The sequence below is a fragment of the Phyllostomus discolor genome, chromosome 2 (genome assembly GCF_004126475.2).
Source record: "Phyllostomus discolor isolate MPI-MPIP mPhyDis1 chromosome 2, mPhyDis1.pri.v3, whole genome shotgun sequence".
NCBI classification, from domain to species: domain Eukaryota; kingdom Metazoa; phylum Chordata; class Mammalia; order Chiroptera; family Phyllostomidae; genus Phyllostomus; species Phyllostomus discolor.
Genome location: NC_040904.2, coordinates 101190931 through 101305401, shown reverse-complemented (window position 1 = coordinate 101305401; position 114471 = coordinate 101190931). Strand labels below are relative to the sequence as shown.

Here is a 114471-nt window from a genome sequence, read left to right as displayed (position 1 = left end):
CATGACTTGGAGTACTTCTTTTCAGCCCCTTTTTGCCTACAAGTTTCCTTTTGAGAAATCAGCTGATAGCTTTATGGGAACTCCTTTGTAGGTAACAGTCTTCTTTTCTTTTGCTGCTTTCTAAGATTCTCCCCTTATTTTTAATCTTGGGTAATGTAATTATTATGTGCCTTGGTGTGTTCCTCCTTGGGTCCAATTTCTTTGGGACTCTCTGAGGTTCCTGGACTTCCTGGAAGTCTATATCCTTTGCCAGATTGGGGAAGTTTTCCTTCATTATGATTTCAAGTAAGTTTTCAATTTCTTGCTCTTCTTCTTCTCCTTCTGGAACTCCTATAATTCAGATGTTGGAATGTTTAAAGTTGTCCCACAGTTTCCTAAACCTCTCCTTATTTTTTTTTTTTTTGAATTCTTGTTTCTTCATTCTGTTCCAGTGGGATGTTTTTCTCTTCCTTTTGTTCCAAATTATTGATTTGAGTCCTGGTTTCCTTCCCTTCACTGTTGGTTCCCTGTGTATTTTGCTTTATTTCATTTTGTGTAGCCTTCATTTCTTCCTTTGTTTTGTAGCCAAGCTCAACAAATTCTCTAAGCATCCTGATTACCAGTATTTTGAACTCTGCATCAGATAGGTTGGCTTAGGTCTTTTTTCTGAGTTTTGATCTATTATTTGGGCCATACTTCTTTGTCCCGGTGCACCTGTTATGTTTTATGGGGGTGGAGCCTTAGGTATTTGCCAGGGCTCTTTGCTACATTGTGGTGCTGTCTGTGGGGGAGGGGCTAGAGAAGGAATCACCCCTTTCATATGCTCTGCTCTAGCCCCACTTTCCCTTACTTCTCAGGGCTTCCCACAAGCAGTTTGTGCCCTTTCAGGTGCTGATTCCCAGGTAGGTGGGCTTGTGGAAACTCTCTTGTGAGACTAGGAGTTTCTCCTGCCTTTGCAACCCCCACAGGATTTTACAGCTAGAGGTTTTGGGTCGTTAGTTTTGGGTCAGCCAGCCTGCCTCCTTGCCAGTTGGGTCCTCTCTGCCCAGCTGCCTGTCCGCACCCCTCCTACCAGTGTGGATGAATGTTTCTTTAATTCCTTGGTTGTTGGAGTTTCATGAAGTTTGATCTTCTGGCAGTTCTGGTTGTTTATTGTTTTCCAATAGGTTGTTATTTTTTTTTTTTTGGTTGTTCAGGAAGCAAAGTATTTCTACCTGTGCCTCCATCTTGGCCAGATCCCACCATATCCTGGATATTCTCTTTAATAAAGTGTCTCTTCATGTCTCCTTGCTCCATCCCTTTAAAAATATTGGGTTACCTCTCTTCCTCTCTATGTGTTTGTTTTTAAAATATATTCTAGTCTTATATTTTAGGTTCTTTGTCAGTTATTGATACTGAAAATAATCTTTTATAATTTTGTGGTTTGGTTTGAATTTTCACTGTCTTAAGAGTGCTTTTTCATGAACAAAAATTCTTATTTTTAATGTAGCTCAATTTATCAATTTTTTTTCATTTATGGTTAGCATGTTGTCGTTATGCTTAAGAAATGTTTGCCTACACAAAGTCATGAATATATTCTCCATTCTTATCTTTTAGAAGCTGTGCTGTTTGCTTTTTATATTAAGATCTACAATCCTCCTGGGTAAACTTTCTTTTTTTCCCAATGAATATTCAACTAACTTGGCAGCATTTATTGAAAACTCAGCCTTTCCCTAGTGTTTGGTGTTTCACTTTTGTCATAATGTAACCACCTAAGTGTGGGTCTGTTTTTGGATTCTATTGTATGTCACTTGTCTGTCATTTCTTTGGCCAAAGTACCACACTGTCTTATTTGTTGTGGCTTCATAGGCCATAAGGTTTGAAAACTGGTACAATGAGTCTCTAAATTGACACAAGAATTTTTAAAGCATACAGTGCCTGACTATTTAGTCTGGGGCACTGACCTCTTCTCCCTTAGATTGTAAAATAAAAAAAATGATAACAACCAACACAACAGTAGCCATCCAGTGTGAAGAATTAAAATTATACCTATTTTTTGTCAGGTCAGAAAAATATATGTATTTTTTGGTGTACTGAAAATTTTTAGTAATTGGTTTGTGTGCCATGAGATAAAAAATGTTGAAAATTGCTGCTCTAGATCAATTTGGGGGAAAATTGGATCCTAATGTATTTAGAATTCCAGTCTATGCCATAAACATGGCATATCCTTCTACTTATTTAAATCATCTTTAATTTTTCTCACTAATAATTTATAGTTATCTGTTTATCAGCCTTTCTCATATTTTACTAGATTTACTTATAGGTTTTTGATGTTTTGTGATGTAATTGTATTTTCATCCTTTTAAATTTTATTCTTTTTAAAAATCATTTTATTTTTCAATTACAGTTGACATACAATATTATATTAGTTTTAGTGTGCATCTCAGTGATTAGACATTAAATCATTTATAAAGTGATCATCCCAATAAATCTCATACCCATCTGACATCAAACATAGTTATTAGAATATTGACTATATTCTCTATGGTGTACTTTACATCCCCACGACTATTCTGTAACAACCAATTTGTACTTCTTAATCCCTTCATCTTTTTCACATATCCTCCCAATTCCCCTCCCATCTGACAATGGTCAAAATGTTCTCTGAATCTATGTGTGTTTCTGTCCAGCTTGTTAGTTTATTTTGTTTTTCAGATTCAGTTGTTGATAGATATGTATGTATTGCCATTTTATTGTTCATGTTTTTATTTCTTCTTCTTCTTCTTCTTCTTCTTCTTCTTCTTCTTCTTCTTCTTCTTCTTCTTCTTCTTCTTCTTCTTCTTCTTCTTCCTTCTCCTCCTCCCCCCTCTTCCTCCCCCTCCTCCTCCCCCTCCTCCTTCTTCTTCTTCCTTCTTCTTCCTTCTCCTCCTCCTCCTCCCCCCTCTTCCTCCTTCTTCACCCTTTAACATTTCACATAATACTGTTTTGGTAGTGATGAACTCCTTTACATTTTTTCTTGTCTGAGAAGCCCTTTATTTGTTTTTCAATTCTAAATGATAGCTTTTCTGGGTAGGATAATCTCAATTGTAGGTCCTTGCTTTTCATCACTTTAAATATTTCTTGCCAATCTTTTCTGGCCTGCAAATTTCTGTTCAGAAATCAGCCAACATTTGGACTTCTAGCCAAGATGGAGGCATAGGTGGGCATACCGTACCTCCATTCACAACCAAGATTGGAACAAAAATTTAGAGGCAGAATAACACCCAGAACTGACAGAAAATTTATCTGAATGGAAGTCAGACAGCCAAGAAGTTGAAATAGACCTGTTCATCCAGACTGGTAGTAGGGGTGGAGACGAGCAGCTGGGCATGGGTTGTGGCATAGAGAACAGGGAGAATTGGGTGCATAAGTCAACAGGGAGTGCATAAGGCATCTGGGGTGTGCAAGATCACAGTGGGTGGACTCTGAGTACGCAAGCAGCAGCTGGCAGACCCAGTGAGGCGGCGATTGTGGAGCAGGTCAGAGCGTGCAACCCAGAGAAGGACCCCAGAGAAGGGACTGAGGTCCCACGGAGAATGGAGCTACTGCCATTGTTCCCTCTTGACCCTGCCCTCACATACAACATCACAATCTAGTGACTGGGGTGTCCAGATCTGGTGAACACCTGAGGCTCTGCACCTCACCATAACAGGAGCAACCAGACCAAAAAAAAAAAAAAGAGAGAGAGAGAGAGAGAGAGAGAGAGAGAGAGAGAGAGAGAGAGAGAGGGCTCAAACAGAAGAACAAATCAGTGCCCCAGAACTCATCCTTTTGAGCAACCAAGAGATAGCTAACCTATCAGATGCAAAGTTCAAAACACTGGTGATCAGGAAGCTCACAGAATTGGTTGATTCTGGTTGCAAATTAGATGAACAAAAGCAGGTTACCATAAAAGAAATGAAGGAAAATGCACAGGGAACCAATAGTGATGGGAAGGAAACTGGGACTCAAAACAATAGAGTGGACCAGAAGGAAGAAAGAAACAACCAAACAGGAAAGAATGGAGAAATAAGAATTCAAAAAAAAATAAGGAGAAGCTTAGGAACCTCCAGGACATCTTTAAACATTCCATCATCCAAATTATAAGGCTACCAGAAGGGGAAGAGGTAGAGCAACAGATTGAAAATGTATTTGAACAAATAATAAAGGATAAATTTCCCATTCTGGCAAAGGAAATAGACTTCCAGGAAGTCCAGGAAGTTCAGAGAGTCCCAAAGAAGTTGGACCCAAGAAGAAACACACCAAGGCACATCATAATTCCATTAGCCAAGGTAAAAAGGAAGGAGAGACTCTTAGAAGCAGCAAGAGATAAGGGGACAGTAATCTACAAAGGAGTTCCCATCAGACTGTCAGCTGATTTCTCAAAAGAGACCTTACAGGCAAGGAAGGGCTGGAAAGAAATATTCCAAGTCATGAAAGGCAAGGAACTATATCTAAGATTACTCTATCCAGCAAAGCTTTCATTTAGAATGGAAGGGCAGATAAAGTGCTTTTCAGATAAGGTCAAGTTAAAGGAGTTCATCATCACCAAGCCCTTATTTTATGAAATGTTAAAGGGACTTATCTAAGAAAAGAAGATTAAAAAACATGGTTAGTGAAAGGACAGCAAACTCCCAATTATTAACAACCACACCTAAAACAAAAACAAAAGAAACTAAGCAAACAACTAGAACAGGAACAGAACCACAGAAATGGAGATCACATGGAGGGTTAGCAACAGGGGAGTGGGAGGAGGAAAGAGGGGGAAAAGGTACAGAGAATAAGTAGCATAGATTGTAGGTAGAAAACAGGCAGGGGGAGGGTAAGAATAGTATGAGAAATGTAGAAGCTAAAGAACTTATAAGTATTACACATGGACATGAACTAAAGGGGGAGAGTGGGTGGGAGAGGGTATACAGGGTGGAGGGGAGTAAAGGGGGGAAATGGGACAACTGTAATAGAATAATCAATAAAATATATTTTTAAAAAGATTACTCAAAACATTAAAAAGAAAGAAATCAGCCAACATTTTTATGCGTGCTCCTTTGTATGGAACTAGCTGCTTTTCTCTTGTTGCTTTTAAGATTCTCTCTTTGTCTTTAACCTTTTGCATTTTAATCATAATGTGTCTTGGTGCAGGCTCCTTTGTGTTTATTTGTTTGGGTCTCTCTGTGCTTCCTGGTCTTGTATGTCTATTTCCTTCACCAAATTAAGGAAGCTTTCTGTCATTTTTTAAAGTAGGTTTTCAATTTCTTGTTCTCTCTCTTCTCTTTTCAGCACCCACACAATATAAATGTTGACATGCTTGAAGTCGTCCCAGAGGCTCCTTACAGTATCCTCAATTTTTATGGATTCTTTTTATTGTTCTGATTGGATGTTTTTTGATTTCTTATATTTCAAATAGTTGATTTGCTCCTTGGTGTCATTTACTGTACTGTTGATTCCTTGTAAATTATCCTTATTTTAGTTAGTGTATCCTTCATTTCTGACTGGTTCTTTTTTTATGGTTTCTATGTCCTGTTTCATGCTGTTGAAGTTCTCATTAAGTTCCTTGAACATCCTTATAACCATTGTTTTAAACCCTGTATCTAGTAGTTTTCTTACCTCCATTTTATTTCATTCTTTTTCTGGAGTTTCTCCTTTTCTTTCATTTGGGAACTGTTTCTGTGTCTCTGCATTTTGGTTGCTTCCATATGTATGTTTCTATGTATTAGGTCAAGCTGCTATATCCCCTAGACCTGGTAGAGTGGCCTTGTGTAATAAGTGTCCTGTAGAGCCCAGTAGAATAGTTTTCCAAATCACTGGAGCTAGGCATCCCAAGTGTGCCCTTGTGTGTGCTGTGTGCACTGTCCTGTTGTAGTTGAGCCTTGATTGCTGTTGGTGGCACTGGGACGGATTGACCCCCATGCCCATTTGGTGCAAGGACTGTCTGCAACTACTGTGGAAGAGCTGTTGTCTGTGCAGGTATAGACTTTATGGAGGAGGACTTGCTTCAGTGGGGCTTTGGTATTCATTGAGTGTTCCCCTTGAGTGTGTCACTCATGGAGGTGGTAGAGGTGTAATCTGGTATGGTCTTAAATTGTCCACTGGGTCCATTGGTTCTGATCCCCCCAGGGGGTGCAAGGTCAGCCACTGCCAGTGCCCTGCTTGGGTCCACCTGGCATAAACTACAGAGCCATCTGCAGATGGCTGCTACTTGTGCTGGGCTTGGAGGTGCTCAGATGAGGCTAAGCTGAGAACCAAGGCTAAGGTGAGGAACAAGGCCAGCTGCCACTAGGGCCACTTAGCAAGAGGCATGGCATAGCGGAGGCCAGATGCTACTTGTTTGAGAGATTTTCAGAAGTCTGAAACATGAGGCAAGAGAGGCCATTTGTAGGGAAAAGCTACTGGAAAGCTTGAGTGGGTCTGCAAGTTGGGTGGGGCTGGGTCTCAGGGAATCACCAGGACAGGGTAAACAGTATAAACCAGGTTGATAAAGACTCAGATATGGCACCTGCCTCTTTGATCTGTGTGTGTGTGTGTGTGTGTGTGTGTGTGTGTATAATAGGGGGTGGGGGAGTATGGTTAGGGTGAGCTGGTCTCAGAAAAGGAACAGTGGTCTCCACTATCACTTTTGTCTGACAAAAAGCTGCCCCCTCAGCTCTCTTCCTGATGCCAGAATTCAGTTCCTCCCCATATGTCCCTGCTTCTTTTTAAGCTCCTGCCCCAGCACTGGAGCTCAGAGGGAGTGAGTCCCAGTAAGTCTATAAGCTGGCCCTTTAAGAGGAACTGCCTAGGAATCTATGGGCACTGTATCTCACTCAGCCACAGTCTCCACTGGTTTTACAGCCAGAAGTTATGGGGACTTTGCTTCCTAGCTCTGGAAGCCTGGGCTGGGAGGCCTGGTGTGGGTGTGGGATGTTTCACTCCTCAGGGGGGACCTACACAGTGGAGATATCCCTCCTGATTTTAAACTACCATGCATGGGTGCAGGACCTGGCCCTTTGTAATCTCCACCCCTCTTACCAGTCTCAACATGGCTTCTTCTTTAAATCCCTAGTTGTAGAACTTCCATTCAGCTGGATTTCAGGTGGTTCTGAATGATGGTTTTTCTGCAGTTTAGTTGTAATTTTGATGTGGTTGTGGGAGGATTCAAGTACTGCATTTACCCATGTTGTCATCTTGACCAAAGTTCTAAAATTTCATTCTTAATAATTTGTTGCTGATAACTTGCTGTAATTTTTTCCTTAGGACAAATCACCTGACATATATATTTATGTAGTATTGTTTACTCTTACAAAATGCAAAATTTGTGAAAATAGAGATTTTGTCATTTTGATTACTGCTTTATCCCTAGAGCCAAAAAACTATTCCTAGCACATAATGGGCACCATATATATATTGCTGAATTTAATTGAGTCAAATATATTGTTTAATATATTGAGCTGAAATCTTGCAACTCATACTTCCTTCCTCTAGGACAATACAAAATAAGTCTCCTTATTCTTTTTCATGATGGCTTTTCAGCTATCCCCCAGCAGCATCCCCTTCCCAAAGCCAAGCATTCAGTTCTTCAGCAGTTCCTCACAGTCAAGTTTTAGAGACTCTCATCAGATTGTCTGCTTCCCTTCACATGTGCTCTGGTTTGCCAGCCTTCTCTTTCATCTGGGCTCCCAGAACTGATTTGACCGATGCATATGATAAATTTAAACTATTACTTGTCTGAGCTGGCTCGTTTTTATTTGCTGTGTCACAATATTGATGCACAGAAAGATTGTTATCAAACAATATCTCTCAGACTGTGTGTACCTCTTGGAAAGCCCCTTTCCATATAACAACTCCAAGGTCTCTATCTTCGTCTGCCCATTTCCCCATTCCCTCCCCGTCCTCTGCAGGATTACTCTTGTGTCCATTTCTCTCTGAGTTTATCTACACTGTACTTGCCTCTTCACTGTTTCCTGGTTTCGACCCTGTCCTTCAGCATCTGCGGCTCTGATCCTCTCTACCCCAGCCACCACCTTTCTTCCTTCATTCCCCAAGGCTTAATGAATACAAGATGGTTGTCTAGACTAGATACTTACTGAAGGGGTAGAAATAAGCAGAGGGGAATTTGAACATAGTACTAAAGAGCGTCAAAATGAATGTACATTACTGTTGCTGAAACAAATTCTCTTCCTCTTGTGGTATTCTGGTGACAACAGTTAAAATAGTAATGTGTTTTCCTCTCCTTCTGAAAAAATAATATGCATCTTGGTGGGGCTGCCAAGAGCTCTGTATGCTGAGGCTGGGCCTAGGCCCAGTGACAAGCAATAGTGCTGCTGTCTGGTGTGGCCGAGGGAAGGCTGCTGGTCAGCCACCTTTGTCAAATGAATGTAATGTTCTGTGATTAAATAGGTTCATATGCTGAGCCCATTTCCACAGACAAGAGAGGAAATTAAATTCTCTAGCCTCAGAACAGAGATAGCTTGTGCTGTTCAGAACCACATTAGACAAAATAAAACAAAATTGTCTTTCTTGCAAATGGTGCTGCTCTCATAATCATGTGCTGGAAGAAAGATGACTGGTGGCTCAGTGCCCTGGTCAGCCATGTCCACAGGCTGTAGCAAGTAGTCAAGGAAGAGCAGGAAATGACCCTGAGATACTCACAGCAGTTACTGCTGAAGAGGAAAGCAGCCAGTGTCTTCAGGATATTTAATGGGGCCTGCAATCTTATTAAGCTCCTGTTAACAAGCGCAGCTTCCTTATTTATTAGGATAATGCAGTCTGGGATTAGACAGAGAGAGAACCTAGTCTCTAGCTTTCAGGAAATAATTTTCTTTTATTTTACCCCACAGCTGTCAACCCAAGAGTAACCATTTTACTGTTGCAGTATTGACCTTAACTGTGATGTACCAAGTTCATATGTGAGTGTTTAATTGTGTCCAAATTGTTGATTTTTTTAAATCGTTGCCAGGTGATTAATAAGAAAACCATAATCACAAACATCAAACATCCTTTCCAAACAGTGGCTCAGTCTCCTTTGAGAAGAAAAATTCTGGCCTTATTTTTCTTTGTGGTAGAGGCATATCTCCTTGAATTTTCAATGTTGAAAATTGATTGGATCCATAAAATTTTTCATCAGAATTCCTAGAATGAACCTTAGCCTATTAGGTAGAGAGATATACAGAATGGCTCTCTTCTTTCCTGAGAATCCCTTCTTATTCAGTGTGATAGGCTGGTTTGGGACACAATGCAGTTCAGAGGGATCCCCCTTTCACCCAGGTGTCAGGCCCCCATGAGCATAGTCCCTGTAGAGCTGAAGCTTCCATTAAACACTTGGGAAGCACCCAGAGGAGGTGGACTTGCAGGCAGGTCTCCACCTCATCCTCTCAGAGTTCACAAATTGGCATGTTGCTCCTGGGGCTGGTGAAGCAGATGACAAAATAGAGAAGATAGTTTCTGCTGCTCCATTGGGAAATTTATAACATGTGAGCTGACTGAAGACCACTAGGGCATGGGACAGAGCTCTGGTCAGGAAAGAGAACTCTGAATTCTGGTGTGGGGCCTGGGGCTGGGTCAGTGGGCTGCTGGGGAAAGCTAATGATATGCAATTTTATGCAATGAGCTGGTGGTTGGCAAAGCCTCTTGGGCCAGCTTGAGCTTTCCTTTTAGCTAAGCTTCACTATGAATGTTAATAAACATTACCCAGTTCTTTTTATATATTTATTTTTTAAAAGAACATTCAAATTGCTCTCTGCTTCTGTGACTGTGTCTGCCTAGGAAAGTGGAAGATAAATAGGTCCAACAAGGTACCTGGACCAGGTAAATGGAGGAAGTTTTTTCCATGCTTGGGGCTTGGCTGGGCTCAGCTGTCTTGGAATGCCTCTGGGTCATTCTTTGCAGACCTGATCACCAGACCTTTGAGCACCTCCATGGGGCTGCAGAGATCACCTACCCATTTATCTCAGACATCCATCCTCTCTATTTGAGAGAGGCCCCAATAATAACAGCACAGCTAATCAAACAATAAAATATTTATTGGGCAGCTAATATGTTCTCAGCACTAAACTGGATGCTGGAAAAATCATATATTATAAAATTATAATGCTTTTCCCATATGCTTTTAAGCATTTAAAAAGCTATGGGAGGCCCATTATTATTACACATTTTACACACGAGGAAACTGAGACAGAGTAAAGTTAAAACAACCTACCTAAGATCATGCGGCTGGTAGAGCAGAGAGGTTTGATCATAAAAACCAGGGCCTGAGCTTGAGGAAGACACTAGGATGTCCTTTCCTGTCATTTTAGGACTTCTATGATCCTGAAGCCACAAGAATATAATGGTTCATTTTCCAGACTATGGTGATAGAGAAAATGTGGATTAATTAGCAGCATATCTGTCTCCTATTTTTGTCACAATCCATATATTTAGGTTTGGTTTTGTGACAAGATTTCTATTACAACTGTGGGGGCCTTTCTCAAGTATAGGAGACATTTCCATGCCACTGTTTCAAACTGTACTCAAAATGTACTTTTATTTACTTCACTCTCTGTTTGTTCATCTAAGCACAGAGTATTTTATCTGGATCAGGTTCATCTGATAACTCCAGAGTGATTTTTCCACCCCTACATGCTCCAAATCCCTTACGTTAGGAGTTTTATTTTTCTGTCACCTGTTTGTTGGCTCATTTTTCTTCAGAACTTTGTTTCTCAGAGCGAGAATGACTCATGCCATGCTAAGTCAGCAGGCCAGGGGAGAGAGAAGTGAAGTCAAACCTGAAGTTTATACCCGTGAGGGTGGTGGTTCAGAGAGAAATGCTGTCAGACAAAAGATGTGTTGGTGGCCACCGAATAAAAACCACAGGGATGGGACAATCAGAACAAGTCATGATGAAAGCTGTCGTGGGGGTTACCAGGCCCTGTGCATCCCCAGCACCCACTCTCTCTCACAACACCTGCTCTTTTTCGTCGCAGTTACTACAATACAGGGTCCAGCACAGATAACACCCCCTTTTTATTACAAAAACTTTTATTACACTAGCATAAGCATGTAATTCTGTAACATTGCAATATCACACGGAAGCACACCATATGACATGTTAGGTGAAGTGTTCAAATTAAAACTATGCATGATTACACCCACCATACTCACTCACCTGCCAACCACACTCACACAGGCATTACTTCTGCCAGACCCTGTATACCACCGAGTTTATAGAACTTTGTTAGAACAACTCCAGGAAATTAATACAGTGAGTAATCTGGCATGTGTCATTTCTATATCCTACAGGAATAAGTATACTTTTCAGATTTAAACAAAGACATTATCCTAACAGGGGCTGATTTGTCTTTTCCCTAAGAGTCCTATAGATTTTTCCTCATATGAATGAAGAAGTGAGTTAAGACTTTTAGGGAGTCCCTCTAAAAGCCAATATTGGGTTTTATTCCTCAGATGTCATATACCCTATCAAAAATTGTCACAGCAACCTTGCTCTTGAGACATAAATAGGGTGATGGATAACAACACATGACTTGTTCAAGTTACTTAAATCTTCATAAAGACAGGTCAAAAATAACACCACCAAATAAGTAGATGAGGATTTTGTTATAACTAATATTTTAATGGCACTTCACAACTTGCAACATTCTAATACATTAATTATTTCACTTGGTGTTCTGCACAAGAAATCTGTAGATTATTAACATTTTTAAAAAGATTTTTAAAATTTATTTTTAGAGAAAGGGAACGGAGAGAGAAAGAGAGAGGGAAACATCAATGTGTGAGAGAAGCGTTGCTTGGTTGTCTCTTGAACATGCCTTGATGAGGAACTGAACCCGCAACCCAGGCAGGTGCCCTGACTGGGAGTCAAACCGACAACCTTTCACTTTGCGGGATAATGCCCAATCAACAGAGTCACACCGGTCATGGCAATTATTAACATTATTTATCCCTCTTTATAGACGAGAAAACTTATCTAAGTTAAACAACCCGCCAAAGTCTCACAGCTAGTAAGTTGTTTAGTTAGGAATCATAAACCATGTGAACTTTTATTTTTTTAAGAAACTTTATTGTGGTTGACTGATACTGTTTTAAAATGTTCTGTTCTATATTTGTATATAAGAAAACACTTCTGGTAATTAAGAAGCTAATGCTATGTGCTTTATTTTGGGGGGAATATGGTGGCCTAGATTATTTGTATCAGTTTTCCCTCTAAAAATTGACTAAAAATAATGGGTAAAAAATAATTTCCAAAAATCAATAAAGAGATAAAAAATAGGAAAGAATTAACAGCTAAAGGGAGAGAGGAAGACATGCAAGATGATTTTGAAGGCACTTCTACTCTGGCAAACTTGAGTCTTGTTTTTGATGGACTCTCAGATCTGCCCTATGAGAGACTGTAATTGGAATTCTTCACAAATTAAGCTAGCTTCTAAAGGGCTATACCTTCAGGGTTATGATGAAGCAGAAATACTTTATCCAAAGTAAATTTGCAGCTTGAATTCATGTCCCTTGGGTCACCTAGGGAACCTCTTGTCATGAACTTGATTTAAACTTTTCTCAGTAAAACTCCTCTTTATAGAAAGGCATTTTCATTTTGGCTATAGTATTTCTATAAATTCAAGGTCAATGAGGAGCACAAAGTCAAAGATAATTGTGCATGAAAGGAAACAACATATATAGAAACAAATACACAAAATTTGGGTATTGGCATTACCTGTCTGTAAAACAAATATACTCACTATGTTTTAAAAAATAAAACACATGCTTTAAAACATCTGCAAAACATAAAATTAAAAATATTTGGAGAGACACAATAGAGCAAATAAAATTAATAATTGAGATTGAAAACTCAGTAAAATGCTAACATCAGATTAAACATAGGTAAAGCTATGTTACTGAATTACAAAAGAAGACAGAAAAAAATTCTAGAGGAAAACAAGCTGAGGAATGCAGATGAAAAATTAAAAGACAAGAAGGATAGCATGGGAATACCTAATCAATTCATTAGAGTTACAGTAGGAGAGGAAAGGAAAATTTGCAGAAACTACATATGAAGAGATAATAGCAAATAATTTACTGCTATTGAAAAAAAATCCATATACCAACTTCAGAAGCTTAACAAAACCCAAGCAACATAAATAAAAAGAAATCTGGAAGTAGATACATTCTAAACTTCATAAAACTTCATAACTCAATAGACAAAAGGAAGATTTTTAAAAAAGCCAGGGTAAAAACTGACCAATTGCATTCAAAGGAGTAACAGCTTGTTGTTTGACTTCTCAACATAGCAAGGAAAGCTGTTGGACAGTGGAATAAAATTTTCAATGCACTGAGAAAGTAATTGTCACCACAGAATTTGTATCTGTCAAAAAAAGGGTAAATAAACCAAAACTAAGGGAATGTTCCAAGAGCAGACTCTCACTAAAAGAAATTCTAGTGCATGTACTTCAGATAGACAGAAAATGATCCTACAGGGAAGGTGTACAATTTAAGAAGACATAAAGAATAGTTAAAGTAGTAAGTATACAGATAAACTGACTATGTCAAAGAATAATGACAACTTTCTTCCCTCCTTTCAAATGGGTGAAGAGGCGAGAAACACCGACACCAATGTGCGAGAGAAGCATAGATTGGTTGCCTCTTGTACACCCCCATCTGGGGACCTGGCCCTCAGCCCAGTCATGTGCCCTGACCAGGAATTGAACCAGCAACCTTTTGGTTTGCCAGCCAGTGCTCAATCCACTGAGCCATACCAACCAGGTTTCTTTGCCCATTTTTTAATTGGATTGTTTTTCTTCCTAGTGTTGAGTCATATGAGTTCTTTATATATTTTGGAGATCAACCCTTGTCCAAGGTATCATTGGCCGATAGGTTTTCCCATAGGGTTGGTTCCCTTTTCATTTGATGTTTTCTTTAGCCACGCAGAAGCTTTTTAATTTGATGTAGTCCCATTTGTTTATTTTTTTCCTTTATCTCCCTTGCCCTAGAGCACAGGTGGCAAATACAAGGCCCAGAGGCCGAATCTGGCCCTTCACCTTGTTTCATCTGGCCTGGTACCTTGTTTCTACCCAGCAACAGCACCAAGCTCTCACTTAACTGTTAAGGGTAGTTACATTTATACAGTCCTAAAATTACATTTGGCCCTTTGAAGTCAACCTAGAGGCTGAAGTGGCCCCTGGTGAAAATTAGTTTGGCACCCCTGCACTAGAGGATATATTGGCAAAAATATTGCTGTGTGGGATATCTGAAATTTTACTGCCTATGTTTTCCTCTAGGACTTTTATGGTTTCATGGCTTACATTTAAGTCTTTTATCCATTTTGAATTTATTCTGGTGTATGGTATAAGTTGGTGGTCTAGTTTCATTTTTTTGCATGTACCATTCCAGTTCTCCCAACATTATTTATTGAAGAAGCTATCTTTACTCCATATTATGCTTTTTCTCCCTTTGTCAAATTTTAATCGACCATAGAGACATGGATTTATTTCTTGGCTCTCTATTCTCTTCCATTGATCTATGTGTCTATTCTTATGCTGGTACCAGACTGTTTTGATTACAGTGGCCTTGTAATATGGTTTGATATCAAGTATGATTCCTCCTACTTTGTTCTTCGTTTTCAAGAAACAAAGCTATCATTTAGAATCCAAGGGCAGATAAAGAGCTTCCCAGACAAGAAAAATCTAAAGGAGTTCATCATTACCAAATCATAATTACATGAAACGTTAAAGGGACTTGTTTAAGAAAAAGGAAAAGATCAAAACTATGAACAATAAAATGGCAAAAATACATATTATCAATAGTTGAATCGACCTAAACAAACAAAAAGAACAGAGACAGAATCATGGATATAGAGATCATCTTGATGGTTGCCAAATGGGAGACGTGTGTCAAAGAATGGGTGAAGAGGTGAGGGGATTAAGAAGTACAAATACGTAACTACAGAATAACCGTGGGGATGTAAAGTGCAGTATAGGAAATGGAGTATATAAAAGAACTTACATACATGACCCATGGACATGAACAATGGTATGGGGATTGCCTGAGGGAATGTGGGGGTGCTGGGTGGAGGGGGTAAGGAGGAAAAATATGAACAACTGTAATAGCATAATCAATAAAATAAAATTAAAGCAATTTTTTCTCTCAGTAATCGATAGAAAACAATACAAAAAATCCAGGATTTAAATGATAACTAACATTGTAACAGATTTAGGATAATGAACATACATAGAACACTATACCCAACAACTATAGAAAGTACTTCCTTTTCAAGAGCATAATGAACACATTAAAAATTTTACCATACACTAAGTCATAAAGAAGTCACTAAATATCCAAAAGCTGGAAATCATGAAGATCATGTTTTCTGCTACAGTGTAATTGAGCTAAAAAAAAAAATGGTTAAAAAAGAAAAAACAAAAACTAGGAAATTTACAATGTTTAGATACTAAGAAGCACATTTATAAATAACTCATGAATCATATGAGAAATCATAATGGGCCTGGCTAGTGTGGCGCAGTGGACTGAGCACCAGCCTGCAAACCAAAGGGTCACCAGTTTGATTCTCAGTCAGGGCACATGCCTAGGTTGCTGTCCAGGTCCCCAGCAGGGGGGTGCTTGAGAGGCAACCACACACTGATGTTTCTCTCCCTCTCTTTCTCCCTCCCTTCTCTTCTCTAAAAATAAATAAATAAAATCTTTTTTTTAAAGAAATCATAATGGAATATAGAAAACAGGATATGAGTAATAATGAAAATGCTGCAGTTAAAGCAGTTTTTAGAGGGAAATTTACTGCCTTAAGTAAGTAGATCAGAGAAGAAAACACCTGAAGATCAATGGATGAATCTTCAATTTCAAAAAGTTAGAAAAACAATAACAAAATAAACTTAAAGAAGGTAGCAGGACAGGAAGAAATATAAGAATAGAAATTAATGAACTAAAAAAAGACATGTAAAAGAGAGGCTCAACAAAGCCAAAAGATAGTTCTTCGAAAGACTAATAAAGCTGAGAAACCTTGGTAAGACTTAGTACCCGCATGAGAAAGATGTGTTGGTAGGGGGCAAGAGAGGGAAAATAAAGGTACAGATAATGAAATGGAGTCATCACTACATATCTTCTACACATTAAAATGATACTAAGAATATTTTATAAGCAACTTTATGTCCATGCATTTGAAAAGTTAGATGAAATGAACAATTTCCTAGAAAAAAAATATAATAACCAAAACTGATTCAAAGAGAAAAAGTAACCTTCTGTAGTAACACACTACTACAGAAATAATATCAGTAGTCAAAATCTCCTTACAAGAAAACCCCAGGTTCAGGTGGCTGTACTAGCTAGATCTATCAAACACTCAATATAGAAATATGTTTCAGTGTGACACAAACTCTCTCAGAAAATTGAAGAAAAGTAGCATTTTCTCAACTTATTATCAGAAGCTAATATATATTTGATACTCAAACTAGACTAGGGCAGTACAAAAAGAAAAACTGCCAGACAATCTCGCTCATGAACATGGATTCAAAAATCTGAAACCAAATATTTAACTAGCCAAATCCAATCACATATAAAAAGGATCAAGGGAAAGTTGCCTTTACTGGAGATATAAAGTTGGAAAGCTTTAGAAATATAATTAATATCATTTACCACATTAATGGAATAACATCAAAAAATATATTATTGTCCCAAAAGATATAGAAGTCATTTGATAATGGTCAATATTAATTTATAATAATAATTAAAATGTCTTAAACTAGGAATAAAAGGAAATGTACTTAATCTGATAATGAATATTTATAAAAACTTACCACAAACATTATTTGTGATGGTTAAACATCAGAAAGAATCTTTTTTGAGATCAGGAATAAACAACAGGAAATATGACTAATCAGTGTCATACTGAAGTCCTAGCAAATACAATAAGGCAAATATAATGGTATAGAAATTGGAAATGAAGAAATAAAGCTATCACTTGTCTCAGATAACATGATTGTGTAGGTATATAGATATAGAAGAATGTATTGATAAGTTAGTAGAATTAACAAGTAAGTTTACGAATTATACTGGGGATAAAATCAAAACACAAAATAAATTATAGTTCTAGATAACAGTAGCAGCTCATTAGACATGAAATTAAACTAAAAATATCACATAAGTGCCCAGGAGTATGTCTATCAAAAGATAAACAGGTGAGCATGGCCACTATGAAGAAAACTTCAGCACTTCATTGTGAGTCATTAAAGAAGACATAAATAATTGGAGAGTCCTCCCATATTTATAGGATGGAGGGCATGATTTTGTGGACATTTTCATTGTTTATGAATTGAATTCATAGATTTAATTTAATAGTAGTTAAAACTCTAAAAATCACCTTGACTGGTGTGGCATAGTTGGTTGGGCATGTCCCACAAATCAAAAGATCATCAGTTCAATTCCCAGTCAGGGCACGTGCCTGGGTTGTGGGCCTCCAACAGGGTGCATATGAGAGGCAACCAATCGATGTTTCTCTCTTATATCTATGTTTCTCTCCCTCTCTCCCTTTTCCCTTTGTAAAAATAACTAAATAAAATTTTTATGTATTTATTTAATTTTACTTTTTAAAATTATTTTATTGTTGTTCATGTACAGTTGTCTGCATTTACACCCTCACCCCCACCACACACACACACCAGCCAAACCCACCTCCCTCCCTTGCTTCCACTCCTGTTGGTTTTGTCCATGTGTCCTTTATAGGAGTTCCTGAAAACCCTTCCACCCTCCCCCTACTATCCCCTCCCACCTCCCCTCAGACATTGAAATTGAATAAAATATTTAAAAAACTCAAAAAATCTATTTGTGAAATTTTATAAGCAAAGAATAATCAAGACACAAAAGTGAGAGAACTTGTTTAATCAGACTTTAAGAGTTCTCAGTAAGTCCCAAACAGGCATTGTAGTACTGGCATAGGGATAGGAAGCAGACAAATGGCAAACCAGAGAGCCTCAAAACAAATCCATGCATCTGTAGACAGGTGACTTATGATAGAGGTAGTATGTTAGAGCAAGGATAGGTATTTTTTTAATGAACAGTGTTGGGAAAATTGGGTATTCACACTAAAAGAAACTATTTGGAACATCTATTACACAGAAAAATTCTAGATAGTACTTAAATGAGAAAGGAAAAAAATATTTTAGAGGAGAATACCTTCATGATTTTGACTGGAGGGACTATAAAAACACTAATCATAAAGGAAAAGATTGATGCTTATTTATGTATTTATTTACTCATTCATTAATCTAATTTTCTTTTTTTCCATCACCATTTATTCCCCCCATACCCTCTTCCACCTCTACCTACCCCTCCCCTTTAATCACCACACTGTTGTCCATGTCCATGAGTTTTTTCTCTTTTTTGCTCAGTGCTTCTACCCCAACCCCTCCCAAGCTCTCCCCAAGCTGTTAGCCTGCTTTCTATCTATGAGTCCGTCTCTATTTTCTTGTCAGTTCAGTATGTTCATTAGATTCCACATATGAGTAAAATGATATGATAATTCTTTTTCTCTGACTGGCTTAGTGTAATGTTCCCCAGGTCCATCCATCTGTTGCAAAAGGTAAGAGTTCCTTCTTGAAGAAACTTCTGTTAATTGGAGGATACAAGAAAAAGAATGAAAAGAGAAGCTACAAAGGAGAGGATATTTGTAACATACACAATTGACTAAAACCCTGTTAGTAATCAGAATACATAAAGAACTCCTATATGTCAAAAAAAGGACAATCCAATTTAAAAGTTGTGAAAAGACTTAATAAGCACTTTATAATACAGGTAATTAGCCAATAAGCCTAAAAAACATGTAATTAGGGAAACGCAAATGAAAAGCACAAATAGAACACCATTAGACATACACCAGAATGACAAAAATTAAAAAGTCTGATAATACCAAAATTTGACAAAGATACAATGCAGTGGAAATTGTCATACATGTTTGTGGGTATTTAATTTGGGACAACCCCTTTGGAAACTAGTTTGACTTTCTCTAATAAAAGAGAAGATAAGTACCTCCCATGACCCTATGTACAAACCCTAGAGTCATCTGTGCACATGTGTACCAGGACATTTGCGTAAGAATGTGTTAAAAAAACAAAATTCAACTGAGTAAATTTGAATGCCTAATTTCCTTTATTAGATAACTTATGAGCTGGGCAGCATCCCATGTAGCAAGTAGAAAGGCACTCCGAGGAATTGAAGAGAATGGATGGTTTTTATAGGGAGACAGGGGGTGGGGCAAAGGAGCTTTTGCAAAACAAAGGAAAGGATTGTTTCAGGCCAGGTCCTCTTTTTTTTTGAGGGGGAAGGGATGGCAGGGGTCTTATGCAAATTATTTTACTAGTGTTAATCAGGAAATTTCAGACTAACTATTAATTTCCCATTTGTAGGAGGGGTTGGATATAGCAATTAGGTCTTGGTTTGCTGTCATGGGGGCAAATGACTCCATTTTGGGCTTGTTATTTCTTTTTTAACAATTTTTCCATTTTGATCAAACTCTCAGCCTGAGAGATGTGACAAAAACTAAGTTATTAGTGCAACTCTCAGCTACCTCTCTCTAGTTCTTGCAGCTTTTGTTGATCATTTGGTGCTATTCCTAGGTCATGGCACCCTGCTGAAGCTTGGAACTCTCACAGGCCATGTCCCCAGGTTCACAACTTTCAAGACTCACTTTCTTTTTCCTCCCAGGTACTCCCATCCTGAGGGGACCATTTGCTTAGTAGTTAGCAGCTGTGAATATGTATTTAAACTTCTCCAGAAGTGTTGAACCAGCCACAGCAAGTAGTATTGGCCACACCAGACATCTCCTTGCTCAGGTAAAAGATAATAGAAGGTTATGCTATCATCAAGAACAACTTTGGCCAGAGAATATAAGAATTTGGGGACTGGGGCAGGAGGTAGCTATTGCTTTAAGAGCAGATTCTGCAATATTTTTAAGAGCTAGGGAGAGGTTCCTTATTCTAGCCTCATTTGCATTTTTTCCTAACCAGGGAAATAGGGACCTGCCAAAGGTCCTTTTTAAATTTAAACCATGAAAGCCTCCTGGTAAGTCCTTCTAACTAAACAATGTAAATTCAGGGAAGTCAACCAATGAGGAATCCCCATTCATTTGTGAAGTTAGGGTAACAGTTATATAATCTAAGAGACATTGGTCTGTGTGCCAACTATTTGGAGGATGATAACCACCAGAACAATAAACCCTACTGGGCACAAATTACTGTATTTTTTGGACTATAAGATGCATTTCCCCCACCCCAAATTTGGGAGGAATGATGGTTGTTAATGCTGCTGTTGAGTTCTGTTTACATTTACATTGGTGAAATGTGTTATTCATGTTATTAAATATTTTACCACATTTTTTGCTTCAAAAATTTTTTTCCTATTTTCCTCCTCTAAAACCTAGGTGAGTCTTATGGTCTGAAAAATAAGGTATTGCATTAAGGTGGTACTGTGAATAGACTCATTATTACATTTGCTCATTAAAGCCAGGGGTCAGCCAGGTTTTTTATGCATATGGGACGAAAGTCTCCTAGCCTGAAACAGGGTCCTTCTTAAATGCCTTATAAAAATGGGTGCTACTGTTGAGAACTCTTAGTGAGTGGGGGCAGTTATGAGCTAGATAATTATATATAGATTGGAATCTTTGATGACAATTTCAGCAAGCTGAAAGGTTACCCTTCTCCCCTTTCCCTCCCATCCCACCAGCCCGCTTAACACTGGTCTGGGAGATGCATGATGGCATTATCTTTCCAGGCTAGTACCGGCATAAAGGAAAGGAAAGGAAAAGAAAGAGAAAGTGTTTCATATATGGTGAAGGGTAAAACTTGATCCTTCGTTTTGGGCAGAAATACTCCACATTGATGTCAGCTACTCCCTTCCCTTATCAATTTGATTTTGAGGTCTCCAGCATCTATAGAAGAACAGAAGTCAGGTAGAGCCAGAGAAGTGTATCCACAGCTCAATGTCTGCTAGTTTTGTATCAGTGTCAGTGGTCAGAAGTATTTGGTAAGATCCCTTCCAATGGGGCTCATGGGCCGTCTTCCTCTGATGATGCTTCCAGATTACCATTACCAGGCTCTAGATTGTAATGAACAGGGTCCTTTAAATTGGGATCTGGAAAGGCTCCTTTAACTTGTTGATGATAGGCTTGAGCATAAGACATGAAAGACTTACAGCAACTGGTCACACTAGCATGGACAACAAGGGATGAGCATAAGGTTGTATCCCATAGTCCTGACTGTTCATTTAATTTACAGACATTGTTTACCCATCTCGCTCTATTTTTGGAGCACACTGTTACCATGTTACAAGAACACCAGGATGACAAAATTCTGGCAATGAGGGGTCATTTTTTGCACATGAACTTTGAACCAGTAGAGTCACATCTCTGGCCATACAGAGATTTGCAAGAGAAGACCGTGGTGTTCAGTTCCCCCCAAACTGGATTGTAGCCTGAATAATATCAAAGGAATGATGTATCCACCTATTGTTAAAATCCTTCTTTCCTTCTGGGTACATAGTTTTAGCATAGGGAAAAAGGTGTAAAAAAAATGCTATCAGGGTCTAAATAGCAGCTTCCAATCTGACCAAATTTCTGATTAAAGGCTATTAAATCCTTTCAAATATCTTGTCAGGTTTTAGCCAGGACAAAGAGTAAATATTTCTGACAGCGCTACACAAGCCTGTTAATTTTTAGTTTCCTCTTGACTGTTTAAGGGAATAATGTAGCTCTTTTCTAGAAGATCTCTCAAGACCCATCAGTTCTGAGAGGGGCTCCCATGGGGCCCTCCTTTAGCACTGGAGAACATGCCTAGGCTGCTGAGGACAAGCTCGTCTCAGCGTCCCAGCTGATTACTATTAAGACATTGATTTCTGGATCCATTAGTTTTGATAATGGATGGGGGTGTGTGTAATGAAGAGGCTTAAGGTGTTGTTTTAGGTAACTTTTGTATCTTCAATTTTTTATTATTAGCTCTTTGCAATAAATCCTTCAATGAAGGTATTTTGGAGTCTTGAAGTCTTTTCTAAGCTTCTGCATACCAATGAAAGTAGGCATCCCATTTCTTTTTGTTCAGCTGGGATCCTTTGTTCTCAAGTATATTTTTTATATGAACAATTTTGTCTAATTGGAACATTCTCTATAATGAGTGTTGTTAATACTTTGTCATTTTGCTAAATATCTGCAGTTTCTGGGGCTACAGTTATTAAACAGGTGTGCCAGAAGATGGTACACTCAAATTTTTGGATATAAAAGATCCCATTTCTCTTAGTCTTCATCTGCACAAAACTAGACAAAAACCTGTGCACCTAAATACATCAGCAGTAAGCACAGATGTTACTGTGTCCTGGCCAAGGAAAGGCCCTGTGTGCACCACCGACAGTTCCCGTGGAACCTTGGACAGGGGAAAGAATTGAACCAGCAAATCCCAGCAGTGGGGCTGTGGGCATGGAGAACTGCAGCTGCCATCACACCAACAGTGCCCAACATGAAATCTGGGAACAGAATCAAGGACCAGAGTTTTCTGTTAGAATGTACTGGAACATGGACCTAACCCACCACCTATGCCGGAACAAAAAAAGGTATACATCACCTGCTAAATACCTGACCACCACATGCCCTGTATCAGAAGCAACAGAAGCACAGCTGCCGGCATCCTGCTGGAAATCGGTGAATCCTCGCTGCCCCTTCCTTTCTCCTTTGAGCTTTCTACAGAATTGGCCCTCCCTGATCAGATACCCAGGACACCTGGAGCAGATCAGCAGGGTGACGCCCTCCCCCAGGGGTCTGCTACACACCTTGAAAGCCCTTCTACCCTTCCCCTTGGGGCTGCCTTCCATTGAGACCCAGCTGCCTGACCACACTGTCCTCATCAAATAAAAGCCCTTAATTGGACTTTCCTGGCTCTGGGTTCTTTCTTAGCCACATCAGCTACCTAATATTTTCCACTATATCGACAATTGCCAAGAGATCTTACTGCATCCTGGGAATTGTGGTCCGGAAGGCTAGGGGCTTGGCTCTGGGGAGAAAGTGGCCCACTAGCTCAAGCTGACCTGCCCTGTAAAGGAAAGCCAATTAGATAAAAGCTTAAATGCAAAGGTAGTGGAGCTCAAAACTGAGAGGAAGTTACAGACATCCCCAGAAATGGTGAGAAAGACAGAACTCAAAAGGGTTTGTGGGTACCACACTTATGCTGGAGGTTTCCATTGATTTCATCACTGCCCCTAAATCTGTTAAAAAGCAAAATTCAAACAAGTACATTTGAAGATTTAACTGGCTTTTTTCAGTGATTCATGAATCAGGCAGCACCCCATTTAGTAACTAGAAGGGGGCTCCTAGGAATTGTACAAAATGAAAGTTTCCTATACAGAAAGAGGGTTGAGCGAGGGAGTTATTTGCAAAACAAAAGAAAGGATTATTTTTGACTAGGTCATCTATTTTGGGGGTTACAGGGAGGAGGATAAGAGAATGGCAGGGGTCTTATTATGCAAATTACCATACTAGTGCTAATCAGGAAATTTTAGATTAACTATTTAAAGTTCACACTTCTGGGAGAGGTTGAATACTGCAATTAAGACTTGGTTTGTACCCTGGCTGGCATAGCTCAGTGGACTGAGCATGGGCTGTAAACCAAAGTGTCACAGGTTCGATTCCCAGTCAGGGTACATGCCTGGGTTGCAGGCCATGACTCCCAGCGACCGCACATTGATGTTTCTCTCTCCATCTCCTTCCCTTCCCTCTCTAAAAATAAATAAATAAAAAATTTTAAAAAAAGACTTGGTTTGCTATCCTCAGGACAAATGACTCCATTTTTATAGCCCCTATTTATTGGCCTAGTATTTCTTTTTAAATAAATGTGAACAACCATATTCTTCAAGACATCCCTAACTTGGAAAAAACTCAACTGCCCATCAAGAATAAGTGGATTCTCAAAATCAAGCTGAGTGACAGAAGCCAGTCATGAAAGTATACATACTGTGTTATTTCATTTATGTAAAATTCTTGAAAATCAATCTATTATCTATAAATTAATCTATAATGACAAAAATCGGATCAGTAGTTGTCTGAGGTCCAAGGATGTAAAGAGGGATGTACTGCAGAGGGCATGAGAAATGTTTTGGGGGTGAAGAAAATGTTCTGAATCTGTAATTTGGATATATAAATACAGGACTGGGGGAAAAGTACATGTATAGTTTTGAGTATGCAAAGCACAGTTTATTTTCACATAAATTATTAATTATTGTATTATTCATTTGTATTACAACTGTAAACCTACTTTTGCCTGCACCTGTATAAATTAAAAACTTGAATGCAAGATCTCAAACTTTTAGGTAGGATAGAAAGTAAACCAAGGCAGGGAGGGAGGAGGAGGGAGATATGTCTCACCCACTAACTCAGCCGTCCTGAGCCTGGTCGGATAATATTGCCAGGTGTTCCAGCATCACAAGAAACACCATGATAGCACAGAAGAAGGGCAGTCCTTGAAGTTCTTGTATGTGCATTCATCCCAAGGTATAGAAGGGGAAGAGGAGGGGGTCCACAGTGCTGAAAAAAATCCATAAAACAGCTAGTTAATTATCTACCTCTCATCACTATCTATTTTATGAGGGGGACCCTAAGGCTTACAGAAACAGCCCATAAATAAATCTGGGTAACTGCCTCAACTTCAATTAATTGCCTCCTGTTGCATATTATTTTATAACAAGATGAACAATTGTGGTCTGGAGCATGATAAGAATTTGGACTAACAGACCCACCACATACACCTATATATGGGCAGTCACATCTTCCCTGCACCCCACCCTGGGGAAAGAGGGCACCACCTTTACCCACCAATCAATATGTAACTCCCTCAGTTCATCCCACCAACTATATAAATTTTTTCAAGATAAAGAACCTGAGGCTTTTTGTCACCCTTGCTTTTTGCCACCAAGCCTATGCCTTTCAATTCCACATCAGCAAGGCCGGTTCTCTTCCATGAGAACACATCACTAACAAACTTTGCTTGCACACTAATAGAGTTGTTGATCTATAATTTTGTACTGTGTCAGCAAGAAGAACTGAATTTTTCCCATATTAAAACCATAAAACTCTGAGAAGAAATCAGAGGTGGTAAACTTCTTGGTGTAGGTCTTGGAAATAATATTTTGGATTTAACACCAAAAGCAAAAGCAATAAAAACAAAAAATAAATAAATAAGTAGGACAACATAAAAAAAAACCTTACAAAGCAAAGGGATGATCAGTAAAATGAAAAGGTAACCTACTGAATGGTAGAAGTTATTTGCAAATCATATATCTGATAAGGTAATAGTGTCCAAAATATATAAAGAACCCATACAACTCAATAGCAAAAAGAAAAAAAACACAAAACAAAAAATCTGATAAAAAATAGGCAGAAGATTTAAATAGATTTTTTCCAAAAAAAAAGACAACCAACAAGTACATAAAAAGACATTCAACATAATTAATCATTAGAGAAATGCAAATTAAAGCCTCACACCAGTTAGCAAGGCTGTTTTCAAAAAGACAAGAAATAACAAGTGTTGGTGAGGATGTGGAGAAAAGGGAATCCTAGTGTACTGTTGATGGAAATGTAATTTGGTGTAGCCACTATGGAAAATGATATGGAGGGTCATCAAAAAATTAAAAATAAAATAAATGAAAAGTATAACTATCATATGACCCAGCAATTCCACTTCTGGGTAACTCACCAAAGAAAACTAAAACACTAATTTGAAAATATACAGGGTCTGGCAGAAGAAAGGCCTGCTTGAGTGTGGTTCGTAGGGTAATAATATGTCTGTAATAACTTATAGTTTAAATTTGAACATGTCACCTAAAATGTCATATGGTGTGCTTGAGTGTGATGTTGTTATGTTATGGAATTGTATGCTTATGATTTTTAGTAAAAGTTTTTGTAATAAAAAAGGGGTGTTCTTTGTGCTGGACCCTGTATTTGGATCCTCATGTTCACTGCAGCATTACTTAAAACAACCAAGATATGGAAACAACTTAAGTGTCCTTCAATGAATCTGTGAATAAAGAAAATGTGATATGTATACAAGGCAATATTATTCAGCCATAAAAAATGAAGTCTTAGAATTTGTGACAACATGAATGGATTTTGAGGGCATGATGCTAAGTGAAATAAGTCAGACAGAGAAAGACAGATACTGCAAGATGCCACTTATATGTAGAATGTAAAACAAACAAACAAACCAAGATCTTAGGAACAGAGAACAGATTGCTGGACACCAGAAGATGGGATGGGGAGAGGCTATTAGGTTTGGGGGAGGCAAATGGGTGAAGGGAGTCAAAAGATATAAATTTCCAGTTTATAAATAGATAAGTCATGGGGATATAATGCACAGCATGGTGACTATAGTCAATAATGCATTGCATATTTGAAAACTGCTAAGAGAGTAGGTGTTCAAAGTTCTTATCATGAAAAAAATCTGTAACTCTGTGTGGTGGTGGGTGTTAAGTAGACTTATTGTTCTGATTATTTTGCAATACAGAAAAATATCAAATCATTGTGTTGTGCATCTGAAACTAATATAATGTTGTATGCCAGTTACACCCTGATAAAATATTTAAAAATTAAAGTGAGGATTCTATAAGTATACACACAACAGCAAAAATCTCCCAGATACTGAGCAAGAGAAATTAGTTGTAAACACAAAAACCACATAGTATAAATGTATTTATATAAAATTCAGAAACTGAGGCAAATAAAACCATATTGTAGAGTACATACATAGTACATAAAACAATAAATCAAATGCAAAAATGCTTATCACAAAGGCAGGATAAAGATTAACCCTGAGATAATGAGAAATGGTGGGTTTGTAACCTGTTTTCATGCATTCTTGATCCCTTTTGATTATATTTATATATATACATAATACTAAACATGAAAATATACATGAATTTAAGTCAAATATGGTCCCCTATGTTTCTTTCTTTTTTTTTTTTTACCTATTTGGTTTAGCAGGACCCTTGATGGTGGCCCATCTCCTTGCCCCTAGGAAGACCATATTCTACCTCTAGAGATCTCTGTAGGTTTGCTGCCCCTCATCCTTCCCTTCCTACTGCTGTTCCAAATTTATTGCCCATACAGTAATTATATGCATTACTTCTGGTGTTTAAGTGCTGCCCCTAGCCTCTGGTTATTCCAGAATCTTGTCATTTCCACTGCTACTGAAAATGCACTTCTGTAAATAGCTTCTTCTACTGTCAGTACTTGCCTACAGAGATAGGGTTTTCCTGGACTTTCAACAATGGATGAGAGTCCCCCTATCAGCAGCATATTTTTTACCATCTTGGCTAATTTAAGTATCTTTCAGATCTTTCTGAGAAACCTAGACAGTGGCAGGTTTTCCAGGTTTATAATGTAGACTCATCCCAGCATTCCAACTTCTCTAAGCCTTTTGAGCATTTCCTCAATTTGCCACAGTTGATCTGCTACCACGACCACCTTTACTGTGGGCCATAGTTTTTTTCCAGTCTTCAAGCACCACCCCAATAAGGTTTTAAAGCTGTCATCCAGGACCCTCATACAGACAGATGTACTAAATTCCTTATTTAGATTTTTTCCCAGCCTCCCTTGCTCCAGCACCTCCAGAAGTCACTTCCAGGCATGCTTTCCCAGTTCCTGCCAGTACATCCTAGACAAGTCCTGCAGTTCTTTTGCTGTATTTTCTCTCTCTTCCTTTAGCAAACCTGGGACTTCCCCAGTCAGGTTTTGCTGAGACTTGATCTTAGCTACACATCTGGTGGCCAGACAGAGGTTGGGGCAGATCCTGAAGAAGGCAAAGCTTGTCTTAAAAACAGAGTTGCCATAGTGGCTGCACCAGTCTGCATCCCCACCAACAGTGTACTAGGGTTCCCTTTTCTCCACATCCCCATTTGATATAGCAACAAGAAAAATAAAATACCTAGGAATAAACCTAACCAAGGAGATAAAAGACCTGTACTCAGAAAATTACACAACACTGAAGAAAGAAATTAAGGAAGACTCAAATAAATGGAAGCATATACCAGGTTCATAGATTGGAAGAATTAACATCATCAAAATATCCATACTACCCAAAGATGTTTATAGATTCAATACAATACCTATTAAAGTACCAATGGCATATTTCACAGATATAGAACAAACACTTCAAAGATGTGTATGGAACCATAAATGACCCTGAATAGCTGCAGTAATGTTGAGAAAGAAGAACAAAGTAGGAGGGTCATAAAACCTGATATCAAACTGTATTACAAGGCCACTGTAATCAAAACAGCTTGGTACTGGTGTAAGAACAGATACATAGATCAATGGAACAGAATAGAGAGCCCAGAAATAAACTCAAGTCTCTATGGTCAATTAATATTTGACAAAGGGGGCATCAGACAGTATGGGATTTCCTCAGAAAACTAAAAATGGATCTGCCTTTTGACCCAGCAATTCCACTGCTGGGATTATACCCTGTTGGGAGCCATCTTGCCTGGTTTTAGGAGCTGTAACCCCACTGACAGGTGAAAAGGCCCCATGGCTAGGGGACCTTGGGACCATAAGCCACAAAGGAGATAAAACTTATCCTCCCTGCAGGGGTGCAGCCTCTGCCCCCTTTAATTCACCCTGCTTGGCCCCTGGAGGATGGCTGGATAGTCAATGATGGGTAAGATTCCTCAAGAAAGGAACAACCTAAGACAGGCAGAGTCACGAAGGGGCCATCAGGGAAGGACTTAGGGGATTGTGGAGAAAGGACAAAAACCCCTCACCCCTCAGCTTTATCATAGCCTGAGTCCTCATTCTATCTGTAAAAAGTCTCCTAATCTCTTGGCTGTCTTGCTTCCCCCCTGCCTGATTCTGGCACAGAGGTGCAGCCCTGTGCCAGAACTGGTGGTTCCCAGCAGGGGATGATCAGGCCTAAGAAAGAATGCATAAAGTCCTGTGAAACCTGCTTTGCTAAGAATGTCCTCATTTTAAATGTTAAGGGGACAAGCACAAAATAAGTTTGTTTCCCAAGGTTTTATAGCTGATTGGTGTCACCCTGTCTACCAGATCCTGACTCAAAAGGACCCCCATGATCCCAGAAATGTTATCTGTAAACCATACCTCCTTTTTTTGATATGCATCCCTATGCAAGCTAAATTCAGTAAAAAACCACTGGGAGAGGGGCTAAATGCCTTTCTTCTCTGAGAGACTGGTCAGCCTTCCTCCCCAAGCAGATCATGTTTTGGTAGAATTATTCTCATCCATGGTGGCCCTGGGGAGCTCTGTGGGTGGAGTCACCACACAATACCCTAAGAACCCTGAAACACCAATCCAAAAGAACCTGTACACCCCAATGTTTATAGCAGCACAATTTACAATAGCCAAGTGCTAGAAGCAACCTAAGTACCCATCAGCAAATGAATGGATCAAAAAACTATGGTACATTTACACAATAAAATACTATGCAGCAGAAAGAAAGAAGAAGCTCCTACCCTTTGCGACAGCATGGATGCAACTGGAGAGCATTATGCTAAGTGAAATAAGCCAGGTGGTAGAGGGTGAATACCATATGATCTCACCTATAAGTGGAACCTAATCAACAAAACAACCAAGCAAGCAAAATATAACATGAGACATTGAAATTAAGAATAATCTGACAGTAACCAGAAGGGAGGTGGAAGGGGATAATGGGGGGAAAGGATGAATGGTTTACAGGAACAACTATAAAAAAACACATGGAAAAAACCAAGGAGGGGGTGGAATCAGGGGAGGGAGAGAGGGATAGCTGGGGTTGGGGGGGAGTGGTGGGGGGGAAAGGCAGACAACTATACTTGAACAACAATGAAAAAAAAAGAAAAAAATCCAAAACACAAAAATGTTTACTTAAATCCTACTGTGTTCTTCCACTGAGCAAAAAACAGTACAATAAAAATTAGTCTGAGGTTTTTAAAGGAATACAAATTCATAAATCATAATAAGCTATTTAACTAGTTAATTTTAAATAAAGGCATAATTTAAGAGTGAAAAAACAGGGTTGACATGTTTAGTGAATAAAAATACAGGATACAGGAAATTGTTACATTAAAAATTATTCATTGTTGATCTGAAATTCAAATTAAGCTGGGCCCTTTGCACTTTATCTGGCAGGCCTATTTGTAAAGCACAGTTTCATTCAACAACTCTTTATAGCCTTTGCACAGCAGAAGGGCTGTACCTTCAACAAGGGAGAGGTGGTCACTTCTGTAGGCCCAGAGAGTTCAGGCAATTCAAAGTTCTCATTAAATCCTCCTCTTCAGCTGTGTCTCCCCTCTGGCTAGAGGAAATGGGTGTCTTTTTAAATGTTGTCAGGGAGATACTCTGACTCTTCTGCTGCTTAAAGTTGATTAACAGAGCTAAGCCTATGATTTTTCTCTCTGCAAAGAATCCATACGAGGATTACCAAGAGTTACTGGATTCCACAGTCCTTCCTTATAGTTCCTATTGCTCCTGTACCTTTCCACTGCCTGAGACAGTGGTTCCTCTATTGTCAAGCACAATGGAATCAACCAAGGGCTTTAAAAACACGTGTAGCCCTGTTGTGCCCTAGCCCCAGCAATTGTCATGTAATTAGTCTTAGGTGTGGTCCGGGTTTAGGAATTTTCAAAAAATTCTAAGTGTGTTTTTCAATTACAGTTTACCTTCAATATTATTTTTAGTAGTTTCACATTTACACCATAGTGTTCAGATAATCATATGCTTTACAAAGTGTTTCCCCGACATTTCCATTACCCACCTGGCACTTTATGAAGTTATAACAATATAATTGACTATATTCCCTATGTTGTACTTAACATCCCCAAGACTATTCTGTAACTATTGATTTGTACTTCTCAATCTCTTCACCTTTTCAGCCAACCCCTCCACCCTTCTCCCCTTTGGCAACCATCAGTATGATTTCTGTGTTGGTTTATTTATTTATACTGTTCTTTGGATTCTACATATAAGTGAAATGATGTGGTATTTATCTTTCTTTGACTTATTTCACTTAGTACAATACCCGCTAGGACATTTTAAAGTTTCCAGGTGACTTTCATTAAGGACATTGTACCACTTAGTGCAGGGGTGTGAAACTCATTTTTACCAGGGGGCCACATCAGCCTCACAGTCGCCTTCAAAGGGCCAAAATAATTTTAGGACTGTAAGTGTAACTACTCCTTAACTGTTTAGGAGTTGGAATTATATTCAGCCATTTGAAAGCAACCAGCTTCACCTGTGAAGCTGATGTGGAACCCAGTGCAAGTGAGTTTGACACCCCTGACTCAGTGCCTCCCCTTGTACCTCTACCCCATTATAGCTGACTACAGGTAAGTCTTAGTAATTCACTTGCACAACATCCAGCCAGTATCCAAACCAAGTCCTCACTGTCACCCAACCGGTAACTACAAAATTTCTACCTACAAAATCTCACCCTTGGTTTTTACTTTCTAGGACTCTTCCTGGTTATCAACTGTCTTGGGCAGGATTCTCTAGATGGCAAGTTGAAGACAGGCAATCTCATCTAAGTGACTTGCTGGGAATGCTCTTAGGAAAAGAGAGCGACACAGTCAGAAACAGGGCAGAAATGAAAACCAGCCAGAATGTGGTTCTAGCTGGAGACTAGCTGGAAACTCGATCCCATGGGGAGTTCTAGAACACAAATTCTATGGCAGAGTTAGCCGTCTGTTGAGGTAAGGGGGGTTGAACTTTTGTGCCCCTACATTAGTTAATAATTGGCTGAGGCCTGTCCCCAGAGCGGATAACAGAAGGCTGGAATGCAGCTTCTTGAGGCAGGAGGGGTAAAATTTGAGGGCTGCCAAGAATCTCAGTAGTAATCAACATAAGTACTATTTCAATACAATATTTTAAATAAGTTAAAATTAGGTTAAAAAGTCATGATAAACAGAATCGAATTTTAAATAAAGATAGAACGAGGGGACAATGTTCCTGTTGGACTAAAGGCAAATCTCAGTAAGAGAGCAGCTGTGGGTTATCAGTCAACATTCGCACATCTGGGGAAGAGGTGCACTGGCCAGGTAAAGGGGGCATGGGGGGGACACCAACAACCACTACACCACCACCTTCCTCCATTCCATGAATTTAAGTTTGGATTGACTCCATTCTCTGAGGATTTGGGGGAGGGAGCAGGAGAGAATAACACTTGGGCCTGTTTAATAGGGTCGAAAATCTCTGGCCATGGTCATAGGTTTAGGGATAAATCTGTGACTTAAATAAGCCCAATTAGCATCCACTTAAGGATATTTGTGCTGGAGCTAACAGAGAAGATGCTCTGGTCAACATAAGTTGGAGCTGCTTGTAGCCATATTTCCCAGCTGCACTGAAGGAATGTGCCTGTGTTAGGAAAAGAGGTCAACATGCAAGAAAAAAAATCTGAGCCAAAAATAAAGCTAGAAAGAGAAAGAGGGTGGCCTGACAATACTGATTATGCATTTGGCCTTAGCTGGGCCAAGGCTTTTCTGTCCTATAATGTATCAATTAGGAATATTTTGTTGTTTAGAACAGAAAGTCTGTCTTAAGGAATAACATCAACTTGAGGAATAAAAAAGGGCTGAGAGAAGGCGAGAGAGAGAGGAACAACGTATTGGCTCACATCACTGAAAAGCCCAGGAGTAGATGTGTTTCGGGGTGACTGGAAGCACCTGCCTGACATCACCACGATTCATCTCTTGGATCTGCTTTCTTAGGACTGGCTCCATCTTTGGGTTAAAGATGAATTAGACAAGAAACTGAGTGACAGATATTCTGGTTTCCTCAAAATCTACTTACTCCTTTTGACAATAGTTCCATGGTTCCTGGATAAAACATTTGAGCCTGGATTCTCTCTTTCTTTCAGATAAAGTATATTGAGTACCACCATTTCTTCCCCACCAGTTCTTTCCTCATGATGATATATACCAGAGTCTCAGTGCAGGATGATTTGGGTTCACATTGCACCATCCTGCACCAATGTAACAAAATACTTGGTCACTGTTCTGCTCCTCTCATAATGTTTTTATCTTCTCTTTATTCTCATGTTATCTTTGGTGTGTTTTCTTTTCGGTTTTCCTTTCTCTCCTTGAAATGAAGTTTTAAACTTCTACAAGATGATGCAGCCATTTTCTTCTTCCCAAGATAATACATGTAAACTGTTTAACATAGTTCCTAGCATGTGGTGTGCTCAGTAAATAATGATAATGATGATGACAGTGATGACAACGATGCAACATCACTCCCTTACATAGGTTTGGGAAGACTTGACAATTGTTTCCAGTGCTTAAAGCCCTGATGCAAGATTTTCTTCATATCTCACCTGTATTTTCTGCTACACATAAACCATTGCCAGTAAGTTCTGTCTATAAGCAATTACTCAGGAGGAATGAAAATTCTTAAAATTTTCATTGATCTGCCATCTTGTTTCTCTAAGTCTTGCTATAGTATTTTTTTCCATCCCAGATTATTTGAACTTGGAGAACATTCACATATGTTAATATGCATGGCTGGCTTAGACACAGAAACATTTATTTTTAACATATTAAAAGTGTTCCTTTTCTTTAAAATTGATCATGAGAGTATCAAACTCTGAGATTCTGAGTTCAATAAATAAATTGAAAACTAGAGAAAAAATTAGTAAATTGGTAAACTGATTTGATTGTTTGGACTTTTTATGTGTGTGTGACATGGACTTGACGTTTTCTGATCAAGTGGACACAACTCAACTGTTCTCACAGAGACCGTGAAGTCTGAAGCCTGAGGGCAAATACGTGACATGTGCAGTTAAAAAGTGGCAAGTGCACTGGTTGAAACAGCATGTGACTAGTTTGTGCTGCCAGTCAGCAAGGCAACCATATCCTGTCATGTTTTAAACTTCACATATATGCCTTGGTTTGCAAATATGCATTTAAGAAAAGTCTCAATTATTTAATAGTCAGTGATCTGGAAGCAAAGAGCTTCGCACTGTGTCTCTGGTCTCTCATATTTGATACTAACCTTTGCTCTAATTCATTCTGGGACTATGATATAGAAAAAGATATTTTCTGGGGTGGGGGAGGCTGGGATGGGAGTAAAAGACAGAAAACTGTACTTGAACAACAATTAAATTTAAAAAAAGGATATTTTCACCTTGGTGACTAAATCAAAGACTGTGATATATAATACTCTTTTTAGTCTGCTAGCTATGCCCGAATAACCTAGCTCTTCCAACACCATATTTTAGGATTTCTTCCCTCTTATTCTGATTGAGTGCAGAGAACTCCTGTGGTCTGTCCCTCCTAAAGTGACTCCCTTAAGTTTCTATTCCCCTGACATTTGGGTCTGCTTCTGTAGTGGAGTATATTTAGCCCTGCCCCTGGTCTGATGAGCCCAGGAACCAGGATCCAGCTGGGAATATAAGTAGGCTTCTCCTAGTTTAGCTTCTTAGCAATGTTATACTTGTGCCAGTTTCCTCATTTTCCTTTCTCTGATTTATGCACCCCTCTCCCCATCAAACCATCTTTTGCATGAATTCTCCTTAAAACAAAGGCCTTTCAAAATCTTGGCTAGGGGCCTCTGGCTCTCTTTTTATCTCAACGGGGCTGCTTAGAATTTCATGTTTTACTTAGTAAGAACAGAGCTCTCTGCTATCTTGACAGAGAAGTAGATATTTTTGAATACATGGAAATAATCTTGACAAAGGGGACATAAAGAAGGTGTTAGAAAGATGGCTTTGGCCCCAGACAGTAAAGATGGGAAAGTCCCATGGGCATAAGGTGATTGCACAAATCATCTTGGTCTCTGGGTTGAAATGCTGGGAGAGAGACTTCTCCAAGGGAGGAGTTGTGGGAGCATTTCTGGCCTTCAGCAGGGTGTGAGGGGACTTCTGTGCTGAGTGGCATGAAAATCCACACTCACCCCTATTATGCCATGATGGCTCCCTTTTCCCATTCTCCCACTGCTAATGTTCCCTCATCACCCCCAGCCTCACTCTACAGCAAGCTTTGCAACTGCATGTTTGCTGGGGTCCCTCTCTTGTCCTCTCCTCTCCTCAGTTGTATAATCTTCAAATCTTCTGAATTGTCCTTGACCTCATAAGGTATGCATGTATTATTAATCCTGTTTATATATAAGGAAACTAAGAATCAGAGAGATTAAGTAATTTGTCTAAAGTCACATGCTAACTATAGCAGTGTCAGGTCTATCAGACCCAAAGTCCATGCTCTTCCTAAATTACACTCTCCTGACACCCACTTCCCAGCTCTTCCAGCCAATGGGAAAAACAGAGGGGCACAGTCAGGTAGAAAGCACCTTGGTCTGAAGGTTGGGAACGTAAGCTCTGGTCATGGCTCTCTGATGTTTGGTGAATTCCTCTCCCCTTTGCTCTTGTTTGTGACATAAAAGGGATGCTTTCTACATTCTTTCCATTTCTAACAGACTGTTAGGACAATTTAGTGACTTTTTATTCTGTACTTTATATATTTAGCAAACCCATGAGTCCACAATTTTAATTTCAGAAACAATGACATACAATCAGATTTTGGGAAGAGCAGCTCCTTTGCCACATGCTATGAGTAGCATTGAGCTGGCACCACTGTCAGGATAGATACTTTTTGAAATAAGCTCATGTATCTTTTAAAAAGGTATTTCATCATAATAAAAACATTTAAAAAGTACTGAGCACTCTAATTTTTATGTTACACCTGTTTATTGAGGTACTTTATTGTTCTTGTGTGTATATGAATGAGGAACAGCATAACTGGTGCCGGGATGAGGAAGGCTAGGGTCTGTCCTCAGTAGGCAGCCTTGACCCAAAACACAGCATCTATGGTTCCCTCGACTCTGTGATTCTGATTTAGACTCCTCAGATTGGGTCCTATGAATACTGAGATATGTTTCCCTTTCCTTTGCCGCTAAAATTTTTATTAATAACTGCAGTCAAAAGTGCAGATTAATGGCAAATAATTTGAGAAGTGGGAAATCTCATGTGAAAGCTACTGATTCTGATCTCTTTTCTGCTTCCTTCATTATCATGCCTTTTGTCCTAATGTTTGTTCACAGGAAAACATTAAGAAATGTATAAGAAACAGACAGAGATAACTGCCTATATGATCAAAATTATTTTGTTACATGCAGGCAAACTTAAAGTGCAGCAAGGTGCATTCAGTTACCATAAATGGACATTTGTATGTTCTATTCTACTTAAATTTTGCCATACTGCCACTTCTGAGTGAGTCTTCACTTTCTGTTTCTCATCTCTCCAGACCCTACTTCCCAATTCTTGTGGTACCCAACCTCCATCAGTCCCCCACAAGGGACAAGGACTGTTTGGTTTCTTTTATTTATTATTTACATTTTTTAAATTTTTTAAAAAATTTTAATTGTTGTTGAAGTACAGTTTTCTGCCTTTTACTCCCATCCCACTCCGCCTATTTGGCTTCTTTTAAGCTCTAAAATTATATGATTTCACAAAATGAGAGGTTTTACTTTAGTTAATAAGTAAGTCTACTAAAACTGAGAGTCAAAAACAGGCATATCTCTACCTTCTGTGTAGATTCATGCATTCTGTTGTAAGCCTGCCTCCTGTTGGCTGGGAAGAGCTGGGCTTGTGCGAAAGCTCTGATATAATGGTTCTGGAGGCTGAGCTGGGTTGGAGGATGATTATTCTGGGTGGCCAGAGGCGGCTATTTAAGAGAGTGAATCTAAGTTGTACTTAGAGTAGAAAACGAATGTTAAAACCTGGAAGGAGGAACTGATTTTCAGGTCTAAGTAGTATAACAAGGACAAGGGACAATTCTGTGGTTGAAAGCCAGGATAGTTGGGAAGAAGTTGGCATGTAGAGCATGAAACTGTGCAGACCAAAGGGTTTAGAACTAGGATTGTGCACAACAGGAGAACACTTGCTTATTTGGTAGCTTGAAGTTCCCCTTGGAAAACCTGGAGCTGCTCTATGAATTGGCCAATGGCCAGAGTCATAGTGCTTGGTGGGGAAGGACAGTGTTGGAACAAGAATGAATCATTGCTGGAAAAGGTGTTCTTAACTCATGAGGATATGGTGTCAATTGTGTGCAGCCTGGATAATAATGAAGGATGTAGAGCCACAGAGATAGTGATATTTGAACTAGGCTTTAATGATGAAAAAGAGCCCAATAAACAAAGGGAGATTGAGAGAATATTCCAGAATAGCAAAAGTGAAGAAAAGATAACATAAGCTATATTTTAAAAATTATTAGTAGCTAAATATTGCAGGATCATGGTTTTCCAATATGAGAAGAGGCAAAAATAAGGTTAGTAAAGAGTTGAGTTAATTTTGAGTCATGTTGTTGCTGATTTTGAATTTTAGGCTGAAGGAAGTCAATGGTAAAGTTCTTGAAAATTTTCAGGAATGGAGTTCCAGGTAAGATGGTAGGTTAAATATACAAATCTAATTCCATTACCTCCTGAAATTCCATTAAAACTAAAGAAAAAAATTAACTTAAATGGAAAAATTTAACAAGTACAGGAATAGGGAAGGAGACAACAATTTGGAATCTGAGTAGTAGATGGATGAGTGGTAGATAACTAGCAAGGCAGGACAGCCAAATCTTATTTGTTAGTTGAGAAACACAAGATACAACCCAATTTATGCTCCATAATTATAAAAAACCTCAGGAACTGGTAGGACTGGTCATCGAGTGAGCATGAAGATTGGGAGAAAAGAAGATTAGGTAAAGGTGGTTTGAGTAGCAGTTAGAGCAGAACTCTCCTTTTTTACTCCACACCCCCGGGCAACTTCCCTCTTCCACCCTGGCAGAAGTCTGGAGTCTTGTTCTCTGGAGAGGGTAAGGAAAAGGTGATTGAATTGAGAGATATTTCACACATTTGAGGATGGAGTTACCATATTGAAAAAACATGGGTTAGGTAAATTTATGGATACTAAGTGAAGACTGCTGAGACTCTACTACTAACACGCATATGAATACACACACACACACACTTATTCTCTACTTGGCTCCCAAAATGCAAGGAAACCAGTCTTCTACTTTCCAAAACAAACAAACAAAAATACTGCAAAACTACCTGTCCAAGAGAAAAGACCTAAAGAGAATTTCCCAACAAAGGTGCCCAGATTCCTCTGCAGTAAAGCTAAAGTTAGTAAACCAGTCCATAGACTCAGACCCTCCAAACACATTTTTAGTTTTTGACTCTTAATCATGACTAGACAATCAAGGATGATCAGGCATCCAAGGAAGCCTCCAACATACATGCTACAGAGCAAAGCAAACACACAGGAAGAAAAAACCTGGAGGATACAGAGACCATATAGGAAAAAATAAAACTTAAGCTACCAATATCTTCAGAGAGTTAAGAGATAATGTTGCAACTATCAGGAACAGACTCCTTGGAGAAAGACACATTCAGAGAACAAAAAAGAGCTCTTGGAAATTAAAATATGAAAGCATAAATTTAAAAATACAATAGAAAGTTTGGGAGATAGAGTTAGGGAAATCTTTAAGAAAGAGAACAAAAGTCAAAGAGATAGAAGAGGACAGAAAGATAAGAAAACAGGAAGATCAGCCTAGGGGATCCAACACTGAAATCCAATATCGCAGAATGACAGGTTAGAGAAATAAAGGGAAAAAATAATCAATGAAATCATTCAAGAAAATTCCCCTAGAGTAAAAGATAAAAATTTCCAGATAGAAAAGGCCATTTTAGTGCTAATCACAGTGGTCAAACAGGCATTTCATTACCAAATTGAAGAACAATAAAGATAGGAAGAAGATCATAAAAGTGTCCATATAAAAAGTCATATGTTCTTAGAAGCATTATTTACAATAGCCAAGTGCTGGAAACAGCCTAAGTACCCATCAGTAGATGAGTGGATCAAAACATTGTAGTACATTTACACAGAAAGGACTATTATGTAGCAGAAAGAAAGAAGGAGCTCCTACCTTTCACAATAGCATGAATAGAACTGGAGAGTATTATATAAATGAAACAATCGAGGTGGTAAAATTCCCAGGCAGTGAAAGACAAATACCATATGATCTCACCTATAAATGGAACCTAATCAACAAAACAAACAAGCCAGCAAAATAGAACCAGAGGCATAGAAACAAGGAACAGACTAACATCAACCAAAGGGGAGGGGAAGGGAGATAAGAGGGGAAAGAAGAGGAAAGGTCAAGAAAATGTATAAATAACACATGGACAACAGGGTGGGGATTGATTGTGGGAGTGGGGGTGGGAAGTCAGGGTAGAGCACTGGGGAAAATTGGGCCAACAACAACAACAACAACAATAATAATAATTAGAAGACAGGACTTCCAGCCAAGATGGAGGCATAGGTAGAAACAATGTGCCTCCTCACACAACCAAAACAAGTACAACAATAAATTTAAAAATAAAAAACAACCAGAAATGACAGAAAATCGAACTGTATGGAGGTCTGACAACCAAGGAGTTAAAGAGGCATTCATCCAGACCGGTAGGAATGGCAGAGATGGGAAGCTGGGTAGAGAGGACTCGTGTCAAGGCAGGGGCTAATGGACTGGGTGATGTGGCAGCTTGCAAACTGGGTTGTCCCATATTTGCGTGAAGATAAACTGAAAGGAACAACTGGGGAGCAAGATAGACCTCCAAACCCAGGGTTCCAGTGTGGGAAAATAAAGCCTCAAAGCCTAGGATTGGAAACACCTGTGGGGGCTGAGGCAGCAGCAGGAGAAACTCCCTGCCTCACAGGAGATTCGTTGGAGAGACCCACAGGGTCCTAGAATGTACACAAACCCACTCACTGAGAATAACCACCAGAAAGGCCCAATTTGATTGTGGGTAGCCGAGAAAGTGACTAAAAGCCAGAAGACAGTGGAGCAAGTGGCACTGTTCCCTCTCAGATTCCTCACCCACATACAGTGTTACAATATAGCTTCATGGGTTGCCCCACCCTGGTGAACACCTAAGGCTCTGCCCCTTACTATGTAACAGATGCACCAAGACAAAAAGAAATGGCCTAAATGAAAGAACAGTTTAAACCTCCAGAAAAAATACAACTAAGCAACAAACAGATAGCCAACCTATCAGACACACAGTTCAAAACACTGGTTATCAGGATGCTCCAGGAACTCACTGGGTACTTCAACAGCACAAAAAAGACCCAGGCAGCAATGAAGGTTGCATTATGTGAAAAAAGAAAAATCTACAGGGAACCAACAGTGATGGGAAGGAAACCAGGACTCAAATCAATGGTTTGGAGCAGAAGGAAGAAAGAAACATTCGACCAGAAAAGAATGAAGAAATAAGAATTCAAGAAAATGAGGAGAGGCTTAGGAACCTCCAGGACATCTTCAAACACTCCAACATCTGAATCATAGGGGTAGCAGAAGGAGAAAAGGAAGAGCAATAAGTGGAAAAGTTATTTGAACAAATAATAAAGGAGAACTTCCCCAATCTGGCAAAGGAAATAGACTTCTAGGAAGCCCAGGAAGCTCAGAGAGTCCCAAAGAAGTTGGACCCAAGGAGGGACACACCAAGGCACATTATAATTACATTAGCCAAAATTAAAGATAAGGAGAGAATCTTAAAAGCAGCAAGAGAAAAGGAGACAGTTACCTACAAAGGAGTTCCCATAAGGCTATCAGCAGATTTCTCAAAAGAGACCTTACAGGCAAGAAGGGGCTGGAAAGAAGTATTCCAAGCCATGAAAGACAAGGACCTACATCCAAGATTGCTCTATCCAGCAAAACTTTCATTTAGAATGGAAGGGCAGATAAAGTGCTTCCCAGATAAGGTCAAGTTAAAGGAGTTCATAATCACCAAGCCCATATTATATGAAATGTTAAAGGAACTTATCTAAGAAAAGGAAGATAAAAAATATGTACAGTAAAATAACAGCAAACTCACAATTATTAACAACTAAACCTAAAACAAACCAAACCAAACCAAAACAAAACAAAACAAAGTAAGCAAACAACTAGATCAGGAAGAGAATCCAAGAAATGGAGATCACATGGAGGGTTATCAGTGGGGGAGTGGGAGGGGTGTAGAGGGGGAGAAGTTACAGAGAATAAGTAGCATAAATGATAGGCAGAAAATAGACAAGGGAGGTTAAGAATAGTATGGGAAATGTAGAAGCCAAAGAACTTATATGTACGACCCATGGACATGAACTAAAGAGGGAGAATGTGGGTGGGAGTGGGTGTGCAGGAATAAAGGGGGGGGGGAATGGGACAACTGTAATAGCATAATCAATAAAATATGTTTAAAACAAAACAAAACAAAAAGCCCCCCAAAGGTAAGGAATCAGAATATCTATAGATATCTCAAGACCAACACTGGAAGCTGGAGACAATGGAAACAAATTCTAACTCTAAATTCTTTATCAAGACCAATGATTAAGTAAGAAAGTAAGATAAAGACATTTTCAGATACAGTAAATCTTATTAAATTTAGGAGTTCCGGCCAAGATGGAGGCATAGGCAGAAATGCTTCACTTCCTCACACAACCAAAAGAAGGATAACAACCAATTTAAAAACAAAGAACAACCAGGACTGGCAGAGAAACATTTGCATGGAAGTCCAACAACCAAGGAATTAAAGAAACTTTCATCCAGAGGATAGGAGGGGCTGCTGGGTAGAAAGGATGTGTGGCAAGGTGGCGGCTGGTGAACTGGGGCAGGCAAGGCAGCAGCTGGTGGACTGTGTGGGCAATCCCACATTCTCAGGCAGACAAACCTAAGGGAACAGCAGGGCAGTGAGATGGACTGTGAAACCCAGGGTTTCGGTGTGGGAAACTAAAGACTCAAAACCCCAGGCTTTAAAAAAATCTGTGAAGATTGTGGTGGCAGGAGAAACTCCCAGCCTCACAGGACAGTTCATTGGTGAGACCCACAGGGTCGTAAAATGTACACAAACCTCTCCACCTGCGAATCAGCACCTCAAAGGATACAAACCACTTGTGGGAATTGAGGGAAGTCACAGAAAGTTGGATGAGAACAGAGCAAGTGGCATTGTTCTCTCTCTGACCCCTCCATCACAGACAGTGCCACAATGCAGCAAAGAGGGTTGCTCTGCCCTGGTGAATACCTAAGACTCTGCCCCTTACACATAACAGGTGTGCTGAGATAAAGATGTATGGCCCAAATGAAAGAACAGATCAAAACTCCAGAAAAAGAAGTAAATGACAAGGAGATAGACATCCTGTATGATGCAGACTTCAAAACACTGGTAATCATGATGCTCACAGAAATGATTGAGCTAGGTTGCAAAATGAAGGAAGAAATGAAAGCTACACAAAGTGAAATAAAAGAAAATATACAGGAAACCAACAGTGAAGAAAAAGAAATCAGGACTCAAATCAACAATCTGTATAAAAAGGAAGAAATAAGGATCCAATCAGAACAGAATGAAGAAACAAGAAGTCAAAAAAATGGGGAGAGCTTAGGAAACTCCAGAACAACTTTAAACATTCTAACATACAAATAAGACGGGTGCCAGAAGGAGAAGAGAAAGAGCAAGATATTGAAAACTTATTTGAACAAATTATGAAAAAAAACTTCCCCAATCTGGTGAAGGGACTAGACTTCCAGGAAGTCCAGTAGCTCAGAGAGTCCCAAAGAAGTTGGACCCAGGAAGGAACACACCAAGGCACATCATAATTAAGTTACCCAAGAGTAAAGATAAAGAGAATCTTAAAAGCAGCAAGAGAAAAAGGAGACAGTTACCTACAAAGAAGTTCCCATAAGACTATCAACTGATTTCTCAAAAGAAACCTTACAGGTAAGAAGGGACTGGAAAGAAGTACAGTATTCAAAAGTCATGAAAGGCAAGGACCTACATCCAAGATTGCTCTATCCAGCAAAGCTATCATTTAGAATGGAAGGGCAGATAAAGTGCTTCCCAGATAAGGTTAAGTTAAAGGAGTTCATCATTACCAAGCCCTTATTGTATGAAATGTTAAAGCAACTTACCTAAAAAGAAGAAGATAAAAAATATGAACAGTAAAATGACAATGAAACTCACAACTATCAACAACTGAACCTAAAAAACAAAAACTGAGCAAACAACTAGAACAGGAACAGAATCCTGGAAATGGAGATCACATGGAGGGTTATCAGTGGGGAAGGGGAGGGGAAAATGGGAGTGAAAGGTACAGGGAATAAGAAGCATGATTTGTAGGGAGGTAAGAATAGTGTAGGAAATGAAGAAGCCAAAGAACTTAACTGTACAACCCATTGGCATGAACTGTGGGTGGGAGGGGTGATGCTGGAGGGTGAATGGGGCAGTGCAGGGAGGAGGGTGATAAAGGGGAGGAAAAAAATTCAGACAACTGTAATAGCATAATCAATAAAATATACTATATTTTTCTTTTCCTTTTTATTAAATACTTTTGATTTTTACTGCTGTTTAAGTACAGTCTTCACCTTTCCCCCCTCCCTTCCCCATGACCTCAACCTTCCCGACCTCCCTCCCCTGATTCCACACTCCCTCCCTTGGTTTTGTCCATGTGTCCTTTATAGTTGTTCCTGTAAACCCTTCACCTTTTCCCCTCATTATCCCCTCCCCTCTTTGTTCTGGTTACTGTCAGTTTGTTCTTAATTTCAATGTCTTTCGTTATATTTTGCTTGCTTGTTTGTTTTGTTGATTAGTTTCCAGTTAAAGGTGAGGTCATATGGTATTATCTTTCACTGCCTGGTTTATTTCACTTAGCATAATGCTCTCCAGTTCCATCCATGCTGTCACAAAGGGTAGGAGCTCTTTCTTTCTTTCTGCTGCATAGTATTCCATTGTGTATATGTACCATAGTTTTTTGATCTATTCATTTACTGATGGGCACTTAGGTTGAAAAATCCCATTAAATTTACTTCTTACATCCCTTTTTCAGAAAGCTACTGGTGGATATATACAACCAAAGTGAGGGAATAAGCAAAGAAAGACAAATATATAAAATGCAGGAAACAGGAGATCCAGTTCAGAGTGACTGTTATCCACTAAACCTAGGATAAAACTTGCTCAGATTGGAACAAGTTCAAACATTTGTGTCTAAGGACAGTGCAGGATTTTTCTTCCTTTTTGTATTGTATCTGTTTGTATTTTTCTTCCTTTAGTACACAGGTAGCCATGGTGAAGGCCAGCAGAACCTGACTTTTATTATAAGATCAACAAGAATGCTGGCATGTGGGTGAGACTGAAAACTGATACAATAAAGAAGTATGTTAATAATATGAAGGATTTCAATAAAAGACTGATCACCTTAGCAAGAACCTTGTGTATGCTGTTCAGGTTGCTTGAGTGTAGAAGAAAACCAATTCTGACCAAATAAGGGGAATATACAAGGTCTGTCCAGAAAGTATCCAGTCATGTAATATGAAAAATAGAGACATTTATTGAAGCAGATAAAAGATACAAGAAACATTGTACATAGGACAATGATGCCTCTGTACCCTTCAAAGTGGGCACCTTGGGACCTCACACAATTCTCTCAATTTCCATGAACTGCCCTATTGTATTTTCCTGAATGTCATCAATGATCTGAAAACTCTTTCCTTTCAAAGGTAATTTTAATTTGGGGAAAAGCCAGAAGTCACAGGGCACCAAATCTGGTCTGTAGGGGGGGGCCAAGTCACCTGGGTGATTTGATGTTTCACCAAAAGACTCTGCACAGGAGGTGATGCATGAGCCAGTGTGTTATCATGATGAAGCTGTCAATCATCAGTTTCCCATGGCTACAGCCTTCTGAATCACCTGAATAGTTTCTGTGGAGGAATGTTCAAGCTTAATGCAAAATTTGATGCAGACTCGCTGCTCTACTCACTCAGTCATTTTGAATGCAATGGCCACACAGTACACAAGCTCATTCAATGGCTCTACCACCCCCACTGACTAGTACAGTGAAGCTGCCATTGTTCACGCATGCACATTCTAGTCCACTTTCCTTGGCTGCCAGGTTATACTGATGTCACACAGTTTTTGTTATATTAATGATGGTTGGATTTTTTCTGGATAGACCTCGTACATATATGGAATATATGTACATATATATACATTATATATATGTATATATATAACACATTAAAATATATACATACATGTATGTGCATGTATATATGTGTATACATGTATATATATCCTATATACACACACTATATATAGGCATAGTGTGTCTATAGAAAGATACATAAGAAGCTGGAGATTGGAATTGCCTCTGTATGGCTAGGACAGCGCAGGACTTTGGACAAAGGGATGTGAGAGAGGTCTTTTTTCCACTATTTACCTCCTTGCTCCTTTTGATGTTTTGGACAGAATGCAGGGTAAGAGACATAGTGGACTGGGGTCAGGTGGGTGGTGTTGTCATGTTCTTGGACATAAGAGCATGACTGAGAAAAGAAGGGGTGGATGTTGAAGCTGGAGGGATCCTTACCTGGACTGGTGTGGTACTACCTTATGTGGTAGTATGGTGGAGGTGGACAGTGGGTGTAGAGGGAAAGTTCAGAGAGCAGTAGTCAGAAATGACTGTGCTTTCTAGCTTGAGCTAATTAATGTATGTGAGGGCACTGAATGAGTGAAACTGGCTTCAGAATTGCGGAGGGAGGATGGTGAATTGCAAAAAAATAATAAGCAGAGGCAAAGCAGGGGGATTTGGAGGCAGGAATTGTAGTTCACTTCCCCAAAAACCCATTTTCACTGGTCAGATTGTGTGCCTCATCATCCATAGCTTCTAGCCTTATGAAATGATGGAATGGCTTCCAGAAGAGTCAGTGCTGAGTCTTCTGGAGGCACCACCTGGGAGGGCTGAGCTACTGTAATGTAAGGAGTGGTGTAGGCACTCAACCTGCAGCCAACCAAAATGGTGTCTCTCCTATGGCCAGAAAACATGGGGCTGGGACATGAAGGGGAAGAGCGGTGGTGCTTTTTAAAATTTTCCCCATCTCTGTCATTTACTAAGTTAGAGACTTTGGATAAATTGCTTTGACCTCTCTGTGCCTCAGCAGCAATATGGGCATGATATTCCAATACTGACATCCCAGGGTCATTATGAGGAGTAAGTGGGGTAATAAATGTAAAGGTTTAGAAGAGTCTCTGGTACAAGGCAAACACCAGTAATGTCAGCACTGTTATAAACCTAGTGGCCCCTTTTAACCTTTCTTGGCTTTCCTTTCCCCAGACTTACAACTCAGAAGGTCTGGAGAATTTAGTATACCAAGCAGGGATGTTTTTATAAGAGGACATATTAATGTTTCATTCAACTTTTAAATACGTAGTTTTGAGGTACTGTCTTAGGTACATGGGATCCACTGGTGAAGAAGTCAGTTCCCCCCCAGAATTTCCCTGGATTTATACATTTTTAATTGAGATATAACTGACATATAACATATTAGTTTTAGGTTTACAACATAATGATTTTATATACATATAAAATTAACATCTGGATGATCTGCATCCTGGTCTTCCAAACTTTAGTCCAGCCCTTTGTCTCTCAGCCATTAGTTGGAAGACTTATAAGCCTCCTTCCATTTAGCTCATGATAGCTCTCTCCCCCAAGCTCTGCTTTCAGCAGGTGAAACATCAGAACAACCTGGTATCATCAAAACACCTCACCGACCACCCAGGAAACTACTGTCCATCTTAAGTCTGTCCATTTGGACAGACTGTCCATCTGTTGCTTGTCCCAAGGCTTGTTGAAGGACTCGACAGACTGAATATTTATATGCATCTCTGTTGGTCAAGATCTTTCATTTTTTTCTCTTTTGAGTATTGTAGTCTCTCTATTGGCTCTTGCACAGATGCCCCAGGTCATCATGTCAATCAGTTTTTCCAAGAAGAGAAGTGGGTTTGTGATGCACAGCACTCTTCTGCTTTATCCAGTGCTCTCTGCCAAGTCAGGCAGGCAGATCCTCCTCAGTATTACCAACAGCCCATATAGAAATGGTTCCTTCTTTGCCTCTTCTAGTCTCCCAAATTTTGAGTTTGTCTGGTTATTGTTGTCAGCACAGTAGGCCACTACTTTCCTTACTGGCCCTCACTGAAGAACAAGAACTCCTTAGCAGAGCGTAGACATTTCTCGAGGCATTGTAATTACATTATTATAATACATATTTCTTTGTATTTTGAAATGTTAATATTAAAACTATAAAGCCATATAATACATAAAGTTTCCACTTAGACTGAAGAGGTAGGTGTTCATCACACGTATGTGAGATAGATTGAGGCACTACCTCAGAATCCAGAGTAGACAGAAGCTACTTTTCCAGAAAATGGGAATTCTACAGAAAACACAATTTGTAAAATTAAGAAAAGAGACTGAATATGATACTGGAAGCATTAGTCCTCCCAGACATTAGCCACGAGTCACTCGGTGTGCTCTGAAAACAAAAGAAGCAGATAAAATCTGCTCCTGGCATAGGGAGCAGAGCTGGCATTACTGAGAAGCTATTTCATTTAGAGGGGGCCCTAGTGCCCCCTGTTGTTATTCCCATAGTATTTTCTTGCCTCTGGGAAGGCTCAGAGAGACAATAAAAAGGTCAGTCAAAAACTTGAAAAGGGAAGCATATGATCTTATTGCCCGATATCACCCCAATAAGTTTAATTTAGAAAAGGAAAAAATAGAGGAACCAATCCACATGTGATTTTAAAAATGGATAGCCAAATGGACTTTCCTCTTTAATCAAAAGTGTGCAGCACTTCTGTGACCTGAGGCCGTCTTCAAAATGTTAACAACACACTGGGCTTCATTGGATCTTTCAGGTACACGGTTTTCTACTCTGGAAAAACAAAAGAAGAGAATTGGGTCAGAATTCCCAGTAGAGCCACTTCCTTTTCTAGATTTCAATGACAGGGCCAGGAACATGCAGCATTGCCATAGCAGTGAGGGGAAACAGGCTGCTGACGAGAGAGGTGAGAGCATGTCATCCACCCTCTTCCTTCAGTAACTACACTTTATTTTTGTATAGGCCTCTCCTTGCCCTATGCTGAGTCCCTGCTGCCTTCCCTCTGTAGGGTCTTCTGGGCCATTTCTGAACCGAGCCCAACAGGGCAGGGCAGGCAAGATCTCGGCACCCTGGCTCACCACCGGGATCCCTAGACTCATAGTGACTGGTGTACCCAGATAAGTGCTGGGCACTCTGGGTCCTAGGCACCCTGGGGTCATAAATGTGTTTCTGTGACCAGGCTCTTCACTGAGGGCTGCTTTGACCCCACAACCATGCAGCCAGAGCCTTGATATTCTTGAGAAGCTCAGTTTCTCAAGGGGGGTTGGAGGTATGGACAACCTGATTACATCATGTTGTAAAAGGACTGATCACCCAGCATCTTCATGCATTCCTTCATGCATACATTCATTCTTCCACCAAATATTTATTGAGCACCTACTGTATGCTGGGCACTGTGCTGGGTGCTGGTAGCACAGTGATAAGCTTAACTGATATGATCCCTGCCCTCTATAGAGTTCCATTAGTTCAGCTTATAGGGTTTAATAAGACAATTACACACATTTATTAGTATACTTGGTGTTATAAGAAAAATGGCTGGAATCCACATGATACTATCATAGACTGACTAAATCTGGTTTGGGAAGGGTTTTTAAGAAAGTGCTGCTTGAACCAAGATCTAAAGACTGAGGTGAGGAAGTGGCAGAAGAATATTCCAAGCAAAGGGCACAGAAGTTTCAAAGGTGCAGAAGCTACATGGAAGGTGTTATCATTCCTCACTTACTCATGAGCATTCACACATGTAGGTTACCCACTTGTCCAGGCTCTTTTCTAGGTACTGAGGTTACCATTGTGAGTAAGATGTAGCCCATGCTCACCACATCAAACCCCTTTGGTACTGAGAGTTCACTTGGCCATGACTGAGCATTGTGCATTGGATACCTGCCACCCATTTACAACTACGACATTTTCCTCCAGATTCTACTAGTCTCAATCCCCTTTCCCTCTCCATTAGTTCATGTTTGCTGGGAGTCTCAGCGTGCCTCAGGTTTTTTAAAGCCTACTCAAATTATAGACCTTCTGGGAATCAGACGTCTTTCAACAATGTTGTAGGGTCAGGACTCACCTTTCGTCAGTCTGTTTACTCTCTTCCCCTTCCGCTTTGATGGCTTCTGCAAGAGAGCAAACAGCCTCAGAAAGTGTATTGCCCATTGACATTACCAGAGGGAAAGTATGGAGAGGTTTCAAAGTCCTAGGACTCAGAGAAAAATCATTGTAGCCTATAAGGCTACATTGTAGCCTTAATGACACGGTAGCCTTAATGTCACATATAACACGAAATTGATGGCTACCTGATGCAGTTTCAAGGGGGCTGAGAGGGAGCTCCTTGCATCCAAAAAGTAAAAGGCTTCATTTGCTCACTGTGCTTTCAGTTCTAATGTTAGAAGTAGGATTTTTACTTACAACTCTACTCTTTGCTAAAATAAAAATATTAGTGGAAGGGGTAACACATTTAGTTTTAGCAATCATTTAATGACCAGAAAAGAAGCCCTGGCTGGTGTGGCTCAGTGGATTGAGTGCCGGCCTGTGAACCATAGTATTGCTGGTTTGATTCCCAGTCAGGGCACATGCCTGGGTTGTGGACCAGGTGCCCAGCAGGGGGTGTGCGAGAGGCAACCACACATTGATATTTCTCTCCCTCTTTTTCCCCCTCCCTTCCCCTCTCTAAAAATAAAGAAATAAAATCTTAAAACAAAAAGAAAGAAAGAAAAGAGTTTCCAATCCTTTTCTGAAAATGAGATTTAGGAGGAAAGGAAATCTTGAAGATGATGCTGAAATGGGTTCGCCAGCTCACACTACCAACAGCGCAGTGTTGCGTGGATGGGCCCAGGCTGGAAATCTCTAGCTCCTGGACCTCTCAAAGTCTGAGTTGCTACTGGTATGGACTTACTACTGATGCGCCTTGGAGTGTAAATTCCTCTAGGCTGACTCTCCTGACAGTGCTACTGTTCCACTCAGAGCCTTCCCATGGGGGTTATTAACCTGGGTGCCTATGGAGGAATTTAGGGACCTCAGGAATCCTTTCAACAGCCCCCCTGACATTTTGAACCCTTTCTATCATTGGCAGTTCTCATATGTGCACACAGGGTTGAGCAATAATCAGCATTATTGAGGTATAATTAATATACAATAAAATTCAATCATTTTCCATATAGATTTTGGTGAGTTTAACATTATGTATGCAGTCATGTAACTTACTACCATATCCAATATATACAACACTTATATAAGCCCCCAAAGTTTCCTCTTGCCCCTTTCCCCCACCCCATCCCCTGGTAACCACTGACCTGCTCAGTGTCACAGGAGTTTTGCTTTTTCTAGAGTTTCATATAAGTAGGATCATAAAATGTGCAGTCTTTTTCCACCTGGAGTCTTTCATTTAGCATACATAATGCTTTTGAAATTCATCCACGATGTGGTATGTTACCAGTGGTCCATTCCTTTCCCTTGCTTGGCAGTATTTCATTGTATGACTATACACCATTTGGAGCCACAGTTAAATATGATCTTTGCCCCAGGTGGGAGCACTGGGGGCCTGAGCAGGGCCACTATCTGCAGCTACACAGGCCCGAACTGCTCTCCACACTCCAACAGCGCTAGTCACAAACCCTCCTGTGAACAGGGTCCCTGGAGTTGTGCCAGCTCATCAGCCTTGGAGCTAAAGCTATAAAAAATGTTTTTTCATTTTTATGTTTAATTTATCAAAAGAAAAAAAGAAAAAGAAAAAGATCTTTGCACCCTATGGCAGCTCCTCAGGTATCTGTAGGCAGTACTTGTATCATTGCCAAGGCTTTTTTCTGTTTTTCTGGCTAAGCACCTTTAGTTACTTGAGCTATTTCTTATTTGACTGAGTTTCCAGATACAATAAATCAGGTTAGGTTCTAATTTCGTTGAAGTTTCTCTGAAAAATAATGGTGCTTATAGCTGAATACAGTATTTGAGATGTCTTAGACCGACGCAGAATATAAATTATCCTTTTATAACCATGGCAAAATCATCACCATTAAAAAAAACACTTCTATTTTAAAGTGAAAGCAGACAATAAAAACAGTTTTTTAACCTTTTGGATTTGATGGCAAATTTAGCATTTTTAAGGGCAGATGTAATGATATCACCAACTTTCAGTCTTTAAGCCCTGTGAAGGTTTCTATTTAAATGGTGATTAAAATGATTTATTTTGGGAAACGCACTTGCCCTTTAAGAAATCATTTCTGAAAAAGCTGAGACTCTAAGGTTTGGTGGATGGAGGCAAGTTGAAATAAAAACTGTCTGTTGCTAGGTCACTATGACACGCAAAATCCAAACGAGGAAACGAAACCTCAGAAGGAGCTATTTGAGTCTCTCCCCTGGTGGGCGAGATGACAGGGTAGCTTTTGACTGGGAAAAGACAGTAATTGAAAATGGCAATTTTTCATGCATTATGTGCCTTATTTGACAAAACGAGAGAGAGAGAGAGAGAGAGAGGAAGAAGAAGGAGGAGGAGGGAGAGAAGGAAGAGGAGGAGAAGAGGAAGAAGGAAAGGGGAAGAGAGATTAGAATGAGCTGGAATAACCATGGCATTTCCCTTTTATTAATTTAGACAAAACAGGGTAAATATGTGTGGTTGAGGAAAAAACACTATAATTAGGAACAAACAGTGAAAAGGATTAATATTCAATTAGAAGAAGCTCCACTTTTGGAGAGATTCCTACAGGTTATCAGTAAGCTTGTTGATGTCTGTCAGAAAATTTAGTTCCTTGTGGCTATAGGACTGAGATCTCCATTTCTTTGCTGGCTTTCAGCTGAAGATCATTTCCAGCTTCTAGAGGTTGCCTACATTTCTGGACTCACGGCTCCTTCCTCCATCTTCAGAGCCAGCAATGATGGGCTGAGCCTGTTTTAAGCTTTGGATCTCTCCTTCCCTCTCATTTTTCTAACCATGCTGGGAAAGGTTCCCTGACTCAGGTGATTAGACTGGGTCTACCTGGATAATCCAGGATAATTTAAGTGATTTAAATGATACTGATCATTTTAAGATCAGTATCTTAATCACATATGAAAGTCCCCTTTGCCATGTAAGAAAATATTCTAGATTCTGGGGTATAGGAGATAGGCACCTTGTTATTCTGCTTATCATATAGCCACTGCCAGAGGTATCCACAAAGCAAGTGCAGACATTGCTGAAGCCAAATTTACAAACATCTCATATTACATGTCATAGTTGTTTGGTACATCTCCCTTCTTCCAGTGATATCAAGCTCTTCTCTTTGATCAAACTTACCGGCACAGGTGATTGACCAAACAACTTTTTCCTGCCAGTACTTTTTAGCACATTCTTGGGGGGTCATGTATGTGCTGCCTTCTTGTTGCCTTCTGCCTTTTATCACATAGCCCAATTGGACCATCTCATATGTACTCATATGTACACACACATCCTCCTCTCTAACTACCTTATCTGTTTTCCTGAATTTTTCTGATTGTCTCTTGAGCAAAGAAACATTCTTAATTCTCTTTTTCTCCATTCCTTCTTCTTTGTTTCATTTGTAAGCTAATCATTCCAATGTGAAAGCAAATTTAGGAGACAGTTTATTCCCAAACTGAAGGTTGCTTCTGCACATTTAGCCAATGCTAAAGGCAATGAGATTAAAAGAAAGAGAAGCTCAAATATCTCACCTTGAAAAGTCAAAGCCTGGGCAAGCATGGTATATCCTTGCATCTGCTCCTGTGCACTGAATTTTACACTTCTATATCATAGAAATATTTCAGTGCACCCCCTACTTTAGCAGTTCAAATTGCTCTGCCATATGCTTTATATTAACTTATTGAAATTGGATAATCACTCCCTAATTTCCTGTTTTAAAACTACAGTAAGATGCCCTGACTGGTGTGGCTCAGTTGGTTGAGCATCATTTCACAAAGCAAAAGGTTGCCGGCTCAATTCCTGGTCAGGGTACATACTTGGGTTGCAAGCCAGGTCCAGTTGGGGCATGTGCGAGAGGTAACCGATTGATGTTTCTTTCCCTCTCTTCCTCCCTCCTTGCCCCTCTCTCTAAAATAAATAAATAAATTAATTAAATCTTTAAAATATAGTAAGATGAAATGAGTGTCTACTAATGACATTTTCTAGATAGATCTTAAAATCAGTACACTGAAATCTTAAATAAGATGCTGACCCAAAGCATTATTTTACCATGAGTAAGAATCTTAGTTATTAACACCAACCAAACTTCTACTAGAGGCAATTACTGAGATAAAGTCCAACTTTACCTTAAAACTTTGCCCAAACCAGCCCAAACCACATACAGGGGTTATTCTAATGTCAGGAATCGCCTTTCCCCAATCAAACACAGGCCACTTTTACAGCAGATATGGGGCGGCTGCTGAGTGCAGCGCTGTTTACATCAGTGAAAAGTGTGGGAACAACCCAGGTGTCCAACAACACGGAGTTGGTTAAATGAATTATGGTATATCCACATGATGGACTATCCTGTAGCCATTTCATGACCTTGAATATTTTCTTTCTACATTTAATACAAAAAAATTAAAAAACATGACAGAGTTTTATTCTAATGGTAAAAAAAACCAAACCAGTCCTTAGAATATTATGCTACTTCTGGAAAATAACATAGATTTATACTAAAATGTTGTAGATACAATAATTTTTTTTCTTACTCGTGAAACTATAGGTGATTTTTTTCCAGTATATTTAGTAATGCATATGTAGTACTGGGTAATGGATAAAAGTTAATATTTTTAAAATTCAGTGGGGAACTATTCATCTGACCTCTCAGGAAACCTGGTTTAGAGATGAGAAAACACACCTGATGGCTATCTAATGCCCGCCTTCTCCCACCTAACACCTCTGCTTGGACACCACTACCAGGCCTATAGCCACTGGTGTTTGGAAGTGTTTTCACCATTTTACTTCATTGAATTCTGACAGTAACCTTATGAAGGGAGGTGGGTAAAGTAAGAAATAACCTGTTTTTTTTTTTCTGGAAACCAGAAGCATATTGTAAACCTAAGGCTAGAAATATTGCCTGTCCTAGAAATCCAGAGCAACATTATCATTTGTTGAGTCCCAACTACATGGGTTACAAATCCTGAGGGGAAACCTTTTCCTCCAAGCACTTGCTGACTTTTTGCCAGTCTGGGCTCAGCCAAGGAGCTCCAGTAGGAGGCAGGTAGGGAAGTAGCTACTCACTGACACTCTGCAGGGAGGACACACACTGACTCACCACATTCATGAGCAGGGCCAGGCTGCTTCTTCTTCCTTTTCTTTAGTCTTACACAGAAAGCCACCCCACACAGAAAGATGATCAACGGTATAAGCACAGATGCAGTCACAACGACAGGCTCTCGGGCCGGTTGGGGTGGTTCTGTTGGCTTTGCACCTAAAAATGACCACAAGTTTTTGATCAGCCAGGAAGTTTGATTAGAAGAGCTTTAATCATGGGCAACAGTGTGGTGGTTGTGGGGTGAGGGGGGAGGAGGGGTGGAGGTGGAGGGTATAAGGTGGAGAAATGGCTCTGGAAAAAATACAATAAAAAATAAGCTATTAAAATATATATAATAAAAAATTTAAAAGAAAAAAGAAAAGGTTTATAATTACTGCTCTTTTTCCCCCTCTTTTCTTAATTACATGCCAGTTTTGCCCCAGGGCTCTACTGCCAGGAGAGCTAGAAATATGCAACCTGAGGTTATTGAAAGTCCCAGTCTCCCTGACAGCTAACTAAGAACCAAGCTAGTGCCTCTGGCCAAATGCCTGGACTGATCTCCCTTACTTTCTGGAGACTGGGAAAACAATGACTATGACTAGAAGAGGTCAACTTGGCCCTTGGTTCTGGAATCTGGATAAGTTACCTGTGCCAAGGTTCTGAGTGTACAGTCATCATGTGACACCCTGCTTCCTCAGCCCATGTGCAGTCAGGCCCCAAGCCTTGACGTTTCCTTTGTGGTAATACCTCATCCACTATCATCTGAAGACCAGGCTCCAGACACCTCTTACCTGGACAAATATTACAACCTCCTCACAGGCCTCCCACCTCCAGTTCTGTTTTTGTTTGTTTTTCACACTGAGGTCACAGATTTCCTCAGGTATGCTGTCAGCATGTTTTACCCACTAGAAAAACTTTGCCATCTCTTCATGGCATGAGGTATCAGGTTCAGAATCAGCTCCTGGGAGGTCAAGACTTATTTCCTTGCATGGAGACTCATAAGTTCCTAGGAGGTTGAAAAACAGGCTTTGGGGGAAAAACTTAGAACTGAGTGGCCCACTTTGTAAACGTTTATGGAAATAGTTCTGGTAGTTAATTCTAAATTACAGGAAAATAGGACTAGCTGACCTCCCATTAGCTTAGCAAAGAGGAGGTATTGCAAGTCTTATTCAACACTTTTTGAGTCTGTCCAAGTTCATCCCACTTGATGCCTGTTTAGCATTCCCAGCAAAGGAGCATTATACTTGTTAACATGGAGACTACTGCATTTTGACACCCAAAAGGTTCCTTGGCTCAGGGTGTAACCTATCTGTGATTAACCACAGAATAGGGACACAGAGAGGCAAGCCCCATCTTCCTGATGCAGCCAGAGCTGAAACGTTTCTGAAGTAGGAGTTGAGAAGTAGCAGAAAGGTGGTTCATGATGAGGCTATAGTGGTGGCAAGGCCCTATTCATTTGTTGACTGTGGGGGCTGTGGCAGAGGGCCCCAGGACATGCCATGTGTGGTGACTGGTGGCTCCAAGAAGGTGCTGAACTTGGGATAGCTTGGGAGAGGCCTCTATCAGGCAATAGTAGAAGCAACCCAGATGGGCTGGGTAGCCTCACCATTTACTCGATCCTCAGAGGTGGAGGTGTTTGAATGGAGGACATCAGCATGGGGAGAGAGAATAGGCCCACTGGTAAAGTTGGCTGGTAGGAACTGGCCCCAGGGACTGTATGTAACAATGTGCCCACAGGACAAATTATGTTTTAACAATGAGACATCAAGAGAGAGGAGGCAACAAAGCCAGAGGATGAAGCAAGTAGTTGGAAGGATCACTTAGCAGGGGACAAAGCAAGGGCCCTGAGCTGGAGAAGAGGCCAAGGCAAGCAGAAGGCAGATAGGTGGAGGAGGGCAGTGTGGTAAGGATCAGAATGAGCAGTGACAGCGAGAGTCTGGGAGAAGAGTGCCTTTACTCCAGGAAAGAATCTTGCAGTTACTACTCCTCAAAGGTGGGGTTTCAAATACAGATGCATTTCCTCAAGGGCAAAGACATGACTTTAAAATGGCAGGTTCCTATTAGTGGGCCCTTTTCTCCAACTGGGCTGGTCTCCGTACAACACTGTCCACATGCCACAAGAACTTCTGCTTCTGGATCTTTTGACACACATGTACTGAGTTCCACCATTACCATTTGTTCCCACATTGGATACTGCTAATTGATTGCAGACCCCTCACTTTCTAAGCCTGAATGCTGTTTCAAAACCTTTCTTCCTGTTCAGGAAGCCACCAGAAGTCTGAGTACCTGTCATCACCTCAATACACTCATTAAGTCCAATTATTTCTCCTATTGTGTTATAAGATTCCACTTCCTTTAGAAAAACTTCCCTCCCTGGTTGGCGTAGCTCAGTGGATTGAGTGCAGGCTGCGAACCAGGCATCGCAAGTTCGATTCCCAGTCAGGGCACATGCCTAGGTTGCAGGCCATGACCCCCAGCAACAGCACATTGATGTTTCTCTATCTCTCTCTTTCTCCTTCCCTTCCCTCTTTAAAAATAAATAAATAAAATCTTTTAAAAAAAGAGATGGTGTCAATATTTAAAAAAAAAGAAAAAAGAAAGAAAAAAATAAAGAAAAACTTCCCTCACCCTCAAGAACTTGCCTATGTCTGATTGCCTATAAACCTAATTAGAGTCACTTTTGTATTTAAATTTATAACTTCTTTCCATGGAGTATAATTTAGATTCCAATCCAATCTTTTTAAAATCCAGATTTTCATGTATGGACATCAAATGAGAATTTAATTCTATTGGAAGGTCCCTGAGGGCAGAGAGTCTGTCTTATACCTTTTAGTTTTCATCCCTGCAACCAACAATGTCTAGAATGGTTCTATACTCAAAACAAGTGCTATGTGGATGTAGTGTGTGCACGTGTGCATGTGTGTATGAGTGGTAGAATTCTAGCCTAGAGGAAGCCTGTATTTTCTGACCTAAACTTCAGAACTGTCTATCCAAAAGTAGCCCAAAAGAGTGGGTCAGTTTCAGGGCTTAAGTACATGCTTCCTCAAGTGCAGTACAGGGTTATAGCCTCCTGGACCCTGCCACACTCAGATGAAACAGGAGCCTGCTGAGTATACAATAGCTCAATTGGAGATTTCCTGGCAAGTAAGGGACATTGGATGATTTGCCATAACCATCTGCATATAATACCCGATAAAAGAAATAGCCTTGGGAAACCACTTTACCTATAATGTAAGGTAGGGAGAGAAGCTGTGTTTGTGTTGGCTCAGGTTGCAGGACACAGAAGAAGCTCACGTTCTTGTCAGAGGATATTGATAAAGACAAACTGATAGAAACATTGTACAATCCTGTGACATTATTTTGAAATATATTCATGACAGCATCATACTCGGTAGTTGAATTCATGGTTGTTTGCCGAAAAAACATCTTCTTGGGTTCTGGGTAACCTTGTGCAGATGAGCAGGTCAAATTCATGACGTCAGAATTTCCTGTTCTGTTAGAAGTTAGCATTATTTCAGGTTGACTGAAGTTAGCTGAAAGCAAGTAGAGATACAAGAAAGAAAGAGAGAGAAAATCAGTCTAAATTGTATTTAGAAGAAAATAGCAGATGACTAGGTACCTGATCTGGGAACTCGGGGGGCATACCTGGGAGCCTCAGGGTGTCTAAATTGTGGACCTCAGGCCATGGTGAGGACCACATAATGGCCCCACATTTATTTTTTAAGAATGGAATTTGGGGCCATGCTTACTTCCTGCTTACCCAAATCAAGGGGACATTGTCTGAGTGATAGGAGGGCTGAATTTTAGTCATCAAAGATTTATAATGAGGCCACTTCTCTAAGAAATAAAGTCTGGAAGGAGAAGTGGTCTGACTTTAGGACCCAAGTGTCCCATGTGGTACATTCCAGGTCGCCAGACCAAGAGAACAGAAAAGATGCTACAGTTCCACCAGGTTTCTTTGAGAAACCCTTACAAGATGGTGGTATGTGAGTGGATGGGGATTTTGGTTTTAGATATTCAGAATACTGGTTTTGCACATGACAGAGCTTCTCTTGCCTTGTTTGCCATTCAGATTGCTATGACTGTTGAGGATCACTGGCACTTAGTCCCTTTGTCAGCCAAACACCTTGGTACCCTCCCAGAGTTACTAGGTCATTTTCAGGTTCTACATGCTAATGTATAATTTAGTATATTGCTTTGGAAACTTGAGTGATCTGCATGCCACGTGTATAAGTTTTGCTGTATCAACACACTGCTTAAACACTCTGCCTGTAACTTTATGTGGTCTGTAGAAGGTGGAGTGCCACAGTACTACCTACTGTAAGCCTATTAGCAATACCTGTGAAATCACAGGTTATATAAGTTACTTATAGTTTTTCTAATATATATCAAAATAAATATAAAACCACTAAAAATTTTTTGAAAATGATTGTGTCCCACCTAAGACACACCACATTTCTTTATAGTACCTGACTACACTTTGAAAACATTTATTTAGCACTTGGTTAAATGTCCTCAAAGCCCTGCAGCCTCCTTTGAATCACACAGGGCTTAAAGGGAGCAACTTCCTGTTCTATTTCTATTTTTACCTCTGTTTTACTCTGTGGTTTCAGAATTGGTATTAATCTGCCTTTTCCAGTTTCATCAAAAATTAGTCTATATCTGGTCATCCCATACCTGGGTAGCTATCCTAGAGAAATGAAAACTTATGTTCATACAGAGACTTGTACACGAATGTTTACAGCAGCTCTATTCATAATAGCCCCAAACTGAAAACAACCCGATGTCTTTTCTTGGTTTGAGTGAGGATAAATAGTAGCATGCTACTCAGTGATCAGAAGAAACAGACTTTTGGTACATATAACAACATGGAAATCTCAAAGACATTATGTTGAATGAAAGAAGCTAGTCTTAAAATGTTATGTGCTCAGTGGCTCCATTCACAGCATGTTCTCAAAAACACCCACCTATAGGATGCGACACAGGGGTTATGGATGTGGTGAGGGTGCGATTAGAAAGAGATAGCATGAGGAAATGTTTTTATGGTGATGGAAATGTTCTATATCCTTCTTAGAGTGTCGGTTACAAAATCTATACATAAAATTGACAGACCTGTATTCCAAAATAAAATAATTAACTTTATTGTATTGTAATCTTAGAAATCCATAGTAACATTTAGGCTTTCCAAGGCCTGGAGAAACAAAGGGGTTGGCTTGCCAGTGTTTAGGCTGTGTACATAGGGTGATTTCCCTTCTGTCCACCAGGCTCAGGGTGGGGCAGCAAACAACTCATAAACAACCTCTGGAAGGTTGAAGGGAAAACCCAAATTAGGTAGCTGTCACCCTCATTAGGGGCTCCAGGCAAAAATTCCATGGGTGAGAAATCTTGGACCAAAGGAGACAATGAACATAAAAGAGATGTGAGGCCTATATGGTTATATAAACTTAGTAATGGCCAAATCACCCATGGTTTTTACTTAGCCATATCACCTTGGTTCAGTTAGCTCTATTTTGACCCCAAAGCAGTTTTTTACTGATCTTTCATAAGCAAATGATAAAAAATACAAAGGACTTTTAGTTTTCTACTACCAAAGACTGCATTACCTTTACATGGACTTCCCAGAAAGGGCTGCCCTGTGCCTTCTCTCTATGGGTCATCCCCGGCCCCCACCACTGTTTCTCTGCTCACTGCAGTCTCATCTAGAAGGTCAGGGATTGGAACACACTATTGACAACATACCAAGCACTGACAGGTCAGTACTCATTTGGTGGATGGGAACCAATCCACTGGCCCCTTTGCGATGGATGAAACACTGATACAAGCCCTTGTCCTTGATCTGAACGTTGTGGAGTCTCAGGGTCCAATTATCCTTGTCCAAGCTTGTGCGGCCCTTGTAATCTGGATCGACATTGTCAGGATTTTCTTTGCCTCTGTAGAACTCATACAGAACCAACTTATCCTGGTTCTGCCAAAATACTACCAGCTCACCAAGGCTTATGTTTTGAGAGTTGGTAAAGTGGCAGGGAAGATGTCCAGTCTCATTGAAATACGCCTGATTCTTCATGGAAGCAACACCTAAAAAAGGAAAGGTGGAAATTGGGGAAGAAGAAACAAGAGGGGACAACAACTCCATTTCTCTTGATACAACAATATTCAGATGCTCTCTTGCAGTAATGGGACTGGAGAACTTGACATTGAACTCTGGAACTGTGTACACACACTGGCTTCTGGTGATAGGACTTTTCATCTCACACTACAGCTCACTAAATGGGTGTGGCCTTGTGTAAACGGCAACTGCTGTGAGGCTCAGTTTCCTTATCTGTTTAATGAAGGGGCAAACCAAATGTTCTAAGGATCTTTCCAGGGCTATGGGTCTATGAATTTAAATCCCAGAACAGGGAAAACCAGTAGCTGGACAACTCATTCACCCATCTGTTAACCTTCCTATAACCTGAACACTGATCCTCTGTAGCTGTTACAGGCTCCATTACTTCTAGACCACAGGTGGCGAACACAAGGCCCGAAGGCCGAATCAGGCCCTCTACCTTGTTGTATCCATCCCGGCACCTTGTTTCTACTTGGCAGCAGCACTGAGCTCTCACTTAAGTATTAAGGAGTAGTTACATTTATACAGTCCTAAAATTACATTTGGCCCTTTGAAGGCAACAGCGAGGCTAATGTGGTCCCTGGTGAAAATGAGTTTGACACCCCCGTTCTAGACCATCAACAAAAGCTCTCCCTTTCCCACCCCATCCCCTTATTCCTTAGCCTGCTATACTGACAAGATTTCTGATAATGGTAACAATTTGATCCCCTCTCTTTCATTATGCTTCAAGAGCTGGAGATCACATTGAGTAGCTGCTTTGAGATGTAAATAGTTCCCTGTATAGAGCTTCCCTTGTGACTGCAGTTTTCACAGCCAACTCTCTCAAGGATATGGCCCAGTTCCAAGGCTCACTGACCTCTCTAAGCTCTTTCAGGGATCAGAAAGAGAACTGGGCTAATATCAATGGTTGTTTGGGGATTGTGGTGGTCAGAGACCATTTAAGGTACATGAATGAAATGCTGGAAATGAATCAGAGATTGAAAGGTGAGGATGTGCTCTTGGAGTGTTGGGGAAACCCCAATTACCATAAACTTGCTGTTGCCTGTATGCATTGCCCTGGAAATTTTTACAACCCCCAGAGGACAGACTGGGCAAGTTCAAAGAGAGGGTTCCATCCCCAAGGACATATTGGAGTTGTGGAAGGGATTTTGGCTATCTAGCCCCTTAAATGTGATTAATTATACAAGGGGAGACCCCCCAAAAAACCCTGTGATTTATTTATAAAAAATTGTGCACATATTCTTACGTTTAAACTTCAGTCACCTTCAAAATATTCTCCATTTGATGCAATACACCTATTGAGATGTTTTTTCCACTGTTCAACAGTTTTTTGAACTGTTTGATTTTGATGCCTTTTAGTGCTTCAGCCATTTTTTGTTTCACTTTTTCCATGTTGGCTAAATATTTCCCTTTGAGGACTTTTCATCCAAGGAAACAAAAAAAGTGTTGCTCGTGGCAAGATGGGTTGAGTAAGGAGGGGGGCATGCCATTTTGGGTCAAAAACTACTGAACACTCGGCACAGTGGGCAGATGAACTTGTAAATCACCCATCATGAAATGGGAAAATACATTGAAAGGGTCTTCAAAAACAATTCACTGAAGGTGAATGCAGCCTCTCACAACAATGCCAGCTGGTGCACTGATACAGATGGGTTCCTAGAACACTCACCTAGTGGGGGGAGCCTGTATTACAAGGGCTCACCCTCCAGAAGATAATTCCAGTTTTTTTTGACCCCCACTTCATATATTGTAATAACTATGCATGGTGCCAGGTGGGTACTTCAAATATCAGGGGGAACACTTTGTAAAGTATATGGCTGTCTAACCACAGTTCTACAGACTTGAAACCAATGCAAAATAATATTGAATGTAAATGGTAATTGAAAAATAAAAATTAAGAAATGTCATCAATTACAGAGTTTTTATAGGACTTATTCTGGGACACAGAATTACTGAGACTTGGGCAAGATATTAGTGGTAGGTGAGAAGTGTAGGGATGAGGGGAAGTGCTGTTTCTTAATTAATATGAAGTTAGATATCACTTTGGGAAGAAATTTAAGATGGGCTCTAAATAAACCTTCATCGTTCAGAACTTTATTAAGGAGAAAAGGGGGGTGGGTTGATGAGAGATGAGAGGAGTTTCCTTTGAGGTGTTCATTGAAGGGTGGTAGAAGTTAAATTGATCTGATCAATGGGTTTTCTTTTAAGAAAAAGTAGCAGGACAAATAACAATGACATGCACTTGGAAAAATTGAACTGTGTGCAGAATGGCCCAGTGAGAACAAATAATTAAGGGGGTTGGAAGTGGTCTTGAATGTGAGGGGAAGAGGACTTCAAGCATCAGTGAGAGCTGGCTCGAATTTGAATCACTCTGCCCATTATATTCTGCTCACTAGAACCTTGTGAACCACTTGAAAGTATAAAAATGCAGCATCCATACAGGATACAGTCTCACATTGGTGGGAAGTGGAAAAATCTACCTGGGTACCTGAAACAGTGAAAGGGGGACCTAAGGAAAGTGTCCTGAGGCTTCTGCTCCTCCTTTGCTAAACTGAATGACAAGATAAGAGTGCCACCTACTGTTAAAGCTTTTAGCAGCTATCTCTGGGGTAACTGATTCGGGCTGTATCAACAACTTTCCATATGATATAGGGCAAATGACCTTATGGAGAAACCAAACACAGTTGGAAATTCTGCCAGTTAGCAGTCAATGTTATGTTATTACTCAGAGGTCAACTGTGCCCTCTGGGCCTAGAAATGACTTAGCCTTAGGTTTCTGCCTTCTTGATTTATGGTTGTTTCTCTGATGAGCCTCACCATACCTTCTCTCCTTCCCACTCACTCTCTTCCCTCAGACTGGTCCAACTTCTCAATCCAAAAGGGCTTTTTTTCCCACCCATCTAACTGCTCCCCTGCTCACCTACCAATCAAACATATATGGTCTGTGTTCTAAAGTCTTCAGCATCATGAAAGCCTGCTCAGAAATGCAGAAGCTCTGGCTGCACCCAGGCCTATTGAGTCAGAATCTGCATTTTAACAAAGGTTCCAGTTTGAGAAGCTATAATAGAGGATCTCGACCTCTGTCTCAAGTGTGAAACAGAGGAGATAATAACAGGAACAATTGGTTTCCATCCAAATCCTCTCTTCTACTCTGGGGTGGAAATCACTCTGAAGCCCATTCTGGGTGGAACTGAAAGTCTTTCACAATTTGTACTCCATAGTTCCTCACCACCATTGGCTTCCATGACATCATCAGAGCTATGCGTCCTAATCCCCTGACTATATGGGAAAGACTTACTTAAGGTCTCTTTTTCCTAAGTGGCTTCAGCACCGCTCCCCTCGTCCCCCGCTTATGACACCAGACCCTAGGCCACCCAGCTACTAGACTCACTGGGACTCCATTGGTGGGTAAACATTGAGATTCTCTCCTTCCCAGCACCTGGGTAATATGTCCCAGTCCAGTTATAACTGGCTGCTATGATGATATCAAAAGCCAGGCACTCAAGAATCCATCTAGATAACTCACTAAACAGCTAAAGGAGTTTGTTTCAAAGGATACTTGAGAGCTTCCTGAGCAATATGCTGTTTGACTGTCACACAAAAGCTATGGTCTTCTAACCTTGTGAGGTCTCTGATTCCACCTGGCTACCACACCAAATACATGTCTTTTATAGTGAAGGATTATCTCTCATTCATATTACTATACTTATCTGTACTCGTGAATTTTCCTTTTTTTTTTACTAAATTTCCTTCAATGCTGTACAGGGAGTGGTGAAAGTAGGTTTACAGCTGTTCATATAAAAATCAATAAATAATAATACAAGAGTAAACTCTGTGTTTTGCAAACTCACAACTGTAAACCCACTTTTGCCCCACCCTTACCCTCAGGAAGCTTCATTATAGGGAATTGTTTTGCGTGGTGTGAGAAATGTAGCCCAGCTCCTACTCAGAAAAGACAGTGGGAGTGAGGTCCAGCACATAGGACCCACTCCCCTGGGGATAGGATCTCCCCTGGGGAATCAGGCCTGCATTGTGCCTAGGCTGCTATGAGACTTGCTCTTGCTAAAACTCTCTCACCCTGAATTGAGGCAGCAAGTGCTTACTGTAACTTCCTAAAGTCTGTGCTAAACCCCCCAAATATGGAGTGCAACTGGTTCAACCACCTTTCCCCTCGGTCTGCAACATCCTTCTCTTTGAAGTAATTAGCAACATTCTTTCCTTCATTATCTGTGAAAGGTAATCACCTGCAGTGAACCTGTGCATAGTAAATGAGGACCATCCTCAGTGTAATGTACTCAGAAAAGCAACAAAAGCCTGTCCAGGCAGGGGTTGGAGCCCTCTCTCTCACTTAGAGAGCAGCCATGCTGTCCCTTTTTCTCCACAGGACTTCTGCAGTCTGTGTGAATTTGCTTATCACATCCACAACACACACAGATCCTGCCAGCCAGGATCCACATCACTTCACTCCATTGTAATAAACTACATCTTCTACCTCTTCATCAAATGTTTCCCCCAAGGTTATGCTTTCATTAAAATCTGGTCCTACCCAAAAGCTTCTACTTGCCCCAGCCACTGCTTGTTCATCTTACTTCACAGGGACCTTGAGCAATGCCCTTCCCCTTTGAAGGGCTTCCGTCACTGCTGTCAGCCACTACAGCGACGACATCATTTCCTTGCTCACTGAGCGTTTTGGCATTAGAGGCAAAGTTTTTTCAAACAATTATTACTGTGAATTTGGGTGACATCAGCAAGGATGATGTCACCCAAACAAACTTGCCTGAAAGTTCTTTGATCTTTTCCACTTCGAAGATCTTCATCCACAGACTGTGTTGCAGCCCCTCTCCCCCTGACCTCATCTCCAAGAACAGCTCTGCTCCAAGAACCTTAAAACTCAACGTACCTCTGTCCACAACATATCTTCTCCAAGATTTGTTCAATTACTTCACCTGTCTCTGTTAACTCCATCTATCCAGTTTGGACTGTATAGTTCAGTGCTTTCCACAGGAGCCCAGCAACAATGGAAACGCTCTGTATCTGTGCTGACCGATGTGGAAGTCAATAGCTGCTACCATCGAGCCATCAAGCACTTGACGTGTAGCTAGAGACTGAAACTGAATATTCAATACTATTTAATTTTAACTAATTTAAATAGCCACATGCAGCTAGTGGCTATCATATTGGACAGCACAGTGATAGTATATCTTTTCAATCATTCTCTTGCCAGCAACTTCAGTAAACTTGCCTCTTTGTGCAGAATTCATTCAAAGAACACTCTGCTTTTGATCTATGTATCTGAAGGAAATTATTCAATTATTCAAAATGGTGACATTACAAATCTATATAGTCTCTTGCCTGCTCAGCTTGACCTCTGAGCTGCTCACTGTGCTCACAGTGGTCCTCTGTGCTACAGCTTTTAGTTTCTCTTTCTCTTATAGTCAAACTCCCTGAGAGAGTAAGGCAGCAATTGCTGCCTTCACTCCCAGCCTCTGTCCCCCACCTTACTGCTGAAACTTCCCTGGCAAAGGTTGTCAGTGACTACCCACCACTGCCAAATTCAGAGGTCTTTCCAGACCTCGTTTTATTCGACCACTCTGTTGAATGTTGACCACTCTGTTGGCCATCTCTTCTTGAAATCCTATTCTTTCCCGATCTCTGACCCCCCTGGCCAATGTTCTATGATCATTCCTTAAATACTGATTATCTTCAGTGCCTGCTGGTGATCTCCTTACTCCTCTCTCTCTCTCTAGATTTTCTCCTTTAGTAAAAGAAGGAAAAATCGCAAGGACAGATAAGCATGGATTCGACTGCCAAATATATAAATTAATAATTCACAGGTGCTTATCTTTAGTCAATAATGTTGACTATAATTCCAGATATCCAACTGCCTGCTGGACACTGCTGTTTAGATAGCAATAGATATTCCATCCCTCCCCTCTAAACTTTCCTGTCCTCTATCTCAGTGAATGATTTCCCCACTTGCTACTGTCAGTAACCATCTGAACCATCTATCGAAAACACTCAAAGAGGATCTGCACAGGTGTGGCTGAGGAGGTCTAGACCTGCTACAGCCAGAGCTGAACTCATGACTGGGCTGGCTAGTCAGGAGCAGCTTGCATGCTGCTATGGCCAAGCGTAGGCTCAGCTCACCCTCCCTGGCTTCCCCACTCCAGGATGTGTGTGTAAGATGGCTTCCCTCTCAGTGCTAAGGGTGGGGTAAATGAGCAGCAGGCAGAAGCAGGACAGGAGAAATGAAAGGCACCCAGTTACAGGATGTGTGGCAGGAACCTCCACCAATCCATTAACAGATGAAGAAAATGAAACTCAGAGAGGAGCTGCAAATAGGGAAGATCCAAGTCTATGAGGCCTGACACTTTTAAAATTTATGTTTGTGTGTGTGGAGGGGGTGCTCTTTAAGAAAGAAAGCACAGAATTTAAGTACACAATGCCCATGGCCATTATAATACCACCCACCCAGAGGAAAATGAGAAAAGTCACAATAAAAAGAGGCAGTGGGCTCAACTTGTTCTGGTTAAAATATCTTACTTTTGAAAATTTTAACAAAGCACAAGACGTGTGACCATACTGCTAAGTCCCCTCATGGAATCTTAGGGGGGCTTGTGCAAGTGAGAAACCCAGCAGCTAAGCTTCATTAACTTTATAGTAAATCAGCTGATGCAATCAGCCAAAGGTCACTGAAATAGACAGTAGCAGGGCTGGGATTTTTTGATCCTCCCCCTAAGCAAGGGCAGCTTCAATCTATGGGTGTGGACTGGTGGGGGAGGTAGAGGAAGGAAAGAGGGAAGGTAGAGAATGTGAAAACCAATGCTCCCTAATGAAAGGAGACTTTTAGAAGCCCAGTAACTGTTTCCCAAAAGCCTGATAATGCCAGCAATGGGAACAAAGAAGACCAGAAAAGGATATATATGGAACAAAAGAGTTAAGCCTCAGGGGTGCCAGAGCAGGGAACTTCCCCTTGCTCCCTGGGTGCCACTGGACAGGCCAGTCTACCGTACTTCTGAGACGGCAGAGGACAAGGATGCACAGAGGGGATAGGGCTCCATCCTGGGCCGGGACTGCCAGCAGCCGAGATACCTGTTCTCAATCATGATGTTTCCTTCTTCTCCACAAAAGTCTTTTTGTTTGTTTGCTTGTTTTTAAAATGTGGTAGCGTGCAAGACTGGATAGAAAGTGAGTAAAACCCACCAAGTTTCAGGCCTGGGCTTGCAGTTGATCAGACTCATTGGGAGACAGTGGAAGGATTCTAGGACTTTACAAAGCCAAAGGTGCTTACCAAAGATCAGGAAGGCCATCACAAAGAGCGTGGTACTCAGTCCCATAGTGCTAGAGTTAAAAAAGAAAAGATAAAACATGATTAGAAAATTAAACTGAAAACAAACATGACAAGTAAAATTTGGGATTGTCTTAGGTCCCTGGGTGCAGTAGAGACCACGCTGTGTGTTCACCAAAGCCATCTCCTCCTCCTCCTAGCTCCACAGAGAAGCCCCATTTCCCAGCCTCCCCTTTAGTTAGGAGGGTCATGTCTTTGGGTTCTTGCCAATAAAGTTGAAGGCAGAAAAGTTGGGTGTTACTTTCAGACCTGCCACTAAAACTCCTTTCTTTTTCCTTCCTCCCTGCCTCCTTGACTGCAGAAGGTCCAGAGGAGTCCAGGGGTGTAGAGGATGGCAAAGCCTCGTTGTGAAAGGAAGCTGGTTTGCTGAACAAATTAACAAGATAGCTCTCTCCACCCCACGGTGATTCATACTGGACTGTGACGTTAGCAAAAAATAAAGTTTTCTTGTGTTATGCTATGAAATTTTTAGCATTGTTTATTGCAGCAGTTAGCACTACTTATTTTGGCTAACACAGTGGTTATGATGAAAAAAACAGAAAGTACATGTTTAGAAATCAGCATTCCTTTGATTTCCCTGTGGTTTTCAAACTTTAATGTGCATAAAAATCATCTGGGAGAGTACGTTAAAGCAGTGTCCTGGACCTCATCCACAGAGATTGTGATTTAGTAGGTAATGTGAAACCCATATCTAACAAACTCACAGGTGATGCCAATGCTGCTTGGTCTGAGGACCCCATTTGGAGAAGAGTGGCACTTCACTTAGTCTACATGATAGAGCCAAGGAAGGGGACAGGAATTGCTCTAAAATTCTCTATCTTCTCTTTCTTCCTCTTTCTGCACTCACCCACTTATCTCAGCTGAGACCAAAAAAAGCTACTAAGTGGCTTACAGGGAGGCACAGGACAAGGAGAGATAAACAATATTAGAAAGAGGTGAAAAGCAAACCAAATGTAGGAATGGAGCCAAGTACAAGGCCAACACTAAATGCTTACCACAGAAATCTGCCCGCCCTGCATGGTACAGGTCACAGGTTTGGCATATAGCTTTTAACAGCCAAAGTGAAAGGAAAACCTAATTGGTGAACTCATGAATACATCTGTCTAGAAAATAAAACAAACCAAGACTTAGGAAAAGATACACAACTATTCCTGGTCCAATAGCAGGATTCTTCCTTGGGGGTGGATTGTCTAGAAGCCATCCCCAATCCCTGGGCTGTGCTAGATACCCTTCCTCTGTTCCCACAGCACTCAGCACAGTGCTTTGGGCTAAAAGGGTCTTATGCTTTTTCCCTTCTAGACTATAACTTCTCTTTTTTTAATTAAAAAATTTTGAATATATCATACCTGCTTATGGTACTAAATTGCTTACCACCCTCTCTCCCTTCCTCGCAGCAGTTTCCTCTGCTACTGCTTTTAGTTTCTCTTTTTCTTATAGCCAAACTCCCTGAGAGAGTAAGCAAGCTTCTCTCCCAACCCTGTCCTCTACTGCCTAGCTTTCCCCCATAGACATAACTGGAGTGACCACCATTACCTGTTCACAGTTTCTTGCTGCTACTTGCAGTTATTTTAGGCAAAACAAAATAAAAACATAGACCCATTTTTTTTTCATTTTACTTTTAAATACCTGGTGGCACAGTATACACACTTTTGCAGACTTACCACACTACCTTGGAGATTGTTCTGTATCACCACATACTGAGTATCCTAATTCTAACACTTGCTTATTATTTGGTTGTATTCTATTAGATAGTAATAATTTATTTTGCTAGGCCCTATCAATGGGCATTTAGGTTGTTTCCAATATTTTGTTGCAATGAAAAACCTTGATCAGATGTCAAATCACATACGTGGAAGTAAACTACCTTCCTAGAGTCAGAGGGTAACTGCAACTTTAATCTTCACAGATATTGAAAAATTGTTCTCCCCTAAGATTATATGTTTATGCCCCAAGTGACAAAACATGATGGTGCTTATTTTCACATCACTTTTGCCAATATAGTATGTTTTCTAATTTGTGATCTTTACCAATAGAGAAAGTTAAAATGACATCTCATTGTGGTTTAAAAAAATACTTGTAATTGTGGTATAATACACATAACATGAAATTTATCATCTTACTAATTTTTTAAGTGTACAGTGGTATTAAATGCATTCATATTGTTGTGCAGCCATCATCACCAGAACTCTTTTCGTCTTGCAAAACTGAAACTCTGTCTCCATTAAACACTAACTCCCTTCTCCTCTCCCCCTGCCACTGGAAAACACTATTCTACCTTCTGTCTCCATAAATTTGACTGCTCTAGGTACCTCATATACAGTGGAATTATACAGTAGTTGTCTTTTTGTGATTGTCTTATTTCACTTAGCATAATGTACTCACTGTTCATCCATGTTGTAGAATATGTCAGAATTTCCTGTTTTAAAGGCTGAATAATATTTCATATGTATATGTGTATATATATATATATATATATATATATATATATATATATCACTTTGTTTATCTGTTCATTGGTTGATGGACATTTGAGTTGCTGCCACCTTTCGGCTATTGTGAATAATGCTGTCATGAACACAGGTGTGCAAATACTTCATTTCTTTTGGGCATATACTCAGAAGTAGAATTACTGGATCATACAGTAATTCTACTGTAATGTTTTTTGAGGATCTGCCATCCTGTTTACCATAGCAGCTGTACTATTCCCATTAACAGTACACAAGAGTTCCAGTTTCATCATATCCTTGCCAACATCTACCTTGTGTGTGTGTGTGTGTGTGTGTGTGATCCCAATGAGTGTGAGGTAGTTCTCACTATGATTTGTAAATGAATATTTTTTATTATAAGTATCAGCATCTTTTTAAATGTATAAGAGTTTATGTTTCCTGTTCCATGACTATACATTTCTTTTACCTAGTTCTAATTTGGGTCTTTGGCCCTTTTCTTATTGATTTGTAGGAGCTGTTTTATATTTAAAAATTAGTGCTATTTAGTGACTAATTATAAAAATAATTAGTGCATTGTGACAATGAATTGCAAATATATTCAGTTGTTAAAGCGCACAGTAGGTGTTCAACATATGAACCTCACACTGCTCCTGATTGCTCTCTTTCCCCACTTCTAGTGATTTCAACAGGTTTCAGAGTTTGGCTTTATCTATTGGGCCAAAGCCAACAATACTCAATGGTAGAGACTGGAAACAGTTTTTTGTTTGATTCTTGTGCACTTCCTCATATTAAATCACTCTCAGCATCACATTTATCATAGAATCTGAGGACCTGAGAGCCCTTTGAATCTGAACTCCTACTTAGTATAAGAATCTCCCACTGTTTTCAAACCAATAATCAGTATGCTTGACCTAATCAAAGATTCTACCCCCACCCCCCACATGATGTGTTGAAAGGGGGCACAAAATCAAGTTATATTGTGCTATAAATTTAATAAATCACCTTAAACTCAAATAATTACCAGAAATTACTGGCCCTGGGAAATATTGGATAAAGGGTCTGTCCTTGTACGTCACACGGCGGGAAGGAATGCTGGGTCTGACAAGGAAGTCCGCACAATTTTTGACTTCTATATCTGGAAACTCGCCTCTGCTGAGTGAGAAGCTGCACCCCGTTAACTTCCTCTCATTGATACTTGTGTTGTTCTCTGGAACTACCCAGAATAAGCCTAACACACTTTGCCAAAGCCCTTCAAGGATTTGGGGGCAATGATCACATCCCTCCTCAAAATCCTGGCCCAGATGGGACAGTCCTAGTAAACTTCATTAACATTAATTTGGAGAGTGTACTTTGGACACCAGTTTGTCAGAGATCCTAGCAAAACATGATGCTAAAATACTTGAGACAGACATCATTCTCTTTTATAAAGTATAAAGTATAAATGCCCATGTGAAGAATTTCAACTCTAGCCATTGTGTGTGTGTGTGTGTGTGTGTGTGTGTGTGTGTGTGTGGCGGGTGAGAGGGGAGTGGAGTTGGGTTAGTAAGCCAGTTTCTTCAATGTTGCTGGCTCTGAAAAAGAACAGAAATGCCATTGTTCCCTCGGGAATAAGGTCTTAACCACAACCTTGAGTCATTGCTTTCTCCAGAGGGCCTGCAAAGTAGAAACTATTGCTTTTGGAGGGAGAGAGCAAAAAGGGTAATGGGAGAGGAAAGAGCTCAAGAATTTATGGGGGAGAGTCTCTGAGAGATTTCTGTCAGCTGGGAGCAGAATAAGGTCTGTAGGTGCATGAAATGGTCACAAATCTGAAATGAGTAGTTGGAGGTTCACTTCAGAAACTAAAGAAAAACACCCACACTACAATACTTTCCCTCACTTTGCATGCCTGGCTCATCATGGAACACCAGTGTCAGATGAATGACTATACAGCATCAGATGAATGACTATACTATTAGTTATCATACTAAGGTGGGATTATTTGCCCCCATGTTAGAGATGAAGAAGTGGAGCCAAGACTGGTTAAGATCTTGCCCTAGCCTAGCCACCAGGCCACCAGGCTAGTAAATGACAAGGTTAAGATTTTAAACCCATGCAGCCTGTGTTCTTTTTTAAACACTAGTATAGTCCCTTTAAAAGTTCCAGCCAGTTTCAGCTGCTGTAGGAGCAAGTGGAAAGGATTCTGACTCTGCCCACTCTCAGAGTAACACAGGAGCAGAAAGCTCATCCTCGTGGCCAAGTATGATGGTGGTTCCTGGAATCAGAGTGTGATAATCAGGGAAACATGCTTGGGGAGCAGGTGGTATTGGGAGAGGAATAGAAGTGTCCCTCTGTATCAGGGGATTTTCTATCCTGAGCTCCCATCCACTCCACAAATATTGCTTCAGCACCCACTGTGTGCCAGGCAGAGAATCCTCTTCTTCCCTCCAGCCCTGGACTGGTAATCAGTTTCCTGCGATGGGTTTAGCTCCAGGCACATGTTACTGTGTTCCAGCTAAGCCTCATCTAGAAGAGCTCTGGGCAAATGTGAGTATCTGGGCAGAAAAAAAGGAGGAAATACAGAAGGGATCTTTTATGTCTCAGGTCTGAAGCCCATGAAAGATGTAATTCAGGCAAAAGGCAGTATGAAGGGTATGCACTGGTGGTGGCCAGCAATCGGGTGGAACAGGGAAATACAGAAATGATGACATGGGAAGTGAGAGAAGGATTCCAAGGCAGAAGTTGGGGAGAAACAAACAAAAATGTTCCCTATTTCACAATGTTGTCTAGAATATTAGTGGTGATCAGGGGGTACTAGGAAAAAATGCTGGTTAGTTTGCTGCTGTCTGAGGAAGGTTGTTCACTGAGACCAGCTCTGATGCAAACATTTACTGAATTTACTCAGTGTCAGGCTTGCTTTAGAGGTTCTGGGGGGAATATAAAGATGTTTAGGCCTTTGTCCCTCACCCAGGTCTGAAAACACAGACAGGGTCCACGAATAACTATAATTCAAGCTCCGGGACCAGTGTGGGAGGTGGCAACGCTTATCTCCTCCCAGCAAATATGAGAGTCCTTGTTCCAAGCAAAGGAGGACACCACAGCCTTTGTGGAGGGAAGACGAGGTTGGCCTCAGCCCAGCAGTGCTCAGGGCCTGACCCTTTGTCTTTGTCGGTTCATACTGTCACTGGACAAGGCAGGCTTGTGAACTGGAGCCATCAGCAAGGGGAGAGGAAAGTGACACACAAGAGGAGCACAAGCTGCCAGGGGTCGTGGCTGGCCTGTGGGGGGATGTGCTGCATGCATTACTTCTCAGAGCACCAGAATCTGAAACTATCTACACCTTTAGAGCAGCTAGTAGTACCTTAGAGGTGCTGGGAGAAATAAGGCAGGCTTACTTCTTTTAAATATAGTTTCTTAACTGCAAATTAGGAAGAGTTCTGGGAATTGAATGTACCTGAATTTTCATGAGGTTTTGACAGGGTGTCTTATGATATGCCTAAGAGCAGTATGGGGAAATGGGGGATTGATATTAGCATACTTACTTGGCTGAAAAGCTGTGCCCTAATACTGTTGACTAGTTCAACAAACATTTATTGAGCCAGGCATTGAGCTAGGTGCTGGGAATGTAATGATGAGCAAACCCAGAAACAGCTCCCTTCATGGGGTTGCTTACCATTAAATAGAGGAGCAAGATAATGATCAAATAATCGTACGAGTAAATATAAAATTGTAATGATGACAAGTGCTACAAAGGAGAGGTTCATGATACTTTGAGATTATTATATTTAACAATATTTAGATTACTATAATATGTAATCTAAGCTGAGAATTGAAGAACAATGTGCTAGATTAAAAGTAGACACATGGGTGGGGGGGTAGTGGGGGCGGAAATGGAGACAACTGTACTTGAACAACAACAACAACAACAAAAAAGTGGACATTTTTGCAACTCCTCCCATGATGGGTGGAATCTAAGCTCTGCATGAATCTGTGCTGGCTTCAGAGACTTTTTTGACCAGTAGGATGTGTAGAAGAGAGGTTTGGGACTTCTGAGGCTAGATGAAAAGAAGCTTTGCAGCTTCTATCTTTCTTGGAATACACTTTCTGGAGCTCTGAGCCACATTGTGAGATGTTTCACTACCTTGAGATCATTGTACCAGAGAGGCTATGTGTTGGTGTTTGGGTCAATAGTCCCAAATGAGTCCAGCTTTCCAGTTATCTCTGCCCAGCCACCAGGCATGTGGATTGCATTCTCTACATCAGAGGTCATTGAACTGTAGCCTACAGACCAAATCTAGCCACTAGCTATATTTATAAATCAAGTTTTGTTAGAATGCAGGCATACCCATTTATTCATTATTGTCTCTGGCTGCTTTTGCACTTCAATGGTAGGGCTGAGTAGCTGTGACAGAGACTATGTGGCCACAGAGCTGAAAAGACTTTCTATCTGGCCTTTTATAGAAAAAAATTCCCTTGCTTTAATCAGCCACGTCCAATGGAAATATAAGGCAAGCCACATAATTTGAAAACTTCTAGTAGCCACGTTAAAACAATTAAAAAACAACAGGTGAAATTAATTCTAATAATATATTTTATTCACTCCAATATATGTAAAATATTATAATCCCAAAATGAAATAAATATAAAAATTACAATGGAAATTTTGCATTCTTCTTCTGTACTAATCTTCAAAATGTTGTGAGTATTTTACAGGTGATCGGTAGCCACACGTGGCCAGTGACTACCAAACTAGACAGTTAAGCTCTAGAGAAGTCCATTCATTAGGTTAATACCACCAAGTGACCCTAGCTGATGTCATCAGAAACAGAAAAATCAGTTAGAAACCTGACCAATTTCTGACCTACGACATCAACAGAGAGAGAGTAAAATGTTTATTGTGTTAAGCTGCTAAATTGGAGCAGTTTGTAATGCACCAATAGGTAAACAGAACAGGCCCAGTAGGTGCTAAGTAGGTGAAAGGTTGGGCAATGGCTCGGAAAGATTCCTAGGCAAAGGAAACAGCATATGCAAAGGCACCAAGGCAGAGGGTTGAAGTGCTAAAGTGAACAGAGAGGTGGGAGACAGGGCTAGAGAGGTCAGCTGGGGCCAGACCATGCTTACCTTATGGGTCAGTTAAGGATTTGGTGTTTTTTCTGACAGCAATGTAAACACTGAAGAAATTAAAGCAGAGGAGTGACATAATCAGGTTGTCATTTTGAAAAGATGACTCTGGCTACTGTGAAGCAAACAGGCAGCAGGAAAGCCAGAACAGATGCCAGGAGCTCAATCAGTTGGCAGTCGTTTAAGTAAAAGAAGATGGCTGTTTGGCCTGGGGTGGACCGGACAGAAGTAGAAAGAAGTGGATAGGTTCAAGCAATATTTAGGATTATAATCAACAGGATATGGTGACAGATTAAATACAGAGGATGATGACAAGGTGTTGATTGGTTCATTGATTAATTCATTCATTTATTCAACAACCAAATACCAGGAATCATTAGTGTTTAATAGGCTGGTATCAGAGTGGGATTTTACTTTTTCACTTTCACATATTTAGTAAAACTATAAATAAAAGCACAAAAGTCATGCTTCTGCTTTCAAATGTGCAGATGACACAAAAATAAGCCAGATAGTTACTGGTCAGTTCATCAGCTGAATTAATAATATTCATAAATCCCCCAAAGAGAGTCTGATACTAACATGGTGAATCTCATGGGAATAAGCAATACTGATCTTACTTCAGTTTTAAAATAACAACTGTGAAGTGGAATAAATGGTCAACAGAGAAGTAGTTTATCCAGCCCTGACTGGTGTGGCTCAGTGGACTGGGTGCCAGACTGCGAACTGAGAGGTTGCCAATTGGATTCCCAGTCAGGGCACATGACTGGGCTGTGGGCCAGGTCCCCAGCTGGAGGTGCGCGAGAGGCAACCAATTAAGTGATCTCCCACACATCGATGTTTCCCTCCCTCTCTTTCTCACTCCCTTCCCCTCTCTGTAATAATAAATAATTTTTAAAAAGACAGAGATGTAGCTTATCCATAGTAAATGGAAAAATCACACAGATGTGAGTGTGGCATGGCTAACTAAAAGTTAATTCTAATCTTAGTGCAGAGTTTGGTCATTATACTCTGTGCTTATCAGAGCACATTACTTGTGGTATCACGTTAGTGAGGCTGGTTACACTTGAATGACAATAAAAAATCAGAGCTCATCAAGAGAAGGAGCAGCACAATTCACTAGAAAATAATGAAAGTATGTCAAACGAGGCACAGTAAAAAGACCTGGGGGCAATAAACTTGAAGAAGTGCATGACAGATCTCTGCAAATATTTAAAGGCTCTCCTGTGGGACAACACACACAATGTAACTGGAGGGTGAGTACTCCCAATAATTGGCTACAGGGAACCAGAGTTCAGTTTCAGATAATGAAGAGCTTTGAACAGAGTGCTACACCCAAAGACTGGATGTTCTTGTGAGGTAACGAGCTCCTTCGTCACCAGAATTGCTCAAGCATTTTAGGAGGGATTCTTGATTTGGGTGGGTGGTTGAACTCTGTAACTTTTAAGTTCCCTTTGAGGTTCTCATTACATTCCAAGAAATGAAGAAAAAATAAGTAGATGACCTGAACACACCACCTTTTCCTGTCCCCTATCCTGCGTCCATTTCTCTCATTTTTAACATGGTATGGTACAGTATGGGACATTTGGAGGAACCCCTGTCTGGAGGATCTGCTGAGCTGACTACAAGTGGTCCAGGGCTTCACAAGAGAGCAATCCTATAGGCCAAAAGGTGGGGTAAAGGTGTAAAAGTTGGTCAGACTCAGTCTCAGACCTGTACCCTGAGAATGGAACATGGTGAGCTAGGCATGGGGTGTTTGCAGGAGAGTTGATTTCTGTTACAGCAGATGAGGCTCTTAGTCAGTATAGGCTCCAACCAGGCCTACTCATTTTGATACTTTCACTCCTGAGAGTTGCCACTACATTGCTGAATGGCTTTTCTCAGAGAACTGCTGTTTTCCTTTCACATTAGCGATTGTTGATTGCCTAGAACTCAATGTAGTAACCTGCCTCTATCCTTAGAAGGCTTTGCAAGCTTCCAACAATTCTTCTCATGAGAGCCTTTCAAACAGATTCCTGAAGAGGTACAACCCTGCCTTCTAGGCATCCAGCTGATGTCTTCAAGAACTATTGTCTCCTGATGAACCACTTTTAAATGTTGCATTGAGTTCAAAGGGATAAATATTTCAGTCACATTCTTGACACACATGTGTGCACACACATGTACAAGAACAGAGGCATAACCTATATTTAATCTTTCTTATTGGTATAAGAAGCATTGGCAAATTTCTAAGCCACAGGAAAATATAATAGTCTACAGGAACACATGTAAGTGGGAGAATGGTCATGGCCTTTTTGCAGGAAAAAACAGAAACGCTGACTAGACTGGAAGAGAGGTGTACTTTGGGCAAACAATGAGAAATTGGCTCCTATAAGTTGGGTAGGATAGCTTAATGGGGCCTAGAAAGTCAGATAAGGAGTTTATACTCGATTTGATGACAGAATTAGAGGTTGGGATTAATCATTTGGGAGCAGAAAAGTCATAATGAAAGTTTACAGAAAATAAGGCTATCAGTAGCCTGAGGAAAGAGGTGAGGGCTGATATCAGAGTGATCAAGAAAGCCAGTATTAAAGGCTCATGGACCTGAGATGAAGAGACTGAGCCAGCAGGACAGAAACACGTGTGTCAGTGATGCCTTGATGAAAACATGAAGACTTCCCGGTGTCTGGTGGACACATGAGATCACTGACTACAGACACGTCACCCATCCTGAGTGCTGCTTTCCTTGAGCTCCCCCACCAGCCACGTCTCCTTCTAGCTCAGGCTGTACAGTATCTGACTTGGCTTCCAACCTTTTCTTGGCGCAAGCCCCCACTTTTGGAGAATTTTTCTGTCTTTTCCCTCACCCATTTGAGAGCAGAGTGCCTCCACATGGGTGTGAGGGGAATAGTGATACAAGGAAGAAATGTCTATGCAAATGCTTAAGGAGCAGAGGATTCTTTTATTCACTCCCCAATATTGTAGGCAATTAAAGTATTAAAATGAAGAGTTCGTTCTCCTCATTCACTCAGAAGGAGCATAGCATGGCAATGGCACTTAGCTTTTCCTGTCTCCCAATGGCAAGTCTGCACACAAGACAGAAACCCAGCTCTCCCAGTTACATCTAGAATCGGACCTTTCTGTGTCAAGGATCATGCCTTTTTCAAAGTCAATGGCTTTGGAAGCCACTTCTTCCATTTTGCCAAAAAGTGCCCATGGGTAAGCATCATGCAAAGTTTTACGGGTACTCTGAGTCTGTGCACATCCAGTCTCTAAAAGGCAGCCATCCCAATCCTGGCCACCTAAGGGAGCCCCTTCCTATTCTCTCAGAACCAGAATCATGGTCAAAGAGAGACAGTCAATATTTCAGAGGCACAATTTGAGAGGTGTCCCCCTCTCCCCATTTCAAGTGCCATCCCTATCCTGGAATTTCCAAATTACTCATTCCTTGGGTTAAGGCACTTTTGAAAACCCCTGTTAAAATGCAAGTGCACACTGGAAGAAATGTGTTCTTTTTTGTTTCTTTTTGTTTTTAGCCATTAAAAGTTAAGTTCAAGTTAATGTAAGTAGGAAATGGAACTCAGAAAGGAACCATATTCACAAAAGGAGAACAGGGAACAGGACCTTTCCCATCTTGATGGGGAGATGAAAAGTGCAGAAGAAATACTTTTCTTTCTCAACACATATTCAAAATGGCATCTATTTTCCAAACCTCAGCCGGAGTACACGCTGATGCCCAGTTAGAAACAAGTCTCTATGTTTGGTTAGAGATGAGGATGAGAGCCCAATAAAGGCTGCATGCCCAGACTACCACCCTCTCCTTCCTGCCTGCCTCCCAAATATTCTTACCTGCCCCACCATGAAAGACAACTTGTCAAAACTTGCTTGGACTCTGGATAACTATCCACTAACCTCCCCAGCACCCTTCTTGTCTGCTTCAGACATGTTTTGCTCTAGCTCTTTCTCTTCACAGCTTTAGCATCCTGGCCCAGAGACCCCTAACCTCACTCCTACCTCTAGCTGGTGTTTGAAATATGGTATTGGAACCTTGATTTTCTCTTAAAGAATCTGACTTGGCTCATCTTTTCACCTTTCATGTTCTCCTCTCCCCAACCTGCCCCCCACCCTGCCTCATCTCCATAAAAATCCAATCCTCACCTCCACCAGGAAGGGACATCAAAATCCAGGGATACCAAAGTAACCAATATATCAAACTCAATGACATAGTTACTAAACAGTAAGCACAATTACAAAGGACTAATTCCTTCCCTCCATAGCATTGTTGCTATACAGTCATTTTTAGTGTGACTATTTTCCCTCCAGGCTAGAAGCTTCAAAGTATTGGGACCACATCTTTTATGTTCCCTGTGAAATTCCAGTACTTGGGACATAGTGACACACAATACACATATTTAAAGCACACAAATGAACAGAGATTTATAAAAGCTTTCATTATGTACAAGATAGCTCTTGTAAATGGCATTAATGCTACCTGCAATAGCAAACAGAAGACGTAATATAGAATTGTGAACCTGTGCCCACAATTAAATAGACTCATTTTAGTTCAGAGCCTTAGTCCCAAGATTGAGGTTGCATGTCAGAGAAACAGGCCATCTCCTTAGGTATAAAAATTTGAGAGTAGTGGGAAGTTCCCCCGGCCCCAAATTATTTTCACCTGTCTCTCCAGAGCCTTAAATAATTACTGGAGGCATTATTTTAAGCCTACTTGCAAATGCAAATATGTTCATGGTATACAGAACACAGTAAACCGCTGCCTTGGCTCTTTTTTTGCCCAGACTATTTCTTTCCAGATGAGCTATTGGGCTGTCTGGTGCCAAGAGGGGCCAATATTGGAACAAGGCACTTGGATGGGAAGAAGAAATGGGGAAAGGTTTCTGGACCAGAGAAGGAGAAGACCAAAGAAGAAAGCAAAGGCCACTGCAGAGGCTGTGGGTTTTGTCTCGTCCCCCAACCTGGACTTTGCACCAGCACAAGCAGCTCAGGCAGGGCTGGCACCCTTGGATAGCTTCTCCTAGGGCAGAGCTACCCAGAGCTCCCAGCACGCTAAGGCCGAGAGAGGCTGTCAGTTAAGTGGCCCCTTCTATTTCCTGCCTATCCTGTCACTAAGCTCACCAAAGCAGAGAAAGGAATCTGGCTTAAAGACACAGTTTTGTAATGCCCCACCTCAAACATAGCCAGTCTGAGAATCAAGCCTCAAGATCACAGGTATTAAGCATGTATTCCACACCCCTTCTCACCCCTTCCTTGACGGCGGCCATCGGCCCCACCTCTGAACATCTGCCGTAGATGCAGCTTTATTCCACACCATGCTCCCCAGGCACACTAGCTTCATAAGAACATACCTGTCACAAGTGCCCATCCACGGCAGCTCCCAGAGACCAGATGTGTAAGCCGAGTGGCATTCCAGAGGAACACAGAAGCGATGTCAAGAATAAGTGAAGAGAAGGTCTTGGGAGCTATCCATTTTTCCCTAACACTCCTTGTAGAGATAAAACATGTTAGGGCTGAGGCCAGGACGCGAATGTAGAAAGGGGAACTGACTATAGAGAAATAACACCACAGAAAGGGCCGGGCTCTTCTTCCAGATAAGATTGGCAGGTGGGCTTTTCCACTGCTCATAATGACTATGAATGCACTCTCAGAGAGTGAGTGTAAAGCCCTGAGGAAACCCCCCACAGACAGCCCCAGCCACAAACATGAAAAAGACACATTCCCTAACAGATGGACAAATCCAGGGGTGCAGCCTTTAGGCCCAAGGATAAAGATTCAGCTCAGTTTAACAAAGGTTTTACTGGGCAGCCATATGCCAGGCACTGTGTCTGGTGTGGGAGGACTGCAAGGCATACTCCTCAACCAGAGAGAGCAGAGACCAGGAGTGTCACCTGCCGCCTTCCCCTCCAATCCTTCATTGAGAACCTACCTCTCCATAGATCCTGATAGAAGCCAATTAATATACCCAGCCCCTATTTCCATATTATCCTGATCTGTTCCTAGATGTTCTAATCTAGATGTTTCTATTACCTTGGTCCACAATTCCTGGAAGTGAGCAGTACTCTTGAGAGTGGGAACAAGTCAAAGCAGAAGTGTAAAATGTGTGTGAATGCCCAGTGGATTTTTCCAAGCCTAGTGCTTTAGCAGGGACAGGCTTTACATATACGATCCTGCCCACGTACACACCACTTCTTTTTCTGACCCGATCGGGCTCTGCAAAGCCCTCTGCTTGATGTGGGGCACATTTATGTGCCTCCAAGTCTGCAGCATTTGAGCTCAGGAGAGAGGCAACCCTCTTCAAGCATGCCTCCCCCGCTCTCTTGGCGGCTCGCTGTGCCCTGCACGGTTGGAGAAATTAAGTGACAAAGTGAAAGCTGCTATTGTTGCATGGGTTGAGCAAGCCCACTCAAGCGAAGATGTGTGGCCCAGGGGAGGCAGTGTAGGTCTGGAACTGCTGCACCAAGGTTCAGTAAATGCTGGCTCAACTCCTGGACCCTGGGCACATTACTGAGCATCTCCCAGTCTCAGTCTTCTCATCTATGAAGTGTAATTAACTTCCTTGCTGCATTGTTGTGAAAAACAAATATCTTGCACATAAATCACCTGGCATCTGTGCAGCTATGTAGTCTTCATTTCTACTTTCCTATCTGCTTTTCGGACTTTCCAATTTTAACTTTGAACTTTCCACAAAGGTCTTCCTTCTATCACCAGAAAGGTGGTGATCATTTTTCCCAAAACAGGTCTGTAAACCCCTTCACCTTCCCCCCAGGGCCTCTCAAACCCATTAGGACGCTGGTGTGGGTCCTGGGCCCTGACTCACAGGGTCATCACTTCCCCTCAGCCATTCTGTGTGCATACCTTGGAAACTTCATCCTTTATTCGAATAGGCCCCACCTGGGGTTTTCCTCTGGATTTTACAATCATAACTTTTTTTATTTGCAAGGTCCATTTGGTTTCCTTATTGTAACACATGAAATTACCTACCCATCAAAGCACAGGAGAATTAATTACATTCAACTTCGTCTTTAAGTTTCTTTCTTTTCCTTGTATTCAGCAGTCAAAATGTAAGATAGGCTAAATTGGAACATTCTGCTATCTGGAATATTTGGAATAGTATTTCCCAAACTTTATTCTTTCTAGCTACTCTTTCATATCCATGTAAAATCTGTGTTGTTTGCTATACAATGTTTTTCTCTTAAGTAAATTTATTTTACACAGAATCTTTATGTTAATACTAAAACTTCTTCAAAGCAGTATCATTTGCAATAAATAAAGGATGGGTAAAAATAATATGTCACACTGGACTTTACAATCACAGAGACATGTGTTGAAATCCTAGTTCCACTAGTTAATGTCTGTGTGTTCTTGGGGAAGTTACTTAACTTCTCTGAGCCTTAGCTTCTTCACAGAAGTAATACTAAATATCTCATAAGTTTTTTGTGAGAATTAAATAGGATAACATATATATATACAGTGCCCAGCACAGATTCTGGCATATAGTAGGTTCTCTTTAAAAAAAAGGTTTTTATTGTTTTCTCTTTTCCATATTCCTGCCTCATCTACTCATTTCAGTTTCTTCTTAGAGCAGCCTCCCTCAATGTTGTGGGACAGGCAGCAGAAACAAAGGAGATACGGTGGTGTCGCGGGATTCTCTTACCCTAAGACTTAGGGTTGCAAGGTTATTTAAGGCATCTCAGAAGTCATTCCCGTCTCTCACTCAAGCAAGAACCCCTGTGATGTTATCTCCAACAGATGGATATCCAGACTTTGCTTTCTCACTTATGTCAGAAGAACTCACTAGTTGATACGACAGTTATAAGGGTCCTCTTTACAATAATCCCACATCTCCCACCCTTCACTCCCTAGCCCCGTAAGTATCACCAAGTTGTCCCTGTCCTGTTTTCTGGAACTACAAGAATGTATATTAATTTCCAGGTTTATATAAAACCCTTGAAATACTTGAGAGCAGATTTTATCAATTTCCTGAACAGTCTCTTCTCCCAACTAAACACAGTCAGTGTCTTCAACTGTCCCTCATATGATGTCGTCCTAGACCTGATCACTTGGTGGCTCCCCAGGTGCCACCTGGTTCCCTGAATTTGTCAACATTCTCTCTGAAGTGAGGGTTCACAGGGTGGGATGGGCATTAATGTCACTTTTGTTAATGAGTCAGAAATCAAATTAACCCATAAGCAGTTGCACTGGGAAGTTGGCTGACCATGATTTAAAAAAATATATAAGATTTTAATTATTTATTTTTAGAGAGAGAGAAGGAAGGAAAAAAGAGACACCAGTATAAGAGAGAAGCACTGATTGGGGGCCCATTGTGTGCACCCCAACGGGGGACAGAAACCACAATGCCAGCACGCACCCTGACAGGGAACAGAACCGGAGACCTTTCACTTTGCAGGGCAATGCCCAACCAACTGAGCCACACCGGTCAGGGCTCACTGTGACTTTTTTTACATGTCAAGTCAGATCACCACCTGCTGGCCCCATCTTGTTGTGTGTCAGTGTTTGGGGCCAATTAAAATTACTCTGAATCCCATATATGTTGTCCATTGTATTAATTATCCCTCTAGCCTTGTGCCACTCACAAATCTGATAAGGAGGCCTTACCCAGCGGTTGTAAGAGCCAAGGATAGAGAAGTTTCAAAAGCAATGGTGGTTCAAGGGCGGTCAACGGTATCAAATGCTGAGGAGGTGGAGTAGAATGAAGATCAGTTCCTTGTGTTTGGGAGAAGGAAGTTGCTGGTAACCTCAGAAAGCTGCTTTCTGTGTAGGGCTGCTTCCTCCATTGCTTCACTCCCAGATGGTCTCAGGGTTGAGGACTGCAAGGAAAAGCAGCAGGAAGGGAGTGGCTACAGATGGTAGCAGAGGGGAAGAAACAGATACCTTCCTAATATTCTTGCTCAACAGTGCCCAGGAGATATTTCCCTGGGACCACATAGTTAGGATTAATTCTGGGAGGCAAAGTTGGAAACTTGTAGGCGTTTGGAAACATCTAAAGAACACTTAGCTGAATGTTTCAATTTCAGCCATACATTTGTTGTTATTTATGAGTGGCTTCCTGTGGCCAGGGGTAGAAAAGACAGTCTAAAAGTATTCCAGGTGGTGGTGGTGCCAATAAAGGATAAAATAGTTTCCACAAATAATTGTTAACAGCATTATTCATTGAAATGTTAATTAGCACTTCTTCTCTGAGTTATCTTGACATAATGATTTTTGCAGGGGAAAAAGTAGAAGAAACCTACAGTCAAAGGCACTTCTGGACTCCTGTGAAAGCCCATAGAAGACACAATACAGGTACCCTAGAAGGTGAGAGTAAAGAAACAGCATGCTTTTGTGATGCAAGAGGAAGGCAGGGAAGGGAACAGGTGTGTGGATACTGTAAACAGTAAAACCAAGCACCCACTCTTGGTGATCCCAAGGGATAAAAACCTCAGGGATACAGATGGCTCATGCCTACGGAGGAGGTGCCTTTGGCTCAGGGGTCCCAGCCTCAGGAGATAATGTCAAGCCTGCTGTGGCATGGGGGCAGAGAACTGCCAGACTTCATAGACCACTGTGGGCTAGATAGTGAAATTGCCAGTGGGTACTGAGACAGACTGGGGACTTGAGGCCCTTTCACCACTTTCTACACACCAAGGAATCCTTCCTGGGCTGCAGGAGAGGAAGGGATCCTTGTATGATCCAAATAGAGTCTCCTGTCCAACTGGTAGAATAGTGGCTCAGAGGTGGTATTAGGTTGAATTAAAGGAAATTAAAAAGTGATCATCTCTTACATACTTGGATTCATGTACAGAAATTCATACCCTATGCATAGTATAATCCTTGCAGGGGGGTTTGGATGGGAGTATAAACATAGCTCCCAAATTGTTCTTAATTTAGAAGTGATGCAGCTCAGTGTCAGGTTCTGTTCTCATTCCCAGCCCTACTGCACAACCTCTAGTAACAATGAATAGTCTCCAGGCTCTGACTCTTCCCTTTTAATGAAACTGAGCTGAGTCCACAGACAGGGTTCCCTGACACAACCTGAGAGAGAACATAAAACATTTGCTATAACATTTTCCTTTTACTGCTATTGACACATTGTATTTTTAGAATCCGTTCTCCTTAAAGCATAAATACTCTAACTGCTAAGAGAATGCCACACAGACTGGGAGAAAATACTTGTAAAATGTATATCTGAAAAAGGACTGGTATCCAAAATGCACAAAAAACTCTTAAAATTTAAAGATAAGAAAACAAGCAACTAAATTTAAAAATGGACAACAGAAAAAACAACCAAAATAGAAACAGACTCATAGATACAGAGTCAGTCTGATGGTTGGTTGCCAGACAGGAGGCAGGTTAGGGGAGTGGGTAAAAAAGGTGAAGACATTATGAAATACAAATTGAAGAGGAAAAACTCATGGACACAGACAATAGTGCAGTGATTTCCAGGGGAGGTGGGGTGGAGGGAGATGGAGGAAAGGAAGGGGGGATACATGGTGATGGACGGAGACTTAACTTGGGGTGGTGAACACATAATACAGTGTACAGGTGATGTGTTGTAGAATCGTGTGCCCGCAACCTGTATATAATTTTGTTAACCAGTGTCACCCTAATAAATTCAATAAAAAGAAAAAAAGAAGTACAAATTGGTAGCCAAAAAATAGTCACAGGGATGTAAAGTACAGCATAGAGAATATAGTCAATAATATTGTAATAACTATGTACGGTGCCAGGCAGGTACTTGAAATATCGGGGGGGACACTTTGTAAGGTATATGATTGCCTAACTGCTGTGCTATATATCTGAAACTAACACAAAATAATATTGAATGTAAACTGTAATTGAAAAAAATAATTTAAATGGACAAAAGATCTGATCATACACCTTGCCAAAGAAGATATACAGATGGCGAAATCAGTATATGAAAAGATGCTTAGTATCACAAGTCATTAAGGGATTGCTAAGTAAAACAATGAGATACTACTACACACCTACCTATTCAAATGGCTAGAACACCCTCCCCCAAAATTGACAATACCAAATGTTGACAAAGATATGGATCCACAGGAACTCTCATTCATCACTGGTAGGAGTGAAAAAATGATATAGGCAGTTTGGAACACATTTTGGCAGTTTCCTATAAAACTTAATTAACATAAACCTATCATATGGTCCAGTAATCATGCTCCTAGGTATTTACCCAAATGAGTTGACACTTATGTCCATATAGAAACCTGCACATAAATATTGACAGCAACTTTATTCATGACCTCCAAAAACCTGGAAGCAACTGAGATGCCGTTCAGTAGGTGAGTCGATAAACAAGCTATGGTACATCCATACAATGGAATATAATTCAATGCTAAAATGAAATGCACTCTCAAGCCACAAAAAGACATGGAGGAACTTTAAATGTATTTTGTCTAGTGAAAGAAGCCAGTCTGAAAGGCTACATACTGCGTGATTCCAACTAAGTGACATTCTGGGAAAGACAAAACCATGGAGCTAGTAAACAGATCAGTGGTTGCCAGGGAATGTGAGGAGGGATAAACAGGTGGAGTTCCAGGGATTTTTAGGGCAGTCAAACTACTCTTTATGACACTGTAATGGTGGATGTTTGTTATTAAAATTCATCAAAATCCATAGAACTACAGAATGCAAAGATAGGAACTTACTATAAAGTATGGACTACAGTTATTAATAATGCATCAATATTGATTCATTAATTGTAACAAGTATACCACACTAAGGAGAGATGGTTAAAATAGAGGAAACTGTGCAGGGAAGGGGGGGTATATGGGAATTCTCTGTACTATTTGCTTAATTTTTCTGTAAATCTAAAGCTGTTCTAAAAATAAAGTCTATTCATTAAAAAAAATACGCACACTAACCACATGCATTGATTCCTGGTAAAGTAACTAAATTAATGATGTGACCTTTTAGTGGGCTTCTAGACTAGTGGGTAAGAAAATTAGCATCGATTTCACAGTCCAAAGGTTCACTTCTCCATGTTGCAGACATGCAATCAAATGCCACACACACAGTCCTGCAGTGAAAATCTCCAGTTTTGTGTTTCTGCCCTCTATTTTGACATTTTCTGCAGATTTCTGGTGCAGGGACCATAGATTTTTATGTCAATTCCTTAGGTAAATAAAAGAAAAAGCCCCATTGTTTTCAAAGGGCCAGATCAATTGAAAAGAAGCTTTCAGTTCCACGTTTCTAGAGGAACATTCTTAGAAATGTAATAAGTTTTTTTTTTGAGGTGGTGATAGTCTTGATTTACAATTAAAAGCAAACTTTATACAGTTAAGCATTAGAGGTTGAATGTTTTTTCTCTGCCTGAGCCCGATTTTGCCACCTCGATATTTCTATCCTACAACTGAGTTGCTGAGGCTGGGAGAGACCCTCAATCTTACAGGCTCTACTGTCTAGTCCTAGGTTGGTTGGTTTGGTCTCTCTGACTGCCCTGTGGTACCTTCTTTTATTTACTTTCTCATGATGCAAATTAACAACCATCATTCATGCATGCTAAAAAAAAAAAAAAAAACAGAGGCAAAGTAAATTGTTTCTTAACGGATATTCAATCAACTCCTGAACACGGAAACTAGGATCTAGTGACATACTTTTGTCTAGATGTCCTCGAAGAACTCAGAAAGGCAAGACAGTTATTTGTAAGATTCTATCAAGTGAACGCAAAAGACTCTTATCTGCACTTTTTCTCAAAATCAAATGATGGGTTAATAAAACATGCCCAACTTCTGCAGCAAAATACATTTATTTCTATTGAAATTTATATTAGCATATATTGAAAGGAGGTTAAGAAAAAACGTCAAAAGAGACATCATGATGTATGCAGTTTAGAAAAAGGAATACAGTCGTACCAGGCATAGGTGTGGCCTTTTGACGAGCTGTGACTTCAGCAGTTTGGCGAGTGGGCAAGATGAGGAAGGTGGGGTTGGGTGGAGCTCAGGTTAGGGACACCAACCCCAGCAAGTGAGGAGCCTGTATTTCCATATCCAGAGTCTAGGAGGGGTTGGTGGTCTGGAGAAGTCATGACAGAATGGGGTGGGGTTATCCTGGCATCCCCAGAATCAGGAGTTTCTTTGAAGTGCGATATCCACAGTGGGTGGGTGGAGACACTTCATCATTTCTCCCTGTGGGACAAGGCCCGTCACTGGGGGACTGGCCCACAGGGCCAGTCAGGAACTGGACTGCAGGTCAGGAAACAAGGCTAAGCCAGAGAAGGACTGTAGCTTGTGGAACCGAGGGACTCACAATTCACCCCATGGACACTAGAGACCAGGATTATAACAGTAAGAACACACCCAGAGCAGCAGTCTTGCTGCCTGTGTACAAACACCTCACGAAAGGGAGTAGGCAGAGCTTCAGCGGCAGTGCCAGGGTGTCCACGGAAACTGGTAGTAATTATAGATTCTAGTGACAGACAAATTCACACATTTTCATGGTTTACATTTATCCCTACCCATCACTTTATCTCAGTAATATTTCCCATTTTCTAATAATACTTCAACATCCGCAGATTTAATTGTACCATTTGGAATTTTTACTTTTTAAAAATTGGCCTCCATTCACCCAACAAGTACTTAACCAGCCCTGATTGAGCGCAGGCCCTAGGCTGGTCCTGTGATCCCCAGTGAGAGAAAGTAGAAGGTCCTTGCCATCCCAGAGCCTGCAGGTGAGTGTGAAAGACATACACAAATCTAATAATGTCAAGGTACTTGCCACCGAGAAATTTTCAACATAAAAAACTTCAGTTAAGTATGATGTCCTAATGACTAAATACCATCTTAAGAGCATGAGGTACATTTACTAGGTCATGTAGGTCACAGTTAAGAAAAAATTCCCCAGGTCCTCCATCTCAGGAATAGGCTTCTCCAAGAGACATCGGCTCTCCTTCACTTCATGTTTTAAATGATCACAATGTCTGCATGACCATTAGTCATGGGCAGCAGAGAAGAGAGAACTCATTCAAGGGCAGGACAGATTAAGTGACCTTTAGCTTTTAATTTAATAATTCTATATTCTAGCTCATCTGTAAGATTTATAAGACAATACATAAAAGATGGCCTATTAGTTAACAAATAACAAAACTAAGTAAAATATTTCCAAGATGAATGAAACACATACAGCAGCAAGTTTCAAAGTTGATACCAATAAACTACCAACATCAGTGATGGCGCTTTTCAGAATTCAACAAGGTGAATATATGATTCCAAACTCATTATCCTTTCAATCTTCAGTGTTATCTGTGAATGCTAAACCCAAATTCAAAAGACTGTAGTCCCTGAATTTAAAGTGGCCTGTTTGTTTAAGGGTATGCACTTACACATTCTGAGAAACTGTCATTTCTTTCACAAAGCATCTGACATCTGTCATTTCCTTTACAGCCTCAGAAAAAATAAAATGAGGTAATATTCTAAATGTAAAAGTTGCTTGAAGAGTTAAGTCCATATGTTCTTTTTCTTACGTGTGTAGAAGAGGGAATATAATACATAACAAAACTAACACATTTTAACAAATGGCAGCATATTTCAAATTTAGGGAAGCATGAAGGTCTGTGAAAACACCTTTTTATGCAAAAATATTTATATGAGTATAAATAAAATATGCACTACTAACTAAAGTAAAATAGATTACAGCATACAGAACACAGCCAATACGACTAAGCTTATTTAAAAAAGTAAAAGAACCACTGGATTTTTTAAAGCTTCCATTTCACAACAGGGTCAAGGGCAGGGCATTGCACCCCCAAAGGCTCACTTCCCTGTGTCATCTTAGTAACCAAAAGCAATGTACATAAGACTTCTGAGAACCCTTAAGATATGCAGTTAGCAACGTGGACTTGCAATTTTCAAGTTGGTGGTGTAGAGGTGCAATTTTTACAGCTGCCTTTGCACACCTTTTATCTGGGAAATTGCAAAGGTCCACCACCACATCATGTGTTGCTACTTGAAATTTTCCAGTAAAACAAGATGTTGCTTCTTCTACTCTTCAGCAACGTAAGTAAGGGATGGCCTCTTTCGAAAAGGGCCTTAAATAGCTTTCCTCAAATCTGGTTTAAGATGGAAAATAACCACACACAAGCCTTGTACTGGTTGGCTACAATTTTAATGCGAGGAGTTAGAATATTTAACAAGGACACATTGGTAAACCAATTCCATTTTTGCATTTTGTGGGTTGGAGACAAAATACTGCACTCCTCATTTCACTTGAGTTGCATTTTCACTGTGCATGCCCTATTTGCATACAAACAAAAGAGATCATTTTTAAAAGAGGTTTACTTTGTTTTTGTTTTGGTCCTTAGGGATGACTGTGGTAAGCAAGACAGGACTGAACAATTTTCATACCTTGGATTTCACTATTGTATTGCTCTCACCCTTCACTTTCTCTTTCTCACTACCCACTTCCAGTTCATTGGTGGCTAATTTGGGGGTATGTCACCTCTTGAGTGGACTATTGTAATAGCTTCCTGGCTGGTTCCCTCTCACTATTCTTTACCCTATTATTATCTTCCATCAAAAACAAACTGATTATAAAATACCCTTCCTTGAAAGACTTGCTATCTGTTCCTAATGGGCTAGTGGTCACACTACTTAGCAAGGCACATAAGGCCCTTCAAAGTGTGAATCCAATTTTTCTCTTCTGCTTCTGTCAGTCAGCCCAGGTAGCTAACCCTCTAGCCACATTTGAACTGCTCACTGTTCCCTGATCCTCCCAGACCTTTTCAGACTTTTTGCCTTCTTTGCTTTTGCACAAGCCTGTTCCTTCTTCCTGGAATGCCTTTCCTGCCTTGTCTGTTTGTAAAACTCTACTCTTCCTTTGAGATCCAGATTATTCATAGATCACAGCTGAATCCTTCCAAGCCATCCTTCCCTCTATATCTGTATCTGCACCACCATATCTGTATCTTCCTCCCTCCCAAATCACATTATTTATTCTTCCATTATAACAGTTTCCTCAGTGTGAAAATTCCACTGCTCATATGGACACGTTTCATTCCCCTCTGCATCCCTGGCATGTTAACAGTTCTAGTAAATGTGACTGGAGTTAACATCTATTAGCTGATTGCTTACAAAGAACTTTAACTGTATTACTTCATTTAATCTATACAATAAACATACTAAGTTTTACAAATGAGGAAGATGAGTTTCAGAGAGGTTAGGCCACTTGCCAGGGACACACAACAGGTAACTTCAAGATTTTAGCAGGATATAGAACTGAATGTTTGAATTTTCTAGCCAATAGTGTTATAAGACTATCATTAAAATGTCAGACAGATACTAGTACTTTTTGGGGGCGTAGGTTGGCACTTTTTGAGTAAGTCTCTCCTCTCTGTCCCTTACTAATTGTGTGACCTTGAGTAAATTACTAAGCCTCTCTAAACCTCAATTTCCTCATTTTATTGTTTAACGGAGAAAATAACACCTTGTTCACACGGTCATTGTAAAGATTCAGGGAAGACACTTCAGTAAGCTTCCTCGCCCCACCCCTGCTCATCACAGCAATCAATCTTTCATTCCTCCCTACTCTGAGCCATTCACTGCACATTCCTCCAGTCACTCACTTAATCCTTATCCTCTGAAAATTTGAGACTATTAAGCCTTCTAACAGATGAAGAAACTGAGGCTTAGAGAAGTAAGCAACCTGTGCAAAATGCCTTTAATCTAAGGAAATGTTTTTCCTAAGGTCCCCAGAACTGATTGGGACCCTCAGGTCAGTACCTAAGCAGTGTGTAAAGAAATCACTCTGCCTGTATGTAGGAAAATAAAACTAGAGGCATTAAAGAGACTGGGTTTGCATTTTTTCTTTTTCTTTTTTTCTAACTAGTCTTCCTGGCAGTCATGAACTCTTAGCAAGCCAGAGAATTCTCCTGGAAACAGGATCTTGAGTGAGCCACTGAATGGTCACATTAACTTTTTATTCCCTGTGGTCTAAATTCTCCATGTCCCTCAAACTTTCACCTTCTCAATTGGGCCCTTAATCAAGTCCCCCTCTTCACCCAATCTACTTCCTTCCAATCTCCAGCTGAAGATCTTGGGACCATGTCCGACCCAGCCAGAAGGGAATACGATAAACGGCCTCTGCCTTGGGATCTTGTGTCCTCAGAAAGTGTATTCCTGGGTCCATACTTTCAAACACCCTTACCTTTGATACTCCCAGCTCTCATCTGCCTTGTGCCATTTGGTTATTCCTTCCCACACTTTGATGCTTCACTTTCTAGACCAAGGCTTTAAAAAAGACACAAGTGCCTAAAGATTCTTGGCTGGAACTTAAATGAACAAAGTAGGCCATGTGGAAAGAGAAGAGCTTATACCCCATTGGAAGTTGAACAGCCTCTGCCAGGTTCACCAGTTGTTGCTGTAAGGGACCACTATTCTGCCAGTGTGCCACAGTGCACTGGAGGACTGCAAGAATTTTAAACCATGCAAACCTATTTAGTCAGGCACACTGACCTAGTTTCCCTTAGACTGTCAAATAAAAAAAAAAAGATGATAGCCAATACAACAGTAGCGGTTCAGTGTGAATGAACAAAAATTATATCTATTTGTTGTCAGATCAGCAAAATACAGAATTTTGGTGTGCCATAGAATTATATTAATTACTTTATTTGTGCCACAAGATGAACAAGGTTGAAAACTGTTGCCACAAGGGACTGTGGGCCCAATGTTACTAAGTATTATGATTTCCCAGAGGAGCTGGACATTCAAATCTATGTGACCTCTCCTGATTTTTAAAGTATTGACAACTAGTTATGAAGTTCTTTTTAAAAACTCTTTTTAAAGACTACTGTTTGTCTGTATACTATTTTTCATTTACCAACCTTTGGTTTTCAACCTCTGCCCCAGACCAATGGCTCTCTAGCTCTTACCAGAGCTAGTTGATTGCCAGAGTTTGTTTTAGACCCTCACCCAACACAGCTCTCTCTGACTGCATGTCTTTCCCTCCACAAATCTTTCTTGAGGCTGAGAGGAGTCTATTCTTCCCCTGATCTCCCATAATATATAACACACTTGTTTAGAGGTTTGGTCTAGAATCAGATGGATGTCTGGATTCCTGGCTCTGTTATCAGCCACATGACCTGAACGAGTTACTTAACATCTCCAAGGTTCAGTTTTCAGTTGTGGAAAGTGGGGGACAATGATAATACCTACCCCTTGGAGTTGTGAGGATCACAGAAAATAATATATGATATAATATGGTATTCCCTAATGCCTGCCATATGGTAAGAAATGTTAGCTAGGGGGAAACCTGTTTCCTTAGTTGCTTTTAAATAGGATCTCTATAGGATTAATCTTCATTTTCTCAACATTAAATAAAACTGTATTGAGTAAATTAATAAACAAGCAGTCCAATCCCCTCCCTTTTAGCTCTGAATCTTTAAAGCCTAGGATATAATATATTCCTAAACCACTCCATTCATAATGATCTTCCTCTCATCTAAAGCTCTGTTGCACAGCACAGGTCAAAGGTAAAAACTAGTGGCCTGGGCCAAACCAACCCATCCAGACATTGGGGCATTATGTATATAAAAATGAGGAGATTTCACCTATAAGTCTACCTTGACTTATGACCAGCAGCATTGCTTAAGGTAGGGCTCATCTGCTGGTGTCACATAGTTTCCACCATTCATACATCATGAAGGCATGATAACCACAGGTCTGCATCACTCACTTGCTATCTGAGGGTCTCCATGGGCATTCTAGGTTTGCCACTCCTGACTTAGAGTCTGTACCTCACCACTAGATTGCTTTTTACCTTGATTTTATCCTGCTTAGCCAAGCAACGTAAATTCACTGTAGATTTAGCACTTTCAATCAAAGAAAAAAAAACCTATTTCTGTAATCTTACCAATCTAGAGGTAACCACTATGACTATTTTGACATATTTGTTTGCTATCTTGTTTCTATGAATTATTTTTATGCATTATTTTCTTTATTATTTCATAGGCTTATGTTTAATTCTGTCATTTCAAGGTCATTATCAACTTCATTGATAATTTACTTCACCATTCACCTATTATGAAAAATTTAGGTTGATTTTTATTTTATATTATATTAAATAATACTGTAACAAACATTTTTGTACACAGATTTCCATATCTATTATTACTTTATTATTTAAATTGCTAAATGTAAAATTATTAGAGCAAGAGGAATGAGCATTTTTCATAAGGTAAAATGGTCGTTTTTATATTTTCTAGAATTAGAAATGCAATTTGAATATGTTACCCATGATGACTAATGAGCAAAAATATCTTTATAGATTAAAAGCAGACATAACAGAAATAAATTACTTTGAAGTTCAGAAGGCTAAAAATGGGGGGTGTATAGATAGCTTCATGAAGACACTCACATGATTACAAATTACAGGACATGATTTTATTTTAATGTTTTTGGTATCCCACCCTTACATGAAATATATTTTAGGTCGCTTTCACCTTTTTCAGTTTCACTGAGCCTGCACTTCTCTTATTTGTAATTAGGAGTCCTACTATAGCAACTTCTAGATTACAGGTAAAAATCTATTTACTAGAACTGAATCAGGAAAGGCACAGTTGAAGAAAACTGAATCCTAATTTAAGATATAGGAATCCCCAAACAAGAGGTGTTTGTAAGGTGTGGAGAATATGGAACACTTGTGAACTGTTGGTAGAAATGCTGATTGGTACAGCCACTATAGAAAACAGTATGCATCCTCAAAAAGATTCTTAAAAAAGTAAAAATTGGACTGCCTTATGACATAGTGATTCCACTTCTGGGTATATGAGTATATCTTAAGAAACCCAAAACACTAATTCAAAAGAATATATGCACCCCTATGTTCATTGCAACTTTATTTTCAATAGCTGAGGTATAGTAGTAGCCTAAGTGCCCATCAATAAACGAGTGAATAAAGAGTTGTGGTATGTATATACAATGGAACATTAATCAGCCATAAAAAAAGAATGAAATCTTAATGTTTGTGACGGCATAGATGGACTGGAAGGGTATTATGCTAAGTGAAATAAGTCAGTCAGAGAAAGACAAACACCATATGATTTCACTTATTTGTGAAATATAAAAAACCAAATAAATGAACAAACAAAATAGAAAGAGACTTATAGACACAGAGAACAGACATTTGCTAGAGGGGAGGGGAGTTGGGAGACTGGTTGAAAAGGTGAAGAAATTAAGAAGTACAAATTGGTGGTTACAAAATAGTCACAGGATATAAGTACAGCATAGGGAATATAGTCAACAATATTGTGCTAACTATGTATGGTGCCAGATGTATACCGTGAATATTGGGGCAAACACTTTGTATAGTATATGATTATCTAATCATTATGCCGTATACCTGAAACTAATATAAAATAATACTGAATGTAAACTGTAATTGAAAAATAAAATTAAAAAAGGAAATAATAGATCTTAAAGGAAAGAATGAGAAGGCTAAAATGTTTTATTTCCACAAGATTTTACATCCACGATAAATTCTTAAAACCTTCATGGCATTGGTTAAGTACTAATAGCTGCATTTTATAGATGGGGGCACTGATGTTCAGGTAGTTGGATAGTTTCCCCAAGATGATACTGCTAATACGAATAAAACTACTTATTGACTAATTACTTGACACCAGTCTGACTCAAAACTCTGGCACTTATTCAAGACACAATACTGCCTACAGACAAATGGAAGACAGCTGCCTTTGTGCTCCTGTGGAACTTCACACATTCCACTGCTATTTTAAAAAGTCATCACATTTGATATATTTACCACTATACTGAGCTCCTTGAGGACCGAAATCATATTTACTCATCCTTGGTATAATTTTAATGTGTGGCACATGCTTGGAACAAAGGTGTTGAGTGAACTGAAAACACTGCTAGAACACAGAGAAATAGGCAGTGTTTGCTTGTACAGATGCTTCTCAACTTATGATGGGGTTATGTACTTAGTTTTTATTCTAGCTATTCTGATAGGTATGTAGTGATACCTCCTTGTGGTTTTAATTCCCACAATGGCTAATGACATTGAACATCTTTTCATGTACTTATTTGTCATCTGTACTTACATATTCTCTTTGTGGAAATGGCTTTTTAAGTCTTTTGCCCATTTTTAATTAGATCATTCATGTGTTTGTTTACTGTTTAATTGAACAAATGCAAATATTTAATTAGTGTTTGAATTGGTGTTTCTTTAATATCTAATGAGAATATTTTTGTCATTTATATTCATTTTTTAAAAATCACAATTATTGAGATCCAAGATGGCAGAGGAGTAAATGGAAGCTACACTAACTTCCTCCAACAACCAATCTGGAATTACAACTAAATTGCAGACAAATCATCCTGAACAGTCAACTAAGCACTGGCTGGAGGGAAGCCTTATAATCAATGACAGATAGAAGAAATTCCTTCACTGCAACAAGACTGGTAGGGAGTGCAGAGGAGATGCGAGAGGGCTGGGGCTAGGCTCCAACAGGCCGCAGCCAAATTTCTGAAGGGATATTTCAGTGGCCAGGGGGTTACCCCTGAGAATGTGGGGTCTACACCCCAAACCAGGCTCCACAGCCTATAGCACCAGAACCATAAAGGAACCCAGATAACATCCAGCTGTGAAAAGCAGCAGGGTTTCTGCCAGGAAGAGACAGTTGGAGATGCTGAGAGCCTCTTAAAGCCTCTGCTGAGGGCCAACACACAACATTTTGTTTGCAGCCACTTACCCTGGGCTCTGACAGAGGGAGTGCAGAGTAGACTAGAGACATTTGAGGAGAGTCTGGGGTTGGTGGATCTGAGGAGATAATTGAAGGAACGACTGCCAAGATCCCTGTGCTAAATCATTCTCCATACTGCAGAAGCCACCTTTCTCAGGCAGAGCACTCCTTTCCAAGTGGCATCAGCCTGAGGGGAAGTAATAGCCCACCCACAGGAATTACTCTGCCCCACCCTGTGGTGCTTAAGCTAGGCTGCTGATTACAGCTCGAGTTTATATCACTGATCAGTTTAACAACTAAGGTGGAAAATACTAAGAAGCAGCCAAAGTAGAAAGATGAAGAAACAGACCCCAAATGAAGAACAAGAGAATTCTCCAGAAGAAGAACTATATGAAATGGAGACAAACAATACACCAGACAGATAGTTTAGAGTAATGATTATAAGGATACCCAGTAGCAGGATAAAAAGACTCTATAAAAGAGTCTCTATAAAAGATTTTTATAGAATCTATAAAAAAGGACCAGTCAGAAAAAAGACCACAATATCTGAAATAAATAATACACTGGAAGGAATAAACAGTAGGTTGGATGAAGCAGAGGATTGACCAGTGATTTGGAAGACAAGGTAGAAAGAAACATTCAGGGAGCAGAAAAAGAAAAAAGAATTAAAAAAAAAAGGTGAGCTTAACAAACTTTTAATTAATTTATTTATTTTTGAGGAAGCAAAAGGTTTTAATTTTTGTGATTTCCCATACTGGTTCTTGTTTAGTATCACTTCAAAGATATATTTATGTACCAACATTTTATAAGTATCAGGTACTACTTACATTGAGATAGGCACATTATAAGGCAGAGTAGCTCCCAGGGGCTATTAGAAAAGCATTTACTCCACCAAATTAGAACAATATTTTAAATGACACTGTGGAAAGCTAAGCACATTAGTGTCTACCCATGGGAAATAAGCATTTTGTCTATGAGGCTTAGGCTGACCAGTGTATAAGGATTTTTTGTGTTTCTTAAATCAATTTTACAGAGACCAAATGAATTGTACTAGAGATTATTTTCTAGCACAGTCACCTGAATACATAAGTAAAACTATTAACATACTACTGAGATCATAAAAAATTTCTTTGGGAAATCTGTGATTTGATTTGCATTCAAAATATTGGCAAGAAACAATTTGTCCACATGAGTTTTGTATCATATATTATATTTAAGTTGCCTAACTTGTCAAGTTTCTATGCTGCTAACTATTGAGCAGGAGCAAAGGGAGAAAACCTCATAATATACTGAGCTGTATTTATTTATTTACTTTGGCCAGGGGGTTACCCCTGAGAATGTGGGGTCTACACCCCAAACCAGGCTCCACAGCCTGGTTATATTCTTTTTTAAGTTGTTCTATTACAGTTTTTCCCCATTGTTCTTGCCAGCTCCACCCACCATCTGCTCCCATAGTCAATCCCCACCCTGTGGTCCATGTCTATGAGTAATGCATACATTTAACAAACATTTTGGACAACATGAAGTGTAACAACAATTGCATAATGGGAATACCAGAAGGAGAAGAGAGCGAGCAAGGGCTTGAGAATTTATTTGAAGAAATAATGATGAAAAACTTCTCTAATCTGGTGAGGGGAAAAGACACACAAGTCCAGGAAGCTCAGAGAGTCCCCAAAAAGTAAGACCCAAAGAGGTCTACACCAAGACACATCTAAATTAAAATGACAGGGCTTAAAGACAAGAAGAGAATCCTAAAAGCCACAAGAGAAAAGCAGGTAGTTACCCACAATGGAGCACCAATTAGATCATCTGATTTCTTAACAGAAACATTTCATGTCAGAAGGGAGTGGTGTGAAATATTCAAGGTGATAAACAACATGGACCTATAACCAAGGCTACCTTACCCAGTAAGGCTATTACTTAAAATTGAAGGAGAAATAAGGAGCTTCCCAGACAAGAAAAAGCTAAAGGAGTCTGTTAACACCAAACCAGTATTACAACAAATGTTAAAGGGCTTGCATCAAGAAGGAGGAGAAGAAGGAAGAAGGAAGGAGGAGGAGGAGGAGGAGGGGAAGAAGAAGAAGAAGAAGAGGGAGAAGGAGAAGAAGGAGAAGAAGGAGAAGGAGAAGAAGAAGGAGAAGAAGAAGGAGAAAAGGAAAATAGTCTAACAATAAAGTGGTGCTAAATGCATATCTATCAATAATCACATTAAGTGTAAATGGCTTAAATGCTCCAATCAAAAGACATAGGGTAGATGAGCTGATAAAAAAACAAGACCCTTATATATACTCCTCCAAGAGACTCATCTCAGATCGAAAGATACACATAGGCTAAAACTGAAGGGATGGAAAAAGGTATTTCATGCAAATGGAAAGGAAAAAAACTGGGTTAGCAGTGCTTATATCCAACAAAATGGACTTCAAAACCAAGGCTATAATAAGACACAAAGAAAGACATGACATAGTGATAAAGGAAATAATCCAACAAGAGGATATAACTCTAGTAAACATTTAGGCACCCAACATAGGAGCACCTAAATAAATGAAGCAAATCTCTAGGGGCATAAAGGGAAAGATCAACAGAAATACAGTCATAGCTGGGGATTTTAATGCCCCACTGACTTCAATGGATAGATCTTTCAGGCAGAAAATCAACAAGAAGACAGTGGCCTTAAATGACACACTAGATCAAATGGATTTAATTGATATCTTCAGAGCATTTCACCCCAAAACAGCACAATATACATACTTTTCAAGTGTACATGGAATGTTTTCTAGGAGAGACCACATGCTAGGACACAAAACAAGTCTCAATAAATTTAAGAAGACCGAGATAATATCAAGCATCCTCTCTGACTACAATGCTATGAGACTAGAAGTCAATCATAAGAAGGACACTGAAAAATACATGACATGGAAGCAAAATAACATGTTATTAAATAATGAATGGGTCTACACAAGATCAAGAAAGAAGTCAAAATACACCTTGAAACAAAGGAAGATGACACCATAACCACCCAAAATCTGTGAGACATAGGACTAGCAGTCCCAAGAGGGAAAATTCATAGTATTACAGACCTATCTAAAAAAAAAAAAAAAAGGAAAAGCTCAAGTAAGCAATCTGACTTTATGCTTAAAGGAACTTGAAAAAGAAGAACAAACAAAGTCCAAAGTGAGTAGAAAGAAGGCAATAATAAAGATTGGAGCAGAAATAAATGAAATAGAGTCTAAAAATATGATACAAAAGATCAATGAATCCATGAGTTGGTTCTTTGAAAAGATAAACAAGATTGACAAACCTTTAACCATACTCATCAAGAAAAAAAGGGAAAAGACCCAAATAAATAAAATCAGAAATGAAAGAGGAGAAATAACAACTGACACCAAAGAAATACAAAGGACTGTAAGAAAATGTGATGAACAGCACATGACAACAAACTGAACAACCTGGATATAATGGATAAATTCCTAGAAACATACAATCTTCAAAAACTAAATCAGAAAAAATCAGAGAATCTGAACAGATAGATTAAACCTAGTGAAATTGAAGCAGTAATCCAAAAACTCCCAACAAAAAAAAAAGCCCTGAACCAAATGGCTTTACAGGTGAATTTTACCAAACATTCCAAGAAGAGCTAACACCTCTCTTTCTCAAACTATTTCAAAGAATTCAAGAGGAGAGAAATCTCCCAGACTTACTTTATGAAGCCACCATTATCCTAATTCTAAAACCAGACAAAGACACTACAAAGAAAGTTATAGGCCAACAACTCTGATGAACATAATGCAAAAATCTTCAACAAAATATTAGCAAACTGAATATAACAATGCATCAAAAAGATTATACACCATGATCAAGTGGGATTTATTTTGGGAATGTAAGTTTGGTACAACATTCACAAATCAATAGATGTGATATACCACATAAACAAAATGAAGGATAAAAACCACATGATCATATGAATAGATGCAGAAAAAGCATTTGATGCAATCCAGCACCCATTTATGATAAAAACTCTAAGTAAAGTGGGACTGGAGGGAACATACCTAACCATAATAAAGGCCATATATGACAAATCCACTGCCAGCCTCATATTCAACTGGCAAAAACTACAAGCATTCTCCTTAAAATCTGAAACAAGACAGGGATGTCCATTTTCAACTCTCTTATTCAACATAGTGCTGGAAGTCCTATCCATAGCAATTAGACAACAAGAAGAAGTAAAAGGCATCCATACTGGAAACAAAGAAGTAAAACTGTCTTGATTTGCAGATGCCATGAGAACCCCAAAGAGTCTACCAAGAAACTACTACAACTGAATGAATTCAGCAAAGAATAGGAAACAAAATTAATATCTAGAAGTCAGTTGCATTTTTATATGCCAATAACAAACTAACAAAAAAAGAAATTAAGAAAATAATCTCATTTACAATTGCTTCAAATAGAATAAAATATCTAGGAATTAACCTAAGCAAGAATGTAAAAGCTCTGTACTTGGAAAATTATAAGACACTGAAGAAGATACAAATAAGTGGAAATGCATACTGTGTTCATGGATAGGAAGAATTAACATCATTAAAATGTCCAGACTACCCAAAGAAATCTATAGATTCAACGTAATTCCTATCAAAATTCCAATGATGGATTTCACAGAACTAGAACAAATATTTCAAAAATTTATATGGATCCACAAATGACCTGCATAGCAACAGCATTCCTGAGAAAGAAGAGCAATGTTGGAGGAATCATGCTACCTATACCAAACTATACTGTAAGTCCATAGTAATCAAAACAACATGGTACTGGAATAAGAACACACACATAGATCAGTGGAACAAAACAGAAAGCCCAAATATAAACCCACACCATTATAGTTAATTATTTAATATTTGACAGAGGAACCAAACACATATAATGGACTAATGATAGTCTATTCAATAAATGGTGCTGGGAAAATTGGACAGATATATGCAGAAAAATGAAATTAGACCACCTTCTTACACCATACACAAGAATAAATTCAAAATGGATCAAAGACTTACATGTTAGATTGGAGAACATAAAAATCATAGAAGAAAACATAGGCAGCAAAATCTCAGACATTGCTCATAGCAATACTTTATCTGATATATCTTCCCAGGCAACAGAAACAAAAGAAAAAATAAACAAATGGGACGATGTCAAACTAAAAAGTTTTTGCACAGCAAACAAAACCATCAACATAATAAAAACAGAATGGAAGAACATATTTGTTGATACATCTAACAATTTCCAAAATTGTGGAAATCAACCCCTGTATTATTTTTGGAAATAAAGAACTTACAAAACTCAACACCAAAAAACCAAATGGCCCATATTAAAAAAGGGCAAAGAATCTGAATAGACACTTCTTCAAAGAGGACATACAGATGGCCAATAGACATAAGAAAAGATGTTCAACGTCCCTTAATCATCAGAGAAAGGCAAATTCAAATTACAATGAGGTATCATCTCATACCTGTCAGAATAGCTATCATCAATAAATCAACAAACAACAAGTACTGGTGAGGGTGTGGAGAAAGGGGAACCCTTTTGCACTGGGAATGTTGCACTGGGAATGCAGTTGGTAGGAATGCAGATTGGTGCAGTCATTGTGAAAAGCTTATGGAGATACCTCAAAAAATTAAAAAAGCATCTGCCTTTTGACCCAACTTCCCACTTCTGGGAATATATCTGAAGGAAACTAAAACACTAATTTGAAAGAACATAAGCACCCCTTTGTTCAATGCAGCATTATTTACAATCACCAACATATGGAAGATGCCCAAGTGTCCATCAGTAGACAAGTGGATAAAACAACTATTGGACATTTGCACGTGGAATACTACTTGGCTGTAAAAAAGAAGAAAGTTTTACCCTCTTCAACAATATGGATGGACCTGGAGAATATTAATGCTAAGTGAAATAAGCCAGTCAGAGAAAGACAAATACCATATGGTTTCACTCATATGTGGACTCTAATGAACAAACTGAATTAACAAAAGAAATGGGGACAGACTCATAGGTGGAGAACAGGATGACTGTCAGTTGGGGGGAGGTGAGAGGGTATAGGAGTGGAGCAAAAAGGAAAAAGGACTCATGGACATGGACTACAGTGTGGTGATTACTGAGATTAGGGGGGTATAACAGGAGTATAAATGGTAATGGAAAAAACACAATGATGTTAAATTAAAAAATAAAAATCACAATTATTAACTCTATGGATTACTTTTGTAATTTATAATTATTGTTTTCTATTTCCAATTAGACTCTAAAAACTACATGTTGGCCATTTCTTCTGTATTGTTTTAGTGTATTCTTTAAGTTTATTCTTAAAACTATTAGGTTCTTCATAAGATTTATTGTTTAGTTGGTTGAAAATAGTTGTAAGATTGGGGTGATGATCTAGGTTTACCTGTGGGTAGTTATTTACTTCAGGTTTTACCCCATGATTAGCTTCTGGCTAGTAGTGATTAAGTGGTTTACTTAACTAAATGTTCATTTTTTTCCCCATTAGGTCTTTTCTTAGATCTTTCAGCCAAATCTGATTAATTTGATCCCCTAATATAGAATTGTGACATTTGGGTTATTTTGCCAATAATATCCCTGAGATTACAGAAAGGATATTTTAGACCCTCATTTAATGTTCAAAGCTTTCTAAGAAAATGCTTTAGTGCTTTTCCATTCCAATTCTATGTTTTTTCCTGCTTGTTTAAATTATAGATGATTCCCAAAATTTCACTCGAACTTGTTTTCTTCTTTACATCAGCAGATTCACCATGGGTTTCATCTCTGAGAAGCATTGACTAACGACTTTCTTATGGCTTAATGAAACAAAATATAACCTGTGTTCATACCAAAACCCCAGTATGTAAAGTGACAACTTAAAAAAATCCTTTTCTTCCTGAAATCCTTCCCAAAGCAGTTTTGGGTGGAGTAAGAAGTATTGACTCTTCTCTCCTATGTTTAGCTATTAAGTTGGAGGAGACTCCAGGTCTGGCTAACTCGACTCTAAGTTGTTTCCATGAAGCTCTTTATGGACAGCAGAGGTGAGCTGGGTCCCGTGAAGAAGTCCCCTTTCATCAGCAAATGTTTTGTAGTCTATCTGCTGTCTCCACATTCTGAGCTCTCTGAGATTTATTCCTACTTAACTGGGAATGTTCTATAAAGGTCACTGAAGGCCTTGAAACTGACATTTTTAGTCATTCTCCTACTTCACCTTTCTGCAGAATTTGACCTTGTGACTACCCTCTGCTTTGTGAAACATCTCTCTCCTCTTAGCTTAGGTAACCTAATCTTTTTTGGACACTCCCCCTCCCATGTCTGAGCCATTTGTTTAGTTTCTTTCTCTGGCTGAATGCACTCTTACCAAGGTATTGTGCACATTCACCAAGTTTATTAGTTTGCCAGGGATTGTGAATGAAAAAGGGTGCTGTAACAAATCTAACTGAAAGTAACCTCACAAGGTGATATAGTAAAAAGTTCCTAATTGGGCAGGTCCCAGGCATATAACTTCTTTAGTAGAAGGTTTATATTTGCCTTAAGCAAGCCTTGTCCATTGGTTTTGTATATCTAGGTTAACACACTGTTGAAATGCCTCTTTTTCAGACCCCTCAGAAGGGTAACCATCCTCAAAAGAGCACATAATCTTATTAACTTGTACATAATCTTATTAACTATCCTGTAATCCAATCTCCGCCTTGCTTTTTCTCACCTTCATATAATTTTCCTTATGTTCCCTCCTTAATTCCAAATGCATAAAAGAAATGGAAAAACTACCACTCTTCAAAGCATTTGAGATCTTGCTTCCCAGCAATTGTCAGTTTGGCTCAAATAAACTCTTTTAAAAATTCTCTTCAGGTTTGGACATTTTTACATTGATAGGATGTAGTAACAAAGTACCACAAACTGACTGGCTTAAACAACAAAAACGTATTGTCTCACAGTTCTGGAAGCCAGAGGTCCAAAATGATCAGCAGTGCTGATTCCTTCTGAGGTCTATGAGGGAAGGATCTCCCCCAGGCCTCTTTCCTTGGTGGGTAGATGACTGTCTTCTCTATGGCTGTTCACATCATCTTCCCTCTATATGAGTTTCTGTGCCAAAATTTCCTCTTCTTTATCAACATATCTGTTATCTTAGATTAGGGCCCACCTGGATGACTTCAATTTAATTTGATTATCTCCAAACATGATCACATCCTGAGGTATGGGGTTAAGATTGCAATATATGAATTTTGAGAGGACACAACTCAATCCTTAACACTGAATCCCTAAAGTCACTTTTCCTGTTGTATCTCATGTGCTCAATGTAGAAGTTTAGTAAATGTGCTGGGTCTTTCCATGGATACATCCTTCTCTTTCTTGCATCTCTCTCCTGCTTTGCTCCAATCTCTGTAGGCCCTCCTTGGTATCTGTTTTGGACTCTTCATCCTCTTCTACCTCCTTAAATATCAAAGTTTTACAGGTTTCATCCTTGGCTTCTTCTCACTCCACCATATCTCCCTAGTGATCTCACCCACAACAAGAATTTCAACAATCAGCTGTACTTATGCTGGAGACTCTTAATGTCCACTCCAGCCCATAACTCTTTCTTGAGCTTTGTGCCTGTATACTTATTTGTCTACTTGCACATCTCCATTCAGCTGTTCCACAGGATCTCAAATGCAGCATGTTAAAAAATGAACTCAACCTCTTCCCTCTTTTTCCCCAAGCCCAAACCCAATCTACTTCTTACATATTCCCCATTTTATGAAGGACTCCACTATGTACTTAGACCTCTCCTTCCAAGCTCCATACTTGCCAAAACCCAAATCCTGTCAATTCTAGTCCTAAAAATTTCCTAAATGCATCCTTGCCTCTCTGACCCCACCATAACTGCCCAGTTTCATACCTTTAACGCCTTTTCTTGAATTATAATAGTTTTCTAAATGATCTTGTCACCCCAAATCACTTCTGTGCTCTGCTTCCAGAGGAATTTTTAAAGCAAATTTTATCATTATTTTGCTTCTTTATGACTCATCATATTTAGGCAGTGACTTTAGGATAATCACAACTGGATGCCTGGGCTCTGGAGGCTCTTTGTCCTGGACCCTCCCGGTTTCCACCTCATTCTTTTTTATTACTATCGGTCAAGCATCTTCTTGCAGCTATAGTTGCAATTCCCCCATGCACCCTATTTGTCTATTTAATCACCCAGACCTTGGGTCTTTAAACCATGCTGACCCACCATGAAGGCCACAGCTGGTGGTCTATAAAAGTATCAATCATATCTTCTCTCCTGCACTAGCCTTTGTGTCAGGCTTTATCTCTGTGCCTAACCTGGTTCTTAGCTTCCTTAGCCTCACCCACTTCTCCAGCACTTGGTTTTCCACTGTAATCAGAAGTGTCTGACCTTGTCAGAGAAAGAAAAATACCATACAATTTCACTCATACATGGAATCTAATGAAAAAACTGAACAAAAAAGGAAAATGGAGATGGAAAGCTAGTTGGGGGGTGGTTAGGGGGTGAAGGGATTGAGCAAAAAGGAAAAAGGACTCATGGACATGGACAACAGTGTGGTGACTGTTGGAGGTAGGAGGGTATAAGGAGACTAAAAGGTAATATAAAAAAATATATGATTAAATAAATAAATTAAAAAAGAAGTGGCAGGCCTTGTTCTTGGGCTTTGCCTACTTCAGGTTAGCTCCCCTTGGAGCCAAGTCTGGGGTTGTCCTGACAGGCTCAGAGGGTATTAAGTACCTGCTTGAAGAACAATCTTCCTGAATTCTAGTTCTAATATTGCCATCAAGTAGTTGTGTAATCCTGCACCAATCATTTTTCTTCTATTTCTTAATCCTAACAGTAATAGTAGTAAAAACAACTAATAATAATTAGTAGTTATCAGAACAACGTTCTAAGCACTTTACATGGATTAACTCAGTAAAACCTCACAACCACCTTATGACAAGTCACAATTATCCCCATTATACAGATAACAAACTGAGGATTACAATCGTCAAGCAACTTGGCCAAGGCCACATTGCTAGAAGGTGGGAAAAGCTGAGATTCAAACCCCAGCACTCAGATTCCAAAGTGTAACCACTTAATCACCACACTGTTCTTCTTCCCAATGTGTCACTTACTCTAGGGCCATGCCATTGCATCTGTAAAATAAGGAAATGAGAGCTCTGGTCTCTTTCACATAGACCATTCTATGAAAACAGGCCTATTAAGATCTAGTGAATTATGGATAAGGTAGGTATTTTTGAAGAGGAGTCAAGAGACAAAAAGTTAAACACAAAGTGCCAAAGCCCTAACAATGACATTTCATAACTTATGAGTTATTGGTTTCTGTTTTTTTTTTAGGTATTTAATTTTCTTTTTCTGCCTACAGATGTAATCCAAGTTTAAAAGCACAAAGTAGAGAATAGAAATCACCTACATATCTGATTAACATTGTGTATATACAAGTATTATATATAAAAGTAGTAGAAGTGTACATTCTGCTTTTTTGTTCTTAATCTAAACACATTAAAAATTGTTCTACAATAGCATTTTTAACGATTGTGAGGTATCCATTATAGATGTTCCCTAATTAACCAGTTACCTATCTTTAGAAACTTAAGCTGTTTCCAAGATTTTCCCTATTAGAAACAAGGGTAAGAAAAATATTCACATCACTAAAACTTTACAAACATATATGGTTGTGTCCTTGCAATAAATTCCTAAAAGTTGACCTGCTTGGTAATGGAAACACATTTTAAGGGCTTTTGATATGTGTCACCAGATTATTGCCCAGAAAGACTTTATTACCATCCTCTGATAATGAGGGTATAAATGTTCCTCTCTCCTTAGCAGCAAGTAGAATTTTTGCTTGCTTGTTTTTTAAACAAAATATTTTCTACTTTGATAAAAGAAAAATATTATTTCACTATTTTAATTTGCATTTCTTTATTTCAGATAAGACTAAATGTTATTTATTGACTATTTATATTGTGAAATTCCTCCTCATAATCTCATTAATCAAAGAGAATCTAGAATCTATACAATGTTCACAAATGGGTACTATTTGAGAATTCCACTGAAGGGAAAAGAAATCTTTACTTAGAAATTAAATTCTAATGTTCAAAATAAAAGCAGCAAAGCTGTTTCCCAAACCAGTAAGCACTGGGTAGATGAGAGTTACTTAAATTTTCAAAGAACAATAATAAATAATGACCCCAGCTGCCATAATCCAAGAGAAGTGTAGCTGTGACCCCCTCCCCATTAAGTCACTGACATAGGGACCTGCCAGGGCATGGAGAAACTTTGTGGTGTGGAACCAAGTGGCAAAAACGATTTTTAGCTCTACTCCTTAAGAGCAGTGTGACCTTTAGCCTCTTTAGCCACAGTTACCTCATTCATAAAACACAGTGATGATATTATCTGCCTGGGAGTCATTGAGAGGATTAAAATTCACTGAAACAACAGTAATAAAGTACACAGCACACCAAGCATGCTCAATACCCAGTAGCTAATCGAATTACTCTACTTCTTTCCACCACCTCACCCTACTCAGAATCTCCCAAGGCCTATTTGTGATTCATTATCTAGGTTCTGTATTTTCTATTTATATTCTTCTTCCTCTTCCTTTTCCTTAGCCTGTCCCTTTCTACCTTCTCTATCTTATTACCCTATCCCCGGACCAAACTGATCCTGGTAGACACAAAATCCACCCCCCCATTATTTGCCATCTTTATGTAGGTATTTTAAAATTTAATGATTCTTAAAATCAGCAACTGCAATGTTGAAATATTTGAAAAGAATTTACAAAATTAATATTAAGCACTTAAAAAACCAACAAGCTATAACATTTTGGGCAGCTCAATAATTTTCTCCTTCAAGTGGCAGTCAAATGTCTTTCATAGAAATTTTTTTAAAAGCTCCCTGTCTTGGAGCTATGTAATCAACCTACAATAGATGTTCCAAGAAGGGGAGAATGGCTTTGGGACTTCAGCTACTGCTTTCTAGAATAGACCATTCTTTTTCCCCAGTGTTTGTACTTTTGGCTTCTGTATAAATACGTCCTTAATACATATTAGCATTCTTGGGCAGGAAGGACAGAAAACAGCACCCATCCTAAACCTCAGCCTGTCACTGAGATCACTTAATTCAAAATTACCTTTCAAAGAATAATAAGAATGTTTACTCACCATCCAGGATCCATCCTGTGTCCACTGTTGGGCTAATGTCTAGGAATGACCCCACTTGTCTCTGTCTGTGCTAGTCCGAGTTACAGTAGAAGGAGGAGCAATCCCTTCCACACTATGAAAGCCTTCCTTCTCAATAACTGTATACCCTGTAATTTTCTTTAACAAAAGCTGTTCCTCTTTTCGCTTTTGTCAGAGTTAGCTGACACTTGTGGAAGAATTTAACCTTTTCCTCGCATTTGAGTTCATTGACCTAGGTCTACCCATATGTTTTAAAAAATAATTCAGTGGCTTGAGTTCCAAACACAACATTAAGATGAGGCAGACTAAAAATCATCCTTCTCGAGCCCTGGCCGGTGTGGCTCTGTGGATTGAGTGCTGGCACACAAACCAAAGGGTGGCTGGTTTGGCTCCCAGTCAGGGCATATGCCTGGGTTGTGGGCCAGGTCCCCAGGTAGGGCGCACATGAGAGGCAACCACATATTGATGTTTCTCTCCCTCTCGTTCTCCCTCCCTTCACCTCTGTAAAAATAAGTAAATAAAATCTTTTTTTAAAAAATCCTCCCTCTTGAAATTCCCTCAAAAAAAAAAAAAAAAAAAAGAAAAGAAAAGAAAAGAAAACAACAACTAGAAAATAAGATAGTTAAAAAGGTGCAGGGGATCTTTGCGTCTATAAGATAGAATAAAACAGCATTCTATAGATTTGGGTAAGACAATAAGAAGTGTGATTTATTACATATGTGGAATGGGAGCCAGTAGTTTTCCCCTGTTGATTTCCACCTCAAGACGATGGAGGATTTTAATGAACTCCAGGACACTGGGGTGTCCTCCTGTGAGAGCTGCACAACCAAGGATGGCAAATAAAAGCCACTGCTTTTATTATTTCATTCTTACTATAACCAGAGATTAAATGTCAAAGAGATGATTTTTGTCTAGGGGAAGAAAACAGTATCCTAAAACTAAGAGATGTGTTTATAAAGAAACATAAAAGTCATGAAGCATAAACTATTACCAGAAGAAGCCACACATAAACTAAAACGAGCACTATTAGGGAACTCAAAGAGTTTAGATTATCAAAAATTTTGAAAAGGTAAATTTTTATTCAGGTGAGTATTGCAAACATTTTAAATTCCAAAGACAAAAGAAAAACTAAAAACAAAATTAAAAAGTAGAATGACTGCAAAGAAAAATAAACCAGTTTGGCCTCTTACTTAACCCTAAATAACAAAAGACTACAAAACAATATCTATAGAATTTTGAGAAAGAATTCTCTACCCAGATAAGATCCCAGTTAAGTATAAAGTCAATGCAATTTAGTTCACAACAAATACTTTTAATATCTATGAAGGCTATCGCTTTTCATTACTTTTTTTTTCAAAATCTTCAAAAGTCATAGTTATTATTCTTTCCACTCAAATTCTGGGGTAATATTGTTATATTTAAAAATAAGTCCTTCTTTAACCAAGCATTTTAAGAACTTATCACTGAATTTTATAATTGTGTTTTTTCATTATCTATTTTACTTTTATACATAAGACAATATAGTTATTACTTTGCTTTAAATAGTTATCTTTTAATTAGCACATTTACATCTAAAAATGGATTTTCTTTTCTTTTCTTTATTCTATTTAATTTATTCCATTGTCATTTTTGTATATATCCAATTTCTTACCTATTTCACATTCTTTCTGCCTGAAGTTTTTGTTTTTGTCTGTATATTTCTTGCAAAGTATGTATACTGGTAGTGAATTTCATAAGTATTTGTCTGAAAAAGTATTTCTCCATTATTTATGAAGAATATTTTTGGCCCTGGCTGGCATAGCTCAGTGGATTGAGCACGGGCTGCAAACCAAAGTGTCACAGGTTCGATTCCCAGCCAGGGCACATGCCTGGGTTGCAGGCCACGGCCCCCAGCAACCGCACATGGATGTTTCTCTCTATCTCCCTCCTTCCCTCTCTAAAAATAAATAAATAAAATCTTAAAAAAAAAAAAAGAATATTTTTGCTGAGCACAGAACATGGCTTGACAGTTTCTTTTCTTTCAGCACTTTAAATAAGTAACTACATTGTCTTCTTACTTGCATGGTTTCTGGAGGGTGGGAAGTTTCTGTAATTCATGTCCTTGTCCTTCTGCAGGTAAATTTTTTTTCTGTGTATTTTCAAAGTTTTCTCTGTTATTTTATTGTTTTGAATTTTTAAACAATTTATTTGAGCTTCCAATTGATTTATTCTATTTTATTTACATCACAATCGGAATTTCTTAAGGAACTGCTAAGCAAATACTTATTAAATTTATTGGGGTGACATTGGTTAATAAGATCATACAGGTTTCACGTGTACATTTCTTTCTTGTTTTTAGCAGGTTGAATATTGGTATGGACTGAATTATGTTCCCACAAAGTTCATATGTTGAAGTCCTAATCCTAAGTAACTCATAATGTGACTGTATTTGTAGATACGGTTTTTAAAGAGGTGGTTAAATTACAATGAGAGTTAAGGTGGCCCTTAATCCAATATGACAGGTACCATTATAAAAAGAGAAAAAGACATCATGGATGACATCCATGGATAGAGAGATGAACATATGAAGAGAAAGCAAGAGGGAAGCCATCTGCAAACCAAGAGGAGATGCCTCAGAGGAAGGCACCCCTGCCAGCACCTCAATCTTTAACTTGTAGCCTTCAGAACTGACATATACATTTCTGTTGTTTAAGCCACCCAGTCTATGGTATTTTGTTATGGTAGCTTTAGCAACCTAATACATATATGATATGCCTAGGACTGGGGTTATTGTTTTGTTTTATTTTTGTTATTTATCCTTCATAGTGTTTCCTGAGCTGCTTAGATCTGTGGGAATTTTTATCATTAAATACTTTTGAATTTTATTGTTGTTCAAGTACAGTTTTCTGTCTTTTCCCCCCACCCCTCCACACCACCCCAAACATCCCACCTCCCTCTCCTGTTTCTACCCCCCTTGTTATTGTCTATGTGTTCTTTATAGTTGTTCCTGCAAAACTTTCACCCTTTCCCCCATTATCCCTTCCCCTCTCTCCTCTGGTTACTGTCAGTTTGTTTTTAATTTCAGTGTCTTTGGTTATATTTTGCTTGCTTGTTTTGTTGATTAGGTTCCAGTTAAAGGTGAGATCATATGGTATTTGTCTTTCATCACCTGGCTTATTTCACTTAGCATAATGCTCTCTATTTCCATCCATGCTGTCCCAAAGAATAGGAGCTCCTTCTTTCTTTTTCCTGCATAGAATTCCATTTTGTAAATGTACCATACTTTTTTGATCCATTCATTTACTGATGGGCACTTAGGTTGCTTCCAGCACTTGGCTATTGTAAATTGTGCTGCTGTGAACATTGCAGTGCGTAGGTTCTTTTGGATTGGTGTTTCAGGGCTCTTATGATAAAATCCTAGCAGTGGAATTGCCAAGTAAAAAGGCAGTTCTATTTTTAGTTTTCTGAGGAAATTCTCTACTGTTTTCCATAGTAGCTACATGAGTCTGCAATCCCACCGACAGTGCACTAGGGTTCCCATTTCTCCACAACCTCTCCAACACTTGTTTGTTGCCTTGTTTATGATGGCCATTCTGACCAGTGTGAAGTGGTATTTCATTGTGGTTTTAATTTGCATCTCTCTGATAGCTAGCAATACTGAGTATATTTTCATATGTTTCTGGACCCTCTGTATGTCCTCCTTGGAGAAGTGTCTATTCAAGTCCTTTGTCCATTTTTTAATTGGGTTGCTTGTCTTCTTAGAGTGGAGTCGTGTGAATTCTTTATATATTTTGGAGATCAAACCCTTGTCTGAGGTATCATTGGCAAATATGTTTTCCCATACAGTTGGTTCTCTTTTCATTTTAATGCTGTTTTCTTTAGAATGCAGAAGCTTGCTATTTTGATGAGATCACATTTGTTTACTCTTTCCTTTATGTCCCTTGCTCTAGGGGACATATTGGTGAAAATAGTGCTGTGTGGAATATCTGAGATTTTCCTATGTTCTCCAGAAGGACTTTTATGGTGTCATGACTTATATTTAAGTCTTTTATCCACCTTGAATTTATTTTTGTGTATGGTGTAAGTTGGTGATTGAATTTCATTTTTTTGCATGGAGCTGTTCAGCTCTCCCAATGCCATTTGTTGAAGAGGCTATACTTACTCCATTTTATGCTTCTTCTTCCTTTGTCAAATATTAATTGACCATAGAGACTTTGGTTTATTTCTGGGTTCTCTATTCTGTTCCATTGGTCCATGTGTCTCTTCTTATGCCAGTACCAGGCTGTTTTGATTACAGTGGCCTTGTAATACAGTTTGATATCAGATTTTATGATCCCTCCTACTTTTTTCTTCTTTCTCAAAATTGCTGTGGCTATTCAGGGTCATTATGGTTCCATATAAATTTTTGAAGTGTTTGTTCTATATCTGTGACATATGCCATTGGTACTTTAATAGATACTACATTGAATCTATAAATTCCTTTAGGTAGTATGGACATTTTGATGATGTTAATTCTTCCAATCTTTGAACGTGGTATATGTTTCCATTTGTTTGTGTCTTCCTTAATTTCTTTCTTCAGTATTGTGTAGTTTTCTGAGTACAGGTCTTTTACCTCCTTGGTTAACTTTATTCCTAGGTATTTTATTTTTCTTGTTGCTATATCAAATGGGATTTTTTTCCTGATTTCTGTTTGTGATACTTCATTGTTAGTATACAAAAATGCCTTTGATTTCCGATATTGACTTTATATCCCATTATTTTGCCAAATTCATTTATTTGGTGGAGTCTATAATATTTTCTATATACACTATCACGTCATCTGCAAACAATGACAGTTTTGTTTCCTCCTTTCCAATTTGGATGTCTTTTATTTCCTTTTCTTGTGTGATTGCTGTGGCTAGGACTTCCAATACTATGTTGAATAGAAGTGGTGAAAGTGGAAAACCTTATCTTGTTCCTGATCTTAGTAGGAAAGATTTTAGTTTTTGCCCATTGAGTGTGATGTTGGCTGTAGGTCTTTCATATATGACCTATATTAGGTTCAGGAATACCCCTGTATTCCCACTTTGCTGAGTGTTTTAACCATAAATGGTTGCTGTATCCTATCATATGCTTTTTCCTCACCTATTGATATGATTGTGTGAATTTTGTCTTTGCTTTTGTTTATGTGATGTATTATGTTTATTGATTTGTGAATATTGTACCATCCTCTCATCCCTAAGATGAATTCCATTTGGTCATGATGTACAATCTCTTTAATATATTACTGGATGTGGTTTGCCAACATTTTGTTAGGATTTTAGCATCTATGTTCATCAGTGATATTGGCCTGAAGTTTTCTTTCTTTCTTGTGTCTTTATCTGGTTTTGGGATTAGAATGATGCTGGCCTCACAAAAAGAGTTTGGGAGTCTTCCATCTTCTTGGATTTTTTTTTTGAATAGTCTGTGAAGGATAGGGGTTAGCTCTTCCTTAAATGCTTTGTAGAATTCTCCTG

The 114471-nt window shown here is 39.7% G+C and overlaps 1 protein-coding gene across 7 annotated transcripts; it reads right to left on the bottom strand.

The window, feature by feature from the left end:
• Window positions 1-46284: 46284 nt before the first annotated feature.
• Window positions 46285-109124, bottom strand: CD86 (CD86 molecule). 7 transcript variants are annotated; one of them, XM_028504859.2, is made up of 9 exons: window positions 80427-80509; window positions 67487-67536; window positions 59829-60164; window positions 57314-57622; window positions 54111-54266; window positions 48959-49004; window positions 47588-47667; window positions 46920-46928; window positions 46285-46877 (listed from the first exon to the last, which is right to left on the bottom strand). In XM_028504859.2, the coding sequence occupies exons 1-9, from the start codon at window positions 80441-80443 to the stop codon at window positions 46786-46788; spliced, it is 1095 nt and encodes a 364-aa protein (XP_028360660.2). In that variant the 5' UTR covers window positions 80444-80509; the 3' UTR covers window positions 46285-46785. The 7 variants fall into 7 exon arrangements, with proteins under 7 accessions (XP_028360660.2, XP_035874063.1, XP_035874064.1 ...); XM_036018170.1 differs by lacking the exon at window positions 80427-80509 and adding an exon at window positions 108980-109124 and having other exon boundaries at window positions 46285-47667; XM_036018171.1 differs by lacking the exon at window positions 80427-80509 and adding an exon at window positions 104753-104776 and having other exon boundaries at window positions 46285-47667.
• Between the last annotated feature and the right edge of the window lie 5347 nt (window positions 109125-114471).

Bases quoted from the DNA above. Each gene is read 5' to 3' on its own strand.
- CD86 (XM_028504859.2), bottom strand. The intron at 57,623-59,828 runs GTATGTTGTCAA...ACTTGCTTTCAG, and splicing joins TACTGACCTGTCAGTGCTTG to CTAACTTCAGTCAACCTGAA. The intron at 49,005-54,110 runs GTGAGTCAGTGT...GCTCTCTTGCAG, and splicing joins TGGCCCTGCTCATGAATGTG to AAGCCATCAAAGCGGAAGGG.